Source organism: Pygocentrus nattereri, chromosome 16, assembly GCF_015220715.1.
Source record: "Pygocentrus nattereri isolate fPygNat1 chromosome 16, fPygNat1.pri, whole genome shotgun sequence".
NCBI lineage: Eukaryota > Metazoa > Chordata > Actinopteri > Characiformes > Serrasalmidae > Pygocentrus > Pygocentrus nattereri.
In genome coordinates, this window is record NC_051226.1 from 6892693 (window position 1) to 7031200 (window position 138508).

The window sequence follows — 138508 nt, forward strand, 5'->3', positions numbered from 1 at the left end:
CATGTTTATTTCTTGCCAATGCCATGTGGAGATGTTCTGGGCCTTGTTAGTGTTGGAGAACAGTGTCGTGTTAGAGAAAAGTCGGAAAACCAGGGGTTGGATAAAAGCACAAAAGCTATGAAGCTATGTTCTTGAGACAAACACTGAGAAGTCCATGAGAATATTCTTAAACGCGGTTCACCAAAAAAAGAGTAAGAAATCTTAAAATCTTCTTTTCTATTAAAATAGACCGAGGATGTTTACTTGCTTGGTTCCTAAAAGAACCCTAAAATAGAATCTATAATCAATAGAAGCCCATATCGTAAGGGTTCCACGTTGACTACTAAACATTAAAAATGAAGTTTAGTTTGTTGAAGTTTGTGTTCTAAACATATTTATTTCTTGCCAATGCCATGTGAAGACGTTCTGGGCCTTGTTAGTGTTGGAGAAAAGTTGGAAAACCAGGGGTCAGATGCACAAAAGCTTCCTTAAGAAAAAAATCTTTGTCTTCTTTACTGTTAAAATAGTTTCATTTACTAAATTAGGCTGTGTTATTTATCATGCAGTCTGTCTCTCATGTTATGTTTTGCAGCTTACCGTAACAATGCGAAATACATTTGGAATAAAATGTCCAGTAGCATGAACCTGACCGGTCCGCTTTAATCCGTTCCACGCTGGAAAACAAAACGGGGAGAAAAAAACATTCAAATCCGGTAAAAACAAAACCAGCAGTGATGACTTTTTTCACTGTTCTGAAACTCATTAGAAGTTCGTTTTAGAGGTTTTCCTCCAAACTCTCAGTATACAGCTCTGTTGGAGCTGGATTAGTTTTCCTCGGGAAGGCGCGGTGATGTGACTGAGCCCTCATTTTAAACCGGTATGAATCTGCAGTCTGTAGGTTTTATTGTTAATTCCAGAGAGAAATATCTTCTGCACACTTAAAATAAAGATGGTCCTTCAAGGGTTCTTTGTAATGAAAATGAGTGTTCATGGTTCTATATAGAACCAAAGAACCCTTTGCATGACTAAAGGGTTCTTTAACATCATGAAAGGGTTCTTCAGAATGGAGAATGTGCTATAGATGATTTTGAAAAGGGTTCTTCTATTGTTACAGACTTGACATCATAACAGTAGAAGAACCCATCTTGATGCTATATAGAACCCTATTGAAAATGGCTTTATATAGAACCATCTACAACACATTCTCTGTCAATCTGAAGAACCATTTAACAATATAAAGAACCTATTAATCATGCAAACACTGAGTGTTCATGGTTCTATAATCCGATTTCTTTAAAGAGCTTGTGGTGAACCGTCATTTTTAAGAGTGTGTAGTTTAATTTAGTTTTCTTGACATTTAGTCATGTAAAAAAGAAAAAAAGCATGGAATGTGTCGCGTAACACTGACATCCGTGTCCGTATGATGATGTGTCTGTCTGGACTGTCTGGGGTAATTATAAGAAATTACACGCATCCTTCATCCCATATTAATCTGCCAGTAAACTCTCAGATTACATTACCAGCTAGTAGTTGTTCTCAGAAGTGACTTTAAAAATAAAGAGAATAGTTCTTTAAAGAGTAACCGTACATAACTTTATTCTCAAGTAGGAAGATATGAAGGGAAAAAAGACACTTAAGAAGAAGTTCTTGCTTAAAAGACTTTTGTGAATCCGCCCCTGAGAGAACATAACGAAATAATGGCGAGAGAACCGTCTTCACAGGGCTGGGTATCAAAATGCCATATAGACCAAAGTACTTTAGTACTACTGGGTATCGATAAAGTCCTTCTGATTAAATACCAAATTCCAATACTCGAATAGTTGCCATTGCGAGCATCCATGAGCCAATAAGAAAGCCTGTCTCCGAGCCCAGACTGCTGATTGGCTGTAGAAATGACATTCTGTAAACATATTAACACGAGTGCTTCTTCATTATTCTGCAGTCCACTGTGGTCAGGAAACATACCCATGTCCAGCACTGTATACTTACAGTAAAATGCAACAGTTTGAACACCCCTGATCTAATGATGTGATTTTGTTGATTTTCTAAAGTGAAAAAGTTAACACACCCTCCACGGGGGGAACACAAATTTTTGTGCACAGTTAGTGTTTAACATATTAAAGATAAAACTAAAATACAAAATGCACTCATCGTTTTCACAGGTCACATTTTATGCTTTAGTTTTTTTCCAGTGTGTTAAATTTAGCAAATACACATCAGTTGTGCATTAAAATGTGCAGAAGGGTGTATCCAGGGGTGCAGAAATTTTTGCATACAGGTATATGTGATTTAAAAGAAGCTATTGAAAAAAACAAAATGTTCTGTTTTTGATTGGATTCTCTCATTCATTCTGGTTTCATCATTTTGAAGCTTCTGCGCGAAGCCTTTATGCCCTTTTCCTCTTACCATTGGATCAATATAAGATTTTTTTAAATTGATTTTATTGATATTTTTGTTTGCTTCCTGGAGAGAAACCAGCCTATGCATCTGTCACAGACATATCATCCTCCTCTGCGCTGTTTACCACAGAGGTTAAAAAATCTGTGTAAGAAATTGTCAGCAAAGCACTTTTTTTTAAACTCCAATAGCTGTTTAGTGTTCCGGACTGTGACGTTTCTTAACACGTTCACAGGATCCCGATCATAAGCTGTTGGAGGGAAATTCCACTAATTTCCCAAAATTTCTGCTTAATTAAATCTCTAAGACATAAACAGAGTCAGAGTGGTTTGGTGTGAAATGCTCTGTTTTGAAGAAACTTGGGAGTCAGAATTTTTCACAATGGTGCTGATAGGAACCAGACGTCCACCTCTAAAAGCTCCCTCAAAGAAAGTTATTACATGAAATGGTTGTCAATACACTGGTTGATGACGGACACACTCTTTCACGATAGTTTTGAGGAACGTTCTGGCCTAAAATGTATTTTTTTAGAATGTATTCACAGAGGAGGGATATATGCAGGGTGTTGTGAGGCAAAATAGTCCCCAAAGGAAAATGGTTATTTCAGTTTTTCCACCATTTTCCCATCATCAACATCCATATAAAATCAGAAGACTCGTGTAGGTTCACTGGTGGTTCTGGATAGTTAATAAAATGTCGATATTTGTGTTGTAGTCGTGGCGACCCCTGGTTCCCATCACCATCACTGTAAAGACATCTGAACCATTTCACACCAAACCGTCCAGAATAACTGTTTATATCTCAACCATTTAATCACGCAGAAATGTTGAAACTTGGTGGAATTCCCCTTTAATGACAGCAGTTCGTGATTATCTTTCTTAGACGCTGTGTGAAATGTTTCTGTGAAGCTGCTTGAAGTGGTGAGATGTGATGTTTGAGGCTACTGACTGGGTGAGAGGTTTAGGCAAACTCGACGTTAAGATGTTAGCATGTTAAATATAGCTTCAATTGAGACATGGATTATGTACATATTTGGAAAAAATGGGAAAATGGTTTGAGTGATTTTGTGAATTTGTCATTTGAAATAAACATTTTTGTTGGAAATGAATGGATGCTGAGGTTGTCCAGCTTCTTCAGGACCTACAAGTGGTGCATAAATAATAAAATCACATTTGGTTCCCGAGAATAATGATGTTCATAAAGTAGATCTGTAACTTTAAAGAACCTTCATATAATGTAAAGGCTTCATTTGGAAAATGCCTGTTGTTCTTTACATTGTGTGTAAATTTCGGGAGGAATGCATCAAAAGAAACTGACCAAAAATACTTGGAAAAAATTCTGGTTCCACTGACTTACATTAAAAGTAAAGTAGGTTTTTTTTTTTCCTCTCCTGTAAAGTTACCATTTTGGAGATACAAGATTTTGTTCTGACAGCAGTGATATACAAATATATATACATCAATATTGCTGCTGTCGGACAAAAACCTTTTATCTCCATTTTTGACATTTTTACATTTTTGTCATAATTTGAAAATACCAGTTCGCCTTTATGTTGTCTCTAAATTTTGTAATGAATGAATTAAACATGTCCGACATGGATATGTGTGTGTGTGTGTATATATATATCCATCCATCCATCCATCCATCCATCCATCCATCTTCTAAGCCGCTTCTCTGTCAGGGTCGTGGGGGGTGCTGGAGCCTATCCCAGCAGTCTTCGGGCAGAAGGCAGGATACACCCTGGACAGGTCGCCAGTCCATCACAGGGCAGACAGACAGACACAGACAGTCACTCACACCCAGGGCAATTTAGCATGTCCAATTGGCCTGACTGCATGTCTTTTGGACTGTGGGAGGAAACCGGAGAACCCGGGGGAAACCCACGCAGACACGGGGAGAACATGCAAACTCCACACAGAGAGGACCCCGGTCACCCGGCCGGGGAATCGAACCCAGGCCCTCCTTGCTGTGAGGCGACAGCGCATTTTATATGTATGTATGTGTGTGTGTGTATGTATATGTGTATGTATATATCATAATGTTTGTGTGTGTTATTGCCAGTATTGATTGCTATATGGTTGTTTGAAGGTTTTTCAGAGCACTGTGCCTCCTTTGGTTGGATTTTAGGACAATCTTTTTTGGCCTTTTCTCAGCGCAGTCTGAAGTGTTTGGCTCTCTTCAATGGACGCTGTCAACATTTGCTTTGATGGGTGTGTAGCACTTGACAGCAGTAAGTCTGTGACTTGTAACAAAGCCATATTTCTTAATGCCACGCCTTATCTCCGCTTGCCCATCTCTCTCACAGGTAATGGGAAGCCAAATGTCAGCGGATAAGAGCGGGACATGTATGCTGGTTACCCCAGCAACCGAGAGGTGAAGGGGGCCAGAGAGGGAGAGAGAGAGAGAGTTTGACAGAAATCAAAGGGAAGCCACTTGAAGAGCACTGAAAAGGTTGCAGAGTTCTGTATCGACGCTGGTTAAGGATAAAGATGAGGGAGGTATGAGCACGTCTGTGTGTCCAGGGTTAGATCTGTACTGCCATGCAGGTCCTTGGAGTATAACAGAAATCTGCGTCTCAGTCCTGCTTGGAAAATTTAATGTATGGCAACTGTGCACATCACACTGGTGTTCCACAATACAGAGCTCTAATGAACGTTAATAACCACACTTTATTTAACTCTAATGCGTAAAGGGGAATTTCACCAATTTTCCAAATTTGAATGTGTGAGATGTAAACGGAGTGATTCAGAGAGATTTGGTGTGAAACAGTTCAGATGTCTTTATAGCGGTGGTGATAGGAACCAGGGGTCGCCATGACTACAACACAAATATAGACATTTTATTTACTATCCTAAACCACCAGTGAACCTACACGTCTTTTGAGTATTATGGAATATTGATGATAGCAAAACAGTGATGTATCTGGGGGAAAAAAATCATGTTGTATTGTATTAATATGCTCTGTGTGTACATCTCCGCTTCGTATATATTTTCAAAATACTTCTTAAGCCAAAACCTTATTGCAAAGCTCTCACAAAATAATGTATCGGGCAACATATTCTTGCCACTGGAACGTCTCATGTTATAACTTTCTGTGTAGCTCTTAGAGACCTTAAGCACTTCAGATGTTTGGTTCCTATCACCATCACTGTGTTTCTCTAGAAAAGAGCATTTCACACCAAACCACCCTGAATGACTCTGTTTACATCTTAGCGAGTGACAATGGTTGATAAATCAGTGGAATTATTATTTTTAATATTAGAGAGTATAAATGAGGGTATAGTGCCAATTTTTAGACAAAGGTTTAAATTTTAAAAACTGAAATTATCATATAAGTAAAAGACTGCTACACTATCTGTCCAGAAGTGTTCAGACAGCCCTTCTAATGAGTGAATTCAGGTGTTCATGCATAATCTCTATGAGACAATCTGGAGCAGCTGCATGTCATCATGCTGCATGTCACCATGCCCGATGCCAAGGGTGGGCTAGAGGGATATAAAGCCCCCTTCAGCAGTTTTACCCAATGTAATTTGCTTGTTTAATTGATATTATGTGTCAAACAAATTGATACTTTCAATTTGTGCCATTCCAACTACTAGTATCTAACATCAACCTAAATGTTTACACTGTCAGTTAAGATTTTACATTTATGAAAAATGGCTGGTTATGAATGATTCCTTTAAATAAGGTTACCATGGATGAGCTGCGTTGTGGATAAGATGGAGATAAATAGCCGTCACTGCTGTCTGTGTGGTGTTGATGGATGGATCATTCTATGGGTCATGGGTGTTCGGTTGTATCAGAATTTATTTGAGGGGCTCAGTTAATATTTGTGGGGGCCTGATTGCCATGGCCCTCCCCTGCCCATTGTATAAAATCAGCTAACCCAGTGGTCCACTAAGACCCCCAGATGGTCCACATTTTTGCTGTATCCCTGTCAGTGGGGAACCCTTAGGGCCTTCTAGACCTTTGACACAGATTAAATTCCTGAAACACCCAACAGAAAATTGTCCAATCGGGATTGTTTTCTCTGTGGTTTGTAGGCAGATAAGCAAGCCATAGCAGAATCATCCAATCATGGTTTGATTTTCAGTGGGCCCAATGTGATGATAAACAAAGTTCTTCTGGAAGTTCTAGGTATGTCTTTGTCTGTGAATTTGAGGCATGGTCTAAGCAGGTTCCAGCTAGTTGTTAGGAATGGAAAACAACAGTGGCAGCTCTGTGCTAGGACTCTACACTGAAAGAGTAAAATATGCTAAGAAGTCTTTTATAGGGTTCAAATAAAACATAGAATGTGTTTTACGAGCTTCAGATTTCTGTGGTTAATCAAGAAAAAAATAAATGTAAATGACCACTAGCTTAGCACTAATATACTACTAGAATGCCATAGAGGAGCAAGCAGAGGTTAGCATTATTCTAAAGGTTTTTATTTTTCCTTCTTCTGTGATCAAATTTGACATTTGTGGACCATCTTGGGGAAGGCTGAATTGAGAACCACTGAGCAAACAGATGTCCACATTGGCTAGCATTGCGCTGAATGATGGGGGGTGGGGGGGTGGGGGGGTAGTGAGGACAATTTTGCTGCCTTAAAACTCACGGATGGCTGTGGCATCGCTGGAGATCAAATTCGTGATCTCCCAATGATGGGGCCAACGAAAGAGCCCTAAAGTCCGGCACGGTTAACAAAATTTAGTAGCAGGTATGAATTTTCATAATAGAAAAAAATCTCAATAATGAAACACATAACCACGGTGAGTGCTTGATGTGAATGAATCAAAGCCGTTTATTTGATATTAATAGCAGAATATACAGCACTACCATCTGATGATAGTGGGAATAAAAACAAGAGGTACCAAAGGCGAAAAATAACCAAAAACAAACAAACAAAAAACAAAAACAAAAACAAATCCCAATAAGAAAAGAAAGCCAGAAGCTTGATGCAGACAAATCACTAATGCGCTTAGCAATGGTAGAGCGTAATGTGTAAACAGCAAAGATAAACAGTACACAAACACACAAACAGAACCATCTGGAAGAGGACTGGGATGTTGACTTTGTTTTTTTTCTGGTTTTAAAGTGCCCAATACATCGACCACTCTGAACAATATTCAAAAGCTCAAATGTATGTATGTATGTATGTATGCGGCCGTTGGAACATGTAACACTGATACATATGATTTTTCTTCATTACCATAATGTTTTCTTTTTTTTCTTTTATCTCAAACACAGATATTAATATTGCAAAGGTGAGAGGCGCAAATATGAATCTGAGATCCTACCTGATGGCAGGAGTTCCATACACTGAGCTTAAAGAAATCAGACCCAGAATGCACTGTTCGCTCAACAAAAATGTAAAAACGACGTAATTACATGCAAATCGCCTCAGTTGCGTAAATATTCCGATATAAATGTTAAACCTTCACCTGGGACCGTGGCTTAAATACTTTACTTGGGCACAAGCTATGAAGCTAACTTATGTTTGAAGTGGAACCTTGTGTTCAGGTTCTAACAGCACTGAATGGATCGTTCTGATGGTTTGCGCTTCTTGGCATTAAACTCGTCGTACTGCGGCTGCGACTAATCAAATACAGACAGTCAAATTTAACAGGGCACATTTGGAAAAGTCACATGTCCAGCAGTACGTTTTGATGTTAAATTGTATCAACTGCTTCCTTTAATTGAGCCCAATACAGAATGTTCAAGAACATGAAGACTTCAAAGGAAATAAGAAGGAAAATACAATCTGTAGTCTCAGTGACGGATTTATCTTTGGTCAATAATACAGTCGGTATTCATTAATACATCATTTGGAAGTTTTATATGCCTTCATACTTGAAAAATGATAGCAAAAAACACTGTTTTGATCAAACAAACAAACAGTTTGGAATGAAACTCTTCAGTTTTCTTTTATTTTGTGTTCACATATTGTGGAAGAACATGATCAAGAGCAAAAGTCTTTGGATCAACCATTTTTTCCCCCAATTTACTCTGATAATTCACTAATAAACAAAAATGTAGAACCAATTTAAAAAAAAAAGAAACGGAAAATGACAAACGTTAAAGGAAAGACATTTTAGTAAGTACAGGTTATTGATTTGGTCTTTGGAATGGTGGCTGTAATACTGTAATCTCCCTCAATCATACCTACAGCCTGAACACACTCGACTCGCAGTCCTTTAACAGCTAAATCTTTCAATTAGTACTCAAATCTTCATAGTTTTAAAACCCAGATGTGGGACAGAGGCTGTGGTCGAATTGAATCAGTTTAATCAGTTTCCTACAGTCCAATCTGAGGTTCTAAGAAGGACCATTTAAGATGCAGTTCTGTAAGATGTTGGTGCTCTTTGGAAACGATGCTGGCACTTCTTGCCTCAGAGCAGTACTTCTCAGCAGAATGAAGTGTTCGAATAAAAGTAGATTGTCATGTACAGTTCATTCTGTGACGCTGTATTTGAGGCTTTTGGGTTTACACCATAGCTCAAAAGCTTGGGCTCACTGCTTTGACTGATGTAAAACCAATTTTGTTGCAAGGACATGCATAAAATGACTCTGATATGACGCTGAAGAAATGTTTGAGAAAGCTGTATAAAACTGAGAATGAATAAGAAAATAAATATCCAGATGCCTCTGATTTTAAAAGTGGTGGTCAAATCTTGCTAATCAAACAGCTATTTATAGTAACTTTGTTACCAAAAAAAATTTTAATAATTAATTCTTTTTTGTTATTCGACGGCATTTTGTTGCTTTCGGATCAAAACCTTCTATCCCTAAAATGGGAACATTACAGAAGGAAAAAATATACTTTGTTTTTAATGTAAGTCAATGGAACCGGACTTTTCCAAGTCATTTTGGGCCATTTCTTTTAGTCCATTCTTCATGAAATTGACACATAATTTAAAGCACAATAGGCATTTTCAAATGACGCCAACAACTGAAAAATGACAAAAATGGAGATATGTTTTTTTCCGCAGCAGCCAAATGCAATTTTTTTCTTGTTGATCCCAGAATACTTCAAATTGTGAATAAACCATTGGCAATTTGGTGTCCAGTTTATAAAATTTAAATCACTATATAAGCTATTATTAAATAACGTCATATATTGGCGAGTGATTCCAAGCATTTGAACCGCAGTGTGCTTTTGGCATTCAAGATTTGTTAAAAGGAAGGAAACTGGCCATCTAGGTACACTTTAAATTTTAGCAAATAGGCCTCCAGTAGCTCTATATGTATTAGTCTGGGGATAAATATGATACATTTCCAAAGTACTCAGTGGTCAAATTTAATGATTTATGATATCCAAGCCTATATCCAATTATACAGAAGATCATATGGGCCAATATATACACAACTGAGCCGAGCTTTTCAGGAAACTATAACAGGCTGACATGCAGAAATGAGAAATGGGACGGATTCTGAAACTCAAAGCTTTTAACCACAATGCATTACACTGCTAGCTAACCATAAATATACTCATGCATAAAATCGGGGGCTACAGCTTTTGAATGACAGCTGCTAACTGTTATGCTACACCTTCACACAGAACAAGTAGGACAGAAAAAAAATATTTAAAAAAAAGGGATAATGAGTAAAAATATCAGCCTAAATACAATGAAAGAAGTGACGTTCTAGGCAGAATTATGAAAACTGTAAACCTCGGGCTCAGTCTAGCAACCATCACCAATCCAAAAATAATATCCTTACAAAGAATATGAGCCCACCCTCAAAAAGAAGGAGAAAGAAAAGCTGATAACAAAACCAACAACAACAACAACAACAAAAAACCCTCTGTACCACAAAAGATGAAAGAAAACAACAAAATTGTCACATTAACAAGAGATTATAAGACAAGCATTTGTTTCTGGTAAGCGCACCTCTTCAACTATTACAAAAATCACAACTTAAAATGTATAAAGCATTTTTTTTCTCCGTTTGTCTCGTAAAGTCACAGTTACCAAAAAAGAAGAGCAAGTGAATAATTTATTACATACGCTATAATAACATTACCCTAAACACTATTATCTATGAGGTATATCTGAGAAAAATTTTGGTAAGGAAAAGCACGGTCTGCGCTCTGGACATGCCATTTCGGATATATATATCTATATATATATGTTTTATTTTTTTCCCCTCTCATCATTGTTTAAAGCTATGTGACCATTTGAGTGGAGGACAGAGAAAGAGAGATAGTTTTGAAGCCTTTGGTATCGTTTTTGGGTTTTTTTTAATCCTTTCATTCTTTGCATGATTGCATTGCAAAGCACCACGAAACCTGGTCCCGCGCCGGGCTGGACGCGTGTGCAGGTACGACGGACACTGAGGTATACGCAGGAATAAAGAAATACAGAGAGGTCGAAAACTTCGCTTTGGTTCAAGCAAGGCACTCATCCCATGGTTATCTCATACTTTGCAACAAAAGCGGTCTCTGTGGGGGTCCCGTTTAGACAAAGTACAGCAGAAATGAAGAGAATCATCATCTCGACGTGAATAAAATGCAGCTCTGTGCAAAAGTCAGACACCACCCGTCATCTATCTCCAGTCAAAATGGCCATTTCATTATATACTCACAACGAAATAGAACATTAGTTCTTATCATGTCCACACTTTGCCTTCCATTCTTTTCCACACCTCCAAAGTTCAGTCTTAGAAGCTGGTCGATCATTTTCTGAAGAGAATCCAAACACACTCAGTGATGTTGAGGTCTGGACTCTGGCATGGTCAGTCCATCGTTCAGCTTCTTTGTTTGATGTGTCTGTCTCCTTTTCTCAGTGAGGTTCTTCTTGATCAGCTACACATCCTTTCAGACCCACGGTGCTGAGTGGTCTTCTCACAGTGGAAGGATGGACAGAAACACCTGTGGATGTTTTCAGATCTGAAGCAGCTTGATTTTCTCCTCTCTCTCAAGGATGAAAGCTTTAAGCTTCTAAAAAAAAAACATGCCTCTCCAAAATGCTGATTTTGCAGGCGAAGGAAAGAACTTGCAATTCATAACTTGTAATGGACGTTTAAACAATCCGATTTATTTCTAAGTCATTTTGGACTGTTTCTGTTGGTCTGTTCATCATGACATCTTAACATGATGCAAAGTGTAGCTGGAGTTTCAAAATTGAGGCAGTAAGTATGGAAGTCCAAAGAGGCCATGAGATAATTTGGATTGTTATCTCAAGATAAAGCTTGTATCTTGAAAGGACGAGTTCTTGTTATCTTGAGGTAACAAAGTTGTCATGAGATAATGAGTACAGTATCTTGTGAGCTCAAGATAACAAAGTTGCTATCTTGAGATCACAAGATAATTGAATCGTTATCCCAAGATAACAGTCCAGAAGATTATAGCAACAGCTCATGGCCTCTCCGGACTTCCATAAGTAAGTGGCAAAAACGGAAACAATATAATGTTTTTGCTTGACAGCGACAAAGTGCTGTTTATCTGATGGGAGCAGTTTTGGTGTGTACCAGGTCTTCCAGGTTGTTGTTAGGAGCCCCTTTTCTCTGTAGCTTTTAATCCATTTTAAACTCCAGTGTTTAAAGCTCCCTTATTTTTTCATTGACTTTCCTTCTTCGTTTTATATCTAATTTCCTCAGTAACATCTCCTGAAAATGTATTAACCTGTACAAAATAGTGGTTTTGGCCGAAATGTAAACAAATTAATGAAGTGTGGTCTCTGACTTTTGCACAGTAGTGTTTATTACATCAACGTTGCCAACAGTAAGTCAACTGAAAGACAAAGTTTATGTTTATTCATGTGGAAATGACACACGTTTGTATCCAATGTGTCCCTTTTTCAGCGCCTGAAGGAGCTCACGTTGAAGTGTTACAGATCATAAATCCCATTCCTAACAAAAATCAATATGGCCATTGTTGATGCTGTATTATTCAGCGTTTGCCCCTCTCAAACGGATCCTTTCCATTTTCTAGCTTCTCAACACTTATTATTCTTTCGGTGGGAAGGAATGATTAAACGCAAACGTACCAACAGAAGCATCGGCATTACCCTGGCGATGCCTCTGAGGTGCTTTCCAGAAGGTTCTCCACACCAGTCTCTTTGGTTTGGTATGAGAGATCTTTGATTTTCAAACGTTTTTTTTTTCCATAAGCAGTTTGTGGCTTTAGTTCCTTTGGAGAGATCATTAATATTGCATTGTGTTGAAACAGATACGTGATAGCTACTCATGATAACTCCTGATGGATTTCCGTCTCATTCCTCTGTCATACTAGCGACAGTGGCTGTACTTTGGCACTCACTAAAGAAAACACAGATACAGAATCATGTAATGATAGAACCCTCTGGATAAAAAAAAAATACAAAAAGTTTGTGTTTACAAACAGAAATCATTAGGCCAACTTTTCTATGTTTATACAATCAGAACAAATACTAAAGCATTTTTAAGGGGAATTCCACCAATCTTTTAAAACCTGTCCATAAGTGGATGGTTTAGATGTAAAAGTTATTCAGGGTGGTTTGGTGTGAAATGTTCTGTTCTAGAGAAACTTACTGAGGCAGAATTGTTCACAGTGGTGGTGATAGGAACCAGACTTCCATCTTTAAAAGCTCCCTCACAGAAAGTTATTACATGAAGTGGTATTTAATACGCCACCTGATGCCTGAGACATCGTTCTGGTTTGAAATGTAGTGTATAAAATGCATTCAGAGGGTTTAGTAAACAAAATAGACACACACACACACACCTTCTAAGCCGCTTCTCCTGCAGGGTCGCGGGGGTGCTGGAGCCTATCCAAGCTGTCATGGGGCGGAAGGAGTAAGCAAAATAGTCCCTAAGAATTTTTTTTCCCAGATTTATTATTATTGACGTATAAAAAAAAGAAAACTCAAAAGTTCACCAGTGGTTTTGGATAGTAAATATAATAGCTATATATGTGTTGTAGTCATGGCGACCCCTGGTTCCTATCACCACCACTGAGTCTCTACGATGAACCATTTCACATTAAATTCAAATTCTCTCTAAATGACCATATTGGTCCAGAAATTCTGAAACAATGGGTGGAATTCCCCTTCAGTAAGAAGAACGCTCATAGGGATGGCTTGAGATGGTGTGGCTGACCAAGTAGAAGTTTTTGCTTTGGTATTGCTGACATTCTGACCAGCGAGGGACCTTCTGGAACACCTGGTTACTGACCTAAGAGAAGGTGTGGTCAGGGGAGGGGTTGGAGGTGGGTGTGGGGGGGTGGGGTTAGAATAGAGAGGGTGACTTTACCAAAATGAAGGCATGAGATCAAGCGCAGACCGTACTAGAGAAAAAAATCTTTGGTATCTTTGGTTTCATCAACACGATTAAAATTACAAATGGAAAATTCAGTGAGGTAGCCTCTTTGGTTCTCACTATAGAAATAGAAAGACTTTTTTACACGCACACAAGTCAGTCTTGGAAGCAGCTAGTTTTTTTTTTCTTTTTTTCTTTTTTTCCTTTTTTCAAGGGAATCCTCTGTTATCCTTCTACGAGTGAAGCAATGAACAAACGGCCTCTCAGCGTCCTTGGTTGTTTTTTTTTTTATCTTTGGTGAGTTCTGCTTTGATCTCTGTTAACGTGTTGCCCTGTCCAATCCGTGTCCAAAACAAAATAAAATCAAAACAAAAACAAAAACAACAACAACAAAAAAAAAAACAGGCTGAAATGAATTGCTTGTCCGTCATGGCGAGCAGGATGCAAAGAGAAGGTCTCTCGACCAAACGGTTAATCAATCACAGATGCCAAGATACAGTGCTCATTCTGAAAGTATCAGTCAGTAGATTGTTTCCATTCAGATAAAAATCAACAAACAAACAACGAGGCAAAATTAATAAAAAATAATATTTGGCAATGAGTCAATACCAACTAAGGATCTGGCAGCTACCACATTCATGTTCTCATTAAGCCTACGTGAAATTAGAAATGCACGCTTGGTAGCTTTTCAAAGTAAAGCTAACTAATAATAAATTAACAGGGGGAGGATAAGCACTGCATCTTTGATGCACTAACATTCTCAAATAGCCATAAATATTAATCCAAACAATTAGAACTAATTAAATAACATTAAATAATTACAATTAAAGAAAGAAAAACAAAACTATGCACGTGTACTAGCACAATTTGTCATAAATAAATAACAGTGTCAGACACTCAAATGAAAAAAAATGTAAACTTTGGCAAGCTAATCAGGGAAAAGGGTTTCAGGGGAGTTTTGGCGATTTTAAATTAAGTTCAATTATAACAAATATAAATTACATAAATAATCACATATTGCAAAGCAAACCTAGGAAAGACTTATTGTACATCGGCAAAGTGTAAGTACTAAAGACAAGCAATGTAAAGCTCTTATTTTCGGTTGGATTTCGTACCCAAAGCTGGCCTACGTTTCTCAAGACCTGACTGAAGTGAAAAGTGGAAGCGGACCCCGCCACGACCTCACGGAGAGGTCAGCGCTTGGCGGAGCGTCTTTGGACTAGAAGCTTTAAAGAGAGAAAACTAATAGATAAAGCTATTCGACCGATACTTTAGCAGTTTCCTCTGGAAATGGTGAACCTGCGTCGCTTAGGTTTGTTACTGTTGGCTTTCGGACATTCCAGCGGTGAGCGTGTACGTCGTGTTGGAGCATGGAGTTGGTCTTGTTTGTGCCTTGGATCACCTGACCCTCCGGACCCCTGAACAGCTCTCTCGCAAACATGGGAGCTCACAATCAGTCGCTTAAACAAAAGGTTTAATCTGAGATCCGATTAGCTGGAACATTAGCTGTGGCCTAGCACACAGATCCAATGTTCCCCACAATCGCCATGTTCCAGAACATTCTACCTCATTAACACTGTTCCAGTATTTCCCCCCCCCCTTCACACTGTTCTACAATATTATCCCCATTCACACGGTTTTAGAATGTTCTCCGCCACTCACACAGTTCCATGTTGTCTCTCATTCAAAGTGTTCTAGATATTCTTCCCTCATTCACACTGTTGGGAATTTTCTTGCTCGTTCACAGAATTTTAGAACATTCTTCCCCATTCACACTGTTCTAGAATGTTCTCTCCATTGACATGATTTCAGAATGCCCCTCCCGCCCCAAAGCACACTCATCTAGAATGTCTAGATTCTAGATTCTCCATTATTAATACTGCTCTAGCATGTTCCTTCATTCACACTGGTCTAGAATGTTCTTTCCCAGTCATGCCATTCTAGAATGTTCTCCCCAACTCACACTGTTCTAGAATGTCACCTTTTCACACTGTTCTAGAACACCCTCCTTCAATAATACTGTTCTAGCATGTTTTCACATTCACACTGGTCTAGAAGGACTTCTCATTCATACTGTTCTAGAATGTTCTTTCCCATTCACACTGTTCTAGAACATTCTCCCCATTCATACTGCTCTACTCCATTCACACCATCCTACGCTATTATTTACATTCTCCCCATGCACATTGTTCTAGAAGTGCCCCCCCCCCCCCCCCCACAATGTTCTAAAACAATTTCCCCAGTTGGTTCATATTCTGGAACAAATGGCAACATGAAGAGTTTGACTTTTGTTGGGAAAGGCTTGGTCAGTGTGCCATGACCTTAAGCTACCAAAGCTAGAACAGATCAAGACTCTGCTGCAAAAACTCATAGAAACCTTTGTGTTTCTGTTGGTTCCCAGTGTTTTTATGATGTTTTTAGGCTTTTGTAATGGGTTCATATCACAATGTTAAGGGTCCTGATATTTTAGCAGGTGACTAGTTGCTGATTCTAAATGCATTTGGTGGTTTCCTAATGAGATCTAAAGGTATTCTACAGGAAACTAGTGTTGTTTTATTACTGTAATGGGCTGTTTGGGTGTTTGGTCAGTCTAAATGTAAGAGGTAAAAACACTGGAGACCACCTGCACTGGGTGACGGTTTATGTTGAAGTATGGCATCATCAAGTGGCATGTGGTGAATTATCTTTGGTGGGCCTACTGGCCAAGTCATGCCCTGCGTGCTGGGCCAGGGGGGTGGAGCTTATCAGAGACCCCACGCTGGCAGGGTGAGATAATGGAGAAGCGAGGTAGTCTGTGCTGGGTGGGCTAAAGCGACTGAATCTCTAGAGCTCCCATGTTTGGACAGAGGCACTCTGTTTGAAACCACCACACACACACACGTAGCAGGCGTGGACACACTCCACCGTGTATGCGTGCGGATGTGGCTTTTAGCAGGAACCAAAGGGAAGGGGGACAAGGGAACTGCTGCAGGGTGTAGTTAGGAATCTTTGGTATTGTAGCTGATGAGGTTCTTGTTGTTCGTTTTTTCCATTTTGGTGTAAAACTGCATAGGCACACGTTAAAGACAATCTTCAACTTTTTTGTTTTGAGAGAGAGAGACACATTATTCGGCCTTCAGGAAGCGGCTTCCGCGCTTCCTCACTTTTTTTTTTAAAAACCCTTCCAGCCCCGTTCTGCTTCCCCTTTCCACAGTCTTCAACGAATCAGAACTGAGCAGAGTCCTCTTCGTCCTCCTCATCATCGTTCCACTCGTCCTTGTCTTCTTCTTCTTCGTCGCCGTCGTTTGTTCGTCGCTGTTCCTTTTTGTTTTCATTTTCTTTTCTTTGTTGTCTTTAGAACAGTTTGTTTTTTTTAGTTTGTAGAACAGTTAGGTGCAGAAAAAGTTTCTTTGGTTTCGATTTGTCAATAAATAGAAAAAGTCTTAAGTGTCCACTTTTGAAATTATCCATTAAAGCCTTTGGCCTTCTTTGTAGCGGGGAGGGGCTGCATACTGGCTCACTCACAGATTCTGCTTGGTGGAGGCTGACCTGGGTGGGCTTGGCTGAATGTATAGTATTTGAGCTGAATCTCTTGGGGTGTGACGTTGTTAATGAGATAAAAAAATAATCATTCTTGCCCTACCAAAAGAAAAGAGAGTGAGATTGATAGCTCAGTGCTTTTTTAAAAATAATACACACACACACACATATATATATATATATATATATATATATATATATATATATATATATATATATATATATATATAAGCATATATAAAGCACCGCAACCTGTCTGATCCCTACAGACAGGTGTGCCTTACACCTACACACTGAGCTGCTCACCTTCTCTTCTTTTCCAAGAAGCACTGAGAAAGCTAAACTGACAGGCATTGCTTAGGAGATTGTCCTCTTTTATTCTATTATAAAGGCCCTGATTGCCAATGCCAGTTCACTTTCATCTGGCTCCATAACTAGCTGTATATATAATGAGAAAAATATAATGTCTTAAATAGACTATTGAATGAATGGCTCAAAATAATCAGTAATGACTGGGTGGAAATCGTGGGATGGATGTATTTATAGCTTGACCACCGTGGGGTTCCTTTATGATGAGATTTGCAGAGAGAAACTGCTGTAGTGGATGTTCTTCAGTCGCATCATAGAAATGGCATCCTGAGTTTTCTAATGATTGAAGAACAATCTCTATGGTCCAGCCCCTTTTCTATTGCAAATGAAATGTGCTTCAAAATTGTGCTCACATACTTGGCTGACCACTTAATTTCTTGAGAGGAGGAAAAGACTGCAGTGGTAGCAGTTTACTGTTTGTGTGTCTGTGTGTTTTCCTGAAAGTTGCCTTTACTTAACTACTATAGATTTGTGCTTGCATCCCTGCCAATAGCAGACACTGTAAAATCGACCACCCGTCAGCAGGAAGATGACTTTTTGGATGTTTGGATATTTTGAGCTCCCTAGCTCAGATTACTAATGCTTCTACTGAAGTTTAGTGCTGAATTCAGGCGTTTGTGTTGGTGTGTTTGCTCTGTTAATCTGAAAGCTTTGAGACTGTGAAACATCTCCTTAAAGGACAGCTGCATAAAGTGTGAACATAAAGGAATAGAATGCGTTCTGAGTTCAAATTGGTCATGTAAACGGTGTCTGGACCCCTTTTGGCATTTACTTTTGAAAATTCTGCCCATTTTTGGGGCACATTATGATGACCGCATACAACTGCATGCACCCTGACCCTGCACTAGATGCAGCATCAGTGTGCATTTGTATCATAACCAACTGTTAAAGTGGAATAATTTGTTGTTCAAAAGCAAATGCTGGGGTATAGGCAGTGTATTGATGGCTGTTCTCCTCCCTATGACTCTTTGGATGATTTATTTTTGCTACATCGGCCAGTAAGCAGCCCCGCTCCCTTCTTCAGCTCCACCCGAAAAAGGATTTTTTTGGTGATTTTTGACTGGCCCCACCCACTCCCTGGCGCACAAACCCCACCCCAGCATAACCCGTCATGTCTTTCACCCAAGCTGCTGCCGCTGCTTCTTTCTTCAGCCCCATCCCAACCCATCCCCCCGTTTGCTCGTTCCCTGTGCTGCCCCCACCCCCACCCACCCACTGCTTTCCAGAATCAGGCTTTGGTACAAGTGCTGGAGGTGGACGAGGCTCCTCCGGGACTGCTCTCGTCCACCCATTTGTCCAGGCTCCGTCTGCGGGCATTCATGAAGAAGTTGCTAACAGTGCTCAGTTCCAGTCCCAGCTGCTGTGAAATGGTCAGCTGCATCTCTTTGGATGGGCGCTTGTTCTCTTTGAAGATGGCCAGTAGTGTTCGCCGCTGGAGGTCAGTAAAAACCAGGCGGGATTTCTTTGGTGTATTGCTCCTTTCCTTGCTGGAGTCTTGCTCTTTTCTTTTGCATGCTTTTGGGTTTCCAGGAGAGCAAGAGAAGAGAGAAAGAGATGAGAGAAGAGAACAAAAGTTAATTTAGCAGAAACGTAACCATTGAGAGATAAACAGTAGTAACATGCACACAATATGCTAACAAACAATATTTTTCTCTGCAAAATCATGAACGTCATTATAACCAGAAAGCACTAGAGCTGGATTAGATTTATCAGAGTTTGTGTAATGTCATTGGTTGGAATTTGACTGGCCAACTCATATGAGTTAAAGTATGTTTATAATTTCCCAGAATTCCCAGAGAAAGCCCAAATTATATAGTTATAGGTTAGATGTTCACCTTGTTATTACAATATTGGACACAATAACAATATCACCCCACACGTCTGTGCATATAATAACTGTCCAACTGTCAATATACACTTCATATTTACACTGGACAATAATCATTTTACAATTATTACCGTCAAACTGTAAAACTACACACGCTGCAGATTCATACTGGATTAAAATCACTCCACAATTATTACTGTGAGACTGTAAAACTACACGCTGCAGATTCATACTGGAATAAAATCACTCCACAATTATTACCGTCAGACTGTAAAACTACACACACTGCAGATTCATACTGGATTAAAATCGCCCCACAATTATTACAGTCAGACTGTAAAACATCACACACTGCAGATTCATACGGGATTAAAATCACTCCACAATTATTACCGTCAGACTGTAAAACTACACACACTGCAGATTCATACTGGATTAAAATCACTCCACAATTATTACAGTCAGACTGTAAAACTACACACTGCAGATTCATACTGGATTAAAATCACTCCACAATTATTACCGTCAGACTGTAAAACTACACACTGCAGATTCATACTGGATTAAAATCACTCCACAATTATTACAGTCAGACTGTAAAACTACACACTGCAGATTCATACTGGATTAAAATCGCTCCACAATTATTACAGCCAGACTGTAAAACTACACACTGCAGATTCATACTGGATTAAAATCACTCCAAAATTATTACAGTCAGACTGTAAAACTACACACGCTGCAGATTCATACTGGATTAGAATAACAGGTAAACTAATCCAGTTTGAACAGGGCTTAATTCTCCACTTTTTCCCCCCTCGAACTACATGCCACAAGAACATCTCTTTTTGCCTCGGCTCTGCTCAGATCAATGTCTTATTTTGCAGGAAACGTTCAGGACTTTGGATTAGCTGAGCAGAACTGAGGTGCCCTCGAGGTAATTGCCTCTGTGGCCACTACGATTCCCCAAATGATCCGGCTTGCGAGAGGAAAAGCTGCAGGGTATTTTTAGGCAGCGGCGCAGGCCGGAGAGCCGTGTGCAGTGAAAGAGGCTTTAACACATGATCTCCTGGTCATTATCAGCCAAGGCCAGAGGGGGCACAACAAAACAAAGGGAAAAAACGGATGAGGAGCATAGTGCAAGCCATTCTCTCTAAATATTACAGCGTACTTTGCAGCATGAGGGCAGGAAGGTACGGCAATAACTGCAGAGCGTGTTTATGTGACCTCGGATGTTGCACAGCAGAGAAGATTCATTCAGAGTGTGGTTAACTGCAGCTTTGCTCAGAGACAGTCGATCAGCAGCAAATGCACTATAATGACGACACAATAGAAAAGTCCATGCCACAAACAACCACAACTGTCTTCTGGTTCTGGAGCAGTGGAGATGTGTCTGTTTCTAAACTTAAAGTGGAGTCAGAACAAGTTATTGCAAATGGAGGAGAATGCAAACATTGAATGTACATAATTTCCACATAAATAATTTTGTCCTTTAGTTTATCTTGGCAAAAATTTTGTTGATTTAATGTAACTTATTTGTGCAGAAATTCCGTCCACGTTTGAATCGGGTAAAGTCAATGCACAAACGCTTGTAAAGTGACTTTGCAATAAAGCAGAACAGGAAGGCTTCTTTGTTTAATAATCATCCTGGTGGGTCCTGGCATGAGAATTTTGTGCTTTTACACACAATAGGCCTCCATATTCTGCTCATCTACAAATGGAGTGACTCCTAGTGAGCAGCTATTATTATTGATTTGTTGGTATTTTTATTGTTTATTTGTTCACTTTTCTTACTTGTGCTTTCAAGCAGTTTTTGTTTTCTATTTTCCTCTGACAGCATCCTGAGCATCTCTCACTTTGTGCTTTCCCATACGGTGCCCACAATGCAATGGGATCTAGACGCCTGCACAACCTTTTGCACCAGGACAAAGGAAAGATGAGACGTGTGTTCTTAAAACACAAACACCTCAGTTCCCAGCATTCATGAGGACGGACTGGGAAGTCAGAACAGGACTATATAGAGGTGTCTACATAGAGTCAGATTAACCGTGTGTGTGTGATGTTTGCACTGAAATCAGACATTGTTAAGCAAGTAATAGTAAGAAATATTTATGTCTGCAGTACTTTGAAAACAACTGATGTTGCACCAAAGTTAAAATAATCAAAAGATATGTACATTGAACATGCATAGTGGATTATGATCACTGCACATTTATTACTATCAGACTGTAAACACTAGACACACTGCAGATTCATACTGGATTAAAATCACTCCACAATTATTACAGTCAGACTGTAAAACTACACACACTGCAGATTCATACTGGATTAAAATCACTCCACAATTATTACTGTCAGACTGTAAAACTACACACACTGTAGATTCATATTGGATTAAAATCACTCCACAATTATTGCCGTCAGACTGTAAAACTACACACTGCAGATTCATACTGGATTAAAATCACTCCACAATTATTACCATCAGACTGTAAAACTACACACTGCAGATTCATACTGGATTAAAATCACTCCACAATTATTACCATCTGACTGAAAAACTACACACTGCAGATTCATACTGGATTAAAATCACTCCACAATTATTACCATCAGACTGTAAAACTACACACTGCAGATTCATACTGGATTAAAATCACTCCACAATTATTACCATCTGACTGAAAAACTACACACTGCAGATTCATACTGGATTAAAATCGCTCCACAATTATTACCGTCAGACTGTAAAACTACACGCTGCAGATTCATACTGGATTAAAATCGCTCCACAATTATTACCGTCAGACTGTAAAACTACACACGCTGCAGATTCGTACTGGATTAAAATCACTCCACAATTATTACCGTCAGACCGTAAAACTACACACGCTGCAAATTCATACTGGATTAAAATCGCTCCACAATTATTATTGTCAGACCATAAAACTACACGCTGCAGATTCATACTGGATTAAAATAACTCCACAATTATTACTGTCAGACTGTAAAACTACACACTGCAGATTCATACTGGATTAAAATCGCTCCACAATTATTACCGTCAGACTGTAAAACTACACACGCTGCAGATTCGTACTGGATTAAAATCACTCCACAATTATTACCGTCAGACCGTAAAACTACACACGCTGCAAATTCATACTGGATTAAAATCGCTCCACAATTATTATTGTCAGACCATAAAACTACACGCTGCAGATTCATACTGGATTAAAATAACTCCACAATTATTACCATCAGACTATAAAACTACACACACTGCAGATTCATACTGGATTAAAATCACTCCACAATTATTACAGTCAGACTGTAAAACTACACACACTGCAGACTCATACTGGATTAAAATCACTCCACAATTATTACTGTCAGACCGTTAAACTACACACTGCATATTCATACTGGATTAAAATAACTCCACAATTATTACTGTCAGACTGTAAAACTACACACTGCAGATTCACACTGGATTAAAATCACTCCCCAATTATTACCGTCAGACCGTAAAACTACACACACTGCAGATTCGTACGGGATTAAAATCACTCCACAATTATTACATCAGACTGTAAAACTACACACGCTGCAGATTCATACTGGATTAAAATCACTCCACAATTATTACAGTCAGACTGTAAAACTACACACACTGCAGATTCATATTGGATTAAAATCGCTCCACAATTTTTACCGTCAGACCGTAAAACTAGACACACTGCAGATTCATACTGGATTAAAATCACTCCTCAATTATTACTGTCAGACCATAAAACTACACACACTGCAGATTCATACTGGATTAGAATCACTCCACAATTATTACCGTCAGACTGTAAAACTACACACGCTGCAGATTCATACTGGATTAAAATCACTCCACAATTATTACCGTCAGACCGTAAAACTACACACGCTGCAGCTTCATACTGGATTAAAATCACTCCACAGTTATTACTGTCAGACTGTAAAACTACACAAGCTGCAGATTCATACTGGATTAAAATCACTCCACAATTATTACTGTCAGACTGTAAAACTACACACTGCAGATTCATACTGGATTAAAATCACTCCACAATTATTACCATCAGACTGTAAAAACTACACACACTGCAGATTCATACTGGATTAAAATAACTCCACAATTATTACTGTCAGACTGTAAAACAACACACTGCAGATTCACACTGGATTAAAATCACTCCCCAATTATTACCGTCAGACCGTAAAACTACACACGCTGCAGATTCATACTGGATTAAAATCACTCCACAATCATTACTGTCAGACCGTAAAACTACACACACTGCAGATTCATATTGGATTAAAATCGCTCCACAATTTTTACCGTCAGACCGTAAAACTAGACACACTGCAGATTCATACTGGATTAAAATCACTCCTCAATTATTACTGTCAGACCATAAAACTACACACGCTGCAGATTCATACTGGATTAAAATCGCTCCACAATTATTACCGTCAGACCGTAAAACTACACACGCTGCAGCTTCATACTGGATTAAAATCACTCCACAGTTATTACTGTCAGACTGTAAAACTACATAAGCTGCAGATTCATACTGGATTAAAATCACTCCACAATTATTACTGTCAGACTGTAAAACTACACACTGCAGATTCATACTGGATTAAAATCACTCCACAATTATTACCATCAGACTGTAAAAACTACACACACTGCAGATTCATACTGGATTAAAATCGCTCCACAATTATTACAGTCAGACTGTAAAACTACACACACTGCAGATTCATACTGGATTAAAATCACTCCACAATTATTACCGTCAGACTGTAAAAACTACACACACTGCAGATTCATACTGGATTAAAATCACTCCACAATTATTACAGTCAAACTGTAAAATTACACACTGCAGATTCATACTGGATTAAAATCACTCCACAATTATTACAGTCAGACTGTCAAATTACACACAGTGCAGATTCATACTGGATTAAAATCACTCCACAATTATTACCATCAGACTGTAAAAACTACACACACTGCAGATTCATACTGGATTAAAATCACTCCTCAATTATTACTGTCACACCGTAAAACTACACACACTGCAGATTCATACTGGATTCGAATCACTCCACAATTTTTACCGTCAGACCGTAAAACTACACGCGCTGCAGATTCATACTGGATTAAAATCACTCCACAATTATTACCATCAGACCGCAAAACTACACACACTGTAGATTCATACTGGCTTAAAATCACTCCACAATTATTACCATCAGACCGCAAAACTACACACACTGTAGATTCATACTGGATTAAAATCGCTCCAGTATTATGGACACACATAGTCAGTAACGAAAGCACATTAAAAGAAAGGGAAACAATGAGGTAAAGAGGAGGAGAAGACACCAGTCAGGCTAGACATATAAATGAAACAATATCAAAACAAAGTGCACAGAACAACATAAAGCTCTCCTTACAGCCATCTCCCAAAGCTACAAGATACAGGTGTATTTTAAGCTTCCACTGAAGGACAGTAAGGTAGGTGTATGTCTGATCCTGCTAGGGAGACTGTGACTGAGAATGCCCAATCACCTTTCAGCTGTTTCCTTGAACGAAGGACCCTTAGAAGGTATCGATCAGAGAGTCTCAGGGCTCTTGGAGGAGTGTAAATCTGGAAAAAGTCTGATTTGTAAATGGCTGCCAGCCTATTTAGAGCTTTAAAACCCACAATTGAACCTTAACCTGAAGTCTAAATTGATTTGGAAGCCAATGAAGCTAAAATTGGTGTAATATGATTGTGCTTTTTGTGCTAGTCGGTAATCAGGCTGCAGCATTTTGGACTAGCTGTAGTCGTGTTAATGAAGAGTGACTGACACCCCGAAGCAATGAGTCCAAACAACATGAGCTGGACGCATGAATCACCTTTGACAGGACATTGGGGGATTAAAATGCTTCAACTTTAATTTAATGAATATTTCTGAGGTTAAGAAGCAGCTTTTTACCCACTGTTGAGATGGGCTTATTAAATGTGTGGTCTTGGTCAAAGATCACTATATTTTTATTTTCATGTGGTTTGTGGCCCAATTTTTCAGTGTAATCATTGATCAGATCAGGACAGCCAACCAGGTAGTACATGTGATAAACAAGCAGACAGCTGCTGGATTTAGATTATGATGCTAAAAAGGGTTATGTTGGACGTTCGCACCATTTGACATGAGTGTTGACATGGCTATATCAGGGGTGTCAAAACTTTTTTTATAGGTGAAATATCAAAAAACCTGAGGACAGATTAGTCTTTACCAAAACTGTGGTCAATCGTTTATTATTAAAACATGAAAAAGCACATATAAATAGAACTATTGTTTATTACAGTGCAGTTAGTAAAAATATTATCAGTATTTAGTTATTCCACCTTTAAATCATTTACCTAAACATTTTCATCTTGGATGTAGCTTATGTGTATAAAAACTACACACACTGCAGATTCATACTGGATTAAAATCCCTCCACAATTATTACAGTCAGACTGTAAAACTACACACACTGCAGACTCATACTGGATTAAAATCACTCCACAATTATTACCGTCAGACTGTAAAACTACACACTGCAGATTCATACTGGATTAAAATCACTCCACAATTATCAGAGTCAGACTGCAAAACTACACACTGCAGATTCATACTGGATTAAAATCACTCCACAATTATTACCATCAGACTGTAGAACTACACACACTTCAGATTCATACTGGATTAAAATTACTCCACAATTATTACAGTCAGACTGTAAAACAACACACTGCAGATTCATACTGGATTAAAATCACTCCACAATTATTACCGTCAGACTGTAAAACTACACACACTGCAGATTCATACTGGATTAAAATCACTCCACAATTATTACCGTCAGACTGTAAAACTACACACGCTGCAGATTCATATTGGATTAATATCACTCCAGAATTATTACCGTCAGACTGTAAAACTACACACTGCAGATTCATACTGGATTAATATCACTCCTCAATTATTACCATCAGACTGTAAAAGTCCACACACTGCAGATTCATACTGGATTAAAATTACTCCACAATTATTACCGTCAGACTGTAAAACTACACACTGCAGATTCATACTGCATTAAAATCACTCCACAATTATTACCGTCAGACTGTAAAACTACACACACTGCAGATTCATACTGGATTAAAATCACTCCACAATTATTACCGTCAGACTGTAAAACTACACACGCTGCAGATTCATACTGGATTAAAATCACTCCACAATTATTACCATCAGACTGTAGAACTACACACGCTGCAGATTCAAACTGGATTAAAATTATTCCACAATTATTACCGTCAGACTGTAAAACTACACACTGCAGATTCATACTGGATTAAAATCACTCCACAATTATTACCATCAGACTGTGAAAGTACACACGCTGCAGATTCATACTGGATTAAAATCACTCCACAATTATTACCATCAGACTGTAAAACTACACACGCTGCAGATTCATACTGGATTAAAATCGCCCCACAATTATTACAGTCAGACTGTAAAACTACACACTGCAGATTCATACTGGATTAAAATCACTCCACAATTATTACCGTCAGACTGTAAAACTACACACGCTGCAGATTCATACTGGATTAAAATCGCCCCACAATTATTACAGTCAGACTGTAAAACATCACACACTGCAGATTCATACTGGATTAAAATCACTCCACAATTATTACCATCAGACTGTAAAACTACACACGCTGCAGATTCATACTGGATTAAAATCGCCCCACAATTATTACAGTCAGACTGTAAAACATTACACACTGCAGATTCATACTGGATTAAAATCACTCCACAATTATTACCATCAGACTGTAGAACTACACACACTTCAGATTCATACTGGATTAAAATTACTCCACAATTATTACAGTCAGACTGTAAAACAACACACTGCAGATTCATACTGGATTAAAATCACTCCACAATTATTACCATCAGACTGTAGAACTACACACACTGCAGATTCATACTGGATTAAAATTACTCCACAATTATTACAGTCAGACTGTAAAACTACACACGCTGCAGATTCATACTGCATTAAAATCACTCCACAATTATTACCGTCAGACTGTAAAACTACACACACTGCAGATTCATACTGGATTAAAATCACTCCACAATTATTACTGTCAGACTGTAAAACTACACACGCTGCAGATTCATACTGGATTAAAATCACTCCACAATTATTACCATCAGACTGTAAAACTACACACGCTGCAGATTCATACTGGATTAAAATCGCCCCACAATTATTACAGTCAGACTGTAAAACTACACACTGCAGATTTATACTGGATTAAAATCACTCCACAATTATTACCGTCAGACTGTAAAACTACACACGCTGCAGATTCATACTGGATTAAAATCGCCCCACAATTATTACAGTCAGACTGTAAAACATCACACACTGCAGATTCATACTGGATTAAAATCACTCCACAATTATTACCATCAGACTATAAAACTACACACACTGCAGATTCATACTGGATTAAAATCACTCCACAATTATTACAGTCAGACTGTAAAACTACACGCTGCAGATTCATACTGGATTAAAATCACCCCACAATTATTACAGTCAGACTGTAAAACATCACACACTGCAGATTCATACAGGATTTAAATCACTCCACAATTATTACCATCAGACTATAAAACTACACACACTGCAGATTCATACTGGATTAAAATCACTCCACAATTATTACAGTCAGACTGTAAAACATCACACACTGCAGATTCATACTGGATTTAAATCACTCCACAATTATTACCGTCAGACTGTAAAACTACACACACTGCAGATTCACACTGGATTAATATCACTCCACAATTATTACCGTCAGACTGTAAAACTACACACACTGCAGATTCACACTGGATTAAAATCGCCCCACAATTATTACAGTCAGACTGTAAAACATCACACACTGCAGATTCATACGGGATTAAAATCACTCCACAATTATTACCATCAGACTGTAAAACTACACACGCTGCAGATTCATACTGGATTAAAATCGCCCCACAATTATTACAGTCAGACTGTAAAACATCACACACTGCAGATTCATACTGGATTAAAATCACTCCACAATTTTTACCATCAGACTATAAAACTACACACACTGCAGATTCATACTGGATTAAAATCACTCCACAATTATTACAGTCAGACTGTAAAACTACACGCTGCAGATTCATACTGGATTAAAATCTCCCCACAATTATTACAGTCAGACTGTAAAACTTCACACACTGCAGATTCATACTGGATTTAAATCACTCCACAATTATTACCATCAGACTGTAAAACTACACACGTTGTAGATTCATACTGGATTAAAATCGCTCCACAATTATTACTGTCAGACTGTAAAACTACACGCTGCAGATTCATACTGGATTAAAATCACTCCACAATTATTGTCAGACTGTAAAAACTACACACACTGCAGATTCATACTGGATTAAAATCCATCCATCCATCCATCCATTATCTTCCGCTTCTCCGGGGTTCGGGTCGCGGGGGCAGCATCCTAAGCAATGAAGCCCAGACCTCCCTTTCCCCAGCCACTTCCACCAGCTCTCCAAGGGGGATTCCGAGGCGCTCCCAGGCCAGCTGGGCGATATAGTCGCGCCAGCGTGTCCTGGGTCTTCCCCGGGGTCTCCTCCCAGGTGGACTCGCCTGTGACACCTCCCGAGGGAGGCGTCCAGGAGGCATCCTAACCAGATGCCCGAACCACCTCAGCTGGCTCCTCTCGACGTGAAGAAGCAGCGGCTCTACTCCGAGTCCCTCCCGGATGACTGAACTTCTCACCCTATCTCTAAGGGAGAGTCCAGACACCCTGCGGAGGAAACTCATTTCTGCCGCTTGTATTCGCGATCTTATTCTTTCGGTCATTACCCAAAGCTCATGACCATAGGTGAGGGTGGGAACGTAGATCGACCGGTAAATTGAGAGCCTTGCCTTATGGCTCAGCTCTTTCTTTACCACAACAGACCGGTAAAGAGCCCGCATCACTGCTGATCCAGCACCAATCCGCCTGTCAATCTCCCGCTCCCTTGTACCATCACTCGTGAACAAGACCCCGAGATACTTGAACTCCTCCACTTGAGGCAAGAGCCTATCCCCGACCCAGAGAGGGCTCTCCACCCTTTTCCGCCTGAGAACCATGGTCTCGGATTTAGAGGTACTGATTCTCATCCCAGCCGCTTCACACTCGGCTGCAAACCGATCCAGCGAAAGCTGAAGTTTGCGGCCTGATGTCCCCAATAGGACCACATCATCTGCAAACAGCAGCGATGTGACCCTGAGGTCACCAAACCGGACACCCTCCATCCCTTGACTGCGCCTAGAAATTCTATCCATAAAAATTATGAATAGAATTGGTGACAAAGGGCAGCCCTGACGGAGTCCAACTCTCACTGGGAACGAGTCTGACTTACTGCCGGCTATGCGAACCAAACTCCAGCTTTGTTTGTACAGGGCCTGAATGGCTCGTAGCAAAGAGCCATGTACCCCGTACTCCCGAAGCACCTCCCACAGAATACCCCGGGGAACACAGTCGAATGCCTTCTCCAGATCCACAAAGCACATGTGGACTGGTTGGGCAAACTCCCATGAATCCTCCAGAATCCTGGAGAGGGTGAAGAGTTGGTCCAGTGTTCCACGACCAGGGCGGAACCCGCACTGTTCCTCCTGGATCCGAGGTTCGACTATAAGCCGGACTCTCTTCTCCAGTACCCCTGCATAGATCTTACCAGGGAGGCTGAGGAGTGTGATTCCCCTGTAGTTGGAACACACCCTCCGGTCCCCCTTTTTAAAAAGAGGCACCACCACCCCAGTCTGCCAATCCAGTGGCACCGCCCCCGATGTCCATGCAATGTTGAAAAGGCGTGTCAGCCAAGACAGCCCCACAACATCCAGAGCCTTGAGGAACTCAGGGCGGATCTCATCCACCCCTGGAGCCTTGCCACCAAGGAGCTTCTTAACTACCTTAGCAACTTCGGCCTCAGTAATGGACAAGCCTATTCCCATGTCCCCAGACTCAGCCTCCTCACTGGAGAACGTGTCGGTGGGATTGAGAAGGTCCTCAAAGTATTCCTTCCACCGCCCAATGACGTCTTCAGTCGAAGTCAGCAGCACACCATCTCCACTATATACAGTGCTAGTGGCACACTGCTTTCCCCTTCTGAGTCGCCTGACGGTTTGCCAGAATCTTTTCGGAGCCGACTTAAAGTCACTTTCCAAGGCCTCACCAAACTCCTCCCATACACGGGTTTTTGCCTTGGTGACAACTGAAGCCGCAGATCGCTTGGCCTGTCGATACCTGCCAGCTGCCTCTGGTGTCCCACAGGCCAACCATGCCCGGTAGGACTCCTTCTTCAGCTTGACGGCATCTCTCACCTGGGGTGTCCACCACCGGGTTCGAGGATTACCGGCCCGACAGGCACCAACTACCTTATGGCCATAGCTACAGTCAGCCGCTTCAGCAATGGAGGAACGGAACATGGCCCATTCTGACTCAATGTCCCCCACCTCCCCCGATATCTGGTCAAAGTTCTGACGGAGGTGTGAGTTGAAGATCAATCTGACAGGTTCTTCTGCTAGACGTTCCCAGCAAACCCTCACTATACGTTTGGGCTTGCCTGGTCTGACCGGCATCTTCCCCCACCACCTGATCCAACTCACCACCAGGTGGTGATCAGTTGACAGCTCAGCTCCTCTCTTTACCCGAGTGTCCAAAACACATGGCCGCAAGTCCGATGACACGACTACAAAGTCAATCATTGAACTGCGGCCTAGGGTGTCCTGGTGCCATGTGCACTTATGGACATCCTTGTGTTCAAACATGGTGTTCGTGATGGACAAACTGTGGTTTGCGCAGAAGTCCAAAAACTGAACACCACTCGGGTTCAGATCAGAGAGGCCATTCCTCCCAATCACACCCCTCCAGGTTTCACTGTCATTGCCCATGTGAGCGTTGAAGTCCCCCAGTAGGACAATAGAGTCTCCAGGAGAAGCACTTTCAAGCACCCTTCCCAAGGACTCTAAGAAGGCTGGGTACTCTGAACTGCTGTTCGGTGCATAAGCACAGACAACAGTCAGGACCCGTTCCCCAACCCGAAGGCGTAGGGAAGCTACCCTCTCGTCCACCGGAGAAAACCCCAACATACAGGCACCGAGTCGAGGGGCTATGAGAAAGCCCACACCTGCCCGCCGCCTCTCACCATGGGCAACTCCAGAAAAGAATAAAGTCCAGCCCCTCTCAAGGAGATTGGACCCAGAGCCCAAGCTGTGTGTTGAGGTGAGTCCGACTATATCTAGCCGGTATCTCTCAACCTCGCGCACCAACTCAGGCTCCTTCCCCGCCAGTGAGGTAACGTTCCAAGTTCCAAAAGCCAGTTTCAGCAACCGAGGATCAGAACGCCAAGGCCCACGCCTTCGGACACTGCCCGATCCACAACGCACCGAACCCCTACTACTGCCCCTCCCATTGGTGGTGGGTCGATGGGAGGGGGGACTCATGTAACTCCTTCGGGCTGGGCCCGGCCGGGCACCATGAGTAAATGCCCGGCCACCAGACGCTCGCTGGCGAGCCCCTCCCCCAGGCCTGGCTCCAGGGTGGGGCCCCAGTAACCCTGTTCCGGGCAGGGTACACAAGTCCTGTTTTGGTGTCTTCATAGGGGTTATTATGGATCACACTTTGTCTGACCTGTCACCTAGGACCAGTTTGCCATGGGAGACCCTACCAGGAGCTTTTGCTCCAGACAACATAGCTCCTAAGATCATTCAAGCACGCAAACCCCTCCACCACGATAAGGTGGTGATCCAAGGAGAGGCTGGATTAAAATCACTCCACAATTATTACTGACAGACTGTAAAACTACACACACTGCAGATTCATACTGGATTAAAATCACTCCACAATTATTACTGTCAGACTGTAAAACTACACACTGCAGATTCATACTGGATTAAAATCACTCCACAATTATTACCGTCAGACTGTAAAACTACACACACTGCAGATTCACACTGGATTAAAATCACTCCACAATTATTACCGTCAGACTGTAAAACTACACACGCTGCAGATTCATACTGGATTAAAATCACTCCACAATTATTACCGTCAGACCGGAAAACTACACACGCTGCAGATTCATACTGGATTAAAATCACTCCACAATTATTACTGTCAGACTGTAAAACTACACACTGCAGATTCATACTGGATTAAAATCACTCCACAATTATTACCGTCAGACTGTAAAACTACACACACTGCAGATTCACACTGGATTAAAATCACTCCACAATTATTACAGTCAGACTGTAAAACTACACACACTGCAGATTCATACTGGATTAAAATCACTCCACAATTATTACCGTCAGACTGTAAAACTACACACACTGCAGATTCACACTGGATTAAAATCACTCCACAATTATTACAGTCAGACTGTAAAACTACACACACTGCAGATTCATACTGGATTAAAATCACTCCACAATTATTACAGTCAGACTGTAAAACTACACACACTGTAGATTCGTACTGGATTAAAATCACTCCACAATTATTACCGTCAGACTGTAAAACTACACACACTGCAGATTCGTACTGGATTTAAATCACTCCACAATTATTACTGTCAGACTGTAAAACTACACGCTGCAGATTCATACTGGATTAAAATCACTCCACAATTATTACCATCAGACTGTAAAACTACACACTGCAGATTCATACTGGATTAAAATCACTCCACAATTATTACCGTCAGACTGTAAAACTACACACGCTGCAGATTCATACTGGATTAAAATCACTCCACAATTATTACCGTCAGACTGTAAAACTACACACACTGCAGATTCATACTGGATTAATATCACTCCAGAATTATTACCGTCAGACTGTAAAATTACACACACTGCAGATTCACACTGGATTAAAATCACTCCACAATTATTACCATCAGACTGTAAAACTACACGCTGCAGATTCATACTGGATTAAAATCGCTCCACAATTATTACAGTCAGACTGTAAAACTACACACACTGCAGATTCATACTGGATTTTTTTTTTTAATTTAAAAGAATGCAAAGACGTTTTAAAAATCACATGTGATTTAAATGTCAATGTTATATATCAATTCAAGGGTTCTTTCTCAAATATGTACATTATATTGAGATTCTTTAAACTGTTAAACAGCTCTTTACACTGACATACCGCTATATATACGTGTCGGCTAAAATATATGTTGTTGTTGATTTTCTAAGTATAAATAAGTTACACAACCTCTACAGAGACACACTTCTGTACACTAATACAGCGCACAATGGATGTAATATATTGGGTATAAATAAGATAAAATGAGGCCCGTGCATTTTATTTTTTTGTGAATGTTATATTTTATGAATATGCTCATATAACACAAACAAACAGAACATGCGCACTATATTGTGCAAACACCTACGTTTCTTGCCAGTAGAAGATGTGAACAAAACTGACTAGTGGTGTTCAAACATTTGCATTTACAAAAGGTGGTTCTCCAAAGAATGATCCATTCAGAGGACCAATAGTGGTTCCTCTGTGGATGTCTTCAAGTCTGGACCTTGAATCCAGTTTCTGATCCTGTATATTGTAATCACTGTTCATGACCGACAACCTACACTTTTAAAAAAGATGGTTCTTCAAGGGTTCTTTAGTAAAGACAGTGATTCTTTATAGAACCATAAACACTTCAAGAACCATTTGCTTGCTTTGCATGGTGAAATGGTTCTTCAGACTGAGGGGGAATGTGTTGTATATGGTTTTATACAGAAGCTTTCTGAAAGTGGTTCTATATAGCACCAAAAAGGGTTCTAAATTAGTGACGTAATTAATATAGCAATGTAGCAATATCAGAACCCGTGCAATATGGAACACATTCTCATCAACTGGAAGAACCATTTCACTGTACAAACAATTAAGCATGCAAATGGTTCATTGAGTGCTCATGGTTCTAGACAGAACCATTGTCTTTACTAAATAACCCTTGAAGAGCTATTTGTATGCTTGTAACAATATCAGAACCCTTTTTGGTGTTATACAGAACACATTCTCCATTAATCCAAAGAACCATTTCACAGTACAAACAACTATTTAAGTATGCAGATGTTTTTTCGAGTGTTCATAGTTCTAGATAGAGCCACTATCTTTACTAAAGAACCCTTGAGTTTTAGAGTGTAGTGTCACACCTACCAATTATTACAAAATCCAGGACCAGAAACTGGATTCAATGTCTTGATTTGAAGAACCCTTTATTTTTAAGGGGGTAGTCATGCTGTACTGTATGCTGGCTGGGATTTTAGAGTGTAACATGTTTAAAATGGTCTGTTCTGGTATCAATAATTAAAGCAGGTCCTGTTACAACCTAAAAGCCGAGTGAGGAAGCAGAGCTCAATCTGCAGGAACAAAAACACAGCATGAAAACTCGGGCTGCCCGATGTGTGTAGCCTAAACGTAATGACAGGATGATAGAGTGAGAACCGTAACACTGCAGCAGCTATGCACACCCACACACACGGCTCAAGATTTGATTTGATTACCTCTCTGAATTAAGTATGCACAAGTGAGGCCGGGCACGATCAATATAAATCAGGTTAAGCACGCGATTGAGTACAAAACTATTATGTAAGAGGAAACTCCAACAGAGGGTGCGAATAAACACAGCCTCGCCATCCGGTGTGCGCGGCAGAGGGGAACACTCAGGGCCTTACAGGCCTTCAGCTTTATTTAGTACTGGAAGTGTGCATGTGTTTTAATACTCTACAAGTCCAGCTCTAATGTCATGGTTCAGTTTTGGAAACAAAACGATTGAATTCTTGAAATGCCCAATTAAGATTGTCTTCTGTCCCATTAGACACAACCAGGTCAGCTCTCTCATTGGTTAGGACTTCAGGAGCTGGACTGAAGGCCTACAATGTTAGATTAACTGCTGACATAACTGAGGAATCGACCAATCATGCCTTGATTTACAGTGAGGTTATTCTCATGAACATATACATAAATTAAAATGACTAAAAAATAAAAGTTTTCTATTTTTGGGATATACAACAGCAACGCCTGGTTTAACGTTAAAAAATAAGCCAAATTGATTTTTATTAACATTTTCAAACTTAAGTGAGCAAATTACCGCAACACAGTAAGATGTGAAGATAAATATGCAAATAACTTTTTTTACAAGTGATAATCTGCAAACTGTTGGCAAACTAAGAGTTTTACTTTATAAATTATAGTGGGTAACACTTAAAGTGTTACCATATAGTGTCTTGCTATTTCATCTTGTTATTGCAAACATTTCGTTTTTTTTTTTTACTTTGCTGTTTTGGTTCAGTTTCTTAGAACTTTTCTATTGAAAAAAAGCAAAAAAGTGATCAAATGGAGAATGAGAACTAGATAGACGGACACACTGTGGTAAAGACAATTAGGGTAAAAAAATAACTGAACATTTTGTACCTCACAGATTTTCTAATTATATGAATATTGTTCATCTGCATATTAATACAGACACAAATTGAACTTTATGGACATGATTTGGGGCGGTTTTGTGAGTATGACTCAATGGGTGAAACAGCGAGAAAAAACATTCTAGGTCTACAAACATCACTGGTGTAGTCTAAGCAGGTTAGTTGTTAGGAATGGAAAACAGCGGCGGCAGCTCTATAACAGAACTCTTTAATGAAAGAGCCACTGTAAAACTGATACATATGTCACTGTCTTTTACAAGCTTCAAATGTCCACATTCAATCTATACTGATAGAATCCCATACGAAATTACATTTACGGCATTTGGCTGATGCTCTTATCCAGAGCGACTTACAATTTGATCATTTTACACAAGTAGGCGAAGGTGGTGTTAGGAATCTTGCCCAAGGACTCTTATAGGTATAGTGTAGGGTGCTTACCCAGGTGGGGGATTGAACCCCAGTCCACAGCGTAGAAGATAGAGGTGTTAACCACTACACCAACCAACCACAAATTAAAGTAACTGGTAACACTTTATTTGGATAGTCCACTTTCGATGCTTTGTTACGTTCCATTCAACTAAACATCTACTAAATTGACTATCATTTTCTATAACTCTAAACCTGCTCTAATCCTAACCCTAAGCTTAACCTCAACCCAAAACTTAAACCCAACCCTCAACCTGGTCCAAATCCTAACCTTAACCCCACCACTGTTTAGAGTCCAAGGCCTAGCTCCAACAGTCATGCTTCTCCCCTGGTGTATAATGTGTTTATATTGTCCTTCCTTTATCAGACACAAAAACATTGTTTAATCTATTTTGTCAGAAACGAAAAGACACGTCAGAGCTATTAAACCAGCGAGACACAAACAAATGGGCAAGGCACTCAAAACAAAACAGGCCTGTGAGGCAGACAGACAGACATTCAAGACATTTAGAGGGTCTGCGCAGAGAGGATGCTTAAAAAGACCAAGTCCCTCATGCACTACAAACCCACCCAGCACGGCCCTCTCATTGCTCTGCTGGGCTAAATATTTGATAGAGAGAAATGCACACCGATATGTCCACATTCAGCATGTATAATTCATGCTCCAAAGCAGAAGCACTGCAGAGGGAATGTGCTCAGGCTCCTGTCTGCGGTACTGAAGCGAGTCACACTGTGCATTCACACCAAAACCGCTGGGAGAAACCCCTGTTTCCCCTGCCATTGATTCTTCTCACTTTTAATACTGCTCGTCTTCATCTTCAACACGAGCTGAGAAGGCCTGTATAGGGTTGTATAGTAAAGGCTTCAAGATATGGACAGAATACCACGATTCTATTTTGCTACATATTGCAGTTGCAATGCATCAAAAAGGGATAGTGAATCAATAATAAGTCACGCTTTAATGATCCTGACTCATTTGGATTACATGAATGCCTCGATTCATCAATACGCCCACAGAAACTCATCTGCCGCTGTGATTGGTCGGGATGCTCACGGCACACAGCACTAAGCATTAAAACGGTCTTGTTTACACATTCTGCCACGTCAGTATGGCAAAGGGAAATACAGCAATAACAACAAACAAATGACGTATCATGCAGATTTAACATAACCTGCGTAGTCCTGTGCAAAAGTTTGGGCACCCCTGGTCAAAAGACATGCTTGTGTTGATCCTCTATGGAGAACACAGCACTCTTAAGGCACATATATAAGTTTTTGTAATAAGCGAGTTTGATGTTGTGTGTATCCACTGTTCAAGTTTCAAATCATACCATACAATATTTTAGTCAATGCAGTCCATACATGTAAACTGAGCAATAGCCAGTTTCTATTTCACTGTTTCTGTGATGTTACAAAACTCAAAATATGTACATGTATCCACTTGTTCAGCCTACAACAGATCACAAACACAGTGAAGTCATGAGGAGTGTTTCATGCTAGACTGATGTTTTAACCAGGCACATTACAAGGCTGCCAATCAGAAAAAAGCTCATTTACATATAATCAGTCTTATAGGCACAGTAACAAAAACAGCCTGTTTAATTGTAAAGAATAAAAGGAGAGTAAATGAGAATGTAAAAATTAATTATGTCTGTTTTTTGCACATAAAGCCACACAAATTTTATAAACGGGATGATGATGCAGGTTATATCCTGTGGCCTTTCAACATGGCATTTTTCTTTTCTGCACAATATTTATTCATTTCACATTGGAAACGTAACTTTTGCACAGGCCACATTTTACGTTTTATTTTTCCCCAATATGTTAAATTTAACAAATAGAGAGTAATTGTGCGTTAAAATCCTCTGTAGAGGATGCCTTGACTCCTTATGATTTATTAAAATCAATAAAATGTAATTTGCCCACATTACTGTTTAATTTTACAGTCTGAGCAAAAAGAGCTCTATATAGTACTAAAAAGGTTCCATGGCTTCTAACAATAGCAGAACTATATAGAACTATAGTACCAAATTATAGTACCAAATGTCCGTTTTGAAAGGTTCGTTAAAGAACTGTATACAACAGATTTTCCATAGAAACATTTCCAGGCAAAGAGCCATTTAACATTCAAATTGTTACAGGACGGTTTCACAGTTCTATATACAACCATTGTTTATTAAAGAACCATTACAGGACCAATCCTAAAGGGTTTTAAGGGTGTAATATGAAGTGTTCCACTGCTCTACAACAGTAGCAGGACACAAACAAAAATCACTATATATATATATATATACATACACACAGACACACACACACACACATATACGCACACACACACACACACACACACACACACACACACACACATATATATATATATATATATATATATATATATATATATATATATATATATATATATATAGTGTGTGTGTGTGTGTGTGTGTGTGTGTCTTAACAAAATTAATATTCACAATTAAGTTCTAATAAAGCAATATAAAGAATGTGGTCAAATCTCAGGCAGATAACTAATCAAGAAATCTCTATAATTAACTGCAGTGTATTATTTATCATTTAATATCTTTAAAAATATGTTACAATATTTCAGTCTACACTGTACATGTCATTCTTGAATAAAATAACATTGTTAATATTGTTAATATGACAGTGCTGTACATGTTGATACCGGTTTTGGCCGGTAGATGGCAGTATTGACCAACTTCTCTCTGTGTAAACATGCATTGCTGTAACAGAGTAATCTGAGTGTCCAGAGCCATTCTGCCCGAGGCGCCCATTACAGACGGTCATTTTCGTAACACGTACTCGCTCATTTGTAATAATTTACACCCACAGCTTCACTGCTGATGGGTTATATCCTGTGTTGAGTCTGAAGACGCTCTGCTGCGACAACAACCCTGCAAAACTCAGCTGATTTATGCCTTTCTATCTGATTCTTAAGCAGCCTCTGATATATTATACCAAAGTGCATTACTTACAGTTAAAGGCAGCCTCAGTACATTGTTTAAAGGGCCCACATCATGGTAAAATACATATCCTCGCTTTCTGAATTTGAATTCAGTGTTTTTGTGATGTCACAAGAACAACTTTGCATATATACATGCCTAATTGGCTGGCAGCAGTTTAGCCCCGCCCACTCATGATGAAGTTATAAGGAGTATTTCAGCCTGTGCTGCTTTTTTAGCAAGGCACAGTACAGGTCAGCCAATCGGAACAGGGCTTATTTGCATGTATCAGTCTTAAAGGTATAGTCTGTGTAATTCTACATGATAAAGGGAGGTGGAAAAATGGTCATGGAAAAATTGATGATGACCGTTTGGTGCATAAAACCATATGAAGGTGAAAAATAAAACGCAAGAACCATTTATCTTAGCAAGAAATGTGTTTTGCCAGTAAAACCACTGCATGCAATTAGAATACATTCAGATGAACATAAATACAGTAGAACAATAACAAGAAGAAAGTAGTTGATATGTTTTAAGCTCATGCGTTTTTCAAGGCAAATAAACATTTACTGTCCAATTAAAAAGTCTAACAAATGCTCGTTTACACTTTATCTATGGAATTAAGGTTTTAATTGCAATAGATAAAGCTGAATGAGCTTGTTATTTCTCCAAATCATGGTAAGCGATGTTAATTATCTCACCTGGAGAGACAAATCTGATAAGAGCAGCTTCTCTTGCTGCTGTTTGCTGCCTTCTAATTTACTGCTCCACAGCAGAACATCAGCTCTGGTGGGTCAGATGTGACCATTCAGAGATGTGACCATTCAGAGAGCATTCAGACACGAATACAAACAAAGCTGACGAAATACAAAGAACCTGGAACGTCGGGCTCCGAGCTTTCTTTCACAAATAAAGAGGTGAGCTACTGAATATACAGACAGTCGGAGAAGCGTCTTCCCTTAAAAGAGCTGTCCGGCTCTTTATGATAGCAGTAAAAAGAGGGATTGCAGGATGTAAACAGTAAGTTCATTTATGGCGCACCAAACGACATCATGGACAATACTGAATAAGTAACGTCATTAATTAATAATGAGTGATGGCCAGATTTGACTGTGTCAGCCCAGACAAAGGCAGATTTAAGGCAAACTGTCCCTTCTGCTTAAACTCTTTTTAAATCTCATAATAAAAAATCACTCGTGTGCAAATATATATACAGCATATATATATATATATATATATATATACATATATATATATATATAATAGTAAAATAAAATTAGGTAAAGGTAAATACATCTGGGTGTGTATACAGTGTACATACATGTATATGTTTTTTAAATTTATGTATGTGTATACTTAAATAATTTTTTTTCTTTAATTCATATTTATATAAATTATATAATTCATATATATTCATAATTAAATAAAATGAAAATGTAAATATTAACATATTAATGTTATAATGGTTCTTACCATTCATGTGTATATATATATATATATAATATCAACATGAATGTACATGAATGGTAAGAACCATTATAACATTAATATGTTAATATTTACATTTTCATTTTATTTGAGCATTCAACCTATATATAATATATAAACACAACGTATTCAACATATAAAAACAAAAGCTGTCCAGGGTGGAAACTTCATAAAGCAGGAAATTCCTCAATTTCAGCTGAATATTTAAGCCTGAACACTAACACTGACACTTATTTACTTTATTCATCTGTTAAATATACACAGTAAATGCAAATATACACTCTTGAAAAAGATGGTTCTTCAAGGGTTCTTCAGTAAAGACAATGGTTCTACATAGCAACAAAAAGGGTTTAGCTGTTGTTACGATGCCAAGCTTGTATGCAACGGCACAACCTTTTATGTGCTGCACAAAACCTTTTTCAAGAAAGGATCTACATAGAACTATATACAACAATCTGAAGAACCATTTCACCACGCAAGGAACCACTTAAGCATGCAAACGGTTCTTAAAGTGTTCATGGTTCTATATTCTAAAGAATCTTTTCTAAGAGTGCACTGTATTACATTATGGTTCAGATCAGCTTAATAACAACACAGAAGGCTGGACAAAGACCCTCGCCAGCCTGGTCCAACAAATTTCTCTGTCACCATCTGAAAACCTTGCTGCTAGACTAAACCCTGGACTCGCATGCAGACCCATCCACGTAGGAACAGTTCTGTCCCAGCTGGATCTCAGAGTGCATTACACTGATGCCAAAAAGCAATATAATTACAATTATTCAAATGGGACGTACTGTTTCTACGGTGGGAAGCGGGGGGAGGGGGTGTCAACTTTGGGGTTTTCTCTAAAAGGGTAAGGTTAAATCAATCCGATCAATACCGCAGGGCTTCCCTGGCCTTTCATCAAATGAGTAAGAGCTCCTCTCCCGGTGTATCTTTCTTCTCTGGCGAATGTAAATCAATGTTTTGCATCTACATGGCTGTGCTTTTGGAGTCCGGTCTGCGATTATGGACAATAGCCTCGCCAGTATCCAGCGAAACCACCAGTCTGTGGCCCAGTGTTGCCCTGTAGGCCCAAACAGACTAAGACGGATTCATTTGTAGTCCGTATGACTCGAGTAATTAATAACAGACTCGAGGCGCTGTGTGTTTCATTTCACAATCTGTTTAAATCCCATAACAATGGCAGGAAAAGAGATCAATATTCCAATAACAGATGCTCAGCAGCCTACAGCTATAGTGGCACGATACGGCCACATTTACCAAATATTAAAATGACAAATCTGGCAGATATCACCAGAAATGGTGCCAACCTATTGCTGCTGTTGACATAATGATAGGATCATTATAATATACGATTATAATCACTGTAATATGTTGTATCATGGAATAAAACACTCTTTTAAACTGTAATAATACCAATGACTGTGTTCAACTGTCTTAAAGTGCCAGTGAATGTAAACAGCTATACTGCTACAGTCTCCATAACAACAAAGTCGTGCAACTTCATATTTACTTAAAGGGCCCATATCTTGAAAAACGGAATTTTCCTCACTTCATGAAATACAGGTTTGATGTTGTATGTAAACATTGTTAAACTGACCATTCACTGCCCGGTCAATAAGCTGCGAAAACAGCCTGTTTTGCCTTGACTGTTTTTGTGATGTCATTAAAACCAACCTGTTATCTGTGTAGCGATTCAGCTTACTGCCGTTAAACCCCGCCCACTCACACTGAAGTTATAAAGTGTTTCAGCCTGCACTGTTTTTGAGTCAAATAGGACAGCCAATCAGAACAGAGCTTCTTTGCATGTGTCAGTCTTAAAGGCACAGTTTAATTCTAAGGCACATGTTTAATTCTAAGGGATAAAAAGAGGTCAGATATGAACTGTGTTCACTATATAAAACTACATGAATGTGGTGAACAATGTAGGATAGGGGCTCTTTAAATTGTAGTTATTCAAAAACATTCAATAACATCTATCATTATCTGTACTGGTATCATTTCAGAATGTTTTAGCACATTTTCAGTATATTTTAATGGTCTATTTTAACACCTTAACAAGTCATGGGCCACAGGCAGGCCCCAAGTTTTATTACACACTTCTATAACCTAAGAATAGCTTCATTGGTCACTGAAGTCCCTGTAGTTACTGAATAATAAGCCTTTGTGTGAAATATACCTGGACTGTTGAGGGATCAATAATTGAAACTGAAAACTGATAATTTTCATCACTGACATCATGATAGAAAATATTCATCCTCCCAGCCCTGAAGAGACATAGTCATGCAAGAGATCACAAAATTAGTCTCTTTTCCTCTAATTTCACTGCTAATCTCACTTTCTGAGCACATATTCAATTCTATCTTGTGTCAGAATAAATTTTATATGCCATAACTTGTTTCTCATACATGAGCTCATTTTTAAAAGGCCCATCCTACATATTTCATCCCACTTTTTTTAAGTCTGCTTTATGTCCCAAAAACATTCATAATTCATTCTTACATGACCGTTTTCTTACTGTGCCTTTTCAGACTGATATATGTAAAAGAGCTCTGTTCTGACCTCCTTGTAGTGTCCTTCATTCAAAAAGCAGTTCAGGGCTCAATAAAGCTGGGGCTAATCTGCTGTAGGCTGAATATGTAAATGAGTTTTTGTGACATCACAAAAAACAACAAATTCTAAACAGGCTTAGTTTTCACCTATGTACTGGAGACTGAAAGGCATGTTTGGAAAATGTAACAGTTATTACATTATTGCACATCTATTTTCTTTCAAAACAGTGACTTTTCCATGATACGGGCCCTTTAATGAATATTTGCTCTACATGGTGGCACTGCATTCTGATGCACACCACACGATCTACATTGGCCTGCAAACTAATCCATGACAGAAAGAGCCACTAACGCAAAGTTTCCATAGTTACATCAGCATGAAACGCCCTGGCAACAGAGGGACACGATGCTTTAGTGAAGCCGTTATTGCTCTGAATTATACATGTAGATGCAGTCTGACTGTCATGCGCTGGGAAAGCTCGGCTCCTTCTCCATTTGTTTGCTGTGGGCTCAGCTATGCTTAATGTTTGGCACAGAGACTGATCACGGAGACAGAGAGCTCGGAGCAGAGTGTTATTTCAAACTCACGGCAAATTACCAGAAAAATAAACCTTCCTCTGCAATCTCGGCCCAAACCGCCTGCAAAAGGGCCTAAATGCAAAGCAACTGCTGATGAATCATGCTTAATGTGATCCACACGAAGTGCGTTTAAATGACTTTAAGTGATGTGGAGTGCAGGGTGGCGTGATCAGTTATGGTAACTCTGTTTATGTCTGATTGGATTCTGATTGTGATGGCTTGGTGATGTGAGGTGATACAGCAGCGGGTGGTGGCGGGGGGGGGGGGTGAGGAGGGTGATAAATATTGCATATATATTTCTACGTTGTCACATAATTTACCCTGATAAGCTATTCCAAGTAACTCTAGCAGTGGAACGGGATCATTTAAAGGGGGAATAAAAGGGGAATTCCACTTTTTATCCAAATTTCTACATATTTAAACAGTTGGGATGTAAACAGAGTCATTCAGAGTGGTTTGGTGAGAAATGCTCTGCTCTAGAGAAACTTACAGAGTCTGAATTGTTTACAGTGGTGGCTACAGTGGTGTCTCTGTATTATTGTTGTATTGTGGTATTTTTACTTTATTTATCCCTTGGTTAAATACTTGTTAAGAATATGTGCTCATCTGGTCTGTTCAGTATGTTACACATTGTACCTGTATGCACTCACTGAGACTAATTCCTTGTATGTTGCGGAAAAGAAAGCGCTTTTGATTCTGACATCTGAGTTTAATGCCTCTGAAAATGGTTCGGAATGCACCGCCTGATGTCTGAGACATTGCTTTATGATAGTTAAAGACATATTTATGGTGGAGGGGTACTGCAGGGTGTTGTGAATCAAAATAGTCCAGAAAGAACTTCCAGATTTTCCCATCATGAACATATAAAACTCAGAAGACCCGTGTAGGTTCACTGGTGGTTTGGGATAGTAAATGAAAAATGGCTATGTGTGTGTTGTGGTCATGGGGACCCCTGGTTCCTATCACCACCACTCTCTATAATCGACCATTTCATACTGGATTGTCTTATTGTTTGACCAAAATCATTTATGTTTGTCGAATCATGGTCACCGAACACCACAAAACCCTCAGTGATTAGCTAGATGGCTCATTTGCATACTCAAACATTTACATATTGTGTGATATCAGTATTGCGAATGCAGGTGTGGTGATTAGTGATTAAGGAATGATACATTGCGCAGCCCGACTGCATGAGAGAGGGATGTGTGGGAGTGATCTGTGTTAGGTGGGATGGAGGAGGAGGGGGGGGGGGGATCCAGATCAATATTTCACCACAAAACATGAGCAGCAATGATGTTTCCTTCTGTTGAGTGAAACCTCCACATAACAGACCAGAGGCAGACAGACCGGCCAGCGCACCTCTGCTGGAATACAGGTCAGAGTAGACGAGTACACAGAGACTCTGCTCTCAGACTGTCGCTCTGTGAGGGAGCGAGCGTGTCTGCGCGAGGGAGGGAGTAAAAGGACTTGGTAAATGCATTATGTTACAGCCTTGCACTTAGCTGTGTCATTCTGTGCATATGCGGATGTTCTTAATGTGCAGACCAGGCACTTGAGAGAGAGAGAGAGAGAGAGAGAGAGAGAGAGAGAGAGAGAGAGAGTGAGGGGGGGATGGAAAGGGAAGCCGGAAAACAGAATAAAAGAACTAGACAGAAAAGAGTAGACCCTTTAAAAATGAAAAATGGGCTCTTCAAGGGTTCTATAACAAAATATGGAACCGTCCCAATCCAAAGAACCACCTGAATGCATGAACGCTTCTTTGCACAGTTACATATTCTCTACAATGGAGAAACTATTCTCAAGGGTTCTTTAGCAAACCATAAGTTCTACATGGAACCGTTTGCATGCTTAGTTCTTTGCATGGTGAAATGGTTCTCACCATTGATGGAGAATGTGCTGTATATTTTCAAAAATGGTTCTATATAACATCAAGAAGAGTTCTGCTTTTGTTACATCATGCTTGTAACAATAGCATAACCCTTTTGGTGCTATGTAGAACCACTGTCAAAAAGGTTGTATATAGAACCATATACAACAGATTCTCTGTCGATCTGAAAACCATTTCACCATGCAAAGGAGCATTTAAATAGTTCTCATGGTTCTAAATAGAACCATTGCATTTATTAAAGAACCCTTGAAGAACCATCTTTTTTAAATATTCAGTTATTTAAGGAACATGCTTCTGTATGCACTCTTAAAAAACGAAGGTGCCAGGGTTATTTCCATGAGAACCACTTTTGGTTCCCTCTGGAGCCTTTCAGTGGATAGTTCTTTAGAGAACTTTGTGTTAGTTGAAAAAATCGCCACACAATGTAAAGGTTCTAGGAAGAACCCTGAAATTGATTGTAAGCCTTTAAATGGTTTTTCATACTCATAGAACTCTCAAAAATTGTTTTAAAAGAACCAGAAGTGCTTCTTCAACAGTATCAATCCATTTCTAAGAGCTATTGGTACCAGTTGTAGAACCTTTTTGGTACTATATGGAACCTGGTTTTCTAAGAATGTAGAGCTGTCACGATTACTTATTTAATCTCATTTCGTCACTTTTTTTAAACATTGATTAAAACAGACCTTCTCAATGAACTGGCAGTGATGATGATGATGATGCATAAGAGCCTAATGAACATGATTTATATGCCTTTTTTTTTTTGTTTTTTTTACCAAATTGTGTTTTATGTCATTTTTTAAATTCTTTTAAGGGCTTTAATATAGTTACTTATTGATACTTAAAGGGCCCATATCCTATATTTTTATGTTTACATTTTTGCTGTGAAGCCCAATTATTATGACTGTGAGAGCTTTTGTACTAAAACCAGATGTAATTTCTTTTCATATGACCATCTTCACTCTTACTTTATTCCTTAGGATTAAAGAGGCTGTTTTTGCTACTGCACCTTTCAGACAGAAATATGTAAAGGACCTCTGTTAATTGACTGTGCTGAAATGTGGCTTTCTCAAAAAGTACTGCAGGCCTAACCAGCCCTGAAACTCAGCTGTTTTTTTTATGTGAGTGTCTTGCCTAAATGGAGATAAAAATGGGTATATGGGTGAATACGATGGTTTTTGTGACATCACAAAAAGAGTGAATTCAGAACAGGCTGTTTAGTTTCCCTATATGGACCAAATGGGAGGCTGAGTGAAACTCACTGAACAGGGTTTATTTACTATATTAAACTCTTTCATTCCGAAACATTGAGAAACGTTAGGTTTTCCATGATATCGACCCTTTAAGCCCATTAGTCTTTTGCCTGTTTTAAATCTCTGATTACTCTAAATAATGGGTAGATTAGTCACAGATCAGCTTTCTCCTCCCACCAATCTCCGATGCTCTGCATGCTTTGGCAGCAGAACAAATGTGGCCTAATCTCTCTGAAGGACTGAGAAAGGGGAGCTAGTGAGCCGCTGCCGTCCGTACATTCGCACATTTCTCTCTAATCAGACGGATAACAGCCAGCTACCCTGGGGGTCCGCGCTCTGGTACATCTGGGCAGCCGCTGATGACATCAGCAGTTCAAAGGTTTGTTTGCAGACAGTTATCACCACAGATACAGCCAATCATCAAGCTCATTGACTTTGTGATGTAATAGTGCAGCTGATGAGGAAATAATCTTCGGGGAAAGCTGGTAAATAAGACACAAGGACTTATGAATAGCAGCTTCTGTCAGCAGACAGGCTTAGTCCCATTAAAGGTACATCAACAGACAGTAGCTTGGGTGTTATCTGACTAGTGGTGGCCTTTTTAATTGTATATTCATTGTACATTTATTATATAAATGTCTGGAATTCAAAATCAGCTCTCAGATGTGTAACAGTTAGGCAGTCCAGCCCAATCTACTCTTCCACATGACAACCTAGAAACACGTAAGCACCCAAAAATTCACTGTCCACTCCTGAAATGCATTGAATTTAGCATTAAATACACATTAACTGGTTATCTAAAATACATAATCAAGACTTGGATAAACAACCAATGTGATCTTGCCATAATTTTTTAACATTTCACCTATCAAACTCTTTGAAATACGACTCATAGCAGCATATGACACGCAATTAAACAAACTCCCTCTATTGCATGAGGTTGCCTCAGGGTAACTCATTTTCCTGACATTATAGTGACAGGATACATATTTAACAACAGTAAAAGGGTTTAAATTTCTGCTATTCAAAAATATGTTTCACATTCTGTCAAATGATTTGATAAGAAACGGCTTGATTATGTGTGGCCTAGAAGCAACGCAGTGTAACAGTGAAACTGGTACAGCCAGTTTTCAAATCCAGTCAATTCTATCATGTAGTATTAAACATAGTTTGTTTTACTAGTTTTACCAGTTTTGTTCAGATGAATTTAAAGCCAATTCTGAATCCTGGATTTTTGACACATTTTAGAATTGTGTTAAGTTTCATTTGTGTTTTTCAAATTGTTTTTCAATTGGGGGCAAAACAACAGAACATTATAATATTTCATCATGCCAACATGCTTTCTTAGAAAGTAACATGACAATACTTGTAAAGTTGAGATGAAAAAAATCTTGCTTTTCATATGACACTCTGTATTATATCATGCATTTCTCGCACAATGTTGCCTCAAGGCAAATTACTCCCCAAAAAACCCTACACACATTGTTTAAATTGCTTTTGCTTTTGACTTTAATAATCAGATCCATTTGATGTTTGAAAAGTGAATAAAACATATTTTAAGCACTCTCACAATGCACAGAGTAGAGGGATATATAATCCGGGCTCAGAGGTGCTCCAGTATTAGCAGTAATATTAGTTAATACAGTTATATATTAGTTACTCACTGTGTTACATGCTGCTTTATTGGTTTAGCTGGTTGCTATTATAGACGTTTTGTAGTTGCACTACTCAAAACCAGGGATTCTACTAATATATATACCTATAATAAATAGTACAATTGTACCTCACATTGTAGCTCATTTAAAGCCCTTAAAAACTCAGGCTTATTACATTCCAACTCTTAGAATTGAGTAACTACACTGAGTTATTCTTATATGATAGAAGGGCATAAAAAGTGTTTGGATGTCTTGGCCACTTAAGAGGTCAAAGTTTCCACCTGTGGTCAGTGACCTTTCAAATCAAAACTACTGCAAAAATAGAGCAAGACAGTAATAATAAATACTGTGTGATAATCAGGGTGCGCTCTACCATCATATAAGCTTCTGACATTAAACAAAATATCTTGGACATAACAATTAGTCTGTCACAAATCAGGTATGTGTATCAGTAAACTGTACTTTAGGATACGCTCCATTACTTCCATTACACTATTCATTTTAGTTATGCGCCATAAGTGCAATGCCAGGCTTTCTATTTCAAAATGTTTATCTTATTTCTCAATCTGTGTGCTTCCTCAAGGAAAGTGCCATTTGATGTAGTGCACTTTGAATATTCAGTTAAGCCACACAGCTGGACATTAAGGACTGTTTTGTGGGTGAATTTACATCATTAAAAAAAAAGAAATAAGTGCAAACAAATGAAAACATCCTCCACAGAGACACTACTGCACATTTTAATACACACCTTCTGTTCATTCGCTGAATTTAACATGCGCATTGGAAAATGAAACGTAAAATGTGGTCTGTGCAAAAGTTATGGCACACTTAATATTTGATTTTTTTTTCCAATACGTTGAACTCAACAAACAGAAACACTAAAACTTGACGTGTGTTCTCTGTAGAGGATGAGTTACTCACTTACTCCCCGTTACTTACTTACTAACTTACTCACTTAGAAAATCAACAAAACGTCATTTGACGGTTGGTTCAAACTTCTGCATTCGACTGTATCAAGAGGTACAAAAATCAACCTGTGCTGTACCCTGTTTTGAGACAATGTAAATAAGACATTAGGTTTTGATATATATTTCTTTTATTTCTCACATATTATATTTTCAGCTGAATCTTTCTTTTCATCGAAATCCACTGATGTTTGAATGGGGTATATACCAAAGAACAGCCGTAAGACCACTTTCCAACTTTTCTTTATTCTTGTTTTTGTTGTTGTGCCTTTAAGGCTGTTATACATTAACAAGCTCTCCTGTGATTGGCTGCCATGCCTTGTGCCTCCCTGATAAAGCAGTCCAGGCTTCAACACTGCTTATAAGGTTAGTATGAATGGGCAGGGTCAAGCTGCTGTACTCTAGGTATACGTAAATGCATTGTTTGTGACATTATAAAAACAACGCATTCAAACTAGGCTGTTTTAGTATGTTAGTGTTTGTATATGGACTGTAGGGGCTGGAGAGCGAGAGCTTTACTACATCAAACTCTTTTACAGTAGCAATGAAATGTAGTCAGATTATCTCTGATTAGTCCATTTCATTTAACAAGGCGGGTTCACACAGTGGAGTCCTGAAGTCTGGGATCACATAGAACATCTGTCTTTTTCATTTAAAACTGAAAATAAACAGGACGTTTCAGAAGCTTGAAAATTTTGAATCAAAGCCATTTTGAAGACTCTGAACTATTTACACGTGTCTATTTAAACTGGTGCAAAACATCTGACCATGTTCAAATCGTTTCAGAAAAAGGCCGGATTGTCTTTTAGTCTTATCTCTTCTGTTGAAGCTGGTGTTCAGACTCTCAGGTGGACCTGATCTGCTCATCAGAGGCTTTTACTCAAACTTGGAGTCTATGCAGCTCGAGTGATCGATGACACTACAGCAAAAGAAGGACACGCCACCAAATAGAAAGAAATTCTGAAATTCATGTAAACAAAGTTTCGACGTTTCACTCAAGTTGTTCTGCTGCTGGTAGCAGCATTTTCTCCAGTGATCTCAGACTCCTGGACCCCACTGTGCATACGAAATTCCCATTGGATTTATGACATTGGCTTATTATGTGCGGCTAATTATGTCCTCAAAAACGATTTGGGGAAAATATCTCATTTCAGTTTTATTTTTAAGTTATGATTATTGTCTATAAATTAAGGTTCAGGCTTGGTTTTTGGCTGAGAAGAGCACAATATCCACCTTTTCTGGCTTGCAGCCTGACCACTGAATATAGGGTGCCAGACAGCCAGTAAGTTGTGGTTGTGATGTCACAGCACATGGTGGTTAAGTAGGATCTGATAGATCTATCTCCTCTACAGCCAGATCTCAAGCTCTGTGCTATTAGGTTAAATTTCCCCACTTAAAACTTAAGTGTCACGATTGGCCCCTCCCAATCCTGTCCATGTGTTAGTGTTTTGGTTTAGCCCATGTGTGTTTTTGTTTTGGTTTTTCTAGTCCAGCCCCCTTGTTTCAAGTCTCCGCCCATCATTGTTTTCACCTGTCCCTCGGTACCCTTTGTTATTTAAGCCCTGTGTTTGCCCTTAGTGTTTGCCGGTCTTTGTTTATTGTATCGGTCTGTGTTTGGTTGCTTTGTTTGAATCTGTGTTGTTGGTTGTTTCTCGTTTATATCATGTCTGACCCGCAATCTATCCGTATTGGCTCAATGACCGTGGACCGTGATGACCCTGATTTTGGATTTGCCCTCAATAAAAGTTGCTTACCTCCGCACATGCGTCCGCTACCTCGCTCCTCGTTACGTTAAGACAACATTGTTGATAATGTAGGCTGTAATTTTGAAAAACTACAGCTGTTGCGATCTGAAAATTGCACTCTATTAAACTATGATTTTGATATAAAAGTAATTCATCTTTCAGTCCTAGTCGTCAGCGTGTTATGAAGCCAGCCACTGAGAGCACACCTCCAGCAGAGTGAGCTGCCTGATCCGGACTGACAGCAGGAAGAGACAGCATTAGGATCTGCTGTGTGCTGTGCCGGCCTGCTCGGGGGCCACTGTAAGAGCGAGAAAGGCGTGAGCGCCTACAGACCAATCCTCAAGACGCCTTCTCAGGCCGAAAAACAGAACACGCAGCGCGGCCTGTCTGATAAAAACATGTTTTTGCTTGAGCACTTCTGTCCGTTTGCTGACAGCAACGCAGCTGGATTTTTTTTTTGTACAGAGCTGAGAGACAAAATCTTTGCCCTTTGCTCCAGCCAACAGCATGTTGACAGTTATCCCCCTATCACAAGACACTTCAGAGCACCACTGTTTGAGCAGTTCAGAGAGATAATCCAAAAAAAGCTGATGCTTCGCCTTTGAGAACAGCCACTTTCTGCTTCGTCTTCATGACCTGGCTTGGATTATTAGCATGGCTGGATTATAACAGCTGCTGGAGAAGGTCTTCAGGTTCTGCACATTTACATAAAATAGGCCTCTCAGTAATTAGCATCTCTACAGTGATTACTCACTACTCACTTCCAGCTTTATTCCAGTAACTCCGGTGGGCCATGAAGTTTTTTATATGGATTTTACCACGAAAGCATCATTTTTCACAATAACAGAGTTTGGCGTAGTATATGAACACTAAAGGTTATATTTTAGCCCCGCCCATTCTTGCCGGAGGGTTTCAGACTTGACTGCTTTAGGAATAAGGCGCAGTACAAGGCAGCCAATCAGAACGGAGCTTGTTTACATATCGTGGCTGTTCAAAGAAAAATATATGAGTCCATTTTTTGCGATTTTCACTTTTCAACATTATTTGAGTGCAGCAATGGTCCTTTACATTTCATAATGAATGAACCAATCAAAATGCACCAAAATTGCTTAGAATAAAATCTCTTTCTGTTTGCTTACATCAAAAGTAAAGAATGTTTTTGCCCTCTCCTGTAAAGTTTCCATTTTGGCAATACATGTTTTTCTTTGCATATCCATGATATATTAGTCTTAAAGGCATAGTGTGTATATTTCGTAAGGGACAAGCAGAAGGCAGAAAATGGTATTTTTCTACATACACGCATGTAAATGTGATATGTGGGCAATTAAGTGTAGGGCGTGGGCCTCCCAGTACTAATCTGTTCTATTATGTTAACAAATACACTTCAAAGCTTTATGTTAGGTGTCTCCAATGCACAGGCTCACTGCAACTGAGGTGCAGCCTAAATATAAATATCGTCCCTGTCCAAAGAAAAACAAGCACGTCCAAAATAAAGTCACATTACTCTTCTTTCAGTGTAAGTTAATGTAGAAATTAATACCAAGCAGCTTTGGAGCTTTTCTATTGGTCTTTTCACGATGAGACTGTCACACAATGGGAACAGCTGCTGTGTTCAAATGATGAAGTAAAAGTAAAAAACAAGCAGATTTTTCTTTGGACAGTGATAATATATTCTACTTAAATAAAAAACAGTAGTGGTAAATATCCAAGCCATGTAATAACCCTATGACTAACATGTCACTGCTGTCGGACCAAAACCTTATATCTCTATTTTTGACGTTTTTCAGTTTTTGGCATAGTTTGAAAATGCCGACTGTCCTTTATATTGTCTGTAAATTTCACGTTGAACAGACCAAAGGAAACAGCCTAAAATTACTCGGAAATATGCCTGGTTCCATTGACTTCCATTAAAAGTAAAACATATTTTTCCCTCTTGTGTAAAGTTCGCATTTTGGAGATACAAGTGATATATTAATCTGTACTAACCCTTCTAATTATTCTTTACCTACACGGTTAAGACACCTGATATTTGGGATTTAGGGGGTAGTCGTGGGCTGGAAGTTAGGGAACTGGCCCTGTGACCGGAAGGTTGCTGGTTCAATCCCCACAGTTGACAGTCCATGACTGAGGTGTCCTTGAGCAAGACACCTAACCCCCAACTGCTCCCCAGGCGCTGTGCATAGGGCTGTCCACTGTTCCGGGCAAGTGTGCTCACTGCCCCCTAGTGTGTGTGTGTGTGTGTATGTGGTGTTTCACTTCACGGATGGGTTAAATGCGGAGGTGGAATTTCCCCGTTTGTGGGATTAAAAAAGTATCACTTAACTTATGCTGCGGTCATTCAGAACACAATCAATGTTGGGCAAAGTGTGCAGCTGTGCAGCAGGCCACTGCTTGTAAACAGTCTGTGAGTGCTACCAGTGGGCCAGGTCTCAGTCTGATAGGCCCACATCGGCCTCTCTTAGGCCTCCTGTTGTGAAACAGGTAGCTTAACCTGAAGACTCTCCAACAAGTGTCATCTTTTGTTCACCCTGCCTCTAAACAGGCCGCGTCAGAGAGCACATCTGACTCACAGAGTCAGTCATTTCCAACCAAGCAGGCTGCAGGAAGGAGGATGTGCTGCTGCCCCGCAGGTCCATTCTGAACAGCATCGTTCGAGCTGATGAAGAGAACCTCGGCTCTGAAAGGGCCGTCCATTAAAATCCCTCCCTGTTAGCGAGGAATGAACGAATTAATCCACTAATTAGGTGGGAATTCATTAAGCCGCGCCGCGTTCCATCGTTGTTGTCCTCCCTCGCGCTGATTGGCCGAATCGGTCGCTTCAAAGCGATCATGGCGGCGCGCGCTTCACCGACGAGACCGCGAGACTGTTTTTCGTACTTGCTTATTTAGCTGTTTATTTATTTATTTCCCCTCGCGCCGAGTCAGTCTCCCGCGTGCTGGGAAGAAACTTCCCTTCGTCAGCTTTTCCTGGAACACGTCCGGATCGGGTTCCAGATCAATGCGTGCTGGGTCCACACGGTTGTGTTATGGTTGCCGCCATTAATGCCCTTTTAATCTTCCAGAGATTTACCCCAACATCGATCCACCCCGCGCAGCTACGCGCATCTGTCTGAGAAAGTGACAAAACCGGCCAAGGCTGGAAAATAAACCCGGCCAGGTTATACGCCCTTTACTGAAAAGTCACGTGATCCTGTGACGTCTCATATAGGAGTCGTAAACGCGTGCACGCAATCAAACACGGGGTAATAGGCGGTCATAATGCCTATAATACATGTGCAGGTGTGACATCATGAGGAGATGTGAACGTGTGGCGTCATGTAAATAGCACGTGACATCATGTGAACCCTATGTTATAATATGGCACATTGAATCTTATGACGTTACATAATGAGCTAACACGTGTTCACAGGCGACATAATGTGAATAAAATGTGACATGACCTATATGATCACGTGAGGTAAAGGGAATACGGTAAGCACGTGACATTATGGGAATGAAATGTGATTGCATGCCATATAATGTGAATGACACATAATTACATGCGGAATTGTGGGAATGAAATGTGACATAATATGACTAATAGGCCTATATGATCACGTGATACATAAAGGGAATAATGTAAGCACGTGTCATTATGGGAATATGTGATTACATGCCATATAATGTGAATGACACATAATTACATGCGGAATTATGGGAGTGAAATGTGATTACATAATGTGACATAATGTGAATCATATGAGATCACATGACATATTGTGAATACATATGATCGCGTGCGACAGGATGTGAATAACTTGCGTAATAGATGAGCACATGTGACAACGTGAATAACGTGTGATTACATGTGACACAATAGGAATAATATATAATCACATGCGACGTTATGGAAATAAAATGTGATTACATTCGACATAATGTGAATAATATAATCACATGTAACATAATAGGAACAATGTGTGGATGATATATGATCACATGTGACGTAATGGGAATAATACGTAAATAACATGATCACATGTTACATAGTGGGAATAATATGAGATCACGTGGCATAATTGGGGGGAAAATATGCGATCACATGGGACCGTGTGAATAAATGTGATAAGGCCACATATTAGGCGTAATTTGTGATGATGTAATATAATCTGAATAACATGCAATCACATGTTGACATGTGCGGAATAACATGTGGTCACGTGACATAAAGGCAACACCATATGATCAAACCTGACTTAATGTGAGTAATATATGAGCGCATGTGGACTGAAGTCCTGTCATGGCCCAAGAAAATAACACGTGAAGGCCCACGTGTGTGAGAGGTGGCTGTTCACACGTAGAAGTCGTGTGATTTTTCTGTTTGGGTTTGCTATATTTCTGTGTTTTAGATTGGGATTAAGGTTGCCCACTGGGATTAAGGTTGCCCACTGGGATTAAGGTTGTCATCTGACATAACTAAGACTGAAACACTAAAAGAAAAACAAACCCACAGAAGAAAAAGGCCAAACAGCGGAGTTATAACCGCTGCTGTCATCACGGCTGTGATAAGCCCGACTGATGAAGACGATTGACCGCAGTTTGCCGGTCATGTGCCACCTGAGTTAATCAGCCTGATCAATCGGAACTCTGACGCTTATCTCGATTTTGCTGTAAGTCTTTTTCTGATGACCCTTTTCTCGGATTCTGTCCTCACAGCCCCAACAGCGACACTTTTAATGCGGCTCTAGATGTGTTTGTTTCGCGCGCTTTCCAGCCAGCTGCGCGCTTTTCCAATCTCGCCGGAGCTGAACTCTTAATGCTGCCTGTCCCTTTTGATCATTTCGGGCTCTCGGGCTGCTGCTCCGGGCTGATTGCTGCAGGGAGAGAGGAGGAATGAGCCCGGAGTCAAATGTCACGTTTGGTTTGACTAAATGAACAGCGCGAGGACAGGAGCCATTTTCTGCGCTCAAATCACCGAGCTGGCACCTGCAGCCGCCGGCCGTGGCCAAAGGAAAAGCCGACCCCCGTCTAGCCTACACGGTGACACGCAAACGCAGTGATTAGAAGCGTCGAATATTCGCGTTCCCTTAAAGCGCGCTTTTCAGACTGCGCATTTTTGCGCCTTATTTATATTATTAAGATATATAGCTATACCTTTTCCAGCAAACTCTTCTACTTCTGTTTTTTTTTTTTTTTAAAAAGAAGAAATGCAATGCAGCGCTATGTGGAACAAAAGCCAAGCGCGCGCACTCCCATTTTGCCTGGTTAACCCAAGACAAGGTGACGTTGAAAGCTGCGGGGTCACGCGGAGCTTTCTATCAATAATTCATTGAGCCGATGCAGCTTCTGTTCTTCTTTTCAATTGCCCCTCTGCCTTGCACCGATCACATAATACCCCACTGACCCCCCTCCCCTTAAAAAAAGCCCCCATCTGTAAGGCACAAAAAAAAAAAAATAAAACGCGGTCAATCGCTGAATATAGTGGTTGAAAAACGCTTTTATCAGTGCGGCTTTTTTTTACCCCGTGAAATAAAAGACATTCCTCTCATTCCTTCCAACAGACCTTCTCAAGACAGACTCCTTTCCCGTCCGTCCATCTAAACGCCACTTCATTATGTGGATGTATTGAACATATTCGAATAATCGATGGACGCCACGATGGTATGCGCTGATAAAACTCGCTAATGTTTTGGTATGCGCTCCAGCTTTTTACACACACGTCGCGCAGGGTCACTGTTATCATATTATACTCGTCTGCTGTCTCAGACGGTCTGAGGAACGTTTACGGGAGCCTCGCATCAATTTTATGTTTACATTTTGCACATTCAATCGTTAATAAATGCGATTATTTTGCCCAAATTCTCCAATCCCTTCCATTCCCCCATCATCATGACAACAACAGCCTGATAATCCAGGCTATTCCCCCCTGAAGCACAATCCTGGGCATGAAGAAGAGCCAGTGACGCTTCCTAACACGCGCTGGACCGAGCCGTTTGACCGCATAAACAAACCAGAACCGCAAACAATGCCTCGGAATCAATGCTCAAAAAGTGATTAGCCTTCTTCAGCCCCCTCTTTTCTCCTCAGGAACAAAGGAAAGGGGGCTGCTGGAGATGCACTGACCATCGCTAGAGGGGGCAACAACCTTGCTGCAAGGACAGAACAGCGGGGCTCCCAGAGCTTCCAACCAGCACAAGCGTTACAGACCACACAGCCTCCTTAATAAAGAGGAGCGAACGCTAAAAGCCGCTGCGTTTAGCAAAAGCGCAAAACAGCGGAGAGGATTATTAACAGTAAAGTTGCGCACTGTCGCGGATTAATTCACAGGCGAAAATCTTCAGATTAAAGACAGGGATGAAGTGAACAAATGCAGCTCCAAATCTGACCCAAAAGTGGGAAACCCAATTAAATCTCTGTCCCGGTCCAGAACCAGATGTTCTGGCATTTTGAATAAAAGAATAAAAGTGCTGGAAATTGGAAAATGATCAGCGCAGTGCTGAAAATATTCCAGACCTGGCTCGATCAATAGAATAAGTGTTTTGGATATGAAACAACTGATTATGCTCTCGTCACTGATATTGATCGTAATTATTGACCAATAACGGTCAAACTATTTCACACGAGCGACACAATATTGGAAGATTTTGGTATTATTATTATTATTATTGCTGTTGCTACTATCTATCTATCTATCTATCTATCTACCTATCTATCTATCTATCTATCTATCTATCTATCTATCTATCTATCTATCTATATATTTAATATAAATATTACAGCATTTTTTATTTCCTTGTAAGAAGAAGGAGCAAAAGCAATGCACATTGGAGGATTTTCTTTAAAGAAATATAAAAGCTTTAAAGAATCGAGAGTTTCATTTCTTTTTAATTTATTAAAAAAGTAGAGGCCAAACACATTTTTTAGAGAATTTCTTTAAAGAAGACCGGGCGCAATCATTGGTTCAGAATCCGAAAAATATTCGAAGTAAAGGAAACTCCACCTTGTCTTACCTGCCAGCCGTAGCGCGGACATCCTCTGAAACTCGGGCTCCTGCAGCCACTTCCACATCCTCCTGAAGGTCTCCCTCCCGGATTTGAGCTTACTCCACGGCTTGGGGTTGCGCAGCAGGTCGGAGAGGGTGCCCTGCGAGCGGCACAGCACCCTCTGCGCGAAGATGGCCTGCGGGATGCTGTAGCGCTTGAGTTCGGCCGTGATGCGCTGCGCCACTTCCTTGGTGTTGATCTCTTCCAGCTGGCCTGAGCCGCTGCCCTGCGCGCCCGAGGAGGAGGAGGGTGGCCTGTCCCGACTGGAGGCCAACACAGGCCCGTGCGATGGAGGGTGGCCCGGGTGCCCTGCGTGGTGGTGCATCCCGTTCAGGTGGGGCATCATGCCCGCCGCGCCGGGGCCGCCGAGGCCTCGCGCGAGGTGCTGCTCCCCCCTGGCCAGCATGGCGGTGTGGGGGTCGAAGTTGGAGCCCAGCATCTTGTCATGGCCATGCGCGCCGTAGTTGTGCAGGCCCTGCTGGGCGTTGTGGATGGAGCCCAAGCCGTTGCCCAGCGGGCTGCTGCCCAGCGGAGACAAGCTCTGCCCCATCCCGGCCATGTCCTTATGATAGGGGCTGTAGAGGTTGTTCATGGCCGGCAGAGCCCTCTCGTCCCGCATGAGCGTGAAGCTGCCGCTCACGTTCCCGGACAAGCGCTGGTGGTGGTGGTGGTGGTGGTGATGGTGGTGTGGGTGGTGGAACTTGTCCGAGACCGTGGAAATGGGGGGTAGCGGTTGCAAGGGGGTCAGCGTGGTGTAGGTGCCGCTCATGCCCATCCCGGGAGGGGACGTGTCGCACGGCATGCTCATGGCGTGATGGAGAGGCAGCGAAAGCTCCGGTCGGTACTCGCCCGCGCCGTCCAGGATCGTGGCCATGCCGGACACCATCGGGCGCGACGACGCCGAAGCCAGGTCCTGGTGTATCCGCAAGGACGAGGCCCCCGCGCCGCCGCGGCTGTGGTGGGGGCTGGGGCTGCCCATCAGATCCTGCTCATGGCTTATCCCGCCGCCGCCGTGCAGATTGCCAATGCTGTCCATTGTCATCTCCGGGTTCATGGCGTAAGCGTCCAGATCCTTGGCCAGGCATCGATAGGCGTTGTAGGCAGTCTTCATTCAGTCCATTTGATCCACTTTGATTTTTGTGCCTGGGGTGAGCGTTGTTTGCTTCTTGTTGTTGTTTTTTCTTCTTGTTGTTATTTGTCTTCTTTCTAAGGCCTCTCGGTTATTGTTTTTTTTTTAAGTTTTTTTTTGGCTTATAAATAAAAAAAAAACGACCAATCTCTATCAAACGGGCCAGTGCTGATTCTCTCCATGTCCGAGCCCTCTCCTCCTCCTACGTCTTCTGTTGGAGCAGCTGGAGCTGCCCGGGATGGGCTTGTTGCCCGCGCAGCCAAGCGTGACGGGAAAGAGGGCGTTGCCGGCGAAATGACGGACACCCTACTTGACCAATAGTATTCCCAAAAGCACGCCCCCTTCTCTGGCGCGTCCAATCTGGCGCAGCCGGTTTGAGAGTCAAGAGAGGTTGAGAGACGCCGTTGTTGCATTTCCCACCCGTTTTCGGGCAAGCGCGAGGATTGGCTAGTGTTTATCATGCCTAGTGCGCAGGGATTTGTTGTTAGCTTACACTCTCGAGCGCTCTGCCACAGGCTACAGTGGGTACAACTACTAGCCACTCCCAGCGCAGGTGGGCGGGGCTTGTCGGAATACGGGTGGAATAACTTAAAATAATTTAAACTGGGCGTAGCTTCTACATCTGGATTAAAAATGTCAGAAAACTCTTTCTTCTCTCGGTCTGCTGCGATTGCAGAGTCAAATCTGCCTCCTTTCGCATTCCAGATCACTGAATCATTTGCTTAAAATGCCAGTAAGAGGCTCCCCAGCGTTTCGAACACGCTTCTGAAAGCATTTCTCAGATGGTTTTTGGATCATATGCCTTCATGCCACAGTTCTGTGATCGAATTAATCGAATTTATATTCGAATAAATCCACGTTGCATGGATTTAATGCAAATTTAAACACACACGACTTATTGTTTTCAGTTTAAATGCTTCGTCTCTCGTTGCTGTAGCAATCGATGTCCTAATCAATTAATAAGTGTCACCCAAACTCTTGTTTATTTCACTCTGAAGGAGTAGAAGGAAACACTGCTACTAAACTGTACCAAGTGTTGGCGTGCACGCCTCTCACAACTTACAAAAGCAGGCTCTTCAAGGGTTCTTTAGTAAAGGGGGTGGTTCTATGTAGAACCATGAGTTCTAAACAGAGCAGTTTGCATGCTGTGCGTGGTGAATAACCCTTCAGATTGATAGACAATGTGTTGTATATGGTTAGAACCTTTTCGATAATGGTTCTATGTAGCACCAAACAGGGTTCTGCTATGGTTACAATGTCAAGCGATGCCAATCCCTTTTTTTTTTGGTTACATGTTCTCCACCAATTTGAAGAATTCCACAATGTAAATAACCATTTAAGCATACCAGTGGTTCTACGTAGTACTCATGGTACCATTGCCTTTGCTAAAGAACCCTTCAGGAACCCTCTTTTTCAAAGGGTGTACAGCTGTCATAGAACTCAGCGAGTTCTCTTTCCTGAGGCGCGTGTGCATCCTCGCGCGTGGGCCGCTATCGGTCCAGGAGGTCTCGCGCTCCTTTGTGCGCCAGTTGTCCTTTACGGCTCCCAGGACGGTTCAGAAGTGAAAACAGCCTCGCTGCGCTTGTAACCGCTTGGGCTTGGGTGCAGTGCGCGCGCGGCCTCGCGCTGGGCGGCCGGTTCGTTTTGGAGCTCGCGCAGATGTTGCTTTTGTTTAAAGGGCCTGTAATTAAGCGCGAGGGGGACAGTGGTCTGAAAAGCGTGACCTATTTACCCCCTTCCCCCCAAGACCCCCCCCCCACCTCCCGCCACACACGCACACGTCACCCCTCTTTTGATCAGCTGTCAGAGGAGGAGCAGCGGGAGCCTCACTGGAGCGCGCGCGGGACGCCTTCTGGAAATGGAGAGAGCCTTTATGACGACACACCACTGTGACGAGCATTCCGTACGGGCTATGGTGACCGCGTGCCACTGTGGCGTCCGTGTCGTTCTGTGAATGGGACGAGCCACTGTGACGACAAATTACAAAACGTAGAGACGTCACAGATGCACAGGCCTTTCAGCTGTGTTCTTGTGTTCATTATTATTATTATTATTATTATTATTATTATTATTATTATTATTATTATTATGCAATTTATTGCATGTAAAACACTAAGATCACTATATGTTCAAGATCAATGTTCTCCCAGCGTTCTTTAGTAAAGGCAATGGTTCTATTCAGAACTATTGTTCTATATAGAACCACTGCCCGCTTCAGTGGCTCTTTGCCTGGTGAAATGGTTCTTCAGACTGATGGAGAACGTGCTGTATTTTTTTGAAAATGGCTCAGTGTAGCACCAAAAAGTGTTCTGCTATTGTTACGATGACAAGCAAGGTGCTATCGAGAACCATTTTCAGAAAGGGGCTGTGACTGTGAGTCCAGTGAGAGTAGAAGAGAAGGGATGATAGGCTGATGGTGAAGTGAGCTAGATGTAACTTAGGGTAATGCGCCCTGTTGGCTGTTCCTTCCATGAGTGAGGCAAAGTGGGAGCCTGAGATGCCGTCTTTAAAAGAAACATTATTAATGCGTGCTCATTAACTATTTTAAAATCAGCAGATAACATGTAAAAAATTTCTCTAAAGAAGAGCTTTCTTACAAAAATGCCTGCTAAAGCCTGAGTAGACTGATAAATCAATGTGATCGGTTATTAATCTCAGTGTTACTGAGCTCTGCTAAAGCCTGAGTAAACTGATAAATCAATGTGACGATCAGTTATTAATCTCAGTGTTACTGAGCTCTGCTAAAGCCTAAGTAGACTGATAAATCAATGTGATCAGTTATTAATCTCAGTGTTACTGAGCTCTGCTAAAGCCTGAGTAGACTGATAAATCAATGTGCTCAGTTATTAATCTCAGTGTTACTGAGCTCTGCTAAAGCCTAAGTAGACTGATAAATCAATGTGCTCAGTTATTAATCTCAGTGTTACTGAGCTCTGCTAAAGCCTGAGTAGACTGATGAATCAATGTGATCGGTTATTAATCTCAGTGTTACTGAGCTCTGCTAAAGCCTGAGTAGACTGATAAATCAATGTGATCAGTTATTAATCTCAGTGTTACTGAGCTCTGCTAAAGCCTAAGTAGACTGATAAATCAATGTGCTCAGTTATTAATCTCAGTGTTACTGAGCTCTGCTAAAGCCTGAGTAGACTGATGAATCAATGGGATCGGTTATTAATCTGTGTTACTGAGCTCTGCTAAAGCCTAAGTAGACTGATAAATCAATGTGCTCAGTTATTAATCTCAGTGTTACTGAGCTCTGCTAAAGCCTGAGTAGACTGATGAATCAATGTGATCGGTTATTAATCTCAGTGTTACTGAGCTCTGCTAAAGCCTGAGTAGACTGATAAATCAATGTGATCAGTTATTAATCTCAGCGTTACTGAGCTCTGCTAAAGCCTGAGTAGACTGATAAATCAATGTGATCGGTTATTAATCTCAGTGTTACTGAGCTCTGCTAAAGCCTGAGTAGACTGATAAATCAATGTGATCGGTTATTAATCTGTGTTACTGAGCTCTGCTAAAGCCTGAGTAGACTGATAAATCAATGTGATCGGTTATTAATCTCAGTGTTACTGAGCTCTGCTAAAGCCTGAGTAGACTGATAAATCAATGTGATCAGTTATTAATCTCAGTGTTACTGAGCTCTGCTAAAGCCTGAGTAGACTGATAAATCAATGTGATCGGTTATTAATCTCAGTGTTACTGAGCTCTGCTGAAGCCTGAGTAGACTGATAAATCAATGTGATCGGTTATTAATCTGTGTTACTGAGCTCTGCTAAAGCCTGAGTAGACTGATAAATCAATGTGATCGGTTATTAATCTCAGTGTTACTGAGCTCTGCTAAAGCCTGAGTAGACTGATAAATCAATGTGATCGGTTATTAATCTCAGTGTTACTGAGCTCTGCTAAAGCCTGAGTAGACTGATAAATCAATGTGATGAGCCTGTTATTAATCTGAGTGTTAGTAAAGTCTTTTGAGGGATGAGTGGACTGAACAGTGTCCTCAGTAGCAGACACGTTTAATATTGATGAGTTTTGGGATTGTACATTTCATAGTAAGTTATATACATGCCATTAACTGAAGATCACACAGCTACTCACTTCATAGTCATATTTGTGAGATTTTGTTTTTGGGATGTGGCAAAATGTTGGTTTAGCTCATGAGATTGTAGTTGGATTATAGGAGTAGCAGTGGGATTCTAGAAGCAGCAGTGGAATTATGAAAGCAGCAGTGGGATTATGGCAGCACTAGTGAAATTATGGGAGCAGCAGTGGAGTTATGGAAGCAGCAGAGGGATTATGGAAGGACTGTTAGGATTATGGAAGCAGCAGTGGGATTATTGGAGCAGCAGTGGAGCTATGGAAGCAGCAGTGGGATTATGGGAGCAGCAGTGGAATTATGGAAGCAGCAGAGCAATTATGGAAGCACTGGTGGAATTATGGAAGCAGCAGTGGGATTATGAAAGCAACAATGGGATTGTGGCAGCTCTAGTGGAATTATGGAAGCAACAGTGGAATTATGGAAGCAGCAGTGGGATATTGGAAGTAGTAGTGGGATTATGGGAGCAGCAGTGGACTGAAGCAGGTGATGACAGTGCTAAAACGGCACTGGGATGTTTGTGTTCATTTTTCAGTTGAATAATTAAAAAGTTCAAGAAACATTATTGTAAAAATTACATGAAGAAACAATGAGAACTAAATTAAAAAATGACAAGAGCAGAGTTTCGTCCAAGTATTTTATGTATTGCAAATGTGTCCTAAGTGTTGCTGAATATGGTGCATTTGTATGCATTGTAGTGGAATTCATTACTACGTACATTAAGGACAGTATATTCAGTTTTCAGCCATCACTGCTTTATCACAGTATTTTGCTCAACTCTGTGTGTTATTATCGATCTCTGATGGATTCATAGAGGAAATATAAAGCTGACTCTCTCTGATTTGCATTGTTGTGCCACTTTGCTTTCTCGCGCGCTCCAAAAGCGCAGAGAGTGATTGGCTGAACAGGAAAAACACAGGAAGGCCGTTATTCATAGAAACAGATCAATGCTTTGAGAGAGAGAGAGAGAGAGAGAGAGAGAGAGAGAGAGAGAGAGAGAAAGAGAGAAAGAGAGAGAGAGAGAGGAAGAGAGAAAGAGAGAAAGAGAGAGAGAGAGAGAGAGAGAGAGAGAGGAAGAGAGAGAGGGGGGAGGGAGAGAACTTTGCCCCCACGTTTGTGCTTTTTGATCAGACACTAATGTGAGATGATGAAAGCCTCGCGCGCTGATTCATTCCCTGTTTTCTGCAAAGACTGCTGAGATCTTGGGCGTTCAGGTCGAGGCCTGGCGTCCAAACAGAGGCGCTCAAAAGAAGCGCTAGTCTAAAGGAGAAATCCACCGACGTTTCAAAATTCCGGTATAAATCAGAGCTGTTCTCAGTGGCGGTGACGGGAATTCAGTGAATTCACTGCCTGTTGCCCGAGATCTTATTTTACGATAGTTTTGAGAAGGTTTTGTTCTGAACTGCGAACCCTGACAAGCTCGGTTTCTTCAGACCTTCAGGTGGAACTCGCTCCTTTAGAAGAATTTTGTCTGAAAACTCAGTTTTTCAAGGTGTGTGGTATGGAGCCCCGCTGGTGACATCCTGTATAAATAAAAACGACTTAGTAAGGCGCGGGAACGAGATAATTCATTCATGGCCACGCCTTGGCAAACCGTGGGAACGAGATCCTTAATCGTGGCCATGCATTTTTTTAATTTGTACAGGATGTCACCAGCGGGGCTCCGTACCCCTTTAAACACTCTTTAGCAAAGACAATGATTAGAACCATTGATCACTTCAAGAACCCTTTGCATGCTTAAATGATTCTGTGCAGGGGGAAATGGTTCTTCAGATGAACGGAGGAGAACGTGCTGCATACGGTTCTAGAACCGTTTTGGAGAGGGTTCTATGCAGCATCAAAAACAACCATCTTATAAGAGATGTTTCTGCCAGTGGTTCTTTAGTAAAGACAGGGGTTCTGTTTAAAACCATTAACACTCAAAGAACCATTTGCATGGTGAAACTGTTCTTCAGACTGATGGAACATGCGTTGCACATGTGGTTCTGTATGGAACCCTTTCATCAGTAGCAGAACCCCTTTCAAAAAAGGTTCTAAGGAGAACCATATACCATCAATCTGAGGAACATTTCGCCGTGCAGCCGGTGTGTTTACCAAAGAACCCTTGAAGGGTGTATATGTAGCACATGAACGTGCTTGAAAACATCTGAGGGATAAAGAAGAGCTAATAAACAGAAATGACTCGCGAGGGATTCTGGGTAGCCCCGCCCCCTACTTGCTCAATAGTTGTCTTCTTTGAATGTGTTCTTCTTAGAAGATCAAGCACCACGTGACTTTTCAATCAAACCACTTTGACGAGTGACACCAGCTGCAGCAAAGTGAGTCATCATATCTTTATTACTTAAGCATAAATGACGTCAAGGCTTTCAGAGCGAAAGCCTATTAAACGCAAACACGTGCTGTGAGGCCAAATAGTCCCCAAACAAAACTCATCCGCTGCAGCTTTAACTCTGTTTTACCGCCTCCAGCACTCAGCGCGAAACCCGGGAGGCTCGTGGAGGGTCCACTGCTGGGTGTAGACACAATATGAGTGTCTGTGTTTGCGTTGTGGACGCTTTGATCCCGTCACGTTACTTTACAGCGCGCCGCTTCGCACGAGCGACTTTGTTTCCATCTCAGTCTTTGAAGTTTGCCCGCGTTCTGAAGCGGCTCCCCTCCAAAGGGTGACCGCGAGCAGCGCGAGCCCAGCGACGGCCAGCGTCCGCGCGTTCCCCTCGTATCCTGGGCTCCACTTTTCTGGCTGCACGCGCTTCGAGGTGCCTGCGTGTGGAACAGAGCGCGCGTGTGCGTGGGCGCTTACACCCCCCCCCCCCCCCCCCCTCTAGTCCTCCTTCCATTGGTGTCTCCAGCCCATCTGCCGCGCGCTGCAGCGCTATTGATTAGGGCTCATTGTGCCGCGGACCCCATGCTAATCCGCACCGTTAGCGCGGCATCTGGCCCCCTTCGCCGCGGTGCGCGCGAGGCACCGTGCGCACGCACGCACAGACGTGCACAAGCGTGTGGACGGACGCTTCTCGGTAAGTCTCGCGCATTCCTCGTTTTTCCCCTATTACACGGCTGTGAGTGCGGTGATGGAAAAGAGCTCGCACCGATGCACGCGCTGCTGCTGCTGCCGCTGGGTGCACGCGGGATATGTGTGTGTGGGGTCGTCTGGGGCGGGGGTGGAGGGGGGGTGTGGGGGTGGAGGAAGTGGGGGGTGTTCGTTTTGGATAGAAGCGCGCGGGCGGTGTGAAGGGGGCTTTTGGGCCATCAGAGCGGGTTGTTTTGTTTTGCTGAAGACGATCGTCGCGTTTGATTGTTTGTTATTATAGGAAGACTCTGGTACTCATACGTGCTGTTATAATCACGAGACGCCGTAGGGAGAAGAAGGACGGAGCCCGGAGAGCGCGAGCTGATTGATCAGTAGGTTTAAGCCGAGGGTGGATGGACACTGCGCAGGTCACTTTCTCACGCTTTGGAAGGACAGATCTGTCTCGAGGACCTTCAACGTGTAATGAGATGAGAAGCTCATCTTAGGGATTCATTTTCAATGGGCTTTCACTGCAAATTACCTTTTATTATTATTATTATTATTATTATTATTATTATTATTATTATTATTATGCTCTCCAAAAGAATATGTGCGCACCATTTGTATCCGTTGAACTCACGTTGTGTTCAAAGAAGCATGAATTAGATGTTTTGAGAGTGTATTATTATTATTATTATTATTATTATTATTATTATTATTATTATATATGCTTGCTCTAACTGTGACGTGTGTCTGTGATGTATTTGGATAGCGGGCCTGTGAAAAGACAAACAATAAAAGTGAAGTAATGAAACCCGTCTCAGCAAACGTCGCTTTTTGGGGACTTTTATTATTTTTAACGCGCCGGTTTGGAAATCTGCAACCCTTTTTTCTCTTGCCACGCGCCGTGAGCTCTTGGTCTCGTGCGCCAGTGGTGCTTTTGAAACGCAAATCAGTTCCAGCTCGAGCTCCGGGGAACTTTCTCTGCTTCACTTTCACGCGGTCTTCATCAGAGGAAGAATTACAGGGACTTTTAAGAGCTCTTCATCTTCATCTTCATCCTTGTCCTCCTTTAATGTGTTAGCAGCCCACTAACACTAACACCCCCACAGAGGAGCTGAGACCGGTAACTGTAATTAAAAAAAAGTTTAACAGACGAAACATTGTTCGACTTCATTATTATTATTATTATTATTATTATTATTGTTGTTGTTGTTATTATTATTATTATTATTATTATTATTACTACTACTACTACAACTAATAATAATAATAATACTATTACAACTAATAATAATACTAAATCTATTACTTCTACTACTACTACTACTAATAATAATAATAATAATGCTAATACTACTACTAATACTACTACTACTACTACTACTAATAATAATAATAATAATAATACTAATAATGCTAATACTACTACTAATACTACTACTACTACTACTACTACTAATAATAATAATAATAATACTATTACAACTAATAATAATACTAAATCTACTACTACTACTACTAATACTACTACTACTACTACTACTACTACTAATAATAATAATAATAATAATAATAATACTATTATAACTAATAATAATACTAAATCTACTACTACTACTACTAATACTACTACTACTACTACTACTACTAATAATAATAATAAACACCTCTAAAATGGATCAGCCGTTTTGTGCTTTCATTCAGATTTTATTGTGTTATAAAACAGAAGAAGCTTTGCGGTGAAAAAGCGCCTTAAATGAAGTTGATTAAGTTCATCCAGCTGAGTGAAAGACTGGTTTGATGTAATGCGAGTCACTCACTCGTCACTGCACACGTTTGAATCAAGTAAACTCAAACCGACCTTTTCAGTGATAATTCAGTACTGGAATAAAACACTTTTATAGCTGAATTCGTTTTAAACTGCGCTGGTTCTCTAAAAGGCGTGAGTTCTCCGTGCGGGACTAAAGGCCGTTTAAGCCACTATAAGCCACTACAGCACAGCCGGTTCAGCCCGGGCAGCGCTGCTGAGATATAGATCAGCTCGGGCTAAAAAGGGAAGGAGAGGAAGCTCGATATTTCCCGCGGCGTCTCCGAGTCAATTAAGCTCGATCTGAGCGGCTGACATATTTAGCGCGTTCTCTCATTAAAAGCTGCGGCACTTCTGAACGTTCATCGCGCGTTTGGGGCACTGCAGCAAACTCGGAGCGCTCCCTTGCAGAATCTAGAACCTTCCAGAGCACTTTGAGAAACGCGATGATAGAATGTTTCACAAGCGAATTCCATATTGAAAATATTCGAACAAATTCGATTTTCGAATTTCGAATAAATTCGATTTTCAAATTTACGCCATAGATAAAAACGTAGCGTGGTGAGGGAAACAAGGCTGCACAGCGACTTCTGGTTGATTTAAAGTCATTCAAGTTAAACAAGTTAAAAACAAGTTAATTCAAGTTCACCTTAAACGATGTTCTCACAGATTTTTTTTAAAATTGCGCGTTATCTTCACACTTTTATTCGCTGTTTCATTCAAGTTCGGATTTTAAAAAAGTTTGGTTAAAACTTTAAAATCTTATGTAATAAGATCAATGAAGTAGTGAAAACCTTTTCATAATAAAAAGTCTCCAGATTTGTTCTCAGTTCTGCCCAGAGAACACATGGAAGACATGGGGAAGACATGGACATGCAGGTGAAGGCGTGTTCGAGGTTCCTGACGCTGGTTTAGAGAAGGAGATGCTCTGAGACAGCAGGACTATAACACTTCCAGTGTTCCAGTCCTGACACCCGCGATTAACACGCGGCCCGAGCGGCGCGGCGCGTCTGTTTTCTTGCTTCCAGCTTCATTTGATTAAGTGACGCGGCCGCTTTGCTGTTATGGGGATGATTCGGCTGAACTGGGAGCTCGTCTTCTCTCACTCTGAGGGACACGTCCAGTGTAGTGGCGATGGGTTTGAATCGGTTGGTGTGATGGAGGCTAACTTTTTTGTGCATCACAATCGACCAAAAGTAACAACAACAACAACAACAATAATAATAATAATAACAACAATAACAACAACGACAATAATAACAATAACAACAACAACAATAAAATAATAATAACAACAAATGTAAAATAGTAATAATAACAACAACAATGAAAAATAACAACAATAATAAAAATAATAGTGCAAAATTGAATTAAAAAGTAACACTGAAATTAATAAAGTAACACGTTACATTTTGTGAATTGCTTCTAAAAAAATCAAAGCCAAACTGACCAAAAAGTAATCACTTGGAAACGGTACACAAACTATATAGAAAATAAACAAGTAAATAAACAAACAAATATATATATATACAAATAAATAAAATTATATATGTGTGTGTGTGTGTGTGTGTGTGTGTGTGTCAGTTCATGTAACTATTTTTCCCTGTAGAGATGGTCTTGTCTTCTTGGACGGATCAGGAATAACTTTTAAACCGGAGTAAATTTGGAGTAGCTTGGAATTTTAACTTGGAATTTCAAGCTAAAAGTTTTTATTTACTAAACCTACAGTCTTAAATCATTTGGCCCAATATGTTAAAGAGTTAAAGACCTGGACGGAAAAAGCCAGAGTTGTGGCCCAAACTGCTTCCCTTATTATTTCAATTTATTTCAATTTTCTAAAACTGTTTAAGAATTTCTCATTACCTACAAATGTCTTAATGTCTTAACACAAAACGTTCTCCAGAGCATTTGAGGATCACCTCTGGCTGAACAGCAGGCCTGCGAACAGAAACAAGCCTGAATCCCAAATTCATCGCTTGCTGGAAAAATAAAATGAGCAGAATTGTTTTTGTGTGTCAGTGGGAGAAACGGTCTGCCTTAAGATCAGGGACAGATGAGGACCATTTGGTGGCCCTGGGCAACAACAGTGAAGCCCTGTCCCACCAAATCACTGACAATAACAATAAAAATCAAGGTGTGAGACCAAAAGCGTCACTAAAATTTGGAGCCATGAAAAATCGGTGGTCGAAAAATACTCTGTGTAGTTTAGCAGGCTGGTCCTCGGCTGGAAGACAAGTGTTTGCGTAATTTAGTCCCAAAAATAAACAAATAAATAAATAAATGAATGAACTTCCTTTGGCTTGTCCTGTTTATCCTTCACAAAACATCTGAACTGGGTTAAAGTTTGGCTAAATACTCCTATTGTACTGTATTGTATTTATTTATTTATTTACTCTGGGATACTTTCGGATGGGCAGTGGTCCAGGTTGCCCAGATGGGCGACCCAGCCAAGCTTAAAATGTGCGGCCTATTGAAACTCCTGTAGCAAATGAGACAAAACATCAACCCAGACGCTGATCTGAGCTTCAGAGACGAATCTGAGGCCAAAGGAAGGAAAAGCTCTGCATAAACTAATAAACACGGACAGGATACCTGATTAGATGTCAGCGTGGCTCTGTGGGGGATGAAGGCCAGTTCTTGCTCAGTACTCCACCGCAGAAGAACGTCTGAACCTGAACAAGGTTCTCCTATTTTTCAGTCACGCTCCAGTTTGTCTTGCAAAAGTGCAGAACATCAGGAGAAAAGACCAGAAGGTCACAGGAGTCAGAGGTCAGCCCTCATGGGCTCGCGCCGGATGACCTTTCACATTAGCATATAAGATTCTCGGTTTGGATGACTTGGAATTTGAAGCCACCATCAGAAGAAGAAGCAGTTAGCAGCGGTCATTTTCTCAGGGCTCATTTGAACAGAGGTCCGTAATCTCAGTGGGATTAGCTGGTCGAATAAGGGTGAAAGAAAAATTCAACCCACTGTTGTTTTTTATCTTGATAGTGGATTATTGAGTCGATTTAAATTTCGCATATTTTAATCGAGCTTCGGTTTGGTTCTTTTGGAAATTGGTGTGTGTCTTTAAGAAGGAAACATGTTTCAATAATAAAGGGCCAGATTAAGCCTAAGCCTGAGCTAAGCATGTCTACGAACTTTAATTTTGAGGCTTTGTTTAGCATAAAATTTTCATTTGACTGCTTTCAAGATTCAGTATTTGCCTTGTTTGGTTTGAGATTTTTACATTCATGTCATCAAAGCACTGTAACAACCACATACACAAACAGCACTGCACCAAAAAAGTGTACGTAGAGCAGTTGATCTGGGATTTTTAAAATAAAATGTCCAATTTCCGAATTTCTCATTAAGGTCCATTTACAGTTACCATTCAGCACCTCCTTTATCCGATCCATCCTTCATGAAAGTCAATCAGGTGATGCAGTTAAACGAATCTAAGTGATGGCTGGAGTGCAGTGAGAGGTCAGGAACCAAATGCGTGTCCATCTAATTCTGCATATTCATAACTTTCATAACTGAAAACAGCACATTATTCCGCTTTACTGTATTTGTGCTTATTTGTGTTTATTCTAATGTCATGTAGTGTGTAACTGGCCCAGTGCTCAGCACTGCTTCATAATAATCATTATAAAACACATGTAAAAAACAGGCGCAATAGTTTGTGCACCCCTGGTATTTGTTGATGTTTCTATGTGTAAATAAGTGAACACGTCGTCTACAGAGAGACTTCAGCGCAGTTTAATACACAGTTACTGCTTGTTAGCTGATTTGAACACACAAGGGAAAATACTAAATATGGCCTGTGCAAAAAGTTCTGCACAATATATTTTATGCTTCTTTTTTTTTCTCTCTAACGTATTCATCTCAGCAAATAAGGATGTGTTACAGACTTTCTTTTCCACATAGAAAATCAATAAAATGTGTTATTAGACTGGACAATGATCTGGCCATGTGTTATCACTTCACTGATGTAGAAAAACAAAAAGATGATGCTCATTTTTAGTTTTATTTAGTATGTATCGTGGCAAAAAGGGCTTTATAGTCTTTTTCTCTTTGGCTTGCAACAATAGTTGAACCCTTTTTCATGGCATGTAATACAATGTTATGAAAAGCCCTATAAAGAACCTTATACAGCGGTTCTTCTTTTAGAACCGTTTAACTGTGCAAAGAACCAAAATGTTTTTTTTGGTAGGTTATGCAAATGTTTGAGCGCCCCAGTTATTAGTTATTGTTCATGTGCTAAATTGACCATTTTGGGGAGAAAGAAATGAAGCAGCATATTTTATATATATATATATGTGTGTGTGTGTGTGTGTGTATGTTTTGTTTTTTTGTTTTTATTTTAATTATTTTTCCAGTATTTTAAATTGAAACGAAACTAAATTTTCCAGATAAATGTCCTATTTTAGTGTGCGTCCTGTAGAGGATGTTTTAATAATAAGTTAGCTTTGAAAAATCAACAAAATAGGCTTTTGCATACAAACTATCTACAATATAACTGTTGCCTTTAATAAAAAACCTGTGAAGAGTCTCTTTTGTTAAGAGTGTAATTGTGTAACTGAAATGATTAACGGTCAGCCTGCAGGACTTTGGGTCTCGGCTGCTTGTTTTAACAGTGAGGGCACAATAAAGTCCATTGAGAGTCTCTCAGACTGCAGTTGTATGAATGTTAAGAGTAAATATGCCTCTGACTTGTGATTATAAGCACTGTTCATCTTCAGTGATGGTGGTATTGATTTTGCGAAGCCTGTGCTTTGGCTGAGTGACTGAAGTCTGAGTTAATGAGTAACTAGTCTTGGTTTGCATATGTGAGAGCTTTACAGCCACACAAGCTGGCCTGCTGTGTCTCGAACAGCTGCACGGAAACTGCCCTTTTTATGAAAATGAAAAATAAGCTTGAATCCAGCGGTTTACACGGTTACTGGAGGTCAGAGATGTCCTGGTCACCTGTTCTGCTGCTGCTGTGCTTTTAGGCTGTGTGTAAAGCTGTGCGTTTGACTCGTGGCCTTTGGTCTGTCGCCCCATTATCAGTGCCAGAGAAAGACCACCAAACACAGGAGTCAGCAACGTCCCACAGCACACAACCTGCACACGGCTTTAACTGCTCATTTCTAACTAGATCTCTGCTGCATCTTGCGTGTCTGTGTGTGTGAAGGTACTCTGCTTTTAAACGGCCGCAGCCCCAGCTGGATCATTACAATGAATAAAGGTTTTATTTTGTCAAATGGTCGATTTTGGAAGTGAAAGTGAGTTAACACACCTCTACAGAGAACACACTCAAATATAATATATATATAATATATATGCATAGACCGGTTCCTCCAGAACCATTTACTATGCAAAGAGGAAAGGTAAAATTTGAATACACAGGTGCTGTTTGTTTGCTAAATTTCACGCATTACAAAAAAAACCAAAATGAAACATGAGGTCTGCGTAAGAGTTACGGCACATTTTATAATTTATGTTTTGTTTTTTTTTTTACAATATTTCAAGCTGAGTTATGCACTTAAATTTGTGATTAAAGGCCCTTTTACGTGTGCTCTCAGGAGAGAATTTTATGGTGCATTGTTCATTGTTTTCTAGAATTTATATTTAATTAACTTCTATTCATTTGATTAATATAGCGTATTTGGAAAAACACAAAACTTAAAATGTGCCATAACTTTCACACAGGCCACATTTTGCCTTTCAGTTTTTGCCAGTAAATTAAAGACCGTAAATAAACAGTAATAGTGTGTTAAAATATACACAAGTGTGTCTCTGGACGACGTGTTATGGACACATAGAAAGTGTAGTTTGACCAGGGGCGCCAAAATTTTTGCAACCTACTGAAGGTTACAAAAGGAGGGTTGATCACAATAGTTGATTCTGATGATTAAAAAAGGACGAGAGAGAACAATACATATTTTAATCTCGCTCTCTCTCTCTTATATATATATATGAATAAGAAGAAAACCTTGTATCTCCATTTTTGTTGTTTTTCAGTTTTTGAAATAATTTGAACAGATCAGTTGTTCTGTATATTGTGTGTAAATTTCATGAAGAATGGTCCAAAAGAAACATTCCAAAATTACTTGGAAAGACGTCTGGTTCCATTGACTTACATTAAAAGTGAAGTATGTTTTTTCCTTTTCCTGTAAAGTTACTACTTTGGAGATGCAAGGTTTTCTTCCGACAACAGCGATATATATATATATATATATATATATATCACTGCTGTCAGAACCTTGTGTCTCCATTTTTGTTTTTTATTCAGTTTTTGACAGAATTTGAAATTGCTTGTTGGCCTTTACATTGTTTTTCATGAATTTTTCAATTTCATGAAGAACGGACCAAAAGAAATGGCTCAAAATGACTTGGAAAAAATGAAAAGTTACATTAAAAGTGATGTAGGTTTTTTCCTTCTCCTGTAAAATTACCATTTTGGAGATATGAGATTTTCTTCTGACCACAGCAATATGTGTATGTTATATGTATGCATTATACACATATATATACATACATATACATATATATATATATATATATGTATGTATGTATGTGTGTGTGTGTGTATAGCTTTTTTAGTAAAGACAATGTTTTTACATTCTACATATAGAAACATTGGACCTTATTCACCAATAGTGCTTAACAAATTCCTTCTTAATACCCACTCTTACACTTTTATGAAGACTCTGACATTCACCAGTGTTTTCTTATTTGGGATTTGTTCCTAGGTGAGAACGGAATCTACACACACTCAAGAGCACAAAGGTGAGAACGGTTCTGCGCTTTAAGAACACAACATGAATCTGACTTAAACATTTTCTTAAGCTTTTCTCAAGACCACACTTAAGAAAAAACGTAACTTACTAAGTTATTGGTGAATGAGGCCCAGTGCATTTACCAGGGAGCCTTTGAAGGACCTTCGCATATATTCAATTATGCAGGATTTATTTGTGTACAGTACTGTACAATAGTCTTAGACAGTCACGATTGTTTAAACTATTTTTCTGAGCAGTAAGTTTGGTGCTGCCGGTGAAAGTACAATGTGAGAATAAACACAACAGGATAGCAGGATAATCTGTTCTTTAAAAGATTTGAGAAGAGGTCTGGAACTTGCTAAGCTGTATAAGCAGTTATACATACTGGATATACAAGCAAACAACTCGAGTGCAGCTGCGAATAACACCCAGTGCTCTTATTTTATACTGATAACAGACCCGATATGCGGTTGCGTGCACTTGGCATTTGGCTTTGTTAATTGTCTAAGTGTAAAAAAAGTTTCACACTTCTGGACATTTTAATACACAGCTACTGTTTATTTGTGAGCTTTAACATACTGGGGACAAGTAAAACATAAATAATATATAAATAAATAAATAAACATAAAAAAATAAAAGGTGGCCTGTGCAAAGGTTATGACACATTTAAGATTGTATGCTTTTTTCAAATATATTAAACTAAGCAAATAAAGACAAATTGTTCACTAAAATAAAAAGAAATGCCATAATATGTTTTTTTCCATGTAGGAGAAAAAACATATATATATATATATATATATATATATATATGCCACATGTAAGTTTTTTCTCCTTACACACTCACACACACACAACACACACACACACAATTTGACAGGGGTGTTCAAACACTGATACACACAGAAAAATAAATATAATACTTTAACATAAAAGTATAAAAGGTTCACCGACCTCCTGATCTCTACTGGCCTGTCTCAGCATGCCACAAAGTATTGATCAGCTCAGGCTGGTTTGCATAATTTCTGTTTGCGAGTCACAGAAACATTCTTTCATCGCTCCTGCTTTTACTGTCACATCAGAGCAGGCAGACCTTTCTCCACATTTCTCAGCTGGGTATGAACGGTCAAATTACGTAAAATTATACCCAAACCATGGAGTGCACACTTAAATGTGACACTTTTGTTTCTACAATTTCTGCTTAGCTCACAGGGAATATGAGACACACAATATGAAATGTGCCATAACTTTTGCACAGGCCACACTTTATGTCTTATTTTTCCCCCTTGTATGTTAAATGAAGCAAATAAACAGCGACCGTGGATTAAAATGTGCAGACGTGTGTACAAGATTCAGTGTGTACTCATTTTTAAACATCAGGTCACCATCCTAATGTATGGTCATTTGCTGCCTTCGTCAAGACCTCACACAAAACTCTGGAAAATAAAGGTAAACACATATGGATCATTTCTTATAAGGTTTATGTTGTGATTTGTATTGTATTGTGTGAATAAACTAGACTGAGACATACAAATAAAAGTCTATATATTTGAATAAACTGCACTGAAATCATGTCTCGAATGCCTTTCTTTCTTTCTTTCTTTCTTTCTTTCTTTCTTTCTTTCTTTCTTTCTTTCTTTCTTTCTTTCTTTCTTTCTTTCTTTCTTTCTCTGTCCTTCATGATCACTAACGCCCATCGACATGCAGAAAACCCTCTTCCACCCAAGACAGTGTGGCTGTAAATCCAATAACATCACAAGCTCTTGCGGTGAATGAATAGTTCTGAATGAAGGTGAAAAGGCAGAGAGCTTGCTTTTAGCTGGCCGTGACCTTTACGTGTAAAGCAGCAGGCCGTGCTGCAGAGAATAGTATGCATATATGCAGCCTTACAGAGTAAAGCAGTAACTAAAAGCATATGCGGCTCCTGTGTTCAGCTCTGCACGGTGGCTAACTCTCCGCAGGGTGTACGTGTTTTGTCTGTCGTCTGATGGAGAGAATGGCTTTAGAAGCCGTGCACCGTGCCGTTTAGTGGGAATCAATGCCATTGCAAAGCCTTCCTCACACAATACCTCGCCTCCAAATGGCCTCAAACAGGCCACTTATGTCACCAAATACCCACCTTTGTGCCTCAGAAGAGCACAAGCTTTACAAAATTGCTCACATTGTGCGCTACAGCCTGTCGGCTCACGTTGGTGCAGCTTTTCAGCTGGCGTTTGAACCACTGAGGTGTGGAGATTTTATCATCTGCATACTGAATGATTTAAAAACTGTTTTCTTCATTGAATTTCTAGAATAATATGAGTGGAGACAATTAATTACAGCAATGCCCAGCAATCAAATCCGATAAGGAAAAAATACCACACAAATTATTTTGACTGCTAGATAGATAGATAGATAGATAGATAGATAGATAGATAGATAGATAGATAGATAGATAGATAGATAGATAGATAGATAGATAGATAGAGTGGATTGAATTGAATTGAATTGAATTGAATTGAATTGAATTGAATATATGTGTGTATATATTTTGCTGCTGTTGGAAGAAAACCCTGTATCTCCATTTTTCAGTTTTTGACATCATTTGTAAATGCCTGTTGCCCTAAACATTATGGATAAATTTTATGATGAATGGTCCAAAAGAAATGGCCCAAAATAACTCGGAAAGAATTGTGGTTCCATTGACTTACATTGAAAATAAAGAGAGATTTTTCTTTCTCCTGTAAAGTTACCATTTTGGAGGTACATTGCTCTGACAGCAGTGATACATTAGGCAGAAATAAAAATAGAAATAAAAATAGAAATAAAAATAGACATAAATTAGGCAGTAAAAAACATGCATAAGTTACAATATGAGAGAGTTGGAATAAAAGTATATCTGTTTGCACATATACACAGGATAGCACAGACTCGTCTAAAGTGATAAAATTGTATGGTTATATTTTTGGAGTCATATGCATAAATTTGAACACCTGTGGTCAAATCACTATATCCAGATCACACGTGGTGTATATATATATATATATATATATATATATATATATATATATATATATATATATATATATATAAACACTAAAATAAGACATTTTTGTGCACAATTTCTATTTATTCATTGAGTTTAACATACTGGGACAGAAATACAAATATATAACATAAAATGTGGCCTAACCTTTGCACAGGCCACATTTTATGTCTCTTTTTTTTCCAGGTTATATTCAGCAAATGAACAGTAATTGTGCATTAAAATGTTCACAAGATTTGTGCTTATTTTCAAACCTTTGCATATAAGCGTAGTCATACGTTAGATCCTTTTCATCATGAATCATTTTCCTGCTTAAATTCACAAATTTGAGTTTTCTGTTAAAAATCAGCCCCAAAAAGACTTGTTTTAATATGAAAGGGAAAAAACCCTGTTGACTGATTTGAAAACAAATCCTAAGATTTCCTGCTCAGAGAACAAGAAATGCAGCATTTCACATACGGGCACAAAGGGGTTAAATACAGGGCTAATCAACGAGGAAATAAACGATCTAGGGTTTAAATGAATCTATCAAGCCTGGCAGCGCCCCAGAAACCATAAAGAGAGAAAGAGGCCCATAACATCACCCTGCTTAATCTTTGACCCCTTCTTTTAGGCCCAAAGGTCAAAGGTCATGGCAGGCACGTGGACAAAAACGAGGCCAAATGCTGGTCAGATGAGGGATCCACTGACCGCGTGAATACATCGAGAATAATTATACTAAATATTATACTGCTATGTTTTTGTAATGTAAATTCTTGCTCAAATAATCAGTGCAAATGTTTCATTACCAAAACATATAATACACAGTATTCACACTGGGGCCTCCTGCAGTGCTTCTATTCTGTTTTATTGTTTTATTATTGCACATTTAACAGGGAGATTTCATGCCCAGTACATCTAGACTGTGAATTAAGTTATAAAGCCACATTCACAGTGTTGCTCAGTCTGCCTTGATTCGCTTGAAAAGCACAATAGATCATATATGAGTTCACATGCTGCTATTAAACTGATGCATGATTTTGTTTTCTCACCACCCGACTACTGTAACTTCTTATTCACTGGGTTGCCAAAAAAGGGTGATGGATAAACCCACAGCTCGAAAAACCACATTGCAGTCAGGGTTTTAACAGGAACACACACGAGAGAAGATAGGACACCCGTTCTGGCATCATTACAGTGCCTTCCTGTCTCTTTGATTACATTTAAAAGTTCTGCTATGGTTTTAAAGCCATTAAAAGGAATAGCGGCATCACAGAGTTATGGATTCAAGACGCAGCAACGAAGCCCCAAACACCAAGAAGGGGAGCTTTAGTGGGTGAAAAGATGAAGATTTCTCTTTTTATGCACCCAAAAAATTATTGAACAAACTGCAAAAACATGGAACAAACTATAGCTCGTGTTTTTAAGAATCAGCTAAAACATATTTTTTATTAATTTTATTTTTCAAGTCTACTTACTTTTCTTATTTGTATTATTCTTTTTTATATCTCAACATTTTTCTGTTGTTTTCATTTTATTACTGTTATTTCCATCACCATTTTACCTTTAATTACTTGGGCTTTTTTATATGTTTTAGCTGGTTTGTTTCTCTTTTTTAAATATTATTTTGTTGTACTGCTCCTGCTTATATGTGCATTTATCTTTATATCATTTTCTTTGTCTCTTTTAGTCCGTAAAGATCTTTGAGCTGCATTAAGTGTATGAAGCTTATTTATTATTACTGTTGTTGTTGTTGCTGTTATTTTACGCAGCATTAAAATCAGCCTACATGCTGCTGCCTTGTGCATTTTTGTAATTATGACACAAGAACATTAAAAGTGAATGTTTTTCCTTTCACAGATAATCAATAAGCCGTCTCTCTGACCGATCGAATCATGGATTCCCAATAACAAATCCCTTTTATTATTGTTTTTAATTGATGTTTCTTGTTTTAAATCATATTAGAAAGTAGCCCTGAAAGGCATAACCCTCCTCCAAAAAAGTCCCGGGCCGCACATGTGAAGCATTCCTTAATGGGAGCGTATTGACCAGGCCTGTTGGAGCGGCTTGGAGAAGGAGCTGTGGAAAAGTGATTTATGGCATCTGTAAGCAAAACACTGGAGATACATGGCCTCTGTGGGACGGCTGCGAAGGCTGTTAGGGAACTAACGCTACATTAAAAGCGTGTCCCATATCACCGCAGAGAAAAGAGCACATTATTTACTTTGATTTAGTTCTTAAATCAGATTTTATTTTACACATACAGCCCTTCATTAAAATATCCATACAGGCGTATGTGGATCTATAGAAAGTGATATAAGCAGATCTCTAACCTCACGCCTTATAAATACACCCAATAGGGTGTGATAGGCACCCAATCGTCTGTAGACTCCAGCGTTTCTTCTGAAATGAAGGGTATTAATAGTGAATTTGTTGCACTTTGCTGCGGTAACAGCCTTTACTCTTCTGGGAAAGCCTTACACTACATGTTGAACATTGCTGTGAGGATTTGATTGAACATTAGTGAGGTCAGGTTCTGGATCACTCCAAACTCACCCCAAAGGTACTGGATTTAGCTCCATCACTACAGAGAACACAGCTATACTGCTCCACAGCCCAACGCTGTGGGGGTTTATACCCCTCTAGCCCATGCTTGGCATTGGGTATGTGCAGTTGCTTCAGAGCATCCCATTCTAGTGGTCAGAGCTTTTCCATGGTGTCTGTACCTTAAAGTAGGTGAATCATTAGGGTTGCTGTCTGTTTTTTTTTTGGATGTACAGTGTAGGTCTGTGAAGCTGTGTGTGTGTGTGTGTGTGTGTGTATCGAGGAAGCAGGAAGGTATTAAATGGAGCTCCATTACTCCAGAGAACACAGTTCCACTGCTCCACCCCTCAATTATTTAATTTCCAGTCCAAACAGTCCCCAAATAGACGTTATTCATTTTTCAACACCAGGAAAAAGGCAGAAAATCTACACAGAGGTTTCAACGGCTGAATATAAGGTCAGATGTTTGGTGTTCAGTGAGTCACTCTTTCCCTTTATTCCAGCTTCTATTCTTTTCCAGAGACCCTCTTCCAGTTCCTCAAAGAATCTGCAGGCACAGTTCAGTCTTAGAAGCTGGTTGATCATTGTCTGAAGTAATCAAACCCATTCAGTGGTGTTGAGGTCAGGACTCTGGGGTCGACAGTCCATTGTTTAGCTTCTTTGTTTGATGTGTCCGTCTCCTTTTCTCAACAAGGAGCTTCTTGACAGCTACACATCCTTTCAAACCCATAGCGCTGAGTCGTCTTCTCACAATGGAAGGATGGACAGAAAGACCTTTGGATGTTTTCAGATCTGGAGCAGCTTGATCTTCTTCTCTCTCTCAAAGATGGAAGCTTTCAGTGCTGTTTATCAGGGCAGTTCTGGTGTCTACCAGGTCTTCCAGGTGGTTGTTAGGAGCCACACCTTCTCTGTAGCTTTAAATCTTTTTTTTTTAACCATTCCAGTTTTGGAAACTCGTGGTTTTTCACTGACTTTATCCATCCTTGCACTCTCTCTCACAAACATCTCCAGAAAGATGAGCAACCTAATTAATGTCTGTTGAAATGAAATAAATGAGGGGTGGTCTCTGACTTTGCACAGCACTGCATGTGTATCTGGCTTGATAGATATTATGTACAACGACTACAAATGATATTTTGCTCATGATTTATTGCATTATCCTCTTTATCTGTGTTTTAAAAAGAAGAGAGTTTTGATTCATGAATCTGGATTTTATTGGATTTTGCTGTCTCACTGTTAAAACTCTGGTGTGCATTACATTCAACCAGCTTAAGGAACAAATAAATCAAAGAAAATGCCAAAATATGTACCCTTAACATGTAACATCATCTGTTCAGTGGTTGACTCTGATTTCTTAAATGGCCTTGTACTTTAAACACGCAGATCAAAGCAAATGCTCAGAACAGATTATGATTAAAATAATGGAAGGTAAGGAAAGCCGAGCAGAGACGCCCGGTGCAATCAATACTACAACTGCATTGAACATTCAGCCAAGCCTTGCGCACCATCCAGTGCTGAGTACTGGCATTTTGGCAACGTCCGACAAAAAAGACAGACCCCACTTTATGAAATTATGGAGCTTATACAGATATACATTCTGCATACAATGAGCTAGAGCTGGGCAATACGGTTAAAATTCAATATCACAATATTTTCCAAATGCATTATAGTATGCATCAAATGACCTTTAATGTTAGCCTTAAAGGGGAATTCCATTGATTTTTCTGCACTGAGATGTAAGCAGAGTGATTCAGAGGGGTTTGGTGTGAGATGGCTCAGGTTTCTTTACAGTGGTGGTGATGGGAACCAGGGGTCGCCATGACTACAACACAAATATAAACATTTTATTTACTATCCAGAACCACCAGTGACTTCAGAGGTTTATATGGAACGTTGATGATGGGATCTATTTCATGTAGTAACTTTCTGTGAGGGGGCTTTTAGAGCTTGGCCGTCTGGTTCCTATCACCACCACTGTGAACAGTTCTGGCTCAGTAATTTTCTCTTGTTTCACACCAAACCACCCTGGTTGACTCTGTTTACACCGAAGCCATTTAATTATGCTGACATTTTGAGAAATGAGGTGAAAAATCCATTCTTCTCGAGTGCTGCTACTCTGAACTTAGAGAACGTTATACAAACTTCACACATAGTCACATGCAAAAGTTTTGGCACCCCGGTGTTGTCGATTTTCTAAGTGTAAATAACGCACTTTAATACAGAATTCCGGCTTACCTGCTGAGTTTAACATACTGTGAAAAAGAAATATAAAATGTGGCCCGTGCAAAAGTTATGGCGCACTTTATAGTTCATGCCTTATTTGCTTTCAATGTGTTAAACGGCACAAATAAGTAGACACTGTGCACTAAAAATGGCATATTTAGGTTCTCTGTTGAGGATGTGTGTGTAATACACACAAAAAAAGAAAAACAACAAGACAGGGGCACCAAAACATTTGCATATGAGGGCTAATGCGCACTATGTATATTATTTAATGCACAGCCCTTTAATTCTGTTTTGTGTGCTTAAGTCATAATATAACAAATGTGCTTTCTGTCTCGTTAATATTTCCAAACAAATTTAGTAACATTTACTTTATTAATGCTAACTTAAATATTTGACACTAATATATTTGGAGAATATTGTCACACTGAATTTTAGCCATATTGTCCAGCACTAGACGTGGAAACATCTAGCAAAACATGCGTACAAAAAGCAAACATACAGGCAGGATCTTTAGATGAAGGATCTGACCGTACAGCTGACCATCCTGGTGTCATTTGACAGACTTTTGTGAGTCTTTGGTAAATCACTCATATAGTGTGAATATACTGTATGAATACTGTGAGCGGTAAAATCTTTTGAAAAATATTTCATTCAGTCAAATGAACAGCATGTCGATGGTAAGTGTAAATTACAGACATATGCAAAAGGTCAAATTACATTATATTTCCTAAAGGAAACAAACTTAAATGTGGATTTTTTCTACACATTTTAATGGCCAATTTCTACTTACTCGCTGAAGTTAACATATTGAAGAAAAAAAAAAAACCCTAAAATAAAATCTATAATGTGCCATAACTTTTCAATAGGCCACATTTTATGCTCCCCCAATATGTTAAATTCAGCAAATTAACAGTAAACGTGTATTAAAATGTACAGACGTTCATCTCTGTAGAGCACGTGTTCACTTATTTACACGTAGAACGTCAACAAAATGTGTCATTTGACCAGGGATGCCCAGACTTTTGCATATGACTGTACATAAATGTCTCAAAGGGTGAAACCTTCAACCTAAATAACAATCCACGACACATAGACTCTTGCTGATGAGTCAGCAAACTAATGATAAAAATACTGATACTGAACACACACTTTACACTGAGCGACGAAAACAACGCGCCTAAAGGCATCACAGTCACCTCCCACAGTAATGTCCATTTATCTACAGCAAGATGAGGAGAAACGAGATATGGAAACATTCACAGAAACATTCTCAGCAAAAGTATTTATGGTGCTACGTTATTCCGAGGGGAGAAAATAGCCCGTTTGACAGCGTATAAAAATAGCACATGTCCTTCACTGTCGCTTCAGAGATCTTCATGAGTCTACAGTAGATTTAGTTTGTAAGTATTTCTGCTCCTATGTTGAGTAGTGCTTTATCTGTGCTGTAGCTATTCAAGCGTGCTTATTCCTCGAGGGCTCGTGTTAATGCGCTGATAAATGCACAGACCACTGAAGCTTCAGTACAGGGACTATTTCACTCATCGACTGAAATATGACGCTTTATGTGTGTGTGTGCGTGTGTGTGTGTGTGTGTGTGTGTGTGTATTATATATATTTGTGTTCGTCCCGTCATTAACAATGAGTTTTAGGATCTATGACACTTCTGGGAGGAGCAGAGTCTGATTATGGAGTCTGAGTTTAGACTTCTCGCACGTCTTGTGATCCTATAAAAGTGACTAATATGGTTACAGTTCATTAGAATATTCCAAAATATGATCAGAATATATTGTAATATATTACTTTTTCAGATGTGGAGTCACACATAGGTTCTAGAACTGGAGTTTAGGCATCTGAAGTGACCAACATTTGCAGTAGGTCATGGGAAACCCTATAAAAAGCAATATACAGTTATATTTTCACAGTATATTCCAAAATATCTCAGTGTATTCCAACATATAAGGAAGATTTCTTATCATATATTTTCCGTATGTTGTATTTTTGTATGGGAAAATGAACACAGGCTCTAGAATTCAAATTCTGTAGCATCTGCAAATTGCAATGTTACATGACCCTCATGAAAATGAAATGCATTGTTATACACTGTCAGCATATTCCAGACTAACAGTAGAATATGTTGTCATATATGTTTTTAAAATAATGCTTTTTGTACAGGCCCATTTTCTTATAGGGAGTCACATGACCTACAACAAGAGTTGGTCACTTCAGATATGAATATGCATAAAGTCTAACTCTAGAACCCTGCGTGCATTTTCCAATGCGAAAATGTCATATTGAAAATATATTACAATATATTGTGCTCACATTTTGGAGGGTGTAGACGACATAAAACAATACATTATATTTTCATAAGGACCTACAACAAATCCTGAAGATGTATAAACTTAGACTCATGTCTTGTTAAAAATGTTATATATATAAAAATAATTTTATAATATATTTGATCATTACTGTGAAATCTACTGATAATATACTGCCAAAAAACAATATATGCCACAAAGGTCATGTGATCACCTGCAAAGTTTGGTCACTTCAGAGATGCTGAAACATGGACTTCAGAGCCTTTGTGTGTCTGACCAAAATACTGAAAATAAATCACATTTTTTCTTTTTATATTTTGGAATATACTGACAACATATATATTTCATTTTCATAAGGGTCACGTGAACTCAGATTTAAGAACCTTTGTGTGTGACCCCACACAAAAAGTTATGTATATTCCAATATGTCCTATTTATCACTGCTGTCAGAACAAAACCTCGTATCTCCATTTTTTATGCTTTTCAGTTTTTTTTGCATAATTTGAAAATGCCTGTTGTTTTTAATATTGTGTGTAAATTTCATGATGAACGGATTAAAAGAAATGATGCAAAATGGCTTGGAAAACCGTCTGGTTCCATTGACTTACATTAAGAGTAAAGTAGGTTTTTACCTCTCCCTGTAAAGTTACCATTTCAGAGATACGAGGTTTTCTTCTGACAACAGCGTTACATTTTGCAATGTACTTACAATATGTAAAACATACTGTCATTTTGGTAACACTCTACTGTTGCGTGCTGTTCATAAGGCTACATGACACCTACATAAGTTTGTCATAACAACTGACTTAACCCAACATAATTGTTTACAAATACTTTTTACAATATGTGCCATCAAAGTAACCTTTATAGTGAATAAGGCTATTGGATTATGTCAGTTGTCATGACAGGCATATGTAGGTACCATGTAGCCTTTTGAACATGGCACAGGCTGCAGGTTTTAGAGCTGTACATTAGAGTCCAGTGACTGTATCTTCAGAACGTTTATAACCCGTACCTGTACTGAGCCCTGCCTGGTACTGTGATTACAGAGAGCTTAATGTAACATAGTAAACTCGTATATCATTTCATAAACAGACATTTGTGCATATTTAACACACAGATAAATCAATAACATTCATTTGCTCGCACCTTCATAAGTGATTACAGGACAAGGCCTAAAGCCGCAGTCACACTAGATATTTGCAGATACTACTTGTGTCATAGGCAGGACTGGACCAGAAGATTGTTTAAATAATATCTCCGTTTTGGTGCAGCTAGCTAACTTGCCAAAAATAAAGAGTAAATTACAAGAGCAGACACAATAATTATATAGTTGCATCCTGCTGCATGCTGGGTTGCAGTAAATTAGTGTAGATAACTGGCATGGATGGCAGCAGTGGGACGAACGGTGTGTGCAGCAGCACATAGCTAACCAGCTAACCGGGATCACCCCTATGTTCCCAGGGACCTTTATCTGCCCAGTGGAATATTAAGGTAATTGACCCATGTTCCCCAGGTCCCGTCTATGTAGGTTATGCCCTGACTTCTCAGAAAACAGCTTGCACTAGAACGTTTTGCTTAGCTAGCTAATTAGCTCAATGAGCATAGGCTAGCTAAGTGCAAGTGCACCCCTGTTAAAAATATAGGGCTGAACGATTTGATGATTTTTTTATCAATATGCAATTGAAATCTAAACTGCTACTATTTTCTATAAACTGAGTTCCAGGCCTTTATTCTGGTCAAGAAGACCAGCATAGAAACTTTTTTCTAGTTTAAGGCTTGAATGCTAAACGTAGTGTACACTCAGAAACATAGATCAGCAGGGCTGTTGGACTGCAAGTATGCTGACGTCAAATAAATGATGCTGTCTTTAAATAACTGGTTTACCTAAAACAGACAAAAATTAAGAAAAGTACATTTCAATGAATAAAATCTGTTTTTTTGATCCAAAGAGAATTCCATTCCACTGAAACTCCAATAAATTGCGCTAAATGATTAAATTTTGTTTCTGTGTTTTATACTGACTCTGCTTTGATTTGATTTGATTGAATGGAAATGAGTGGCATAATTGAATTAAGCTCACACAACAACTTATATTTTCGGGTGTAGTGTGGTTGTCACACACAGCACATAGATGTTTGGTTGTTTCTCACTGGTTTACTCCTAACTCATTACTAATCACTGCATTGTTTGTTCTGAGACCTCCTCCTGACTGTGACCGGTCCACTTCATGAGGCCAGGCTTCCAGTGGAGCTGACATGTACACCGGTTTCTTTCTGAGTACATTTGCAGCTGCGTGTTTGGTGGTGGTTTGACGGTGGTTCTACCGTTGTTTGAAGTATGCTGGCCTAACTCATCGGCAAAACTCTTCATTGTCCCTTGTATGACCTCTGGTGACCCAAGGGCCCTAATCATGACCTTAGAACCTGTTCCATAGGTCACCTTAATATATCATATTGAGGTTTGGTGTTTTATATAAAGAGGTAAGGTGATGTCCAGCCCTGGGAACATAGGTGCACTCCCAACTAGCCGAGCACTTAGCAAGCTACCTAGCTCAGCCCACACCCACGCTTAAAAAAAGATGGTTCTATATATAGTAGCACCTTTTCGAAATTGTTTCTATATAGCACCAAAAAGGGTTCTACTATGGTTATGATGTCAAGCTTGTAGCAACAGAAGAACCCTTTTTGGTGCTATATAAAATCATTTTCAAAAAGGTGCTGTATAGAACCTTCTAGAGCACGCTCTCCATCAATCTGCAGAGCCATCTCACGATGCAAAGAACTCCTTTAATCATGCAAAGAGGCCTTTGAGTGTTAATAGTTCTATATAGAACACTAATTTTCATTCACCAAGGAACCCTTGAAGAACCATCCTTTTGAAGTGTGTAAAAATGCAAATACATAGATAACTACAACAATCTAATACAGCCTCCTGATTGACTGCATATCATGCTACCTTGTTTATATGTGTGTATTTATAGCCATTGGGAAGAAATGTTGAAGGATTCATGCTTAGACACTGATAAAATTAACGTTTGAGTCTGGATCTTTACTTCTGCTAAATGAAGCCTTTAGACATCAACACAGCCAAAGCAACAGGGCTTAAGGATGTGGATTTGTTTGCCAAAATCAGTTGATCTCAAGGCAAAGTTTATGTTCTCTGGAGATCTGCAACACAAAACCACACATCGCAACAAATTCCCTTGAAATGAATGCACTTGCATTCACAACACATCTCTGGCAAACCGCTAGTGTGACTGGGCCTTTACTGCTAAAATAAGTTTAAAATTAAGTGAGCCTTAAATCCCGCTGAATAGCTTTCATAGAACAAACACGCTCCCAAGACTGAATGACGTGAGTGCCGTTCATTTGCCACAGTCAGATCTTACATTAAAATGCTTATTAAACTAAATAATAAAACCTGCACAGGAAAGATTAGTCCTAATAATTCTAAACATTCATCTATCAGTGTATACGTACACGCATGGATCTACTTTATATGAGTGAACGCTTCTCTATATGAGGATATGTACACATACTAGTCATCTAAATATGCATCTTAGTGCATATTTAGAGTTGTGGCTGTAGCTGAAATGAGGCTACATGAGCAACTGCTCATGTTGAACGCGCTACTCTGCAACACGCCCCTCTAAAATGGCGTAGTCATGTGTTTACATTCTAAATGCATCATAGATAAATAAATAAACATAAGCACGGAAAGTTACCATTGTGTAGTTTGTCAGTCTGTAAACAACATTTGGTCCTGATACGTTGCTTTTTTCGCTCTTTAGATATGCAGCACATGATTATATTAGCCTTTCAAGCCAAACGCTAACATACAGAAACAACATTTTTGAACGGGATTATGTGGCATTTGTTCTCGGAGTTCATTCTGTGGTATTTGTTGGCCCAACTCAGATAAGATATAAAGCAGGCTCAGGTTAAAACCCGAAACTGAGACAGAGCCGCAGTCACTGCAGCACCCAGAACGTACTTATTGCACATGACAGTGGGGGAGATGTTTGTAGAAGTTGCATCACTATGAAGCGGCCTGGCGATTTCTGACTGGACCTTTTGATGTAATCAATATTAACATCATTGTTTAGATAATTATTTGCCAATACTACTACTGACCTTAATGTCAACACGCCCCCTCCCACCCCCCCGAAAAAACGCCCAACAGCCCTGCAGGAGACGAACCACCCAAACGTCCATCTGCAAACTCGGGTGGCCCTAAAATCCCAGCCTGTGACCTTCTGACATTGACCTTTGCTCTCTAGGTGCAATGTGAGAGGCTGAGCTTTAGCACGCCCTCGGTGTGCATCTTGAAGAGGAGTTTGAATTCAGTGGGGAGCTGGTGGGATTCCTGCCACTTGGTGGTGAACTTGGTGCCCTTCTTGTCATAGTAGTGGTAGGGCAGCTCCTTGCCCGTGTTGGGGTCCCAGCCGAAAGGCCAGAAGCCGTACAGGTGGATCTGTTCACACAGAGAGGAGGCCAGCGTGAACATCAGGATCCCCGTGCTCAGACGCTTTGGAGAAAGCTGCTTCGTCTTCCAGTACCTGAGAGGAGAAACGCATCGCAGTTATTAACACAACCTATAGAGATAAATAATGCCATTTTGTGTGGTTTTGCTGCAGAAATAAAAAATCTTGGACAGTTGCTGCTATGGTTTTGTTATTTGTACACAATCACAAGTGCAGACATGAACCTGTCACACAATTTAAATCTAAATGTGACTCTTTATGTAAATAACTGTATAATTAATAACGTAATTGTGTGATTACATTACAGTAATACAGAAAAATGCATGAAATCTAGGGGTTAAAGAAGGTGTCTCTCCCAGATAAATCATACGAGAAGGAAAAAAATTAATCGGTCAATTTGTGTTAGAAACACTAAAGATTCATTTTTCATATTTTTGGTCTATATGTTATGGAATATTTGACGCTTTAAAGGTCATGCGGTGTAAAAATGTATATATAAAATAATCCCCAAGCATAAAAGTGACCATGACAAAAAGTTAGTGGTAATTCCTGAACGAAAACTGGGGAAGATCTGAATGATTCGTTATGAACAGCGTCTTTTTACTGAGGTTTTCCTTTAACAGTAATATTTCTATAGTTATAAGTGTTTCCTTGCGACATGCGAGACCAAGTTTTTGGTATTTGTCACATGACTTGTCAACACTGGAGTACAAAGTCATCTGCACTGTTGTCCTGACAGCTGCTGGAAACAGAAGCTAATTTTCCAGGTCACGGACCACCGAGAGCCCCCTCTGCCATATGCACTACCACAGCCATATAAGTACACTGTTAAAAACATTCATTAGGCTTGTTTAAATGGTGTAAGAAGCTTTATTTGAGAAGGTTTTTATTACACTATGATAAATACACTTAACTAAATTACTCAGTTGTATCTAATAGTTATGGTGATTGGTTGCACTGAAAAAGTAAGAATTAAAAAACTTTAAAAAGTTAAATCAAGAATATGACAAAAGTAACAAATGTCTAATTAAATATCCTCGATCTGCCAAATCAGATGCTACTCTACTGAAAATGTTTAAAAAAAGTGAACATTGTTGATTGTATTTAAAGAAAAAAATGGTGACATTATTTCCTCCATCCTCCATAAAACTTTCTAATACACTGATCAGGCATAACACCATGACCACCTCCTTGTTTCTACGCTCACTGTCCAGTTTATCAGCTCCACTTACTGTATAGCTGCACTTTGTAGTTCTACAGTTACAGACTGTAGTCCATCTGTTTCTCTGATACTCTGTTACCCTGTTCTTCAGTGGTCAGGACCCCCATGGACCCTCACAGGTACTATTTGGGTGGTGGATCATTCTCAGCACTGCAGTAACACTGACGTGGTGGTGGTGTGTTAGTGTGTGTTGTGCTGGTACAAGTGGATCAGACACAGCAGTGCTGTGTTCTTTTAATGATATAAGGAACCCTTTAATCATGGAAAGGGTTATTTGAGTGTTTAGGGTTCTATATAGAATCAGAATCTTTACCAAAGAACCCTAGAAGAACCATCTTTTTTATGAGTGCACATAAAACCCTTTTCTACAAGGTTCTATATAGAACCATCTACAGCACACTCTTCATCAAGCCGAAGAACCCTTTAATTTTGGAAATGGCTCTTGGAATGTTCATGGCTCTACACAAAACCATAAAGAACACTTGAAGAATCATCAATTTTTGAGTGTGTAAGTGACCGTTGCTAACGTCCCAAGGTACGTACGAACAGTCGGAAACATCTGTCCATTTAAAGGAAGCCGTGCATGTTGGGCTTCAGGGTTAATGTGCTTGAATCCAAGCTCGTCATACACTGTGTCAATAGGCAGAACGTAACATGGAGAGAAACGGTGACCATCCGTGAAGGTCAGCAGGCATTTTTCACACGGCCTGTTTCTGCTGTCCGCTGCTGGCCTGGGCGCAGTGGCAATGCGCTCAGAGCAAGGTTATCTCCCTGTACATGGGCCTAATGGGACACTGCTGATCAGCCTGAACTGCACACCACAGGGGACGAGACAGAGAGGAACACAGACAGAAAAACAGAGGGAGAGAGAGCACAATGGAGGCGGAATGAAAGAGGACGCTGCTGGGGGTCAGCAGCTTTAAAGGGCCAATATCATGGACAACTGTCCTCCCTTTTCCTGTTTGTTTTGTTTACTATTCACTCCACAGTCCATGCGGTCTATGTTCTGTATATCGCTATTACAAAACCTCGTACCTCAAAAAAGGGTATCTTTACAGCCGAAGTAAAAAACCTGCTTTACTTTTAATGTAAGTCAATGGAACCAGACATTTTTCCAAATAATTTTGGGTCATTTGTTTTGGTCCTTTCATCATGAAATTTACACACAATGTAAAGAGCAACAGATATTTTCAAATTATGTCAAAAACTGAAAAACGACAAAAATGGAGATGGAGAGGTTTTGTTCCAACAGCAGTGATATATTGCTTTTGTGATGTCCAACTCATTTGCATACGTCAGCGATTCAGCCTACAGCAGCTTAAGCCCTGCCAGTTCACCATTCATGCTGAAGTTATAAGGAGTGTTTCAGTCCAAACTGCTTTCTGAATGAGACATAATAAAGAACAGCCAATCAGAAGAGACAGCAGTTACAGATTTCAGTCTTAAAGGCACAGTAACAATCTGTTTTGAAAGTTTTGAATGCGTTGTTTGTGATGTCACAAAAGCTAAACCACTTACATATATCCACCAATAGCAGTTTAGCCCACCCATTCATGCCGAGGTTGTAAGCAGCATTTTTGCACAAACTGCTTTTTAAATGCACGTGGCATGACAGCCAATCAGAACGAAGCTCATTTAAATATTTCAGTTTGTTTTGAATGTGTTTGTGTGACCTCATAAAAGCCTAAAGCAAAACCCAAACATTTCTTCCCGGACTGCTTTTTGAACACACATGGAAGTAAATCAGAGTAGAACTCAATTACATAATTCAGTCTTAAAGGGACAGTAACAGTCTGTTTTGTATGTATTGTTTTTGTGATGTCAGAATGAAAAAGGAAGCTTCCTTTTTTTTGCTATTCACTCAACAGTCCATAGGATTCATATATGGAAATTAAGCTACAAAAATAGCCTTTTTTGAATATGTTGTTTTTGTGAAGTCACAAAAGTTTTACATATATCCACCAGTAGCATTTTAGCCCACCCATTCATGCTGAATGTATAATGAGCATATCTGCACTGACTGCTTTTTGAATGCACACGGCAGCCAATCAGAACAGAGCACATTTAAATATTTTAGTCTTAAATGGACAGTAACAAAAATAGCTTGTTTTGAATGTTTTTATGATGTCACAAAATCCAACATTTACATACAGCTGTCTATTTAGCTTACAGAAGTTTAGCCCACCCATTCACTCTGACAGAGAGCTTCTACCTACCAATCAGGCTCATTTACATATTTAAATCTTAAAGGGACAGTACCAAAATAGCCTGTTTACTTCTAAGGGATAAGGAGAGATTATACAAAATTAAACCTAGACTGCTTCAGGTGCACAAACTATGCCTCAGGGAAAGAATTAAACAAGAAAACTGTATGATATGAGTGCTTTAACTGTCCCATTAAGGAAGCTTATGTGAGTATTTGGGGACCTGCACATCTGTCTGTAGCAGGGCCTATTAAATTACTATCAACATTAAACTCTTAGGGTGTCTAAGGCCTATCTGAGCTGCTTAAAGGCCGCAATTCTGTCCGAGCTGCTCTCTTTAATGGGATTGCAGGAGATTACAGTGCAACAAGGCATTTCTGGTGGCCAGAGAGGGATGCATGCTAAGCCCCTCTTCATTCACCTCTACAGGACTCCATTCAACAGCACCTCTCCAATTCTCTCCATCGATCTCTCTCCATCTCTCTCTCACTCTCAATTCAATTCAAAAGGCTCCCTCTCTCTTCTTTGTGCCTCTGTACCTCTGTCTGCCCCCCGTATACACTGTAAGTATCCTTCCATATCTCTCATTTTTGATCCTTCATCATAATATAGTATGGCCATCAATGTTGCAACACTGGTATCACTCATATCATCACTTTCTTCGCTTTATTTCTAGCAATGCTCCATTTTGTGCAAGTCTTCATGTTGATTAGTCTCTCTCTCTCTCTCTCTCTCTCTCTCTCTCTCTCTCTCTCTCTCTTTTCTCTTTTCATAGATTATCACTTTACAGTACAAGGCTGCTGCTTTTCTTGCCCGTCCTCTCTGCGCTCAATACAACCTGAAAAAAACTGCCAGACCTCCTGGCTCTAGTTAAAATGCATTTGATGCTATTTGATGTTAACCTGCAAAAACTGGGCCACAGATTCAAGACTGTGAGACGTGAGAAATAAAAAATGAAGGATCCTTTTTTTAAGGACAGAATTTGCCTAATTTCAGTCATCTGGGACATTTGAGGTGCTATAATAAGGGCGAGACGCTGCAGGCAGAAATGACTATTTTAGTCCCATCACACATATTTTTTTCCCAAATTGCATCTCTAGCACATCTCTTAAACCGTAATAATAAAAAACATTACAACTCAATAGAAATATTTTTATTTTAGCATGGGAGACTGGCTCCAGCCAATTCTTAAAGGGGAATTCCACCAAAGTTTCAAAAATTCTGTCTAATTAAACAGTAAAGACCTAAACAAAGTCATTCAGAGTGGTTTGGTGTAGAATGCTCTGATCTAGAGAAACTTGCAGAGTCAGAATTGTTCACAGTGGTGGTGATAGGAACCAGAGGTCCACCTCTACAAACTTATTACAAGAAATGGTTATGAATTCAATGCCCGAGACGTTGTTTTACACTAGTTTTGAGAAGACTTTGATGTGATTAAGGTGCTTTTTAAATCTATTCATGGTGGAAGGATACATGCAAAGTGTTGTGAGGCCAAATAGTCTCCAAACAAAACGTTTTTTCCCAACAACATTCCATATAAAAACATGTGTAGGTTCACTGGTGGTTTTGGGTGGTAAACAAAATGTCTATGCTTGTGTTGTAGTCATGGCGACCCATGGTTCCTATCAAGAACACTGTAAAGAAATTTGAACCACTTCACTCCAAACCCCTCTGAATCACTCTGTTTACGTCTTAGTTGAAATATATAGAAAAGTAAAATATATTTTCCTTTAACAGAAGCTGTTTTCTTATAACTTTATGTTCAGTTGTATTTAATATCAGGGAATGTAAGTTAAAGATAAAGTGAGTATTTACAAGGCATCCACAGTGGAGTCTCACTATAAAGCATTAAAAACAAAAACTATGCAATTAAATATATTTGGATTTATATGTTTAACTCAGCCTTCTGCCCGATGACCGCTGGGATAGGCTCCAGCACCCCCCCCGCGACCCTGAGGGAAAAGCGGCTTGGAAACTGTGTGTGTGTGTGTGTGTGTTTTGTGTGTGTGTGTGTGTGTGTGTGTGTGTTTAACTCAGGCCATTTCTAACCTGTTGACGTATTGCATGATGTTTCCAGGCCAGGCCAGCTGCACTCTCAGCTGACCCCTGTGCTCCACGAAGAAGTCCACAAGCGTGCGTGTGACTGTGGCGGAGGTATGGAAGAAAAAGGCGGGGATCCACAGGATGGCCCTGTCCAGCTTCTTCAAGCTCAGGAAGAAGTTGTTCCTGTCCTGGATGGTGAGCAGGTTGTTGTAGTACTTCTCCAGGATGCTGGGGTTAAAGGTGGTGAGGTTGGTCCGCCGCCCCACGTCTCTGCGGAAGACCTCGGTGGGCGCGAAGTTGCAGCGGAAGACGAAGTCATACTTATCAATGGTGGGGCCGCACCGGCTGCCTGTCAGGATCCCGCTGTTGCCTATGACGGCGCAGGTATTGTATCGCTTGTTAAGGATGGGGGAGGAGTCTGGAAGCAGAGAGCGGAAGTTCTCGCCGATGGAGAAGACGTATTTATGGCTGGAGTAGTCGTAGTGCATCAGCTGACCCACACGCACGCTGTTCTTGGTCAGGGTGAAGTTGTGTGGCACGTCGATGTACTGGGCAATCTCTTTACTGCAGCACAGACAACAGGCTGAATTAATCACTGTTCATATCAGGGAATGTGGTCTATTACAGCAGCACAAAGTACAGAAAAGAGCAAAACAAGAGCAAACATATTGCTGTGTGCTATTATACAGATGCATAAATAGAAGAAGTAAGGATATATAAAAATATACTAAAACAACCACAAAATATAATGTCCAGTACAAAAATAAGTAAGAAAACTTCATTGATATCATGCAGGTGACAATGCAGTCGTGCACGTCACATCCAGTGGATGACCCGAGTGACCAAACACTGTAAATAACAACATATGTTGATAGTTGTGGAATATGCATGGGTGAATAAACAACTGACAGTGCAGTATTCAATATGCATGGATGTAACAGTTTGCCCTTTCACACAAATGTAAAATACATACCAATTGAAATTAATATCTGACTTAAACTGTGGGTGTCTTAGCCAACTATTTAAACTATTTTTAACTATTTGAAATTTGCTGATATAGATTTGAAAACCTATGAAAAATACATTTGTGGGTAGAGCAAGGGTAGATTTGAATCAGTTCAATTCAATCCAGTTCAGCTCAGTATGGCTCAGTCCAGTTCAGTTCAATTCAATACATTGAATTTGTCTAATATCTTCTACAGCAGACATGGTCACAAAACAGCTTTCCAGAAATGTGGGTCCAAGAAACCAAGACTCAAAAGGAGAAACTGCCTAAGAGCATGAGGAAGAACTACTGAGAAGAACCAAGACTCAAAAGGAAAAACTCCTTAAGAACATGAAGATGAACCAATGATAAGAACCAACTCTCAATAGGACAAACTCCCTAAGAGCATGAGGAAGAACCAGTGAACCAACTCTCAAAAGGACAAACTCCCTAAGAGCATGAAGAAGAACCACCGAACCAACTCTCAGAAGGACAAACTCCTTAAGAACACATGAGGAAGAACCACTGCACCAACTCTCAAAAGGACAAACTCCTTAAGAACATATGAGGAAGACTAAATGGGAAAAACTGCCTAAAGAGCATGACAATGAATTACTGAGATGAACTGAGACAAAAAGAGAAACTGCCTGAAAGGGCACGAGGAAGAACCACTGAGAGGAACCAAGACTGAAATGGAGAAACTCCCTGAGAACACGAGGAAGAACCACTGAGAGGAACCAAGACTCAAAAAGAGAAACTGCCTGAAAGGTCACGAGGAAGAACCACTGAGAGGAACCAAGACTCAAATGGAGAAACTCCCTGAGAACATGAGGAAGAACCACTGAGAGGAACAAGACTCAAATGGAGAAACTCCCTGAGAACATGAGGAAGAACCACTGAGAGGAACAAGACTCAAATGGAGAAACTCCCTGAGAACATGAGGAAGAACCACTGAGAGGAACAAGACTCAAATGGAGAAACTCCCTGAGAACATGAGGAAGAACCACTGAGAGGAACAAGACTCAAATGGAGAAACTCCCTGAGAACATGAGGAAGAACCACTGAGAGGAACAAGACTCAAATGGAGAAACTCCCTGAGAACATGAGGAAGAACCACTGAGAGGAACAAGACTCAAATGGAGAAACTCCCTGAGAACATGAGGAAGAACCACTGAGAGGAACAAGACTCAAATGGAGAAACTCCCTGAGAACATGAGGAAGAACCACTGAGAGGAACTAAGACTCATAAGTAGAAACTTTCTAGTGAGAAACACTGCACTAAACCTCAAAAGCTAAATGGAGTGTTATGAGGAAAAAAAAGAAAAAAACGGCAAGATGGCTGTGCGAGCGACCAAAGAAACCTACAAATGTAAGTATTTTCTCCGTTAAAAAATCACAGTAACTACGATTTTATCTTAGTTTAATGTTGTTTCAGTGTATTATGGTCGTTTTCTATTTAGCAGCATGAAAAACGCTAATAGCATGCTAATGTCTCTGTAGCTAACTACCTAACGTTCCCGTTCCACCTTAAATAGTCTGGCAGTATTGCCGCCGGAAGCGCCAGAATGTAAATGCTGCACCATTTAAGGTGGAATGGGAAAATTTGAACAAGTAGCTGGCGAATATCTGACTTCAGCTCTGTATCACCAAAGAATTACGGGTGGGTGATAATAAATAACTGCCCCCCTCTTTGAAGGCCTATGATGTCCTAAATGTAACTAAAGCCCAGCAGTGAGGAGCTGAACTTTCCCCTCCTCTGCTTTCACTGAACTCTGTAGATTGAGCAGCAGCTGTGCAGCCAGTTTGGATCTGTAATTGTTCAGTTTGGATGTGACGTTCCTTCAGATCTGCTCTGAAGCAACCAGATTCTCAGATTTTTCATGTTATTATCTATAATGGAGTCTGTATTGTTTCCCTTCACAGTTTCCTCTTGTTCTCCACGACCCCAGATGGATTAACAGAAGATTAGACTGAGTATTTTTTCATCTGCTCAGTTAAATGTCGCTGGGTCGGAATAATCTCCTTTCACTGTGTGCTAGGAAAACAGCAATGAACCAGAGAGAGGGGGAAGACCCATGGCGTATACTTTAATAAAACATATATGATTTTTAAAAATGGGGGAAAGGTTAGTGTGGCATAGCAGGCTGTTTCAAAACTATGATGTTACTGCTTCGTAACTCGCAACATAATAATAAGCTTTATTTAAATAGCCCTTTTTCAAACAACGTCTCACAAAGTGCTTTACAAAAGAATGGAATACATTAAAATTACAAACATAAACAATTAAAAGACAAAAAGAAATGAGGAAAGAAAGCATTAAATATGTAAGTGCAAACAATAAAAGCAGTAAAACAAAAAGGAGTAAAATGGAAACATTTTAAAAGTGCAAGCAGTAAAATAAATAAAATGTTGATTAAATCTGAGCAAGTGGGCCTTAAGCTTCCTCTTAAATCTTCCAGAGCCCTCACGTCATCCGGAAGGGACCTCCAAAGATTAAGGCCATACCGGGAGAAGGCCGCCTTACCACTTTTATGCCGAATGGCTGGTACAGCCAGCATGTTCCTGGGCTGATCTGAGGGCTCTTGAGGGGTCATACCTGATAAGCATATCACTAAGGTGACCATGAAGACATTTAAAAATGAGTAAAATGATCTTAAATGACACTAATAACCAGTGTAGGTGTTTGAGGAGAGGTGTGATATGATCCAACTGTCAGGACAGTCATGAAACAGTGACCTTTGTTATTTATATAGTTAACAGTGACCTTTGTTAAAGAGAAACTTCCACCATTTTTTTTAATTTCCACCATTTTATTTTTAATTTCCACCATTTTTTAAAATTACCACCATTTTAAAAAAAATTTACACCAATTTTTTTTTTTATTTACACAATTTTTTAACATTTTTCTGCTATATTTTAAAGAACATCTTCCTAATTCTTTATCTCAGTGACTGAAATGTAAGTAGAGACATTCATAGTGATTTAATGTGAAATGATCTGTTCCACACTCTTTAAAAAGATGGTCCTTTAAGGGTTTTTCAGTAAAGACAGTGGTTCTGTATAGAACCATGAAGTCGCAAAGAATCATTTGCATACTTAAACGGTTCTTTGCGTGGTGAAATCATTCTTCAGACTGATGGAGAATGTGTTGGATACAGTTCTATACAGTTCTATACAGCACCTAAAAGTGTTCTTCTATTGTTCCAAGCTTGCTATTGTGACAATAGCAGAACCCTTTTTGGCGGCACATAGAACCACTTTCAAAAATAGAACTGTACACAACATAATCTCCATCGATCCGAAGAACCATTTCATCATGCAAAGAAATATTTAAGCATGTAAACGGTTATTTGAGTGTTCATGGCTCTATATAGAACCACTGTGTTTACTAAAGAACCCTTAAATAACCATCTTTTTTAATGTAGACGAGTGTAGATGAGTGTAGACGAACACTCAGGTGTCTTTACAGTGGTGGTGATGGGAACCAGGGGTTGCCATGACGACAACACAACTACAGACATTTTATTTATATCCAAAACCACAAGCGAACCTACACGAGTCTTCTGGGTTTTTAAATGGAGTGTTGATGACGCTAAAATAGTGGAAATACATATTATCTATATCATTATGGGACTGATCTAATATATATTATGGGACTATATTCAAGCCTCCACACCCTGCATGTACCTGTATCCATAATAAAACAATGTCTCAGACAACAGGCAGTGAATTCCTAACTATGTCATGTAGTAACTTTCTGTGAGGGAGCTTGTAGAGGTGGACGTCTGGTTCCTATCACCACTACTGTGACTCTAGAATGGAGCATTTCCCATCAGACCACTCTGAATGACTCTGTTTACATCTTAATGACTGAATGATGCAGAACGTTGTGACAAATCTGTCATTGTCAGTGTCTTTAGTGCTTTACCTTTGCTCCAAATAGGCCGTCTTATTAAACCTCCACTTGGAGGAGTTCTCCTGCAGGTTCTCGTTCAGGGCATTGTTCAGAGGCGTAAATGCTGGGTCCAGAAACTTCATCGCCAGTTGGGACCTAAAGAGAAGAAATGAAGGGATGAATAAAAAAAGGGGGTTGGGATGGGGCGGTGGGCAGCGGGGGCAACAGGAAAATGGAGTTTCCGTTCCATTTCACAGGAGGACCTGGTCCTGATGTCACGGCAGTGGCAGCTGCTGAAAGTAGCTCGGATCAATGCCGCCCCATCCGCCCCAGCGCCACTCACCCCCTGCCCCGGGCAGTCGATGGCCACTCTAATTAAACAGCCTCTTTTTAGACTTCAGGCCTGGTCAGTTTCTCATCCTCACTCATTAGTGCTTGTACTATTTTATTAGTAAAGGTTATTGAGGGTTGGGCTGCTGGCTCAGAGGCAGAGCTTCAACACGGTACTAGTGAAATGTGTGGGGTGCTTAATGTGCAACTCTTTTTGAAGATATACTTTCTGACCAATCAAAGGGCATCTGCTTTTTCAGTGTTTTTTTTTTTTTAAGTGGCCAGTGCACAGAAATTCTCCACTTTACTAACTTCGCAAGATTTGGATCAAAAGTTTAGGCAGCCTAAAAGCCAATTACACTGATTTTCTGCATAACTCAGTGTTTAAGACATAAACAGAGTAATTCAGAGGGGTTTGGTGTAAAGTGGTTCAGATGTCTTTACAGTGGTTGTGATAGGAACCAGGGGTCGCAATGACTACAACACAGATATAGACGTTTTATTTACTATCCAGAACCACCAGTGAACCTACACGAGTCTTTTGAGCTTATAAGGAACATTGATGATGGTAAAATGATGGGAAATTGTGAAAAAATTATAAATATACAAATATAAATAAATCTTTTGGGACTATATTGGCCTCTCTGCTATGAATGTTAATTTAAAAATATGTTTTAGGATCTAAAATCTATAAGTAAAAGCTTTCCAAAACTATCATAAAACAATGCCTCTGGTATCAGGTAGTGTATTTATAACCACTTATGACTTTGTTTACATCTTATTGATTGAATTATGCAGAATGTCTTGAAAAATCTGTCATTTTCGTTTTGCGTTTGCTCTGAATAGGCGGTCAGGTTCCCACCACGGTAAACAGTCCTGACTTGGTAGGTTTCTCTAGAACAGAGCATTTCACACCAAACCACTCTGAATGGCTTTGTTTACATCTTACTAATTTAATTGTTCAGAAAACTTTAAATACCAGTGGACCTCCCCTTTACAGTGTCTTTCTACTTAATAGAAAAGCGAATGGTCCAAATTCACAATGTACTTCCAACAAATCACTGCACCGCACTGCAGTAAGCATAAACTATTAAGAGCGATGGTGCATAAGAGGGTTCTTTGGAGCACTGCCTAGTGATGCCGCGCTTTCTTAAAACATCTTTTCAGCTGAGTGCTTTTCAGCCTTTCAAACTGAGTTTTTAAAAGAACCATCCAATGAAAGGCTCTCTACGGAACCAAGTGATTATTTCATGGTACCACACAAAGAGGCCTTTTGGCACCTTTGTTTTTAAGAGTGTAGAGCTCATACTGAACGTGTGTGAGGTGGTTTAAAAGGTATTTAATACAAAATATAGATTTTAATCAGAAGGTCAGTGTTAACACAACCAGCAACTTACAGAAAAGTCCAGAGTCAGTTTTAGTGCTGGGTGATGATTCCATCCATTCCATCTGGTTCAAAGTTGAAAACACGTTTGAACTGTTTCGGATTTTATCCTTTTGCTTTGAGTGACTCTAAACCTTCAGTATGTTTATTTTATTACAACTAATGATGGAACATTCCATTTTGCCACCGCCATAACAATCATAACACTACCAAACCTTGCCAGATGTTTCAGTTGTGACTGTTTCGGTAGTGACAATTTTAGCTCAGCCAGTACATGAACACAGCTTTGAACAGCTGTTCACAAATAAAATCATCATATGTTTCCTTAAAGCACAACAAAGGGTTTAAATGCAGAAAACACGACAATTCTTAATGTTCCACGCTGATTTTTCAGACACATTTACTTCAAAACAACGGGATCTAACTGCTCATCACATGGCCATGAGGGGCAGGGATGCAGCCTCACTTCCTACTCTGCACGCCTTTATTTTGAAATTAAACTCATTGTAAACCTAAACCTTTCCGCTTCACTTTAAAACAAATGAAAAAAGATCAACTAAAAACCAACAATGAAAAAAAAAATAGAAACTAAAAGCAAGAATTATTTTGACAAGTGTAAATTTATGGGTGAGGGTTTGAGACAGACACCCCCTGTTAGAATGTGCTCTATAAATGATGATATTATATATATTTAGATTATTATTATCTCTATGAATGTCTTGGGTTTAAATGTATCAAAACATAACCCTTGTAAATATTTAAGCTCTGAATATTTCATTGTTTGTTGTTTTTTTTTTGGGGCGGCAGTTTGAACTAATTCAGTAGGATGAGCCACACTGTCTGTACTGTATTCTATTATAATGACAAATTCTGATATTGCTTTTCAGTTTTCCAGTGATACTGACAGATCAGGATATAGTGGCTATAAATAAGTCCTGTCCCCTTGGCCGGGCAGCTTGTTTTTAGTTTTACACTTTATTAAAGTATGTGCAAAGTATGGCATTTTGCTGGGAGCTTTACAGGTGTAGGGTTTTGAAAGAAGAGTTTAAAATACACCAAAACTAAATAGGTTTTCTTTCTCCGACTAATGTATAAAGTACTGTGCAAGTTGCCTGTTTGGAGGAAAATGGATCACAGCAGGTCCAATCAGAACTACAGGCAGTGGACAAAACAACAGAAACCCAGGAAAAACATCACATGCTAATTGTCCATTTTATCAGAAACACCTACCATAAGTGCACTTTGTAGGTTTACAGTTACTGTTACTGCCCAAATGATCACCTCCCCTTCAAGCTTCAAGCCCTGAACAGAAAGAAACCACAAAAGGACCACCGCTGACCTGATATTATTTGAATTATGATTCATTCTCAGCACAGCAGTGACACTGACAGCATGTGTTTCAGCAGATTTACAGTGTGCACACTGGCCACTTTATCAGAAACCCCCCCTTGCAGATCCACTTTGCTAACGTACAGTTAGAGTCCATCTGCTGCACAGTTTGTCATGGTTAGTCATCCTCTAGAACTTCAGTAACGGTCAGTTTCTGACCACAGAGCCACTCCTGTCTGGATATTTCTGGGTGGTGGTCTTCCCTCAACCTAGCACTGACACTGATGTGTGTGAAAACCCCAACAACACTGCTGTCGCTCATACACTCGTAACAGCACCGCACACACTACCATGTCACTAAAAATATTGTAAAAATATTTGGTGCTACACAGAACCATTTTCAAAAAAGGTTTCATGTAGAACATGTTCTCTATAGAACCATTTAACCATTCAAATAACCTTTTATGCCTTCAAGTGAATCTCAGAGTGTTCACAGTTCTATATGTAGTACGGATGCACAAGCGGAGTCAGCCAAGATTGGAATTGTTAGTTTTGCTCCAAAGCAATCAGAGCCAGTCAGCCCTATGCACTGCACACTGCATAGGGCCCCACTTCCCCTTCGTGTCAAAGCTGTTTACAACTTCGATGAAAGGATGCAGTGGAACAATCCATCAGGTCACAAGAAAAGAAAACACCTTGAGAGTGAACGGCAGGCACAGAAATCAGGTAAAGTTGCGTTCTATCCACTCATTGCTGTCAACAAATAACAGCAACTTCTGTGTTGAGGTCAATGTGTCCCAAAGTCAGAATATTTTATTTACTAACAAAAGTTGTTGTGTCACATCTGATGAGCACCAACAGCAGCGCTGCTTGCGGACTGCAGCTTGAAGAAGATAACCACATCATATCACGCATTAATATATCTTCATTTGTATGTGCATAAAATGAAACTCGCGCTTTGCAGCTGCAGCAGCCTCTGTGGAGTCCATTCCGGACACTATACGGGCACATTCCTCATAGGAGCTCATCATTTTAATACCCAATCCAAGGCGCAAGGGGAGCAGTTGGGGTTTAGGTGTCTTGCTCAAGGACACCTCAGTCATGTGCTGTCGGCTCTGGGGAGCGAACCGGCGACCTTCCGGTCATGAGGCTGGTTCCCTAACCTCCAGCCCACAACTGCCCCAGAAACCCTCCTTATAGCTTCAACATAAATAGGAGGGGCTAAACTACTGGGCACGACATCTGGATGTATGTAAACATATTTTGTGACATCACAAGTAAAAATGAGCTCAGTTTTCACATATCGACCATATGGCTCTACATGATGTGGGCTGTTTAACGCTAACTTAGTATCACCTGATACTGTGATATATTTTGAAAATACTGTGATACTGACTTCTGTCAGAGTATGTCAACAAACTACCTCACTGCAGCAAGCACATGGCCCCCCCCCTCCCCTCTCCTCTGTGCTTCAGCAAAATGGCTCCCTATGGAACCTGGCTATGAAGCAGAAGCTCAGAAATCAACTGGAATGAAGCATCAGGACCACAGAAGTAAATCAGGACCACGGACAGCTCCATCACCCACGACTCTAACGTCACAGACACGCATTCCACATCCCAGCACTTCCACGGTCTCTGTTACAGAGAGAGCGAGGGGGACGGGGTAGAGAGACACTGGTGCTCCACCAGGGTCATATTTACTCGAGTTTCTTCAAAAGCTTCGAGTTTTGGCGCTGAAAGCAGCAGCATGACGTTGTAAAGCAGGTGGGGTGACTGTGCAGAATCCCAGCATCACTACGCTGCGAAATATGAGTGCGTGAGCTCAGATCATCACAGCCTGTCCTCATTCCTCTGCCCAGGCTTGGATTAGTGCGCCTGCGCCGTTTGCCAGGACCTTACTGTACCATAACACCAAGGCCTCCAGTGCCTCTCACGGTTTCGGGGGTATCAGTGCGGACAGTAGACCCCCATCCACAAACCCACCAATCTATAGACCAATAGGATGAACATAGCGTGTAGCATCTTAAACCAGGCGGCCAGCATCGCTGAGACGCTCCATAAACGTTCAGTAAGGACGTTACTGGGGTCATTCCCACTTACCTAAACCCTGCATGGAACATGTACATCCTTGGACCCCCGGGGTTGGCGTATTTGGGGGCAGTGAAGATGAAGTCTTTCTTTATGGAAACGTAGCTGATGAGGGAGAGGATGAGCAGAGCCACGCTGAACATGACCAAGCCGAGCACGCTGACCACACGAACCATCGTGCAAAGCGAAAGAGGCGAGAGGAAAACGGAGAAGATCAAATCAAAGGAGAGGAGGCGATCAGGAGGAGAGCTCCGGCATGGCTGAGAGACACGGGCTGCTGTTAGGAGATGTGGTCGGATGGCTTCTCCTCTCCGTCCTCCCCTCTCTCCGCGAGACATCGAGCTGCCATCACCGTGTCCGCGCGCGCTCCGGGCTCAGTGCTGGCGGGATAAACCAGAGGCGCGAAAGGCTTTTCCAGTCTAACGAGTCGGCGGGTATTTAAAGGAGACTCGACCCAGGAAGACGAGAAAACTGAAAAAAAAATCAGAGACACGAGCAGCTCCGGGGGAAGAGACAGAGACCCGGAAAGAGTTGCGCGTGGCGTGCAGAGCAGCGCGGATTATGCAGCAGTCCGGACACGTTTGAAATAGAACGCGTCTGTATCAGTCTGAGTCTGTCTGTATCAGTCTGAGTCTGTCTGTATCAGTCTGTTTCCGTTTCTTTGTTTCAGTCTGTTTCTGTCAGTTTGAGCCTATTTCAGTCCGTTTCAGTCGGTTTCTGTCTGTTTCAGTCTGATTCTGTCAGCTTCTGTCTGTTTCAGTCTGTTTCAGTCTGATTCTGTCGGCTTCTGTCTGTTTCTGTTTCTTTGTTTCAGTCTGTTTCTGTCAGTTTGAGCCAGTTTCAGTCTGTTTCAGTCTGTTTCTGTCTGTTTCTGTTTCTTTGTTTCAGTCTGTTTCTGTCAGTTTGAGCCAGTTTCAGTCTGTTTCAGTCTGTTTCTGTCTGTTTCTGTTTCTTTGTTTCAGTCTGTTTCTGCCAGTTTGAGCCAGTTTCAGTCTGTTTCAGCCTGTTTCAGTTGGTTTCAGCCTGTTTCAATCTGTTTCAGTCGGTTTCTGTCAGTTTCTGTCAGTTTCTGTCTGTTTCAGTCTGTTTCTGTTTCAGTCTGTTTCTGTCTGTTTCCGTTTCTTTGTTTCTGTCTGTTTCAGTCTGCTTCTGTCTGTTTCAGTCTGCTTCTGTCTGTTTCTGGGCTCATCTGCAATTTTTTGTACAATTGCAAAAGCCTGGATATATTTATAATAAACATATATTTATCTGCAATAATCTGGGGGCGGTCCGAATAGTCTTTACATTGACAATAGTTCAAAAACATTTGTAATAGTCTACAAATATTTGCAATAGTTCAGAACATTTGCAATAGTCTAGACACATTTGGAGTGGTGTATAAACACTTGCTTTAGTCTGGATACATTTGGAGTAGTCTAGACACATTCGGAGTAGAAACACTAGCTTTAGTCTTGATACATTTGCAGTAGTCTAGAAACATTTCCAAAAGTCTAGAAACATTTGGAGTAGTGTTGACACACTTGCATTAGCCTGGATACATTTGAATCATCTGGATACATTTGCGATAGTCTAGAAAGATTTGCAATAGTGTAAAAACAATGACAATAGTTTGGATACATTTGCAATAGTCTCTTTGCTGTAGTTGGACATAGTTCTGTTAATTTGTATGCATTTACAGGAGTCTGAATTGAAGTAGTCTGTACATTTACAGTCATCTAGATAGTTTATAGTTGTTTGTATATGTCCGTCTACTTAACTATACATCTGAAACAAAAACAATCTGTGCATCTTAAACAGTCTTTATACATTTGAAAAAGTCTAGAAGCAATTAGAATAATCTACACTGCAACAACCCAAATACATTTCCAGTAGTCTGTATATGTTGTACAACAGTGTGGCAATATTTGCACAAATGCAGGGGAAAATGAACAAATGCCAAAGATGTTACTAAGTGTCCTAGATTTTAATAAATTAGTTGTTGATTGCAAAAGCAACCCATTCAGGAGTTATAAATGAGTGTGTTAAAGCAGACAGTAACCTAAATGTCCTAATCTGACTCCTGATCGTTTCAGTGGGATTAAAATAATCTAAACAACTCTGTGAATGCTGTTCAGATTCAGATTCAGATTCAGATTCCTTTATTGATCCCAGGGGGAAATTGCAGTTGTTACAGTTGCAGCCACTTATGTAAAAATAAACACTACTAATCATTTAAGACAATATAGAGAATTTACAGTATGTACACCAGATTTAAGTACTTAAGAATATAGTAAGGTGGCAGTGATTGTGATAGTAATATGAAACATCAGGTATAAAGCAGTTACAATTATTTAAATTATTTAAATTAAGTTAGTGACCCTCTGAGTTATTGCATACACAATTGTTATTATTGCACATAAGAACAGTAAAATTAGATTGGTTATTAAAGCCTGCCTCAGTTCGCTCTGTCACATACATTTAACGCAACACTGATGATGAAAAAGGTGAACATTATAATGAAGAAAGCATCTCTTCATTATATAATCAACGCAGCATCACATCACATAAACCATCTGCATCAGCAGTTCTTAATTCTGGACACCTTTTAAAATAATAAAGCAGTGGAAATATAGAGATTGTGTAAACTGATGCTGATGAACGAGCCTGTATCTCATGTAAACTACAAGATGTGGTTATCTTCTTTAACAATTACCATCATTTTCCAACAATCCTTACTGTCCAACAAACATTGTCAGTGTCACCACCATTTTCCATCAAACACCATTATTCTACAACAAACACCAACATTCCCAACAAAAAAAACATTAATATTCTTCTGCAAATGCTATCATTCTGCAAGAACTGTTATCATTCTCCAAAACACACCATTTGTCTCCAACAAACACCATCATTCTACTGTTCTACAAAAAACACTAACTTTTTCCTTCAACTCAAGCATTCCTGTGCAACACCATCATTGTCCAACACACAGCAGTTGTCACCAACAAACACTAATATTCTTCTACAAACACCATAATTGTCCAACATCACTACACTCGAGAAATCACAAACATTCTCCAGATACCAACATTTACCTGCAAACACCATCATTCTCCAACAATCATCTCCACCAAACACTAACATTGTAAATGTGCCATTTGGCTTCATTACTCTCCAGCAAAGTCCATCATTCTCAAAGAAACACCATCTTTCTCCAACAACCGTTTTCATTCTCCATCAAACCCCAACATTGCAATGATGCAAACACCGTCATTCTCCACCAAATGCAATTATTCTACAACACATACCATTGCTCTCCACCAAACACCATCATTCTCCAAAAGCATTACACTACAAAGAGCACAGTCATACTCCAGACAACAACATTTAGCTGCAAACACCATCATTCTCCAACAATCATCTCAACATTGTAATCATGACATTTGGTCTCATAATTTTCCAACAAAGTCCATCATTCTCCAAAAGAACACCTCTCACTCTCCACCAAACACCAACAATGCAGTGCTGCCATTTGGCTTTATCATTGTCCAACAAAATCCATCATTTTCTGAAAGAAACCCTCTCACTGTCCACCAAACCCCAACACTGTAATGCTGCCATTCGGCTTTATCATTTTCCACCACAGTCATTCTTCAAGAACTACTGTCATTCTCCAAAAGAGCCCCTCACATTTTCCACCAAACACCACTACTCTCCACGAAACACCACCACTCTTTACTAAACTCAGCATTCTCCTGCAAACCCTATCTGTTTCTAACATTGTGTGTCTTCTTCCTTCCTCCTTCAGTCTGCTCTTCTTTCCTCCTTCTTTCTCTCCTTGTCTTTCTTCCTCCTCCATTCTATCTATTCTCTATGAAGATAGCTTCATTGAAATGACTGTATAAGCTGTAGGAAGCACTGTTCAGGTTTGGAAACTATCTGAATCTAAACCTGTTCTGGAAAGAAAAGTAACAGCATTAACTGTAAAGGTTGAGCATAATGTCTAAAACATCTCTTCACCTCCCCCAGTACAGCTGTTTTGTTTAGTACTGTGCTGTGTAGCTGCATTAGTGGTCCACCATGCTTGGAGGGAACTGTCAGAATCCCTATCCCTCTGCTTAATGGACTGGAAGAACACAAGCCAATCAAAAGCTCATGAATCTCCCATTAGCCCATTTAGGTTAATGACCTGGCCAAGAAACACTTCAGCCAAAACCAGGCTAATCACACGAAACATCAGTTTGTTTTGTGCTGCGTGTGGTAATGGGTTTGCTTGTTTTGCTCTCTGAGCTTCTCACGCATGAGGTCAAGCTGCTGTATGAACAGAGTCCATGTGAAAAATGTGAAACCTTTTCAGTTTTTCACATGAATGATAAGTAGTAGATTTAAATACATGTTATATGAGAAGTTGATATGGTTTCTTTTTAATCGATATGGAGGTTTAATTAAGGAAGACACTAAACTTAGCAGTGCTGCGGCCCACCCATTGAGCATGAGCTGGTCTTCAACAGTTTATGGTGGGCATGTTCAAGGTAACTTAATTAACTTATGTTCATTCTTTCCATTATTTAATCATGTTCCATTATTTCTATTGTTTCATCATGTTCTATTTTTTCCTTTATTTTTTATGTTCTATATCCATACCCCCTACCCCAAACATTGCCCAAACAAAAAAAAGACATTGGGTTGGTGAACCTGATTGTTTGGAATCTCTAAAATGTTCCTCATTCACACTGTTTCATTTAGCATGATAATTACTGAGGCCAAATAATAACATTACCATGTTGGTGTTTGGTGGAAAGTGATGGCATTTGGTAGAGAGTGATGGTGTCTAGTGGAGAATCATAGTGTTGGGTGAAGAATGATGCCATTTACTGGAGAATGATGATGTGCGGTGGAGAATGATTGTGTTTGGTGGTGAATGATAGTGTTTGGTGGTGAATGATAGTGTTTGGTGGAGAATGATAGTGTTTGTTGGAGGATGATAGTGTTTGGTGGTGAATGATAGTGCTTGGTGGAGAATGATTGTGTTTGGTGGTGAATGATAGTGTTTGGTGGAGAATTACACTGTTTGTTGGAGAATTATGCCATTTACTGGAGAATGATGATGTATGGTGGAGAATGATAGTGTTTGGTGGAGAATGATGGTGTTGGGTGGAGAATGATGATGTGTGGTGGAGAATGATGATGCATGTCAGAAAATGATGTTTGGTGTAGAACGATGGTGTTTGGTGGAGAATAATGGTGATTGGTGGAGTGTAATGGTGTTTGGTGGAGAATGATGGTGCATGCTGGAGAATGATGATGTTTGTTGGAGGATGATGATGCATGTTGGAAAATGATGTTGGGTGAAGAACGATGGTGTGTGGTGGAGAATATTGATGTTTGGTGGAGAGTGATGGTGTTTGGTGGAAAATGATGGTACATGTTGGAGAATGATGATGTTTGTTGGAGGATGATGATGTTGGGTGAAGAACGATGGTGTGTGGTGGAGAATATTGGTGTTTGGTGGAGAGTGATGGTGTGTGGTGGAGAATGATGGTGCATGTTAGAGGATAATGATGTTGGGTGAAGAATATTGGTGTTCGTTAGGGAAGATGATGACATCTTATTCTTCACTTATGAGATACAGGCTCGTTCATCAGCATTTGTTTATTATGGGAAGCTTAGACAATGTCTAACTTTCAACTGCATTATTATTAACAAAATATTGATTTATTATTGAGAATGATGCTTGAGAATGGTGCTTTTGGAGATAGATGTCGTTTCCTGGACAGTTATGGTGCTTGGAGGGGAATGATGGTGCTTGTTGGGGAATAAAGAAGTTTGGTTGAGAATCATAATTGATGGAGAATGACGGTGTTTGCTGGAGATTGAAAGTGTTTTGTGAAGAATGGTGGTGTTGGCTGGAGATCAATGTTGTTTGTTGTAAAATGGACAATACAGCTATTAATTGTGGAATGTGATGTTGGTGAATTAAGGTGTTTGGTGGAGTGTATTGGTCATTGTTGGTCAATGTTAGGTCGTGCGCTGCTGTGATAAGCATGAGGAGCTCAATCCTGCTCCTAAAGATCTACCACCATGCAGAGCTCTATTTCAACCCTAATCTACACAGGTGGCACCAGCCTTCCCATAGATTGTAGTAAATCTGATTTAAATGGGAGTGCAATTAATTATATTAATAATCAATAAATCATCAGTATTCATTGTAGGCCTGTGCATGAGTGGTTGAAGTTTAGCTTCAAAGGAGCATGAAATTAAGTCAGTCACTGTTGGCCATGGTTGCGGACACACAGGTGAAGAATTAGACGTATGTCTTAAAACCAAAAAGGTCTGAATGTGTTCATAAAGCGACATCTTGTTTTCTCTTCAGCTCAGGCCTTTCCAGCCTCTACAACCCCTCTGAGCTTTGGAAGTACAGTAGTGCTGGAAGAAGCCTCATGCCTGTACATGCAACTCATCAGTGACAGCATGTAGCAGGAAAACAAGTGGGTGCCAGCCATCTGCTGACCACAGAGAGAGAGAAAGAGAGAGGGAAACGGAGGAGGACAGACAGAAGGGAAAGGTAAAGATGGGATGAGTTATAGGGCCGTCCTCCAGAGGACAAAGCCTTGAGTCGGAGTCACGTCAGGCTAAACGCTAGCCATTTTTGACGGATAGCGGGCAAGATGAATAGCAGCATTAAGAGAGGAGATGGTCCCTGTGTTTTGATGTATGGCTCAGAGGTCAGTGACTGCGAATGCTGCATGTGTGTACAGGACAATAGGATGTATAGGTTGCGCTTGCTGGCAAAAGAGAGTGCTGGTTGCTAGGCAATAGGTTGACCAGGGAGCCTTGGCCTGATTGGAGCTCCATTGGATCAATTTCCGTATGGTGGTGCTGACCAGTATCAATCACACACACAAACTCACTCATTAGAAGAGTTCTGCAGAGAGAGAGAGAGAGAGAGAGAGAGAGAGAGAGAGAGAGAGAGAGAGAGAGAGAGAGAGAGAGAGAGAGAGAAAGAATGAGAGCGAGATGAAGCTATAGTACCATAAATCTCTGCCTCCAGACAGCTTTGCATTGTGCTCTTGTCAGTGTCAGACATTTGGCCAAATAGATTGATGACTGGACAATGGTGTGTAGTGGCACGGTTCAGTCTGCACCTTTAGTTGTAGGGGGACGAGAGTCAGCGATGGTTGTTTTTCATAGATTCTGTACACCATTGGACAGTATTGTTGAGGGCTGTTGATGGAATGTCTACAATAAGCCTCACTCACATACCTATGTACTCATATACTCAAATATCTGCCTATATACTCATATATCCTTTTTTGGATCTCAAGTATTTCTTTTTATGCTTGTATTTCCACTCACTGGCCTCTTTATTAGAAACACCTACCTCGTACTTCTATTTACTGGTCATTTTATTAGAAACACCTACCTTGTTTGCACTCCCTGGCCACTTTATTCGAAACACCTACCCTATGCTTTCACTCACTGGCCATTAGATTAGAAACAATTACCTTGTTTTCACACACTGGTCATTTCATTAGAAACATCTACCTTCAAGTAGCCACTGTCTTAGAAACACCTAGCTATGTTTTCACTCACAGGTCACTTTATTCGAAAGCCCAACCTAGTAGCTCCATCTTGCTAGTGTACAGTTAGAGAATGTTGTCCATCTGTTGGTGCACAGATTGTATTTGCCATCCTCTAACCCTTCATCATTGGTCAGTTTCTGATCACATGACCACTGTTGACCAGATAATGACTATCCACCAGTCCATCAACAGATGGGCTACAATCTCAGCAAGATAAAGGGAGAGGTTTCTAATAAAGTGGCCTGTGAATGTTCATAGGAGCCAATGACCTTAGTTCCTTTTTAAAGATAGACGCAGTTATCCATCCATCCATATTTACTCTTACACAGATCACATTTACACCTGGATATGTCTCTAGTATCTGGATTGTATCCTGATAAAATTAGAACCACATGCATTTACACTTGGTAGTCAAATGTGTCTCCGGTTAGTCGCACTGACATCCGATTGCTTTGTGGGATGGAATATGCAAATATGCTTGTTACACAGCAATTAATTACCAACAGTTTCTAAAGCCGTATGCAGTTTGTTTTGCACACTAATGAAGGTCTATATAGCTATTAAGCATTTTGTTTCATCTGGTCACACAGACCACATGCCCAGTAGCGCACTGCATGGGGAGGAGTTTAGGTTATACTGGGAGGAGTTTCAGTTGTGCAGGAAGGTATTTTGGCCAGACTGGGTAGAGTTTCAGTTGTACTGGGTGGGATTGTGGTGTACTGTGAGGAGTTTCAGTTGTATTGGGAGGGTTTTGGTTGTACTGGGAGGAGTTTGGTCATGCTGGGAGGAGTTTCAGTTGTACTGAGAGGAGTTTTGGTTGTTGGCTGTGTCTTGGATCGGATTTGAATCGGATTTAAATGCATCTTGGCTGCATTTATACTTGCATTTTTATGTGGCCTCATCCAGATATAATCCTGATACTCGCTATGCCTTAAGTGACCAGGTGTACAAGGGGTCAAATTGTATGATGTCGACGATACCTATTTGCAGTTTGTTAAATTATTCCTTCTCTCTCTCTCTCTCTCTCTCTCTCTCTCTCTCTCTCACACACACACACAAACACTATCCAAGCCCATCTGGTCTCTCCTCTTTGCCCTCACTCGGGACACAGAGCCCAGCTCATCAAATCAAATTAATAAGCGCCACACTCCCAGCAGCTGGCTCAACTCAAAATGAGAAGAAATTACTGCACATTGACTAGATATTTTACTTCAGCTTAGAAAAAATTTAATCAGCATCTTTATGGGCTGCCAGTCTTGGGCAGAGAGAACAGAGAAGGTTCCCTGAAGAACAGTAGTTGTGGATTTGACGGTCGGCTCAGACTCCCTGATGGTTCTATGCAATTAAACTTAGGAATGAGCAAAGGCCAGTCTTGAATACGCAATTTGGGTGTTGCTTTAGTTATCACTGTAAATCTGACTGGTTTCACTGTAAAATATTAAATCCAGCCTCTTTAGACATTCTGCCAGTGAATCTACTTAAGATTATTAGTGCATTTCCCCTTGACTCTCCTGTTGTGATACAAGCCACCTACAACCTACAGCTTTGAGCAGCAATTTTGGGGGTCCAAGCATTCTCTTCAGCATACAGTTTGAGGCTATACATCAGACACTGTGGCACCTCCTACTTGTATAAGACTGAATCTCTAAGCGTAAAATTGTTTGGCTTTTTGTAGTTGAGGCTTTTGTTTAAAAAAAAAAATCATGTTAAAACGAGCCACAGGATATTAGGCTAGATATACAATATGTAAATATATATATATGGGGGGGGGGGGTCAAGAAATCATTCATTTTAATTAAACATTAAACTTTAATTTACATCATATTGCAAACACAAGACAGTGTGCTTATGTTCCAGTGGAAACCAAATGTAGTGCAAAGAGTTTTTTTTTCCAAGGCTACATTAGGCTGACTTTACATGGTGAAACTCATGCAACTAGTTGCTTGTTGTGAGTTGCATGCAACCTAAAGGGTCAGTTATGCAAAGCAATTCAAGAACACACAAAATCAATTAAAAAAATCATTCAAAAGTTGCACGCAACATATTTGATTATTTCACTAGTTAGCCAAATTAGCAGCTCATACTTTTTTGGTACACCATATCATTTTTGCAAAAATAAAGTGATGTTTGAAGTATTATTAACATATTTAAATAATAAAAAGAAAGCATTTTTATAGTCTTTGTATAAGTTTATTCTGAACTACATATTTGAGTTTTCCATATGTTCTGTTGATGTTAAGCCCTCAAAAATCTATGTTAAAATCAATTTGTCTCAGTCATCCTGTACTTGACACTATAAAAGTTTTACATCTTCTCTTATTGTACTGCTTTATGTCATGAATCTGAGCTCTGTTTAAAATGAAGGGGCATCAAGAGAGGAGAAAATGAATGATCTAACTGTCTTGATCATGATATCAGCAGGTTAAAGCACATTAGCATTAGCTGGTTAGTGAATGCAGCCGGTTGCTGAAACTTAAGCATCTAGATCTTGCATAAAGTCAGTCAAGATCTCAATCTCATACAATAAACTTCTTCTGTTTTATTTTCTTGCCCATTTACCTGTTAAAATAAATTATTCTAATGATGTTTCAAACAGTCACATGATGCATTATTGTTTGCTTGTTATTTGATTGGCTGTTTCATGAAAAATGTTCCTCAATGTGGAGACACTTGTCACTTGTGACTGTTGCAGGTGAGTTTCAACTAAGTTGCAGGGTGCTTTATACTATGCAACTTAAGTGCAATTTAGTTTCATTTGCATTGCAAGCAACTAAAGTTGCATGAAAGTTTCACAGAGTACAGCCAGCTTTAAATACTATCTTCACTGCCCGAATAGCCAAAGTCCAGTGCACAGCACACTGTGCTGTCTGTTGCTCTAATCCATGGAGTTACGACTGCCAGAATTCTTTTTTTATTAGACTTTCCAGAGATGTGATGACATCCAGGTCAGAGTTACTGAGGGGAATCTCCAAAGGCACCAGTACTGCACCAGAGGGGGCGCCCAAGAGTGATGAAGCTCGTGAAACCTGAGCCATGACCCACGGGAAGAATAGACACACAAATGCTATTTCTTCTGAAATGAAGAGTATTGATAGCGAGTTTGTCCACCTTTGCTGCATTAACAGCCTTTACTCTTCTGGGAAGGCTTTTCACTGTGCTGTGAGGATTTGATTGCATTCAGAGCATAGTGAGGTCAGGTATGCACAAAGTGTACAAAAAGTATACACACATGAGTGACTTCAGCTACTTCACTTAAAGGTGCACTCACTGATGAACTAGGTGGTCAGTTGCATGCATACAGCTTGTATAATCTCCATTCAAAAGCATATGTACATATATAGACAGAGAGAGATGTAGAGAGAGAATGAGAGAGAAGTGGGAGGTGGTCATTAGTCAGTGTGTCATCCTTTCTGTCTGACTGCTGTGATAAAGCCAGAGTGAACTCTGACCCCTTCTGTGATTACAACAAGTGAAGGAAGGAAACGTCCAGCTTGCCATGTCGTCTCTTCTGTTTGACTTTGTGGCTGTAATTAGCGAGAGTCCATTAACGTTAAACAATTCTGCACAGTGTAACTAACTGCAATTGGGGAGATATTTCAACGCCGACCACACGTCACTTCAGGAAAGGTCGAATGAGGAGCTGAATCAGTCGTAAAGGTTTAAGGGAACACTCAGCTTGTAATTGCTCACACTAAATACATATGGGGTCCAGGACCTGTGACCATTTTTAAAACTGGATGGTATAAAGAAGTCAAACCAAAGAAATCCAATGTCATTTACAATGTGATCAAAACTGGATTTATGTATCATTTTTCACATAAAGGAAAATTGTTCATTGAAAATGAATGGTAATTCATTTACTGGCAAATACATTCTTGTCATTGCGTTATTTAATGCACATGTCAGGCTCCAGTCCTCATGGGCCAAAACACTGCAGACTTCAGCTCACTGCTTCGTTAAACACACCTGATTCAGCTCATCAGCTAAGTAGCAAGGCTAATTCAGAGCATTAGGTGACAGTAAACACTAATAACCATAGCACTTTGGCCTGGAAGGGCCCCAGTTTGACCTTCCTGATTAATATATGTATACAGTACTGTACAAAATTCAGAGGCCACTCTTATTTATAATATATCTCACAAGATATATTATACTAACCCTAACCCTAACCCTATTCAGTGCCAGGAAAAGAAGCAGAAAACATTTAATACACAGAATAATTACACAGAAGTCTTAACAACTAAATATAATATAGTTTTTTTTTTTCAGTATTTAGTGTGTCCACTCATTACCCTCCATTATTTTCAGGAGACTCACTTTCAATTCCTCAAAGAATCTGCAGACACACCTCCAAAGTTCAGTCTTAGAAGTTGGTTGATCATTTTCTGAAGTAATCAAACACATTCAGCAATGTTGAGGTCTGGACTCAGTGTCTCCGTTGTTTCCGCGTCTCCTTTTCTCAGCGAGGTTCTTCTTATATCACAAATAAGTTTGTTCCTTGACAATTTTAGAAATTTAGGGTGGGGGTGGGGGGTGGGGGTGGGGGTTGGAAACCAGCACTCATTGGGTGGAAAGCAGGAAACACCTTGGACAAATCGCCAGTCCATCGCAGGGCAGGTACATACATCCACCCACACACTCACTCCTGGGACAATTTAACGTATCCAGTCAGCCTGACTGCCCACACAGACACAGGGAGAACATAGAAACTCCACACAGAGAGGATCCTGGTCGCCTGGCTGGGGATCAAACCCAGGCCCTTACAGCGGTATAATACATTTGTATACTATTAATGAAGCATTTAAAAATGGGATGTAATCATCTAATAGAGTAAATAAATAGGGTGAGCACAGTGAGACCAGATGAATTGGCATATGAGTGAGTGGATGGTGAGATAACGGACAGCCGAGTGGATGGTGAGGTGTGTCCTTCGTGTGATCAGAGTGTAAATATTAGCTGTGTGATGTGAGTTTGTTCTGAAGCTTCGAAACAAAGAGTCCGTTCTGCTGTCCCTCTCGGCACAGAGCGCGGATCATTTATTCATTCACAGAGTCTATGTGTGTCTTTCTTTTCAGGTGTTATCACATTCCTGGAGTGGCCCTCCACCCAGACGGGTCTCACCGAGGTCCTGTAGCTCACTGATAACATTAGCTGCTCCTGAAAATGCAGTTAAAGAAATGAACACGAACCACAGACCCAAACAGTCCACAACACGCAGCAAACAAACAGAGGAGGGGATGATGGAGACACGGAAAGAAGTGATAGATTCTTCCTGTCTCTCTCTCTCTCTCTCTCTCTCTCTCCCACTTTCTCTCTCTCTCCTCTCTCTCTTCTCTCTCTCTCTCTCCCTCTCTCTCTCTCTCCCTCTCCCCCTCTCTGTCTCTCTCTCTCTCTCTCTCTCTCTCTCTCTCTCTCTCTCTTCTCTCTCTTTCTCTCTTCTCTCTTCTCTATCTCTCTTCTCTCTCTCCCACTTTCTCTCTCTTCTCTCTCTCTCTCTTCTCTCTCTCTCTCTCCCTCTCTCTCTCTCTCCCTCTCCCCCTCTCTGTCTCTCTCTCTCTCTCTCTCTTCTCTCTCTCTCCCTCTCATTCTCCCTCTCTCTCTCTCTCTCTCTCTCTTCTCTCTCTCTTCTCTCTCTCTCCCTCTCCCTTTCTCTCTGTCTCTCTCTTCTCTCTCTCTCTCTCTCTCTCTCTCAGACCTCTATGATTATTTGTCTCTCTTTCTCTTTGTCGTTTCTTTCTCTCCTTTCATTTTTAGTCTCTCATCTCTTTCTTTCTTTCTTTCTTTCTTTCTTTCTTTCTTTCTTTCTTTCTTTCCTTCTTTCTTTCTTTCTTTCTTTCTTTCTTTCTTTCTCAAATGCTTCTCAGCCCCTCTTCGTAGTCTAATAACTCCGGATGTAAGTCACGTTCATTCTCGTGATAAGGTGGAGTGGAAAGGGCAACTCTACAGATTCAGGAAATGTTTGAACCGTATTTCTGAGCTGGATTATCACAAAGATACACAAACATATGAAGAGTTCACCGGCAAAAAATGATAAATACCATGCTTTAAAAAACGAACTGACTGAGTTATTCTAACACACATATGTTTTATCTCAAAACCCACTATCGTTCGTTGTCAAAGTGTTGCAAGTTCTTGTTTTATGGCAGAAATGGTCAAACACCAGCGCTGTTCTCCAGCAGAACCAGATACATGTGTTCAGCCAATCAGCACACGGTATTCAGGTCAGGCAAACTGCTTAAGGCAGAATCTCAAATGGGTCTCTTATTTATACAAAAAGCAGCAAGCAGGTTTTAAAATAACAATAAAATATCTAAACAGAGCTCAGTGACTCTAAAGAGAATCACTATGGATTCATGTGAGCACAATTCAAACTGGACATAAAGACCAAAATTTGTGTGTAAAAGACTAAATTTCATAACTCAATTAGTGCACTATATAGGGAGCTGTGAGCTGTATGAGATTCAGCCTTAGGATTTTCTTATAGATGTTTAATATTGAGCATTAATGCCTGTTTTGTTTTTGCAGTTTTCAGCTCTTTACCTGCTTGTTTTGTGTTTAAGAAGTTTATACTGACCATAAAAGAATTACCTATCCATTACACAGTCTTGACCACTGGAGTATGCTTTTGCTAAAAGAAAACAAAATATAAATACAAAAATTAATTTAATAAAGTTTAATTTTGTACATTAGCTGTATTTTGCTGGTTTATTTTTACTTAATCAAACCAACCCAACTGCAGTTTGATTTATATTACCTGGTATGCACAATAAAAAACATGATTTTTTAAATTAAAAAATTTTAATAAATGTTCTTTTTGGCAAATGAACTCTATAGATATAGAAACATCAAATTTGACCCTAAAGTGTTAAGCTACAAACATTGACACTCAAATATTCGAGCATCCCAAAAATAAAGATTACTAATATTTTTATTTATTCACACATTTCTGTTGTTTTACAATGTTATAAGCATATCACTGGTAACTTTACAGGAGAAGAAAAAACATACTCTACTTTTAATGCAAGTCAATGGAACCAGACCTTTTTCCAAGGAATTTTGAGCCGTTTCTTTTGGTCCATTCTTTATGAAATTCACATGCAAAGTAAAGAACAACAGGCACTTTCAAATTACGTCAAAAACTAAAAAACAACAAAAAATGGAGATACAAGGTTATCTTTCGACCGCAGTGATATTATGTTTAGAGGTTCATGTGTCAGTTAGTGAGATTATACTCAAGTCAGGAAGGAGATGGACAGAGTGTTGAAACATTCCCCTAAAAGATAATAATTCCACAGTAAAATAAAAAGCTGATAACATTAAGATAACGCTCAGATAACGCTGAGATAACTTTACCATAAAGAGCTGAGAGAGAAGCTTACAGTAGCAGATCTTGCACAATCCTCTGAGTCAAAAACAACTTGCAGGCTTCTTATCCGCTGTTATGATTGATCACAGCTCAGCTGATTGACTCAGAGCATTGATCTTGTTAGGGATGACCTAAAGCTTCAGTCAGGTGTTTCAGCAGTGGTCACACGTGGTCAGGGCAAGGAGCAGAAGGCCCGGAGAGGAAAAATGAACACAATATTAAATGCTGCAGTGGAACTGCGGTGAGAGATTTTGCCATCAGTAGCAATAAGCCGAGTGACAAATCAACAAATGGACACACTTAAAAAGATGGTTAAAAAGATGGCAAAGGTTCTGTTTGGAACCACAAGTTCTATATGGAGCCACGTGCATGCTTATGTGGTTCTTTGCGTGGTGAAATGGTTCTTCAGATTGACAGAGAATGTTTTTTCTTTTTAAAAAATGGTTCTATACAGAACGAAAAGGGGTTCTGCTGTGATGTCAAGCTTGTAAAAATAAAAGAACCCTCCACCAAATTGAAGAATCACTTCACCATGCAAAGAAGCATGAAAGGGTTCTACATGGCACTCATGGTTTTAAATAGACCCATTTCTTTTACTAAAGAACCATTGTAGAACCATCATTATGAAACATGTAGCTGACCACCCAAAGATATTTGGTGTCTAAAGTTTGCTTACTTCAAAACTGAGTGTTCCTACTGGTTCTAGTTCTGTGATGTACATTAGTTCATGTTTGTACATAAAACTGAGTCATACAGTGTTAAAATCACATAATCAAGTCAATAAGAGATACTGAACAGCTTGAAACTGTTTGAGGAGAGTTGGTGTTAAAGTGGGCATGCAGTTAGCAATACAATAATTGTGGCTAACTTTCGATGCTTGTGGTTGGTTAGTGTTGTGGGTAACACCTCTGCCTTTTACACTGTAGACTGGGGTTCAATCCCCCACCAGGGCAAGTACCCTACACTATACCAATAAGAGTCCTTGGGCAAGACTCCTAACACCACCTTGGCCTACCTGTGTAAAATAATCAAATTGGAAGTCACTCTGGATTTTGAAAAGTTAGTGGTTATATTTAAAAGAACAAAGTTTGGTTCTAGATTTCTCCTGCATCCCTCTAGCACTCGCATAGATTTGATACATTTCATCAGTAGCACACTTGATTTAATTGAACCAGGTACTGGACTATGTATAGACTACTCTGAACTCTTTGTAATCTGCGGGACTGACTAAAGGGACTGAGATGTACCCTTGAGGGTTCCACCCTCAATGACAAGAGGGGAACTGCCCCAGTGACCGTTTAGGACCTTTAATTTTGAGAGTGTACTGCAACAAAGAAAGTTTCTACAGATGAAGATGAGGGCCAAAGACTATGTGATGGCCTTGATGGCTCTCTGAATTCCAGAAATCATTGTCACCCACCCCAACGAATCACCCCCCCTCCATATTTTCCCGTCCTCCTCTCGTTGGCGTTGACCTGGCACGGGAGTAATGTGAAAAGATGATAAAATATTGATTTCTCTTTGAGGAATATTTGACAAGTAGACAGTAGCTGTCAGAGGTAGAAATTGTAATCCTGCTCAGGGTAATTAGCGATTGAATTATATGTAAGGGCGCGCGCTCGCCCGTCCTGGGTGATGAGAGGAGCCGTACCTATTAACCTTTCAGCACAGGACAGGATGAAACCTCATTCATATATGATCAGCTATTCCACCCAGGAGAGGCCTACCTGCCTCTCAGTGTCCCTCAGTGTCTCTCTCTCTCTCTCTCTCTCTCTCTCTCTCTCTCTCTCTCACGCTGGTCTGCTTTCTTCTCCTAATTTTTTCCATACCCTCTAAAATCGATGTACATTTCTAATGCAAAGAACGCTCTCCATTTTTTCTTCTTCTGCCTAGATCTTTCAGAATTGGAATCCATAAATAAGTAATACGGAGCCATAAAGCAGACGAGAGAAGGTGGTTTTGATGTTTTGGTTATGTTGCTGATGTGGACGTGGAGAAAGAGAGCCGTCCAGCTGCTGCGTTATGTGTATTTCAAAGCCTGGCTTTCAGACAGAATCTCCTTGAACCGTTTAAATCAAAGGAAAGTTTAATGCAGCTCAGATCCTGAGTGGATCTTTGATGCACATAAACTTGCAGAAACTTTTCAGCAAAAGCTTCACCTGACGAGGGGCGACGGGGAGAGCGTGATGCGTCTGACCTGTTTCGGTAAACAAAGCAAAGAAGGTTGATGGGGACAGATGTTTGTTCATGTGGAGAGCAGACATGTGAGCTCACAGATAAGCTTGTGCTTGAGACAGCATCGTTTTTTAAAAGTGTGCTGATGAACTTTGACTCCTGCAGCTCCCTAATCTTAATCTCAGGGTTGATGATTAAACACTTAGAGTGACCACAGCTCTGCTCCATCACTGCACAGCAAACCTGCATGACTGCTGCCTATTTACTCTACACTAATTACAGAGAGAGAGAGAGAGAGAGAGAAACAGAGAGATGGATAGACAGAGAGAGACAGGGAGAAAGAGAGAAAAGAGTGAGAAAGAAAGAGAGAGTGGAAAGAGAGAGAGTGTGCATGAGAGAGAGAGTGAGTGAGGGAGAAGAGAGGGAGAGAGAGAACGAGTGAAAAGAGAGCAAGCGAGAGAGTGAAGAGAGTGAGGGATAAGAGAGAGAGAGTGAAAAGAGATTGAGAGAGAGAAGAGAAAGAGAGAGAGTGAAGAGAGTGAGAGAGACAACAGAGAGAATGAGAGAGAAGAGAAAGAGAAGGAATGGGAGAGAGGGAGAGAGAGTGAAGAGAGTGAGAGAGAAGACAGAGAGTGAAGAGAAAGAGAGAGAGAGTGAGAGAGAAGAGAGAGAGAGAGAAGAGAGAGTGTGAGAGAAAAGACAGAGAGAGAGTGAAGACAGTGAGAAAAAAGAGAGAGAGTGAAAAAAAGTGAAAGAGAAGAGAAAGCGAGAGAGAGAGAGAGAGAGAGAGAGAGAGAGGGAGAGAGAGAGAGAGAGAGAGAGATTTGGCAAAGAAGTTCAATCTTTTCCTGGATGGATGGATGGATGGATGGATGGATGGATGGACAGGCAGAGAGTTGGATGAATGGGAGGAGAGAGAAAGAAAGACAGAGAGTATATCAGTAGAGTTGTGACATGGTGCATATACCCTGATACTGGATTATAATGTCAGTGTCAGTATGGCCCACAGCCGTTATGTATTTGTGAGTACATGTAATCATATCTGCCAAATGAAATGTATATGTATATAATTGCCTATATGATATCACGTCATGTTTACAGACACACATGATTGCATGTGTGTGACAGTTTTGTTAGTTTGTTTATTTACAGGTGTTAGAAAAGAAAAAGAAATAAAAAATATTTTAACCTCTTAAAATCTCAGGCTTATTACTTCTCTTTTCTCTTTTGCTGTAAGGAGAAAACCTTGTATCTCCATTTTTTCGTTTTGTTTGTCAGTTTTTGACTTGGAAAAAGTTTCTCTGTTTCCATTGACATGTAAAGAAGCATTTACCATTTTGGAGATGTGAGTTTTTCTTCTGCCAACAGTGATATATATATATATATATATATATATATATATATATATATATATATATATATATATATATGTATGTATTCATGCCTCTATGTGTATGTGTAATATGCCCCTTCTATATTAATATCATGTTAGAATGTATTTGTAATAAGAATCTAAGCCCAACCTTAATCTTAACCTCAGGGACTAGAGAGATGTGATTTTGTCGCCTGTTTTTCTCGGCTGTTCGTTCACAGCTGCCATCAATCTCCCACTGAATCTGAGAGATAAAGGTTCGCTGGCTCAAATCTCTCTGCTGAGCTGATTTTGCCATTTAGAGCAGCTGCAGGCTGTTTCTCCACACTACTCCTCTTCTGGAGATTCACTGGCCTAAACTCAACAAACAGGCGTCAGTGATGGGAAACATCAGTGAGGAGTTTAGTTTGATGTTAAACTGAGCCTGAGAGCCGCAGTGTAGTGGTCAGCACAGGCAGCTCACTCTGCTGTGATCTCTGCCCGTTGACTCTAATGTGAGCTTCTGTCTGCCAGTGAAGCTGAAACACAGTGAAGCAGTCTTTGGGCAGAAGGCAGGAAACACCCTGGACAGGTCGCCAGTCCATCATATGGCATACACAGAACGTGGGGAATCAAAATAAGGCAACACACTGTAATATTATTACTGAAATAAAGAATTGTGAAAAGGTACTTTTGACAATTTCAACTATTTTTGGAAATGTATAATAGTAGTGAACTGGAAATAGAAGTCAATATTTCTAGCCATAATATTACTACTACTACTACTAATAATAATAGAGCTGTTTTGTTGACTCTGTCCAAATCTCTGTGGGGCTCTGTGGTGTGAAAGCAGGAAACAGGACTTTACATTCAGATGACATTAGTGTGACACATTATAAAGCAACAGCGCAGCTGAAGTGCTTCTCTCCCCAGTGTCCAGCTGGAAAGGCTTTCACACCCTCATGCTCCTCCTCATCAGTGGCATCTTCCTCACCTCTGCAGCGCTTTGGGATCTCGCATTAATAAATGATCTCGCCATAGTGGAATAATACACAGGAGGAGATAAATAAATGGATGGTGCTAATAAACCGGGAGGAAGCGTCGAGGCCCAGTAGTGGATTTATGTAGGGGCAAACGGAAATGAAGGCCAGGCCTATCTCAGAGAGAGAAAGAGAGAGAGAGCATAATTACTAATGCCTTAAGCACGAAGCTTTTTAGCATTAATAAGTAATGCCTGTAGATGGAGTGGGTGGTGGACGAATGAATCACGTTTTTGTCTCTCACCATCAAAACCAACTTTTTAAATGAGTAAAATAAAAGCATGTGGATCTGTTCATGATCCTCAAAGTGAACCCGTAAAACAAACGAGGAGCACTAGGGAGGTGATATCACTGAAATGACTTCACGACCATGTTAGTGTTTCTCCCCTTCAAGTCAATTAGGCTTAGAGTAGCTACATTTGGCTTTTCCTCTGGATACGTCTTCTTCCACACAGACGATTAACACAGTCCTCAGCAGTAAATCCCCAAACACTGTTTATCCAAATGTTGTGCCAGTCAATAGTGGGGAAAAAGCCGAGGCCTTTTAGCACATTATTAGAGCCATGGTTGCCAAAATGATAAACCAAGTGATAGCCTGGCATAAGTGCTTTTGCTCAGCAAATGACTGACCCAGCAAATTGGTCCAGACAACCAAGCTATTCAGTCTGGATGATTTATCTAAGGCCTTAGCTTCTGATGAATCGTGGAAGGTCACAGCACAGCACTGTTTAATGTTCATCCTGCCCAAAAGTCACCTGTTTCAAAATGATGATTGACAGAGGAGTCAAACCTCACGCACTGGAGCAGGGAAACACCGTTGAGACCCCTTCTAAAGTCCTACACACTTAAAAAGAAGATGGTTCTTCATGGGCTTTTAGTAAAGACAAAGGTTCTATTAAGAAACATGAGTCCTATATAGCAGCATTTCATGCTTAAATGGTTCTTTGCATGGTGAAATGGTTATTCATATGAATGGAGACTGACAGAGAGTTTTCTATATAGAAGCTTTTTGAAAATTGCTTCTATGTCGCACCAAAAAAAGGTTCTTCTATTGTTACAAGCTTGACATCATAACAATAGTAGAATCCCTTTTGGTGCGACATAGAACCACTTTCAAAAAAGATGTATATGCGACACATTCTCTATCAATCCAAAGAATCATTTCACCATGCAAAGAACCATTTAAGCATGAAGCGGCTCTACATATTAGAACTCATGGTTCTAAATAGAACCACTGCCTTTAATAAAGAACCCTTGAAGAATCATCTTTCTAAAGTGTAAAAAAAAGGCCTACACTCTTAAAAGAGATGGTCCGTCAAGGGTTCTTTAGTAAAGAAAATGGTTCTACATAGATCTATGAACACTCTAAGAACCCTTTGCACGATTAAAGGGTTCTTTGCATCTTGAAAGGGTTCTTCTGATTAATGGCAAATGATAGTAGAATACAACAATAGTAGAATCCGTTTGGGTCCTATGTGGAACACTTCTCAAATAGGTTCTGTGTAGAACTATTTATAGCACATTCTGAAGACCTCTTTCACAATGCAAAGAACCCTTAATCATGCAAAGGGTTCTTTGAATGTTCATGGTTCTATATAGAGCCATTTTCTTTACTAAAGAATCCTTGAAGAGCCATCTTTTTTAAGAGTGTAGGTTGGTTCCCAGAGCATCACCATCCACGATGAGTCAGGTGTGTTAGAGAATGACTAAAGTACTAGTACCCTGGACTAAAGTATGTATGCTGGAGCTGTGCAGTTCTCTGAGTTTAGCTCCAAGCTGCTTCCAACATGCTGCCTATACAACTGCATCAAATCCAGCCAATCAAGGAGCCAATCAAGGGCTTCTGAAGAAGTTCACTGGCTTGAGAAGGTGTGCCAGATTGTTGTTGGAACTAGACTCCACAGGAAGGTCAATCAAAAGGACCAGCATTGGTGACCATGTAAACAAACTGAATGTGCCACTGATTAATTGATACTGTACTTAATTGGCACTGTATTGGTTGAGTTTCTTTGTAGTTATAGTGATAGGAGTCTGAGCAGATATGTACATTCATGAGAGCATGGTAAACAAACTTAACCCCAACTTAACTTAGCCAATTCTTTCTGAACCCCACTCAATTCTGTCTGAACCCAATTGTAGACCCACAAAATTCTGTCTGAGCCCGACTGTAGCCCCGCAAAATTCTGTCTGGACCCATCTGTAGTTGACAAAATGCTGTCTAAATCTGACAATAGCTTATCTGTGAATCTGTCTGTAAACTGACAAAATTCAATCTGAACTTGATTGTAGCCCAGCAAACCGCTCCTTGATCCCAACTGTAGGCCAAGGAAATTCTGTCCAAACTCAGCTGCTCAGAAGTAAACTATGCATTTTTTTAACTGCAACAGGTATAAAAAGCTGTATTCCAAAGGGCTGCCGCTACAGAAACAGTGGTGACCTACATTCCTTTTTCATCACATCAGGGGTACATGTAGTGTGCATAATATGTCCAACAAATACTCGATGTCTGAAACCATCCAAAGCCAAAATAAGGTGAAGTACATAGTTGTCTCTTCAAGTTTCGACGAATAGTTGAAGCTCTAAGAAGGCTGAAATCAAGATCCTATCCAAGACCATGTTCATGGGGTCTAAACATGCCTTTATAATACAAAGACCAGGGCATCGAGTCTTCAGCTTTGGTGTCCATCCGTGTCCTATCCTGTCCTGCCCTGTCCTCCCCCTCTGGCGAGATGGATGGGCCCTCGTTCTGCTTAGCTTTTCCCTGGGGCCAGGGCAGAAGGAGCAAGGAAACAGTTAACCCTCATGTCCAGAATGAGCATGCCACACGCGGATCTTCATTAACCTCCTCTCGGGTGAACCGTTCATCTCCAGGATCCCTCTTATTACAGGCAATAACAGGGAGCGGAGACACAAGCGCAGGCTGCCTCTCTCTTCTTTCCAATTAAAAAAGAGCTGCGCTCTATTAACCTCCGGTCCCCTCCGCACATCGGCCCTGTTTGGACAAACGTTGGATCACACAGTTATAGTGGCCGTATATAACCGTAAACCATCACCAAGTTTCGCCAGCTGACAGCCAGCTGCCCCATCCTGCCTGAAATATCGCAGGAGTGTTCACAAGAGCAAAATCATATTTTCTGTCCTGGGGCTGGTGACTAATAAGGTGTCTTCAATTACAAGCAAAATGGGGTCTCATTGAGGAGTCATACATAAAGTTCCTGTTAGAATGTGAGAATCAGCCTCAGGTCAGATTATCTTCAAAGGCCTCAAGAACAGTGGTTCGGTCCTGAAGTACCCCTTTGCTGTGCTGCATATTTTGGTGTTTGAGTTTTAACCTAGTGGAGTCTTCACGTCAAGTTCAATGCATTTTTTTGACCAACAGTTTGCAGTTCTGAACAGACTAGGACACAAACGACAAAGATCATAATGATAAACAGTCATCATGTTGTTCTAAAGCACTCACCAACATTCCCAGCCTTTTAGCAATGGTCAGCCATATATTGTCTTTAATGTCTGCATTTTTATAGCCAAAGTGCTGCACGGCATACAAGCTTTCATGCTTAGTCACAAGCAATATGAACTGCTCTGCATCCATCTTGATGCACATTTCCTTGGACGGCAGCCAGGGTCATTGCTGGGCCTGTGTTAGGGGGCAAAATGTTCATTAGCCCCTCAAATAACCTGCAACCTGGACATGGCATTGCTTAACTTCAGTACATTGATCTCTGCCTGTTGTATGTAGATAGATAGAATTTAAGTCATGTTAGAGCCATGCTCAATAAAACTATGAAAAGACCTGACCAAATGGGCATTTTTTGCCTATTTTTCCCTATTTCTACTGTGAAAATTACTGACAAACAGACATCTTCAGGCCTTTTAAAAATGTTCCTGGGGCAGCATGCCCACAGACTCAGTAGAAAAGGTTTAGCGCCCTTATCCGAAAATCAATAGCAAAACCACTGACTGCAGCCAAGATAACTGAGCTTGGACTGGTCAGTCTGAATTTTTGGTACACTCTCAGAAATAAAGGTCTTAAACTGTCACTGGGGCAGTGCCCCTCTTGTCACTGGGGTGGGACCCTCAAGGGTACATCTCAGCATCTTTAGTCAGGGAACATAACTGAACCATAATCCAGGGTAATGATCTGTTCTAAGCTGTACTGACTCCACACACTCCGCCTCGCCTCCAGGCTTTTATTCTACTGTTCTGTTTTAAAACATTCAGTTATGAAAAGGTACAAAAACTTTTCACCTGTGAAAACTGATTTAAGGTTCACAATCAGACCTTAAAACAACTGCTGTACATTTGAGGGAACATTTACACTGTTTGTACCTTGACGAACGAAAAATGTACCACCACAGAACCTTTATTACCAACAGTGTCTGAATAGGCCTTTAAGTGCAAGGTGAACAGTAAAATGTGGGCAGGATGCAGTCAGTCAGGGTGACCAAAGGTTCTCTTTTTTCAGGACATGTCCTCTTTTTGGGTTCTAAAAAAGATGCATGAATTTCTAAAACCCATAAATTGTCCAAGATTTGTCTTTGGCTTTACCCCCCCCCCCCCCCCACTGTCCTCTTTTCTGAAAAATTATGGTCAACTGCTTTGGGAGATGGTAAATTAAACACATTGTTAATTACAGCATCCAGAATATGAGACTCAGACTTGAATCAGTTCAAAGCAGGTTTACAGCATCTCTCCTGGTCAGGAATTGAAGTCATCTGCCAGTCCTTAAAGGTTCTATGACCTTTAAGAATGTGTGCAAACAGGATTCCAGCACCAAAATGATTCCTGCTGCTGTATGTGAGCTGTAATATCTTGTATTCGCCTCCTTCTGAACTCTCCCTGTGGTTTCACCTTGTGTGTGTGGTCTGCTGGAAGTGTGTGACTCATATCGACTCTTTACTAAAGCGCTGTTTGTGTGTACACAGGTAGGAGAGTCGGAGCGTCCGTGCGTCTCACTGTTTTTCGTTTGAGAGATGCATTTTTGAGCTTTGAGCTTTCTGCCTCGTACACCACACAGCGGAGCTTTTGCTTCACCACGGGAAACAGCAGTGACCTTTACCTCAGGGTCAGAGACCGTGGCACCCATGCATGCCGACGTTATATCTATTATATAGATAGTGTAGTTATGTTGGTGTCTATTTGGATAGTCTGCTGTACTGTTAGAAAGAAAGATTCTGTGGAGGTACATTTTTCACTCATCAGGGTACAAAGCATATAAATCGCTGCTGCTGTAATTTGAGGACGCATGTTGTCCTTTACATTGTGTGGAAATTTCCTGATGAATGGACAAAAAAAAAGGCCCAAAATGACTTGGAAAAATGTCTGGTTCCATTCACTTACATTAAAAGTATGTTTTTTGCTTTCTTTCTGTAAAGTTACTATTTTGGAGATATGAGCTTTTGATCCGACAGCAGCGAAATGTTCCCTGAAAGGTGCAACAGCGGTTTTATGGTCCAGCTGTGCACCTTAAATAAGCTTTTCCAGGAGAAAAGTTGGTATTTGTACCTTTTCATGACAGAATGTTTTAAAACAGAACAGTAAAATAAAAGCCTGGAGACATATTGACTTTGAAATGATATTTTCCAAGTCAATACAACTTATATAAAAATATAATTTCATTGGATTATGGTTCAGTTATGTTCTCTGACCAAAGGTACTGAGATGTACCCTGGAGGGTCCCACCCCAGTGTCAAGAGGGGGCACTGCCCCAGTCACAGTTTAGTATCTTTATTCCTAAGAGTGTATTGTCCTCTATAGGTCATCTACAGATGTTAAAATAGTTAACAATCTATCTGTTGTATAATCATCAAGTTGATTGTAAACAGTGGTGGGGTTAGGGTTTTGGACCAGGGTGTGGGTTGGGTTTAGGTTTTTGGTTGAGGTTAAGGTTAGTGTTAGGATTAGAGCAGGTTTCGAGTTAAAGCAAATTATGGTCAGTTTAGCTGATATTTAGTCGAATTTAACTTGAAAGTAAATTAAGCATCTACAAAGCATCTTAAGTGGGAGAATCAAATAAAAGTCTTCCTGTTGTATTTACATCATGAACTTAAGTACAGTTTTGACTTTTACTTTAAAGCTTTTTAAAGTGACAAAAATTTTTTTACTGAATTTAAATGCACCAGCTGAATTGTATTATGAGTTAAAATTGTAAAAACAGAAGTGCTCCAAAATTGCTTAAAATATTGTTATATTAAATGTTATATTAAATTATCCTTTCAAACTTAAGACTGTTCGCCTGCACCCCCAGCTCATTCTCTTTGGATTAGGGATACACTTCATGGAGAATGTGCCATAGATGGTTGTACATGGAAGCTTTTTGAAAAGGTTTCTATATAGCACCAAAAAGGATTCTTCTATTGGTACAACGTGAAGCTTGTAACAATAGAAGAACCATTTTTAGTGCTGTATAGAACCATTTCCAAATGGCGAAGAACCCTTTCACGATGCGAAGAACACTTTAAACATGCAAAGGGTTCTTTGAATCTTCTTGGTTCAATATTGAGCCACTTTCTTTATTAAAGAACCATTGAAGAACCGTCTGTTTTAAGAGCGCAGTGTTTATTAGCAACATTGGCCCCTTAGCTTCAGTTCTAAACTCCACTCTCTGCTCTGACTCCAGCCATGTCCTGGCTGATCGAGTATGTCTGGAGAAAGTAGAAAATTAAATTAGATTTTTTCTGAACTGTCCCTTTAAGTAGATGGAACTTGCTGCTGCATCTCTGCTATTATCAGACAAACTGTGGAGTAACATCTGAGCACAGCTCAGGATTCCTCCTTATCACCTCCTGCCCCAGCCTCCTCTCAGCTCAGCCTCACTGCGGAGGTCTGCAGGTAAACGACACACTGAGGGAGAAGACCACCGTGTGTGTTTCCTCCTGCTAGACGGTTGACTTTGCTGAACGCCACTCGACCTTCTGCTGGCCGCTGATTGGTGCCTCGGTATTGATTGCAGAATCAGTTTTAAGAGTAATTTGGCCTTTACTTTACTGTGAGGATGCGCAGACGGCAACTCACACCAGCACATATGTGTGTGTATGTGTGTGTGTGTGTGTGTGTTGTGAGTGCCATAAAAATGTCATCAGTGATTTAACTGGACACACAGCCAATAGAGAAGACTCCAAAACAAACTGTCCAGACGAAGGCCAAAGCATGCAACAAACTGTCTAACAGAGTGAGAGAGAGAGAGGGAGAGAGAGAGAGAGAAAGAGTGATGAGAGTGATGGGAGAGAGAAGAGGGAGAAAGAAAAGAGAGCAAGAGTGACAGAAGTAGAGAGAGAGGGAGAGAGAGAGAGAAAGAGTGATGAGAGTGATGGGAGAGAGAAGAGGGAGAAAGAGAAAAGAGAGCAAGAGTGAGAAAAGAAGAGAGAGAGAGAGAGAGAGAGAGAGAGAGAGAGAGGGAAAAGGATGAGAAAGATTGATGGGAGTAATGGCAGAGAGAAGAGGGAGAAAGAGAAACGAACAAGAGTGAGAGGAGACAGCGAGAGAGTTAGAGAGAAGGAGAGAGAGAAGAAGAGATACAGAGAGAGAGACAGAGAGACACAGAAAGAGAGACAGAGAGAGACAGAAAGAGAGAGATACAGAGAGAGAGACTCAGAGAAATGGAGGGATGAGCAGTAAATCCTCTTCGCTGATCAGATCAGATACCCGTGTGTGATGTTTCAGGCTGTGTGTGATGGAGTGTGTCTGTGCAGAAAGATCATCAGCATGTTGTCACGGTAACAGCTCAGCCATCAGTATACATTACTCACACTCTACCCACAAGGCTGAGTGGCGGGTGGTTCAGGAATATGTGAGCCTTTCGGAGCATATAGAATGGGATGCTCTGGAGCAGCTACCCTGTTTTCCCTTGAGTCCGATTTCAATGGCAAATATGGGCTAGAGGGTCTAAAGCCCCCCAGCATTGGGCGGTGGAGCAGTGGAATTGGGTTCTCTGGAGTGATGGAGCTCCATCCAATACCCTTGGAATGAGTAGGAGTGATTCTTATGATTATAATGTCCTGCAAAACCTCCAATATAAAGAGCATTGATAAGAATCTCAGTAAGGAGCTCGAGTAGATGCAGTGAGGATTCTTTAGTTTTAAAATGACCCTTTACTGAACTGTTCTGAACTGTTCTGAACTGTTCTGAACTGTACTGAACTGTTCTGAACTGTACGGAACTGTTCTGAACTGTTCTGAACTGTTCTGAACTGTACTGAACTGTTCTGAACTGTTCTGAACTGTACTGAACTGTACTGAACTGTTCTGAACTGTTCTGAACTGTACTGAACTGTTCTGAACTGTACGGAACTGTTCTGAACTGTTCTGAACTGTTCTGAACTGTACTGAACTGTTCTGAACTGTACTGAACTGTCTCACAGTGAAATGTAACATTCAGCGTTAACATGAAGCGAGACGGTGATGAGAAGCTGCTGAATATTAAAGATTTCTCTGTGAGCTCACTCCATATTTCTCAGAACTGTTTTTATGATCCTGTCATGGAGAGTTTTACTGATAACTGATAGAAACACTTCAGTCAATCATTTAAATTAAATTCAGATAGATAGATAGATAGATAGATAGATAGATAGATAGATAGATAGATAGATAGATAGATAGGGATAGATAGGGTCTTGTGTGAACCATTATCTCCAAGTCTTGTCCGAATTCTTTTTTAAAAAAACATTGTGCCAAGCACATGCTGGTACTTTTCCATCTCGGCTTTTTGGCCTTGAAAGGTTCACAAGTTCACTCGCTCCTTATATAGTATCTGTTTCCTCTCTTGGACCCTACTGAGGTTATTTTAGGGCACTTATTCCAATGTGCTTAGGCCTTATTTATGATCTAGCCTGTGTAATACATGGCATTTTAATTTTGAGAATCTTTAATTTACATCAATAGATAGATAGATAGATAGATAGATAGATAGATAGATAGATAGATAGATAGATAGATAGATAGATAGATAGATAGATAGATTTCAGAAGCTAGGCAAAAATCTATCTTGTCTCAAGTTTGAACATTTGTTGTAGATAAACTGACAAAATTAAGACACACTTTCCTCTACCCCACGCCTTCCTCCTGCTCTCTCTCTCTCTCTCTCTCTCTCTCTCCCTCTCTCTCTCTCTCTCCCTCTCTCTCTCTCGTTAATGTGTTAACTGTGAGGATCAATATCAGTGTGAACAGACATATGTGACTGTAATTAAAGGCTTCATTCAGATGTGCTGCAACACTTTTTCTCACTGTACAGCTGTAATATATGACTCGAACACACTGACCTGTAAGTGAGATTGGCCCATGTGTGTGTGTGTTTGTGTGTGTATGAGAGAGAGAGAGAGAAAGAGAGAGAGAGAGAGAGAGAGAGAGAGAGAGAGAGAGAGAGAGAGAGAGAGAGAGTAAGCTAAAGTGAGTGAAACAGTCTGTGAGATAATCAATACAGTTCACATACTGTATCTCTTCACACATTCATGTGTGTGTGTGTGTGTTTGACCCTGATAATCACTGAACTGTGGTGTATGTGTGTGATAAGTGAAAAACACAACTAAAACATGATTTTATTGTTTTATATGCTTTCTCCACCTGCTGGTGCACAGTGACATCATCCAAACTGTTTTAGACTTGTCACATTTTGATGTAAGATAATGGATAACCAGGATTTTTTCTTTTAAATCGCATGAATTCTGCTTAACATGAGCAGTTCAGTTTTGATTTCAAGTTGACAGTAAATCCACCACATCCAGTTCTGACAGTTTGAAGGCAGTCAGATGTCAGTGTGTCTGACCCTTAAAACATCAACCTGAGTCTTCACCATCAAAAGTCTGGTCTTCACCACACACATTTGTTAGTGTCATGAGATTTCCAAGAACCTCAGAAGAACATTTGCCAAAGCTCATTAGGCTGGAAGAAGTTTTAAAACTATTTCTGAAGAGTTTGGATTTCCATAGTCCACTGTTAGAAGGATAGTGTACAAATTCAGCACTACTGTTGCCCTTCCAACAAAAATGACTCCAAGACTATGGCGTAGAATATTCTGGGTGATCAAAAGGAACCCTGGAGTGTTTGAGGATCTGCAGGCCTCTTATACAGAATATACAGAATGATAAACTGTCACTGACAGTATTAAACTGTCACTGGAGAAGTGCCTCTCTTGTCACTGGGGTAGGACCCTCAAGGATTCATCTCAGTACCTTTAGTCAGGGAACATAATTGTGTCATAATCCACTGAAATGGTATTTTCTAACCTGTACTGACTCCACACACGCCGTCTTGTCCCCAGGCTTTTATTTTATTGTTCTGTTTTAAACCATTCAGTTATGAAAAGGTACAAATACGAACTTTTCACCTGGAAAAGCCTGTTTAAGGTTGTACCTTACTGGCTGTACCTTTGAAGGAACATTTACATTGCTTGTACCTTCATGAACGAAAAGTGTACCAGCACAGAACCTTTATTTTAGTGTAGTATGGACAAATCCACTACTCTCCAGGAGGAACATTACATCATTATTCTTAAGTGCCATCAAGTCATTTCCAATTTCTGGATAGACCCTGTGGACAGTGTTTTCTCAAAGGCTGGCTCTGAATTCCTTAGATGGTGTCCATCCATCTTGTAGGTGGTCATCCTCTTCTTATTTTGCTTTCAACTCTTCCAAGCATAATTGTCTTTTCCACCGAATTGTTTTTTTTTTTCCAATATGTCCAAAAGAGGAAAATTGCATCTGTTTAAAGTTTCCTAAAGACCACCTGGATGAGCAAGACTACTAAAATAATGTTATGTGGACAGAAAAGGCAAAAAAAAAGTTTACATCTTAAATTAGAAATATTATATTTGGCAAAAACTAAACGCTGCATTCCAGCATAAGCATTCCAACTGTGATACATGGTGGTGGCAGTATCATGGTTTGGGCTGTTTTGCTGCTATTGGACCAGAGCTATGAATTCTGAATAGTATGAAGAAATTAATGTTAGGGCGTCCATCCATGAATTGAAGCTCTACAGAAGGTGGGTCCTGCAGAAAGACAATGACCCTAAAACCACCAGGTGGTCTATAAAGAATAGTTAAAGCAGAAGAAATGTTACACTGTGGAATGACTGAGTCAAAGTCCAGATTTTGATCTAAAAGATGTGGTGTTAATCAAATAAAGTCCACCAGTATAACATACAAAATTCTGTAAGGAGGAATAGGTTTGAAGATTCTGTCGATGCTCAGTAACGATAGAAAAACAGTTCAGTGTCCAGTGAAACAGAAGCATTGCACTCCACCTTAGACAGAGTCCAAATGATGTTCAGACAGAGACAAGACAGAGGCAAGATGTAAACAACACCATTTAGAGTGTGTTAATGTGAAACTGTTCATTTTGGAGAACACTGCCAGTGAACGACCCTGGACAGGCCGCCAGTCCATCACAGGGCAGACATACACATTCATACCTAGGGGAATTTTTTACCGTTGAAGATTAATTTTAGAATTTTAATCTCCAATCAGCCTGACTACATGTCTTTGGACTGTGGGAGGAAACTGGAGGACCCAGAGGAAACCCACAGAGGCACAGGGAGAACATGCAAACTCCACACAGAGACGACACTGGGTACCTGGTCAGGGAATTGAACCCAGGCCCTACCTTGCAGTTCCTGCCGCCAAATTATAGTTTCTTAACAAGCAGCTTGTTGCTATGTCAGAGTAACAAACTCCCCTCAATCGATGCACAGCCGGCAGTTTGTTCTCCAGCTCCTTACACTAAATTCCCAAACTGTCATCACCACTGAGCAGCTTTTCAGTCAGGAGCTGTGACAGAAGAACTAAACAACCTGGAATCAGCCAGAAATGAACTAAACACCATTCACCAAACGTGTAGTCTGATCTTCAGAGCCTGACCAAATCAGACTGAGCCATAAAACTGCCACAACATCAGTTTTAGCTCAGTGTTGTCATTTTTTGTGAGATCAGTATTAATGTTGTTTTGTTCCAGCCAGTCTGTAAAGCTTCTTACAGCCCGTTTAGTTTGGTGAATGGTGTTGGGTTCCTTTCTGGCTGATTCCAGGTTGTTCAGCTGTTCTTCCGTCACAGCTGCTGACTGAAAAGCTGCTCAGTGGTGACGACAGTTTGGGAATTTAGTGTCGTCTCATCTTCAGAGTCTGACCAAATCAGCTTTCAGTCAAATGTGATCTTAAAAGTTTCCATCTTCTGTTTGTGGCAAAGTAAGAAGTAAAAACATTCAAATGGCTTGAGCGTCTCTTACAGCTGTCAGAGTCGTTACTTAGCAATTGCCTCTCGGTGGAGTGATAGTGTTTGTGAAAAGAATGTGATGTTATGGCAAAATAACAGCACAGTTAGAACACTTTTCAACCAATCAGCACGTGTGGCCAGAACTAACTGTTGGATGAATGTAGATATAAGACCTTTACATTTTAGGCATTTGGCTGACACTCTTATCCAGAGCAACTTACAATTTGCTCATTTTACAAAGGTAGGCCAAGGCAGTGTTAGGAGTCTTGCCCAAGGACTCTTATTGGTATAGTGCAGGGTGTTTGCCCAGGTGGGGATTGAACCCCAGTCTACAGTGAAGAAGGCAGAGGTGTTAACCACTACACTATCCCAACCACGTCATGCTACTGATCTATAGATATAGATATGGATATAGAACCTTTACATAATGTTATGGTTCTTTAAACTTCCACACATGCAAGTCAAGTCAAGAGGCTTTTATTGTCATTCTGTCCATATACAAGTATACAGCGGAGTGAAATTACGTTCCTCCAGGAACAACGCGGTGCAACAAGGAACAAAAAGTACAAAGTGCAAACGGGCAGACATCGTGTGCAAACAAAAAATTAAACTAGAAACAATAAATAGGATAAATTAAACAGACATTAGACACAGTAAACAGACAGGGCAGTGCAGCACCGACACAGCACTCATTCTGGACCTGAGGTAGTGAGAATAAGGTGTAGAGGTATTTAACATGCTGTGATCTGTGAGTCATGCAGTCAGATGACAAACATAAACACAGCAGTTACTGAGGTAGAAAAACCTGAGTAAATAGTGAAAACAGTGTGTGTGTGTGTGTGTGTGTGTGTGTGTGTGTGTGTGTGTGTGGGTGTGTGTGTGTGTGTGTGAGTGAAGAGTATGCCTGTGAGGGGGACTTTCAGATCAATCCTTGTGAGTTTAAAAACCTGATCGCTTGAGGAACAAAGCTGTTTCAGAGTCTGGCAGTGATGGCACGGATGCTCCAGGACCTTCTGCCAAACGGCAGCAGTGCAAAAAGTTAGTGTGAGGGATAGATGGGGTCATCCACAATAGTGGTGGCTTTCTGGATGCAACGTGTGGAGTAGATGTCCATGATGGAGGGGAGAGAGACCCCAGTGATCATCTCAGCTGTCCTCACTATACACTGTATATGCACATCTCATTTACAAAAATTATTCTATAAATAACCATCCATTAAAATGTTGAATGTTGAATCAAAAGTGGTTCTCCTATGACGTTTTCAGAAAATCCTTCTTAACGTTTTTATTTTTGCCAAAAAAGGTTCCTTGGAAGGTTTTTGATGACTGAATTGAAGGTGCCTCAGAGAAAAGCCTGGCCTGATTAATTTGATTCTCCTTGTAGTTGTAGGGCTGCTCAGTACCATCTGATTACCATGAGAGAGGGGTGGTCTATAGTTTCCTTACCAGTTGAAGGTCTCC

General features: G+C 40.2%; 2 protein-coding genes across 3 annotated transcripts; both read right to left on the bottom strand.

Moving 5' to 3' along the window:
* Positions 1–18702: 18702 nt before the first annotated feature.
* Positions 18703–59825, bottom strand: onecut2 (one cut homeobox 2). 2 transcript variants are annotated; one of them, XM_017713228.2, is made up of 2 exons: positions 58470–59825; positions 18703–18996 (listed from the first exon to the last, which is right to left on the bottom strand). In XM_017713228.2, the coding sequence occupies exons 1-2, from the start codon at positions 59611–59613 to the stop codon at positions 18710–18712; spliced, it is 1431 nt and encodes a 476-aa protein (XP_017568717.1). In that variant the 5' UTR covers positions 59614–59825; the 3' UTR covers positions 18703–18709. The 2 variants fall into 2 exon arrangements, with proteins under 2 accessions (XP_017568717.1, XP_017568726.1); XM_017713237.2 differs by having other exon boundaries at positions 18777–18996; positions 58460–59825.
* Positions 59826–88162: 28337 nt separating this feature from the next.
* On the bottom strand, positions 88163–106137 carry st8sia3 (ST8 alpha-N-acetyl-neuraminide alpha-2,8-sialyltransferase 3). The gene is made up of 4 exons (XM_017713251.2): positions 105366–106137; positions 100254–100376; positions 95347–95904; positions 88163–89946 (listed from the first exon to the last, which is right to left on the bottom strand). Exons 1-4 carry the CDS (start codon positions 105689–105691, stop codon positions 89664–89666), a joined length of 1290 nt encoding a protein of 429 aa, XP_017568740.1. The 5' UTR covers positions 105692–106137; the 3' UTR covers positions 88163–89663.
* Between the last annotated feature and the right edge of the window lie 32371 nt (positions 106138–138508).

Excerpts from the sequence above, each read along its gene's own strand:
- st8sia3 (XM_017713251.2), bottom strand. The coding sequence starts at position 105,691 with ATGTCTCGCGGAGAGAGGGGAGGACGGAGAGGAGAAGCCATCCGACCA. Across the intron at positions 100,377-105,365 it reads ATGTTCCATGCAGGGTTTAG|GTCCCAACTGGCGATGAAGT; the intron begins GTAAGTGGGAAT and ends TCTTCTCTTTAG. Across the intron at positions 95,905-100,253 it reads ACGGCCTATTTGGAGCAAAG|TAAAGAGATTGCCCAGTACA; the intron begins GTAAAGCACTAA and ends TCTGTGCTGCAG.
- onecut2 (XM_017713228.2), bottom strand. The coding sequence starts at position 59,613 with ATGAAGACTGCCTACAACGCCTATCGATGCCTGGCCAAGGATCTGGAC. Across the intron at positions 18,997-58,469 it reads GTCCGCGCTACGGCTGGCAG|CATGCAAAAGAAAAGAGCAA; the intron begins GTAAGACAAGGT and ends GAAACCCAAAAG.